Below are 144,179 nucleotides of genomic sequence, written 5' to 3'. Positions count from 1 at the left end.
TCGTTGAGTTGCGAAAAGTCATTGGGCTGTTGCCATGTCTCAGTCAAGCAGAAAAAGTCAAACTTACGGTCTGTTAGGAGATCCTGGATGAGATGTCCTTTGTTCGTAAGCGAACGGATATTAAGCAGGCCGAAGTTGACAGAAATACTGTCGGACTGGATGAGAGTGTTAGCCGACCTAGGCAGACCAGTCAGAACATTGTGGTCAATAGACCTGCAGGGGTTCCGTTGAGAGCGACCAGAGGTGGACCAGAAGGACTGAATTGGTTTGGAATTATCCTGATGGAAATACCGACGGGAGCCTCGATGTACGTACTTTCGACGAGGGAGGAAGGCAATGTCCGTGTGGAAATGAAGAGCAGCCAGCGGCGGAGCAGCTAAAGAGAAGCGGAGCCGGAGGAGCTCATCAGCTGTATATTGATGAAGTCCAGTGCCGAGTCGGTAGATCGATGACATAAGGATCCAGACCCACACTGAGAGTACATAGATCCTGAAAGGCCACATCATGGACAGGAACAGCCGGGTAGGGACACCGGTGGGCCTTAGAAACAGGAGTAGGACAGAAGTCCAGAAGTCCAGAGTCCAGTAGCGTTAACGTTTAGCGATAGTGGTGAGTGGCGGCCGGTGAGTAGCGGCAGCCAGTCGCGCCAGCGTTCACTCAACCGGAAATACAGCCGGTTGAGTGAATATAGGAGCAAATGTTTTTAATTCTTAACACAGAACAGCTTCAAGCTACGACAATAGTTGTGTTTCACGTCAGGCTCTTATACCGTCAGAGCTCTGACATAAGCAGGGTTGTGAGGGTTTGAAGGAGAGAGCAACGAGCCAAATGGGTAAATAAAAATTTCAAGTTTGAGATTTCTTTTTCTCCAGCTTCAGATTTTCTTTCCTTTATTTGCGTGGCATTACTTCATTTATGTGGAGTTTTCTGCTGTACCTCATTAGTACAGTCATGGTGGCAGCAGTTATGTTTTAGGACAAGATAAAATAATTTTAAAATCAAGTAAATACAACCTTAAATGAGTGAGAACATGATTTAATTAATACTTAAATAATAAATATTGAATATTTATTATTTTTAATACACAAGAAATTATTGATTAATACATGGGAAGTATTGCAATATGTCATATTTTGTTGTTCTTGTGCGATTTTATGTACCTAATTTTAAAACCTGCTATGTAATCGTTTCTACAAGTCAAAGACATATTAGTTGTTTTTCTTTTTTTTTCTTGTTTTAATCATTTTTGCTGATTTATTCAATTCCTAAATATTAGTCATTATACAAGAAAAGCAACTAATGTTGCCAAGCCTGCATTGAGAAAATACAATGTGTTCATATGCATCTGAGAAGCAGATGGTTTTATATCCTGATAGTGTCTTTCTTAGAGCTGTAGCAGATATTCAGGCAAAGATACCAAAATAAAAGCTAACTACCTGTGGCATTTATTCAAATGAATTACAGATGGCACAGAGGAGATAAGAAATCTGTAGAGTCTGTCTGGTGTCCTCATCTAAACACGGCAGTGTTGGCGAACAGTTCAGAGGAGATGAACTGTTGGCTTTGAGTACTGCTACAAAGGATGGTGCAGGTATCGTAACTGTCAGTACAAATCAATAAAGATTCCATATGTTAGATTTTTCTTCTTGCGTTTCTTGAAATTACAATATCAATAATATATTGTTTTCTTGTTTTGCAGAAAATGCAAGAGCCAATATAGCGTTAAGCTGAAAACATAGAAATAAATATATGTAATAAAATCAGCAGTTTAAATGCCTGGTATAAAAACCACCCACAAGGCTCATTACTTTTAAAATAGCCCCCCCTTTTTGGTCCATTATGCTGCTTTTTACCACCTCTACAACAATGCGCCAACAAAGTGCTTTAGTGCAAGTGGGTTTTTGTTGTTTTTTACAATTGCTGGATAAATGAGATTTAGTTATCTGACACAGTATGAGGTAATATGCGGCAAATGGTTGGATGCATCTGTTGTTTTGAAGCAGGTACAGAGGAGCCACCAAACTTTATTACATTTAAGAAGACCACTCATTAATGCTCACTGGGTCTACTACAGTCTAAAATTTAAGGGGAGATCATCAATCATCTGTCTTCCTTTACCTCGATACTGATACACCGTGTGCTGCAATCAGTGCTTTCTATATTTTTTTTATTCCCAAGAGAGACGTCCGTGCCAGGACCTCAAACAGCAGAGGAATTAGTAAGAGAGGAGGACGATACATGAGATATGAACCGAAAGACGGATGAGAGGATGGAAGGATAGATGGAGATGGAGTACAGACAGGAGGTGAGGAGGCGGGAAGCAGTTTGGGAGCTTTCAGACTGCACAGCGAAGAGTTTCAGAGGGGCAAATAGGCATGTGTGTTCAAGTCTATCCATGTGGGAAGCTCAACTGTGTGTGTGTGTAGGTGCGTGTGTCTGTACAGTATGTGAGTGGGTGGATACAGTATGTGCGATAAGGTTTGTGGTTCACAGAAGTTTGGAGAAAAGCAGCAGAAACACAAAAGTAGAAAAAATTATTTTAGAGCATTTGAAACAAAATTGTGTGTGTTTGTGCGTGTGTGTGTTTTTTAAATACAACCACACATACTTTGATTTCAGGTTGGTTTCTGCTTGACATGACCTTCAGTGAAGAGGGAAGCAAAGTCTTCCGGTAACATGATGTCATCTCTGAATAAAACATGCCAAAGCAGAGCAAGAGTTCTCCATTGGAAGAATGATCTCATCGTTTTAAAGCAAAAAAAAAAAATCTTCTGCTTGGCACAAAAAGGTTTTAACACCGCCGTCATCACACCGTATCACATCTTCAAATATACTGTGACTTCATTTAAAATGCATTTAAAATGCAATAGCAACTCGCACACACTTGGACCCATTATGCACACACATTGTGATTGCAGAATGACTCATAACCCATCATCAAAACTTAATGGTGCACTCGCTGACTGTGTCAGACATTTCTAAAGGGTTCAACAGCTGCACCAGATCTTTGAATCCTGCCCAAAGCTAAAAATGCTGTTTCTAGTCTTTATGCTAAGCCAGACTTTTGTCCTGTATATCAATCAGACACACGAGAAACATCTGCTGGTATTATTGGAGACATGATGTTTAAATCTTGTCCACCTTCCTATCCTATATTTACAGTATTAGTTGTTTTCACTGGCTGAATTTTGTTCGAAGGCAACTTTTTTTTCAGTGTAACCGGCACAGATGGTGGTCAGAGTTGATGGTGGGCTTGCAAAGCCCTGAAGAGACTGGACTGCAGGTGAGTCCCTCCAGTGGGTCAGTTTTAAATAACCCATTCTGTCCCTCATCTATGTATTAAACCACACCAAAATCTTTCCTTCAATACATTTCTGTGAGCAGTTAAATACCATATTTTTCAGACCCTAAGGTGCACCGGATTATAAGGCGCATTAAGTAAAACAAAACAGTCAGATAAGTCAAACTTTACTCAACTCATTCATCTTGCTTCCTCCACTTCCGTACCATTGATTCATTAATGTTGAATTCTCTCGCAGCTGCTCTATTCCCATGTTGTTGCAGTATATTAATGACTCCTGCCATGCGATTGCATTTGTCCCTAACCATCAGGAACCCTCACGTTAACTTTTATCGAGTGGAAAAAAAGTTAACGTTCATCCTCCAGCTTCACTGTGTTTATGTTACGCTAACATAGCTGTGTCGCTAGCAATCACGTAGCACATCATTATATAGCAGCTAGCCCAACTTCAGTAACCCTACAAACATCACTGCTGTTTAGTTTTCTGTCTTCATTTATGTTGGAAGTGATAGCAGAGCTGTATGTTTTCATTTTTTCACAAATCTCTCAGAACATGCTATATCATGCTTAGGTGGAAGCTAGCCAGCTAACTTCCTGCTAACTTCTAACTCTTTTCAATTTAATAAATTCTGTTTTCATGGATGCCTGGATGTTAAACTTATTTGTTACACCTCATAAAGCAGCAACACTGATCATTTAATTACAGATGAAAGAATTTAGATGGTATTTAAGTCTCAGTGATGTTGCAGTGTTCATTAGACTTTGGGACCTGAAGCGGACGGAGTTTTGGACCCAGATTACTATGAGACGTACCAAAGTCGAACTAAAACATTTTTTGACAGATTTCTGAGCACCGTGTACCACATAAAATCGGTTTGAGGTCAGTAAGTACAACCAGAATTCATACATAAGGTGCACCGGATTATAAGGTGCACTGTTGATTTTTGAGAAAATTAAAGGATTTTAAGGACGCCTTATAGTGCGGAAAATACTGTAATTGAAGTCACTACAAGTGGATAATGTGGTGCACATATTATAAAATGTAAAAAATACATGGTCGCTTGATGTATTGCAGTGTGACGGTTAGCACTGTCGCCTCATAGGTTTGAATCCACAGGCTGACTGGTGCCTTTCTGCTGGAGTTTGTATTGTCTCCTTGTGCCTGCATGGGATCTCCAGATTTCTCCCATAGTCCAAAGACAAGTATGTTAGGTTAGCTGATGATTTGAAATTGGCTATAGGTGTGATTAGTTGCCCATGTTAGCCCTGCAATAGAATGGCAGTCTTTTCAGGTCTTACCCTGCCTTTTAAACCTCTGACAGCAGGGATATCCTCCAGCCCACGGTTGCCCAGACCCTAATCATAGGAAAATGAGTGCATGTGGGGGTGGATATATTGTCGATATGCTTAGTGTGAAAGTGTTTGTGACTCACCTTCTGAGTACTGGAAGCGTTTCATTCATTATATTAAAAAAAAACCTCATGTTTGCATTACCTTTCAATGTATTTGTTGTTCATATTTATTTAGAAAGGGTGACATGTGACCTGCAACTAATAAAGAACAATTTGCATGGCTTTGGTTGGGAGAATATTTGAAAGAAGAGGGGAATTGCACACCAGTCCCTCTTTGTAGTACCACACACACACACACAAAACCAGTAATGACCATGGAAGCATAATGTGCAGCCAGCTCGCTCATTCTTTCTGCAACAACGGCATCATAAAATTATCCATGAGTGATTTGAAATCATCCTCAAGCCCAAAACTGCAGGTGCAAACAGACTGAATGTTTACAGCACCACATCAAAACAAATTTTAAAAAAGGGTGAAGAAAATCATTTAAATGTTCTGAAATAAAGTCATTTATGCTTGGAAAGTTGGCATCTACACCTTCTCAGTCATTTTCATCGCTGATCATTTTAATCAAACTAATGAGAGCAAAGAGGAGAAACTGAACATGCAGTAATTACAGGAGAACATCACGACCTCCTGCGTGCACACCCCGAGCACAGGAAGTGACACGTGAGAGCAGGCAGTGGTTAATTACTATTGGTCCTCCATTGCTGTCCCACCGGGCGTCAGCCTCTGTCGCTCCCGATGCTAAAATAATTAATGCTGTCGCCGTCATACCCGGTCCCTGTAGCCATGGCAATGAGAAGATTTTCCCCCAGGAGCCCTCCCGGTTGTCAAGCAGCAGTTAGTCAATGAGGAGAGTCAGTGAGTGTCTGAGTGAATATACCGTTCAGCAGTGATTGTTGTGAGTGATTGGAGGAATGGCTTAAAGCTGCAGGTACCAGCTGGCTTCAGTGAAGTCAGGTTCTTTGTCTTTTAGAAGGTAATTTGAAAATTTGAAACAATCTGCTGCATCTTATTAGCAAAGAATCATCTTGGGAGGTAAAATGGGACTCAAAACATCTTTCGACTCAACTCACTGAGTTTCCAACACTCAGCCGAAATTTGATTGAAAACTGCTTTCAACAGTCTGTAACAGTCCTGAAGTGAAATAGTCCATGTAAGCATTGGATACTTTGAATTTTACGCCTGTGTTTTACTTTTATAATGCTTCCATTGTATTTACAGTGATAAAAGACAGCTTTCAGGCCAGTGTAACCGTGAAAACTAAACTCAAGAGGAGCTTCTATCCCCAAGCATCCGGGCCCTAAACACACACACACCCGCCCTCTCACATCATCTCTAATTGACTGAGACAGGACTCTTCCAGACACTCTAAACCCAGGCACAATGTACATTTCAAATTCCTTTAATTTTAAATATGTTTATATTGTCTATTCTGTAAGATAGTCAGATGTCTATTCTTATTAATATACAGAATTCACCTGCCTGCTGCTACTACTGCACATTCACCCAATGTATATACTATATACATATAATGTTCTTCCTCCACCCCCCCCCCCCCCCCCCATTTTTGCACATGTCGAGGAGCGTGTCAGGCTACATTTCACTGTGTGTTATACTTGTATAACTATGCATGTGACAAATGTTGCTGAAACAACAAAGTAATAAAAAGATAAATCTATCTGATCGAGAAATCACTCATCTTTGGAAAAGAGAGTTTATTACAGAGAAATGGCTCTTTCCAAAATAAAAGCTATACTATACGCCAGAGGTGGGACCAAGTCATTGTTTTGCAAGTCTCAAGTAAGTCTCAAGTCTTTATCCTCAAGTCTCAAGTCAAGTCTCAAGTAATGTCAGGCAAGTCAGAGTCGAGTCTCAAGTCACTGGTGTAAAAGTCCAAGTAAAGTCACAAGTCTGAAATTTTGAATTTCAAGTCCTTTCGAGTCTTAAAAAAAAAAAACGAAAAAAAGCATGTTGCAGTTATATGCTAAATGTAAATATTAGACTATGTAATTTTTAAATCTGTGTTTTTCTCAACACATGACAAAATAGTGAACTTAGAAAATATACACAAATTGTGAAATTGCACCTCTTTAAAATGCAGCTCAATTAAACCTAGCTCCAAGAATAGTTTTCACCGACAGTTCTGAGATAAGCTGCATGTTATTCTTGGATGCGGTTGTAGGACCGGCTTTAAAATCGCATGACAAAAATATTATACACATTAAAAAAAACTGTATCACCAACGTAGCCTGGACAACATTTGCTAGTTAGATGAAGTCAGCTATCTCATCGTAGCATATTTATATGCATATTTATAATTATACGCTTCTTGGAGTGAGTGCATACACTCATGAAGTTTAGTAACTTCCGGTCACTGCAACAAGCCCAGGTACAGTTTACCGACGGATGGGTGCAGGACCTTGAAATGCACGAAAGACCATCGTACGTATCATAAGTTTACCAGTCTCACAAATCGTCGTCATAAATACACATTCCTTAACCGTTTATTAATATAACCTTTGAGCTCAACGGTAATTAATTAGCAGTGGAAATAATTTCTGGTAGCATCACAGAAATGTAGCAGTGACAATAATACTGTATGCTGTAATCGCACTGGGCAATTAGTGATACAAAACAACAGTTTTATCCTGTGAATAAAAGTATATGTTTTTGTCAATGTACCATAATAACAGAAGCGAAACGCAATATTGTGTCAGGACAATTCACTATTTATGCACAATAAACACAATAAATAAAGGAGCATAGCGCGACAATTTCTGTTCAGCGCCAGACTTGCTTGTAACCTATATCACCAATTATGTTAAGAAAAATGACGCATTAACTACAACAGCAGACTGACCTTTGTGGAAATGCTTGGAGCAGACTAACCTGTGAGCTGGAGTGTTCTGGGACGTTATAATTGGTCTTTGAATGGCTGCAATCCAGTCGCCTCTTTATTACTTCGGAAACATGGCTCGAACAATTTCTCTTCAACGACGTAATCCGATAACAACCGATCTCTTTACCCGTCGGCTTCCCGTGGCTGTCATGCGACCGGCTATTGCAGTTAATAATACAACAGCTTCTTGACATTTTTGTGTTTCTTTTTTATCGCTTTATAACTGATTTTAATTGAAAGCCTGCGTGCGCTAGTACCGCTTGCCACGAGTTCCCAGAATCCTTTGCGGTTCTACCCGTGAATGACGTTACATTTTCAATCTCTATATAATATGCGTGTTAAATTTTATATTTGGGGTAAAATATCAAGTCTTTTCAAGTAAACCGGTTCAAGTCCAATTCAAGTCCCAGGTCATTGGTGTAAAAGTCCAAGTCAAGTCACAAGTCTTAGAACATTTTTTCAAGTCAAGTCTAAAGTCATAAAATTAATGACTCGAGTCTGACTCGAGTCCAAGTCATGTGACTCGAGTCCACACCTCTGCTATACGCTTCTTCTGGGCTATATTCTCAGCAGCATATTAAACATATCAGGCCCCCATAAGGAGAATCATGTGCTAACGGCTGTCTAAATGACTCGGGTAAAGTTTGTAGCATGCGTGCTTGTTGTTTTTGTCTGCTTCCACTTGTCTTTGCACTCGGATGATGTCGGCGTAAATGTGCAGTCATATTTGTTGTGTTCCCACTAGTGCTGTCAGCGTTAATCTCGTTGAAATGACGTTAACACCACAACACGGCAAATCTCCGTTAACGAGCTACCGCCGATCGCCCCGTGCATGGGGCTGGATGGCCAACACGTTAACGAGCTAACTGCGCTAACACACTAGTTCCCACCAATGTAATTGAGCATTGCATGGCACATCCAACATACTGTTTTACTTTAGTCCATGACTCGCTTACCTTCAGGGTCATACGTCACATGAAAACCAAAATAATTCCAAACGCCAGATCTGAATGAGGGTGGGGGAGGTTCAATTTGCCATGTTGCAAGGAGAGCTTAACTTCTGTCTCGCTAGCTTGCCCTGCGGTCAGTGAATCTGTGTTCGACTACTCCGCCTAAGCTGCACTGTCGAGCGCAGATCCACTGAGCGCTGAACACAGACAGCATAGTCAGAAGGAAAGTTGATAAAATTAATTAAACATTTTGTATTGTTCAATACATATGCGTACCGAACCGAAAGCACTGTATCGCTGTATCGAACGGTTCAATATCGATACGAATATCGTTGCACCCCTAATATATATATATATATATATATATTAGGGGTGCAACAACATTCGTATCAATATTGAACCGTTCGATACAGTGCTTTCGGTTCGGTACGCATATGTATCGAACAATACAAATGGGAACACAACGAATATGACTGCACATTTACGCCGACATCATCCTAGTGCAAAGACAAGTGGAAGCAGAAAAAAAACAAGCAAGCATGCTACTAACTTTAGCCGAGTCATTTAGACAGCTGTTTAATATGCTGCTGAGAATATAGCCCAGAAGAAGCGGATAGTATAGCTTTTATTTTGGAAAGAGACATTTCTCTGTAATAAACTCTCTTTTCCAAAGATGAGTGATTCCTCAATCAGATACAGGGCTCGCAATATCGCTAGCCCAACGTCCCGGGGCTAGCGATTCTTTCAGTCGGGCTACCAAAATCTATCTCTGCCCTGCCCGTCGGGCTATTGTAGGAAGGAAAAATATATGTCAATGCTTTTGCATTCTTTCAGAAATGTAGCTGGGTTATTATGTCATTGGCATCGGTGAGCCACTGTCAATATGTGACATGTTGAAGTCGCGTTTGAATTTGCGCTTGTTTTTTTGCTTTCACTTTGCAATCGTGCGAACTGTGTATAGAGAGCGACAGCACTGATCTGTGAGTGATGATAATTTGTGCACCAATTCCTCTGACATCGTCTTATTAATTGTTAGCTTACTATGCAAACATGACAAGTGAAATCTCCCGCAGCTTAAACATGTGAGAGGTTGATCGCGCAGAGAATCGCTGAGCTTATGTGAGTGCGTGTGTAAAAGCAGCAGGATTTATATTTGACTACGATGACCTGGATGACTGAGAACCTTCACAGACAGATATATATTTTAGTTCTGCTGAGCCAAATAAGACAGGTCAGGGTGAAGAAGTGACAGCCAAAGAAAAGCTTACCACAAAACGGAGAAGTTATGACAAATCAGACTATAAGGCAAAAAGAAAGTGCAGCTTTATGGTTTCATGGACAAAAGAATTTCTGTGGCTGCAATATGACAAGCGAAATAACCAGGGCTGCACATAAGTGGTCCGCAGGTGCGCATTCGCTGTCAAAATAAAAAACACGCACAAGGGTTAGGGTTAAATTTAAAAACTGTACTTTTGAGTTAAAATATATATTTATAATTTTAATAAATGACAAATTAAAAAGGCATGAACATTTTTTTTGTATCGAAAAAATATCGAACCGTGACACCAAAGTATCGAACCGAACCGAACCGTGAATTTTGTGTATCGTTGCACCCCTAATATATGTTACTGCCTCCAAAAGATTGTTATATGTCGTTGCTTCTATGATCATTTTAGAGAAACTGAGCTTCTCCAAGCCTCTTAAAACCACTGCCAAGACAAAGCCTTCCCACACCAAAGGTGGACAATGGTGCCCACACTGACCGAAGACACTTCAACATGTTCTCAAGAGAGCGTCTCCATTCTGAGTCACATTAGCAGCTCTTGTTCCGTCTGTGATAATCTTGCACCATTTCAAGTCACATTGACTGTCATTCTTCTTCCCCACAGTAATCTCCTACAATCTTCCCATGATGTCCTCCATGTTGTCCTCTTCCTCCTCTGCTTTCATATCTGTCAACTGCATTAGCCTTTATGGATTACACTGAAATGACTATACAGCCAAACAATTTGTGACAATGCACTTGAAAAAGATTATAGGACACATGACAAGCGCATGTGTGTGTGCGCATGTGCACGTGTGTGGATCAGAAGTTGTCCTGTGGTCCTCTGTTTTCTGCTGGACCCTCTAATCCTTTTAAATCAGCTTTGTTAATCCCACTTTCTTCTCACCGCGCCCGTGACTTCATGCAGGCACATACAAGAGTTCTCACTACTGTGTATGCGAGCTGTGTTTTCTTCACGTTTCAAAACGACCTTTTTAGATTTAACAAAATACATTTGTTAGTTTAAAAACAGAGAGTTCCCACTTTTTATATAATATACATGAAAAGTACTTGATGAAAACTTGCACATATGTTCAAGCACCAAAGGTTTTCCAGCAGAACATTGTATTATTTACAAAAAAAGGTTTTATGTTATTCTAAAGCACTGATCAGTCAGTTATAACACTGAACAAAGGTTTTAGGTAGTTTACCTGAGGAGGATTCTAACATATCACACAATACCAACACAAAGAGAAGGATTTTTAAAAAATCTTTTTTCATTTCATTTTGAAGCATGACAATCCCAGAAGTGCTGTTAAAGTCTATCTTCAGCTACATAAAATAAGAGTTCTGTCAGCAGATATTATCTAACTGTCGTGGACAAGAGGAGAGAGGAGATGAGACACCCTAAATCCTAAGTGTTCCTAAACGCTTAAACTCCCTACCTGCCAAAGTCTTGAAAGACTGAGCAAAGACGCACCAAAGCTGATCTGTGCTGTTTTTAAAGGGTGGTATCGAATAATGGTAAACAATCATAATTTTGTAAAAACCATTCATACCTTTATGATTAACTTTTACAAACATTGCTAATTAATGTAGGTTCAGAAACAATATACTGATTGTTAATGACCGCTAGTTAATATTAACACTCAATTATGAGTCAGTCACACTGGAGTAAAAAATTAAGATGGCAGCCTCCCTGTGCCCACCGACTGAACTGATCCTTTTGGGTTCGGCAACCAATTGTAAGTATCTTTTAATTCCAAGGTGACTCCACAGATCGGATTACCAATCACGAGTGATTACGATCACTTTTGGACAGACTGGCAAAAGGTTTCCAAATAACTGCCTAATCTAATATACAAATGCAGAGAGACTGCCAATAAAAAATAGATAGATAGATAGATAGATAGATAGATAGATAGATAGATAGATAGATAGATAGATAGATAGATAGATAGATAGATAGATAGATAGATAGATAGATAGATAGATAGATAGATAGATAGATAGAATCAAGGTTGTTTGTGGGAGCATTTCTGGATTTCTGTTCCAAACTTTACAAATCTGTTGATGTTTACATAAAAATGAATTAATTTTCACATATTTATCACAGTGAATTGCCCTAGTATTGTAAACAGTGCACGTTATTGACAACTTAACCCAATCAGTTGCAGACTAATTGCAGACTAATTCTGGCTTATTGCCCTTTCATCAACATCTTGATGCTCCAAAGTTACTTTTTAAAAACTGGGTGGTTGCAGACCTAGTCTACGAAGCAATCATATCAAAGGCAAATCGCAAGTTCATTGTATACGGTCACAGTAATTTTGGTCCTGCTCTGCACTTCCTAGTGCATTTTGAAATAAATTTTAATTTGTTATCTAAAATTGTTCTTAGTAAGCTTATTTGCCACTGCAGCGATATCCTATACTTGATGTACTGTATCTATAAGATGTGATCACATGTCAGACTCCAACTTTTTAGAGCTCTTGCCATAAAGACAAGGTGTAAGAAAGAGAAGAGCAGCCGTGTTTTAACAGACAGAGAAACACTGTTTCTATGTTTGTGGCGTGTTTTTAATTTAGAGTCTGTTAAAAGTGTTAAGACTTTGGAGGAAAGAAACTTTTTTGGCATTGCAAGTGTTATATGGACTAAATGGACGCCATCACCAGCACTCACCAGAACATGCACTCACACGCCACACTTTTCCAGTGCCATGTTCAAAAGCGTGCTTGAAAGTCAACCATGCAATTAGCCAGATATGTAGCCATTATGACATGTCATCAGGAGCAGGAAGAACAGCTTGTAATTATGAGCTTCTTAATATATATATATTTGCTTATTTCCCTACTGTGAGACAGTTCTTGTGCTACCACGGGGATTTTTGACTATTTTATTTTTTAAGTTCTGCAACTTTGCCCTGTTTCACCTTCACCAAATCACTTTCAGATATTCCCTGCAACTCACCCACCGCCCCCTTCCCAAAGATCTGTTTATGAAGGCAGAGTCTTTGAACCCCAGCAGTCTTTATAGTTCAGAGGCTGTGAGGTGGCAGCTGATAATGTCAGTGCTAATGATACTTCAACCTGGTAAACAGTCAAAACACTTCGGCGCTGCCAGCTCACTGAGGCCAAGGTGGCGGCGCTACTGAATTCTAATTTCGGAGAAGTTAGGTGGGGTGAATGTTTGAAGATTGCAATGAAAGAAGGGGGTAGTGCTTTCAGAATCATAAATGTATTCATGGGAAAACAAAGATGAATCAGACAAACAGCCCAAAGTTGCGATGCTTTTGAGTTGTTGCAGAAGTGACGAGAGAGTGTAACCCCAGGGACAGAAACCACGGGAAGCTCCCTTTTTCCAACTCAAATCCTGAGGATTGAAATAAAGAGAGAAAGGAGATTATAATGAGAGCTGTGTTTTGGGGGGATTTTTTTGCATGCAGCTGTGTCCCGTCTCCGGCTCCTGCCCCTGTGAGGGTAGCAGCTCGCCCTTAAGGGCTGAAGGTCAGGGGGTGTGAACCTGCACGTCCCAATTTTTACAGTCTATAGAGGATTCACTGTTATTGTCAGTTCATGCCTTGGGCCCTCTGCACACAATCGCTAAAATGAGCAGTGCTCACCACAGGGTGGAGTCATTTTAGGTCACCAGTGTGCGGCACTGATGCAGCGTAGTCATCCTTCAAAGATCATGTTATGAAACAAAGAAAAACCTGTTTTGTTCGTCCCCGATGACATGAACCCAGAGTCTCATTGACTGTGCATTGAAGCTCTCTCAGACTCAGGTCAGGGGTGACGAACACTGAGCGCAGTGGTGAGGTGACCTTATTTGCATTGGAAAAAACAAAACAGCAGATGAACCATGAAGTAAACTTGACTATGTTCAGAGAGCATCTCAGTGAGATGTTACATTTTTATTGCTGCTTCTTTGATTTTTTTTTGTAGCTAAAGTGATGCTCAAACTTGTGACATATCCTGTATTCAGCCCTACTCCTCTTACTGCTTAGTTCAGGTTCTTTGTCTTTCGAAGGAATTCACCCTTTTCAGCTGCTTCCTTCGGTCTTCAGAGACGTCTTTCTACAGGCTGCTGCTGCAAAGCTGCTATCTAGTTATTTCAGGTTTGTGGATTCACTGTGTGTATTTCTGCCTTATATTTATCTACAGTCAATTTATGCCACGATTTAACCTAGTTTTCTACTCCCATGTTAGTTCTACTGTTCTTCACAATTAGTGTTCAACACTAACTGGCTGTTAGTTAGGAATTAGCGTCCTCTCCCACAGTAAAACGCTCTGGTAATAACTGTTGGTCTCTTCCCTCTCTCCCGTCTGAAAAAATACATAAATACATCAAAGCAATTCAATTAGATGCCCACGAAACACAAAAGAGAGATTATAAATTTAAGCAAATAAGGCTTCAGTAAATAGGCAGGTTCATCACAGGCTGGGTAATTAGGAATATTTTTGAATGGATTTTGAATCCAGCCCTCAAAGTGTTGCTGACTTGCTGCTGTCCTGCCATGTTGTTCTAAAAAATAATAAATTAAATGAAATAATACAGTTTAAATATTAAAATCCAATGTGTGATTTAAGTCATCCCTTATTTATTTTCAGGAGCATATTCAATAATGTAAAATAAGCTGTTGTCAAAGGCTCAAAGTTTTATTGTGATTGAGTCTTTTCCACAGTGTGAAGCAGGTTGCATGAACTCTCCAACCACGACCCTAAAGTGATTGTGCAGCTGTAAGGTCTACACCAGGTGTCCACATGAAGCTCTTTCCAAATGATTTTGAGTTTCAGTTTTGTGAAATGTTATGTCTGTCCATGGGAAATTTCACATGCTTTCGTACTCAGATGGGACTCAAAGAAAAATTCCTCCATTTACAAAACTTAAACAGGCCACACGCAATGCCGCCTTCAGACGGTGCTGCTTTTATGAAAGCTGCACTCATTACCCACAGACCCGATTAATAATAATTTATCTCCCGCTCCTGCTCGCAGGTTGAAGGATTCACTGTGTAGAAATGTGAGAAAAGACAAATAAATAAGGGCAAATAAATAACCTGCCAGAAACACATGAAACTGATAAGAGACACAGATTTAGTGTAAAAGTTAAAGTTATGGGTAATAACGGTGCTTTCAGACTTTCACAGAAGAAAATATCAACATTTTCGCAGCCTCGGGGGCAGAAAACCCAGATCAAGAGCTACTGTCTTTTTATCTTCCAGTGCAAAATGCAAACACTGAAGCGGTTGGCAGTTATAGAGCAATTAGAGCGAGAATAAATCAATACCTCGCAGAATACGACACAGTGAAAAGGTTTCCTTTCACACAAGCCATGAAGTATTACGCTAGGTTAAGAAAAATATTTAGTGATGAGAGATGTGAACTGTAGGTTGGTAATTACACTGCAGGGAGCTCACAATCAATAATCCCTGTCAGAACTGTTTATATAGCAGGAATACAAATATGTGCCAGTAACACGTTTAATGCAGAGTTCTGATCCTGTGTCAGGCCACGTGCTTATAATCAAACGCATTTGATTAACTGATCATCAGCGTGATCAGTTAATAAGTGTGAGCAGCTCTGGTTTTAGCAGTTTGCTGATCTGGCACATTCAGGTGTGTGTGAACACAAGGCCACCATCTTCCCACGAGCAGACATCCCAGCAAATACACTCCAAGGTCAGACCGTGCAACAATCAGAAAAACTGCAAAACCAAATGAAAAATCTCAACAGCTCAGACTCTACAGGCCACAGGTAGCATGTTAAGTGTTAAAGTTCATGGCAGTACAGTTAGAAGAAATTTAAAGTGTGGTTTGTTTCTTCTCTCTACTGAGAGGATGGCAGCACAGCTTGGGTTTGCAAAGTTGCATCAGGATATAACAACAAGACAACAAATTAAACCAAAGTGGAGATTTTTTTTTACAATTATTGCACAGTGCAAAAAACATACTGTAGCTCTCTTCACGACAACACAGACACAGGTCGGTTCTTTGAAACGGGCGTTTATTACTTGGGCCTTCTCTCCTCAGCTTCACCATCACCAGTACGCCGATACGCCATTACGCCGTGAGAACTGGTCACGAGCGAACAGTACAAACAATTAGCAACTTTACAGTACACATATTAAGTCCAAACACAAATAAAAAAAAAACATTTCTCAAATGACAAATACCTCGTTGGCTGCTTGTCCTGAAAAGAGGTCCTTAAGTCCTTGTATTGCCCTTTCTTTTAGTAAACTTTTAGCTTAAATCGCTTCATGAGAGACATCTGCTCCCTCGCAGTCCATGAAAAGTCTCGTGTGCTCTCGTTAAGGGTATTCTCACGAGACACTAGCTCTCACCTTACACATGTACATTTCAAATAAAGACATTTCAACGCAAACTATATATATTCATGAAATTATGTAACTTAACATTTTAACAGCATTTACACTCCCACCAAAATCACTCATTGACTTAAAATGAGAGATTTTCCTCAATGAAAATTATAAGGAAGTGATGTGTGAGTGTACATTTAAGTGTAGGTCATTTAGCTTTACGTGTGTTTTAGGTGGCCTCAAGTAATGTAACTACTTTGTGAACAGGCCTCTCAAGGAAAACTGATTTAGTGATTGGTTTTCCCTTATCAAAAGTAGTGTCACTGAGCAGAAGCTTTAGCTTTCGCACCTTGCCATCTGCGCTGGGCAGGGCTTCCACAACCCTTGCAAGCTTCCACTGGTTTCTTGGTGCACTGTCATCCTTTAATATTACAATGTCATCTGGTTGCAAGTTTCGTGACAGCTTCTGCCATTTCTGTCGTTGTTGGAGGTTTAGCAGGTATTCTCGTTTCCATCGTTGCCAAAATTCATTGGCCAAAAACTGTACTCTTCTCCACCTTTTGTGCAGATAGAGATCTTCTTTGCAGAATTGTCCAGGGGGTGGCAGAATTACAGATGATTTCATGGTTAGAATGTGGTTGGGAGTGAGGGGTTCCGGACCAGTAGGATCGTGAAGATGCTCGACACTTAGTGGCCTGCTGTTGATTATGGTCATTGTTTCATACAGAAACGTTCTTAGAGTTGTGGTGTCAAGTCTGCTGGCGGACTTGTCGAGCATAGCTATCAGGATGCTTCGGATTGTTCGAATCTGGCGTTCCCAAACTCCTCCCATATGACTAGCTGATGGGACATTCAGCACAAATTCACAACCAAGCGCCCTTGTACGGTCTTGATCCATTCCTTCAAGCAATTCAGAAAGCTCCTTTCTAGCACCAACAAAGTTTGTGCCTCTATCACATCTTAGCTGGCGCACGGGTCCTCGAATAGCTATGAATGATCGAAGTGCATTCATGAATGCGTCTGTTGTCAAATCGTCAAGGGTTTCTATGTGAACTGCTCTAGAACATAGGCAGGTGAATAACAATCCGTATCGTTTCAACTCTCTCCTTCCTTCCTTCACAATAAAGGGGCCAAAACAATCAAGCCCACAATAAGTAAAGGGGGGAGATGTCTCAATTCTCTCTCCTGGTAGATTTGCCATTTGTTGAACCTCAGTTGTTCTTCTGTATCGTCTACATTTTACACACTTGTAAATGTGTGAGGAGACCACACTTCCACATCCTAGGACCCATATTCCGCTTGCGCGCAACTCGTTCATGGTCATGCCCCTTCCTTGATGGTGTATAAGCTCATGATGATGTTTGACCAGCAGAGCTGACACATGAGATTTTTTCGGAAGAATCGCAGGATGCTTTACATCATGGTGTAAGGCTGACTGAGACAGCCGTCCTCCCACCCTAAGAACATTGGTTTCGTCCAGGAAAGCATTCAGCTGGCGTAGCCTGTTGTGCCTGCCCAAAGTGTGTTCCTTCTTGCCTCTTATTTTCTTTATGTCTTCAGCGAAAGCGTCTTCTTGTACGAGTTTGATGATGAAGATCTCTGCTTCTCTTCGTTCTTCAAGATTAGTCGACTCATTAGTTCTCGACTGAAATCCCTTAAACTCTCTGACAAATCTCTTGAGCCTGGCAATGGCTCTCACCACTCTGGACCAGTCATAAAATTTAGTTAAACGGTTTACCATTGGATTCTGTTCTCTTGCTTTAACTGCATGAACATGTGCTCTCCGAAGTTCAGGATCAGTAGCCTCAACTTCTCCCACCATTCCCACTTCATGTGGGAGATTTTGCTGCCAAAGGAAGTTGGGTCCTTTCAGCCAGCTAGATTCTTTCATTTGAACTGCAGTCAATCCTCTTGAGGCTCCATCAGCTGGGTTGTTTTCAGAGTTGACATGTCGCCATTGTTCAGGTTTTGTGCTAGATCTTATTCGCTGGATGCGGTTGGCCACGAATGTTTGGAACCTTTTAGCATCATTGTTCACATAGCCAAGGACCACCTTTGAGTCAGTCCAGTAATACTCTTGCACATTTTCAATCTCCAGCTCGCCTCTAATGATATCACCAATGCGGACTGAGGTCACAGCTGAAGATAACTCAAGCCTTGGGATGGTTGTTAGTTTGGTAGGGGCTACTCTTGCTTTCCCCAAGACAAGTGAACAACTTATCTGTCCTGTTTCACTCACCGCTCTAAGGTATGAGCATGCACCATACCCTTTGAAGCTTGCATCAGAAAAGTTGTGAAGCTCATATAGTGAGACTTCACCAAAGTTTGATGGAAGGTAGCTTCTTGGAATCTTTAGAACTGCCAAATGAGGCAGATCTTTGAGCCATGACTCCCATTGTGGCTGGATGTGCTCGGGGAGAGGTTCGTCCCAGCTTACCTTGTCTCTACACAGTGTTTGAAGAATCTGTTTGCCGATAAGTAGGAATGGAGCCACGAAACCTAGTGGATCATAGACTGAGGCAACAGTTGAGAGAACGCCTCTCCTTGTCAGTGGGTTTTCTTTTACCACCACCCTGAACTGAAATTCATCCGCCTCAACACACCACTGAACTCCAAGTGCTCGCTCGATATGAAGTTCTCCTAGAGCCATGTTTAGATCTTTGGTCTGAACATATTCTTGTGGTGGAATTGTTGCAATCACACTCTCATCGTTGGATACAAACTTATGTAGCCGTAGATTTCCTGTTTTGCACAGAGCTCTTGATTCCTTTACCAGGCGTATAGCTTCAGCAGTCAACCTTACACTTGTCAGGCCATCATCTACATAGAAGCTTCTTTGGATGAACTTAATGGCTTCTTTGCTGAACTTGCCTTGGCCTTGTGAAGCTAGGTATTTCAGTCCAAAGTTGGAGCAACCGGGGGATGAAGCTGCCCCAAAGAGGTGTACCTTCATCCTGTACACTGAGGGTTCAGAATCCAAATCACCTCCATCCCACCAGAGGAACCTGAGATAATCTTGATGTTCCCTTGCAACGTGGAACTGGTGAAACATTTTTTCGATGTCGCACATTATGGCTATAGGACCCTTTCTAAATCGACACAACACACCAACTAATGTGTTAGTCAGGTCTGGACCTGTCAAGAGATGGTCATTTAGAGAGGTTTCTTGGTAGCGTGCCGAACAATCGAAAACCACACGGATCTTCCCGGGCTTGTGGGGATGGTAGACACCATGGTGCGGTATGTACCATGCTGGCTGGTTGTCTAATTCAGACTGTGGCACCTTCTCAGCATCTCTTCTACTTATGATTTCATTCATGAAATTGACATAGTCCGTGTAATATTGTTCATTTCTCCTCAGTCGACGCTCTAATGAGCTGAGCCTGTGAACTGCACACTGTTTATTGTCTGGAAGATTAGGTTTGTCTGTCTTGAAAGGAAGCGGAAGTTCATAGTGGCCATCTTCCTTCTGTCTTATTCCAGCTTTCACTTTAGACAGAAAGAGGAGGTCCTCCTGAGAAACTGGATTATCATCTGTTGAGTGATCTGTGAAATCTGATTCAAAAGTCTTAATTATGTCAAGTGGGTTGATCTCTTTGACTTGAGTCCTGCACGCAAAGTGCACTTCCTTCTTTAGCTGAACTGATGGATGCACAGTTGGTGTCACTTGTCGTACTATGATTCTATGACTGAATCCTATTGGATCGCTGTTGTCGCTTGCTGAATGTGAGCAACCAACAATGCTCCAGCCCAGATCAGTCCGCTGCGCATATGGATGATTTTCGTCACCAGACAGGATCTCTCTTGGGAGGAGGGCTCGTTGACAGTTGTAGCCTATAAGAAGGCCTACTTCGCAATCCAACTGTGGTGGAATCTTTTCTGACAGTTGCTCTAGATGTGGCCATTTTAGAGCTGTTTCAGAGGTAGGAATGTGCAGCCTGTTTACTGGAATAAATTCTCTTGTGAAAACAGGTGGTAGTGGAATCCTTTTCTCTGAGTTGTATCCTCTCACTTGTAGACCTGTCATTTTCTGACATGGAATAACTGTCGACTTGGCAGACATTGTGGACAGTCGCAGACTGACATTCTCTCTGTTTGTGTTCAGGCCTTGAGCTACTTCATCTAGTATGAAGGTGGTATCACTCTGTGTGTCTAAGAGTGCATAAACTAGCAGTTCTTGATCTGGCTGCTTAATAGATGACACCCAGACTGGCAAGATAGAAGATGTTCGTGTGCTTAGACCCTCTTGAATAACTCTGTTGGAAGTGGCTGTTGCGGTCCTTTCTGTGGTGTCTGCCTTGTCCTTTGAAATTTCACTTGCATTTAGGTGGATTGGCCTTTGACGTTCCTTGAACTTATCGTCATGCAAACATGTTGGGTGTCTCTTTTGGCATTTCTCACACGTGCTTTTGTTATCACATTTTCTTGAGTGATGACCGGTCTTCAAACATCCAAAGCAAAGCTTCTCTGTGTGTACAAACTTAACACGATCCTGAACTGTCTTTTCTGTGAAACTTCGGCATTTGTCTAGGATGTGTCCTGTCCTTTTGCAGAAAACACATGATGTAATACTGCTCTGTGTTGTAGTTGTGGTCAGAGTCTTTGCTTGAACTATTTGGCTTCGTAGATGCCTTGGTTTCTCGCTTTCAACACTCTTAAGTGCTTGTATTGAGGAAATTGGATCGCAAGCAAGATCTGCTTCCTTTGATAGGAAGTCAACAAACACCTTGAATGGTGGGTACTCAGCTTTCACTTGTCTGACTTCCATCACTTTGCGATTCCAGCTGGAAACCAACCAATCTGGCAATTTCAGCAGAATCCTCTGACTCTCAACGCAGTCATTCAAGACCTCCAGCATCTTGACATGAGACATGGCAGCCTCACAGCTCTTGAGAAAGTCTGCAAATTCTCTTAGCTCGCAAGCATCCTTAGAACCTATCTTTGGCCATGCATGCAGCTTGTCTCTGAGTGACTTCCCAATTAGGAATGGGTCTCCGAAACGTTTCTCTAAAAGCTTCCAGGCTGAGTCATATGCTGCTTCTGTGCCCAATAGAAGAAATCCTTCCACGGCCTTCTTTGCTGTGCCACCTAAGTACTTTCTTAGGTAATACAGTTTTTCATTCTTTGGGATGTTCTTCCTTTCTATTAATGTTTCAAAGGACAGTTGCCAGTCTTTGAACTTCAAGGGATCTCCTGTAAACACCCCAGGCTCTGGTGTTGGGAGCCGGTTTGCACTCATAGCTTCTACTAGTGCATTGACCAGATCTAAGCTATTCTGCTCTTGAGGCCTCAACACTGAGGCTGGAGGAGACTGAGGTAGCTGTTGTGGACAAGGAGCTTGACTTGTGACTGCTAGGGATTGAGGAATAAATGGGGGACTTGATGCATTGAGAGAATGGGTTGTGACTGGAAGTACTGTGGAGTCAGCGACTCTAAGCTCTGGCAGTACTTCACTACCATACGACAAATCAGTTGCTTCTATGTTTTCTTCAGCTTCATCATAGACCCTCACTCGAGCTCTAGCAGCATTTAGCTTCTTTACTTCTTCTAGGCGTGCAAGTTTTCTACGTTTATCTTGGATTGCTTGCTGTCTGGCTAGGTTCTCAGCCTCTAACATTTGAAGTTCTGTTTCTTCCCTTTCTTGCTCCTCCAACACTGCCAAGACTTCCTGAGTTGCAGCAGCTTCAGCTACAGCCTCTATTCTTTTGACAGAGTGGCTGCTAGAGTGGGTAGAACTACATCCTTGACGAGACAGTGGTCTAGAAACAGAACCTGTTGAGCCTAGAACAGATCCAGCATCAGGCCAAGACTCTTCATCTTTATCTGCTTCATGACCTTTAAGCTGTCTCTCTGCTCTTTGAATAATAAATTCTGAGAATGACATGCATGTATCAACCCTGCGCCGCAGGTCTGGTTCAGGGGTTTGCGCTTGACGCAGCTCCTCATAAACCACCTTTACATCAGAACAGGTGCTTTTGATGTTCTCAATAAGCTCAGTTAACTCATCCTTAGAAGCATCACCACTTAATAACTCTTTGCCTATTCGTGCATGACACCTCCACTTCTCATAGATGATTTTGTATTTGCGTTGAATGTGCTTCAGTCTCTCATCTTGGTATGCTCTTCCCCTTTCTGTTAGGGTACGCGCCCTCTCACTTCTTCGAAGCCCCTCTAGTTCTGCTGCAGATTCAGTGACAGTAGCTTCAGCTTGAGCGGATTGTTCAGCATTTTTATGGCAGGTCTCTCTGCTTATGTTAGACATGTTGAGATTATAGCAGTGTGATTGTGCAGCTATTAAACTTCAACTAGATTTCTTCTGGACTATGTGTAAGTGAAAGTTGCAATAAACTTAATTTGAATTAAGGTTCATAAATGTATGTATGAGTCTTCCAACACACTGTTGACTTCAATACTGAACTTAAGTTTCAAACAGACAAGAACAACAAAAATCACCTTATCACAAATATACAATAACAGTGTAAATGTACTTAGAAATACCTTAAATCCTTATCATTTACATTACTAAAGGTTTTCAAGTTTTCACATCAGTATAGTACCCCTTTAAAATTCACATAAGGTGCCCTTTAAACTCAGCAGATTTTGTATAACTCAAAATTACTCATAACCTGTGAGCTTGTTAAATATTTACTTGTTTGTTCTATGAACCTTGTGATGTACAACAACTATAAATGCAAACACATTGGATTAATCTCTACATTAAGCAAGCAAGAATAACAGATGAGTCCCTTAGTTGCAATTTTCACATTTAACCACTTCTCACACCACCTTAACTTCACTTTGTGGTAGAGCTTCTCCTGATCTTAAACGTGAAAATTAGCGCTTTAACTCAGTCTAACCACCGTTGCTTGTTAATGCTGTGCCGATATGCGTTATGCACTCTGCTTATCTGACGTGATGCACCGGATCCGCGTCGTTTCGTCATCCGCGGCGATCCTGTCCTCTCCTACCCGTGTTGAGCAGGCGAGTTCTCACTGTAGCTCTCTTCACGACAACACAGACACAGGTCGGTTCTTTGAAACGGGCGTTTATTACTTGGGCCTTCTCTCCTCAGCTTCACCATCACCAGTACGCCGATACGCCATTACGCCATTACGCCGTGAGAACTGGTCACGAGCGAACAGTACAAACAATTAGCAACTTTACAGTACACATATTAAGTCCAAACACAAATAAAAAAAAAACATTTCTCAAATGACAAATACCTCGTTGGCTGCTTGTCCTGAAAAGAGGTCCTTAAGTCCTTGTATTGCCCTTTCTTTTAGTAAACTTTTAGCTTAAATCGCTTCATGAGAGACATCTGCTCCCTCGCAGTCCATGAAAAGTCTCGTGTGCTCTCGTTAAGGGTATTCTCACGAGACACTAGCTCTCACCTTACACATGTACATTTCAAATAAAGACATTTCAACGCAAACTATATATATTCATGAAATTATGTAACTTAACATTTTAACAGCATTTACACATACAGTCATATAGAAAACCATTACTTCCAGTTATTGCTGCTAAGGCTGGTTACACAGTCTTGTGACCACTGGGACTGCATAGATGCAGTGGTGCTCATGATGTCTTGTGTGGCAAGTGGTTACACCGACCAACCTAAAAAAAATTTATATTTTGTAAACCCTTTAGATTACACCTTAATTGTTTAATTAAATCAAGCAAAACTACATAAATTGTGTCTTTGTTCGATAAATTATGGTCCCTAACTGTACATCAGCAGAAAACACAGTGGTATGATGTAAAAATAAAATAGTAGATGGAAAAACAAGACTTCCCATTTTCAAACAAAAAGTAAGTCTGCAGACAGAGTTTTCCTTTTTCCCACTTATTTCTTGGACTCAGTATGAGAAGAAAATGAGAATGTGACCCTGCAGCCTTCACAGTGCAGCATGTCGGTGATGGGAAATGGGGGGGAGTTCTGTGGCATTTTGTTAAGTTGGTGATTGGCCACAGCGGGAGCTGATTGATTCAATTAAACCAACACCTGCTGTGACATATGAACTCCATTCTAGCTATTCCCAGCCAAATGTTGCGCATGACACACACATGCACACACACACACACATCCTTATACATCAATATTATTTTGAGAACTTACAATATACAATGTCTCTTTCATTGTTTGCACTGAAATAAATCAAGCTCATACACTCGGGTAATCCTTATAGTTGGTTGTTTTTAACCGACTGCACTGTTTCTTTCAGTTTAATTAGTCTGACAGCACAGACAGAGAAATGTTACCGCTGACAAAATTGAGATTTTTTTTCTTTTTATTGGTGCAATGCAAATGTTAACCTTTTCCAAGCACTTGATTTATTTAATGAAGAAACGTTTCCCCGCTGTACCTACCACAGTCAAATTTCAGCACGTGTCGGCAGCAGGCTGATATTTCTCCCTACTTGCTTATAAAACAGGCAGTAATCATAAAGGATAAAGCCGGTATAATTTTTCTGCATTTTCTTGCTTTTAACAGGAGCTCCTTTCATTCAAATATAATGCTAATATTACATTATTACATGGATGCTAAAAACCCTATAGATTTTAATATTGCAATAACAGTTTATTAAAAAACAACCTATATCAGACATTAGGGCTTTGTCAAAAGTGGTGAAAGTGTTCTTATCCACTGACGTGGGACTTATTCATTAGCTTGTAATATGTTTGGGCAGCAGTTGAGCTCTGTGGCAGAGTTGGGAATAAGCTATATGAGATAAGAGAAGATTACTTTATGGTCTTTGGTAGGAGAAAATCATCCTGCATTGGGCAACAAAATACACAGCAACAAATATCAAGACAAAAACTCTAATAGGTACACTTTCTTTAAAAAACAGACCTAGAATAAATAATTAATATACAATAATTACCTTGAAGCCTCTTTACTTCTCTGTTGTTCAGTCACAGGCTGAACTCTGTGTCAGACTTTGGCTATGCAGGAAACACTCGATAACAAGATCATTGTTTAACTCTTATAAAGAGATTTGTCGATTAAAAGTGGTAGATTTCAAAATGAGTTAAAATAATACCCTGATAGCACTTGAATGCTAAAAGTATTCCTTGCAATGCACATCTGGACGTCGCTATTTTAAGCCTTAAGTGAAGTGAAGGTGGTACTTCTACCTCTGCAAATAAATTTCGCACACAGGTGAGGACTGCACCAAAGGTCTGAAAATAATGATCACCCTCTCAATATAGACCACATTAGCATCACATTAACCTTTGGGAAGTGTGTGTGTGTGTGTGTGTGTGTGTGTGTGTGTGTGTGTGTGTGTGTGTGTGTGTGTGTGTGTGTGTGTGTGTGTGTGTGTGTGTTCAGAAAGAGAGTTTGAGGAGAAAGGGGTCAAATATTTTTCTCCTCCTCCTCTCTTTACGTCTTCTTCTACACACATACCTTTGTTCCTTTCTCTCCCCTAATATTCCTCTTTTATATATAGGTTGACTGAGTTAACCTTCCTGCCTTCTTGGGACCTTTTTGTGCCACTGCTATGTGTTAAATGGCTGCCATTTCCACTGTGTTCAGTGGAATATAACCAAACTTGCCACAGGATAGTTTTTACCTGTCAATGTTAATATTCCAGTGTGAATTCCTTAAATCAGCCTAAAATGGCTGAGCAGCAGAAATCCCCACACCCATCACCCTGGGGACCATTTTCTGCCCATTGACTTCCATTATAAACGCTATTTTTCAACCCCAAATTATCATCATATGATTTTATTTTTTCTTCTTTTCTTGGATGTCAATGAAGACTCAGGGCCTTGAAGTTTTAATTTTTAAATTGCAAAAAAAATGCAAAAAAAATAATGGCAGGTCAAAATGTATGTTGGTGCCAATCTTTGGTCCATCTAAAGGCCTACTTATAATGACAATCACATATTACTTCAACTGGTTTTTTGTGGAAATATTTAGTTTCGTTTTTTGGTTTTTGGGGCTTATAACACAGGGCGCTCATGTAATAACACTGGGATTTGAAGGGTTAAAACAACGAAAATATAATTAAAACTTTACATGAATATTTCAGGGAGAAGTAGTTTTACAAGGTTGGCTAATTTAAAGTGGAATAAAATATGGATATATGGTCTTTTTATGGCGTGGCTGAGAATGGTCCCTAGGGTGATGGGTGTGAGTTTTTTAAAGGATGGCAGGAGGGTTAAGCCCACAGTAATGGCTGACTTAGGCTTCTCTGATCAGTCATTGTGGAGCTTTGTAGAGAGGAAGCTACGTAAAGTGGATGATGAAGTTTTCAGCAGTCATGCTTTTTGGTGGTGATAATAAACTTTTGGTTCCTGCTGTTCTACATGTGATGCCACCCATGATCCAAATAAACTTTTTTCCTCCTCCTGACCCAGAAGGAAAAAAGGTTGTTTAGTTTTTTTGTTTGTTTGGTTTTTCAAACATTTGTCCCTCAAGTTTTTGCACTCTCTCACAGCCATTTATTACAACTATGATGATTATTGCTTATACTGAAATAATGGTTATTTCTCTCAATGACCCAGTCATGCACTGTAACATTAAACTAGCTCTAATTTTCATGGTAGTTTCATGTTAATGGAGAGAAACCGAATATCAACTAAAAATCCAAAACAAGCACATGACATAAAAGTTCTAAATTGATTTATATGATTTATATGAGTGAAATAAGGATTTGATCCACAAGCAAAGCCTGACTTGGTGGAGAGGAAAGTTTAAGCCTCATCTTAAAATCTCCTGGACCCAAATTGGGAGCCGATTCCAGTGGATCCTCCCACTCTACTGTTGAAAACTCTAGGAACTACAAGTATCCCTATATCCAAATCCCATTGGGATAATATGATCCTTTATAAGTGAGAAGAAGCATTTTTAATTCAATTGTGAATCTAACAGGAAGCCAGTGGGGGAAGAAAAAGCTATCATGGGGGAAATATGATCTCTTGTTCTAGGCTCTGTTAGTGCTCTCACCTCAGTGTTTTGGATCAACTGGAGGCATTTCAGGGAGCTTTTAGAACAGCCTGATGAATAAAAAAGGAATGCTACTGAACAACCTGAGAACAACACCTAGAAACTGTAACAGCTGTGTGTAAAATTGAATATTAATTAAAAGTAGAATATTGTACACTTCTTTAGGAAGGCTGGCATTCAGATGGCTAGATGTTGTTGGTAGGCACCACAGAAGCAACATGTTTTGATGTCTAAATACTGCGTATAATGTAAGAAGCTGTTTCTCTATAGAAAGCAATAGTCAAAAATGTATTGCAATATCAAACCCCTGTGTGTGAAAATTTGAAAAGCACCTTCAAACCCAAATCTGTTTTTTTTTCTCTTTGTTTTGTACAAAAAACTGAAAAGCTTGATTCTAAATATATCTTTGCTGCCATTTCTTCCTTGGTCTCACTTTTCTCTCCATGAAACATCTAGGGAGTGATTACACCTCCATCTCTCTCTGTCAAACTGAGACTCAAAGTCACACCCTAGTTTCACACACGCACACACACACACACACAGAGGGGGATGCCAGTATGTTTCTGGTGCAGTGAACTGTCCTTGTGTGTCTGACTGACAGCTACCTCACTGTCAGTAAATATGGGATTTATGGAGTACAGTAACTGGCCTCGGGTGCCACATTAGACTATATTAATCCATCACACATTTATATGGCTGCAACTGACAAAAAAAGGCAACGTGTAAAATTCTTTTTGCCCTCTGGCTTTAACTCAATCAATAAAATGTTCCTATTTTTGTGGAAATCGGTTTAAGGTTGATAGTTTGATTTACGGGAAAAAAAAGATTGAACATGAACTTCACACTGCAACAGCTGAACATGGTGTAACTTTGGAAAATCTCATCAGTCAGTAGCAGTAATCACAGTCGCATCAGTTTATCCAACATGGCATGCGATGTGGAGTCTTATCATTTTTTTTGTACATTTTTTTTCTTGTGGATTTCACTGTGTAAGTATTTGAAAAATTGCTCATATAATTTTGACTTACTCTTAAAACTGCAATACACTTAGAGATGTACAGTATTTACAGTATTCGTTGAAGCATCTTTACCCTTCCCTATGACCACATTTGTCTCCGCCCATCAGGGACCCTCATGCTGACTTTAACATCGTCACTCTGCTAATGTGTTTGTATTATTCTAATCATAGCTCTGTAGCTAGCCACCAGCCAGCCCAAATTCAATACCCCTACAAATGTTGTTTTTCTATCTTCGTTTATGTCTAAAGTGGTGCTGTCAGCGATAATCTCGTTAAAATGACGTTAATGCCATAACCGCATTAAAGTGGCAAATCTCTGTTAGTGAGTTTTTGCGGCGGTGTGCGTGGGGCTGTACGCCGCTAGCATTAACGAGCTAACCGCGCTAACGCATTGATGCGGTGCAGCCCCATGCACGGGGCGATCCACACATACTCACTAACGGAGATTTACCACATTAATGCGGTTATGGCATTAACGTTATTTTAACGAAATTAATGCTGACAGTCTAAAGTGATAGCAGACCTGAATGTCACCTTTAGAGGGAAACTAGCAGGATAACTTCTTGCTAACTACAAGCACCATTAAACTTCACAAATCCTCTTTTTTTATGGTTGCCTGGGTGTAAAACTTTATTGCAACAGGAGTGCAGCCACACTGAACATTTGATTAGAGATGAAGGAATCTGGGCTATTTTGAACTGTGATACCACTGTGTTTGCTTGAGCGTGGGAACCGAAAAGAGTTTGGACCTTGAAATGGCTAAAAATGTCAGACTTCAGAGGTGGATTGGCCCCACCCACCACCCATACTGGATATGTGAAAGAAAATGGATGGATAATTTTTATACCTTCTTTCATCTTTTAAACAAAGCAATATGCACATGACAATCATAGCAGAATAATAAAGGCTTATTTTATGGATGAAAGTATCAAAGTTCGAGATCCTAATGTTTCAGTTCATGTGTTTTCTGTCCTGTTCTCATAGGTGTATAAAATCAAGTAGCCAGCCATAAAGTAAGCCTTTATGAGAGAATTGGATTTTTACATTTATGAAAGAATGAATTGTTCTAAAGAGCCCATTTAAAAATTCTACTGTAATAGGATGCCAGTGTTGGGACAAGCTAGAAATGTGTTCCCTTCGAGAGATTCCCCGATCGACTGTAAGTGGTAGTATTGCAAAGTGGTAACATATAGCAACTATAACTCAGCCACAAAGTTACAGAGTGTTGAGGTGCGTAAAAGTCGCTAACGCTCTGTTGACTCAGACCTCTGGCATTAACATCAGCACAAACACTGCCCCCCAGGAGCTTCACGGCATGGCTTTCCATGGCCGAGCAGCTCCTGGAGGTGCAATGTGTAGGTGGCCCAGTACTTTGTCCATGTAGTGCATCTTGAATGCTCATGCTGCTATTACATTTAAAAACTGCCTTTCGTTCAAGTGTGTGCGTGCACGTTTGTGTGTGTGTGTCCATCTTCCCTCCTCTCTTCTCCCTCACAGTTTTAAGCCAGTGCTGAGCCACTAATGGAGGACAAGCCTGTTAGAGCAACACGCTACGCTATACTGACAATACTCAAGGCATACACACACACACGCACGCACAGAAAAAAGATATCGCACAAAAATTCCCCAAATACGGAGGACATATAAATGCAGACAGCAACTATTTACTTCTACAAGAGCTGCACACAAATCCGACTACACAGCCTCACATGCATCCCAGCAGAGTACACCACCATGGCAACAGCCTCCAAAGAGTTAATCTATTCAGCGATGCAGCAGTGCGCCCAATTCTGCCTTCATTTGTTTGTCAGTCCTCCTGAAGGTGACGAGAAACCAGCAGAACAGACGTTTCATAGTTTATGTTGTTCGAAAAGCAGCATCATACAGCACAGTTTTATTCTGAGGAACAAAGTTCTTCACACCACAGGAAGATGGGCGCTGTTATAAATGCTGCTGAAGAAATTCATGATGTGTATTGGTAGCAGCAGTGTGCCATGAAAATATACATGTAAGCTTTGAGACACTGTTGCAATCCTTTAACGCACATCACACGTAGACATATATCCTCATTTAATGCAAGTATTAAAAATTGATTTCACACCTTTTTTTTCATTTTTATGTTTTTCCATGTCATGTGTATGTTTCCATGGATACCAGGACAAACATTTACCTTCAGATCATCAATTATTTAGTAAAGGTCATTTTCTAATTTTAACTTGAAATGCCAAATTCAGTATCTGACTTCCACAGTAATGAAAAACTCAGTCATCATTAGACTGACTCATCAATTCATTCTCGCTTTTGTCCTATAAAGTGTCTGTTTACCTCTGTGACAGTCAAACCTAATCAAATATAACTGGTCAATATATGATAGTGGACTATAAACGGAAACCAGGATGTTTACGGCTCTGTTGTCAAACGGTTCTGCATTTTAATATGCGGACATCACCGTATAGCAATTATCATCATCTGGAAAACTGGAACTTTGCTTCAGTTACTTCCATGTACACAGACTAATTCTATGATGGAGACGGAAAGTTTGGATGATGTCTTCCCTCTTTAATGCTTACAGCTCCAGGGAGGAAATGTGGGCTTTCTTTGAGGTGAGAAACAATAAGTTGCTCTTTCTATTCTTTTCACAAGCCTGGCCAAAATTTATTTCTGCCCATCTGACACTAGTTAGGACCTCAGGGTTTCAGTACACTTTTATCTCTGAGATGTGGGATGCTAGACAGTTAAAAAAAGGGGGGGTAGTGACAGAAGAGGGGGGAGGAGGGGGAGGCGAGTAGGAGAGAAAGAAGAGAGGATGTGAAAAAGGAAGGAGGGTTTCAGACACAGCAGTGTGTTAACGGGAGCCAAGCATGGCAAATTGGACTGAATTTTCCGCCTGTGTGATTTCAATACACAAACCCAGGCGTACATAACCATGTTTAATAAGCGCTGCACTAATGCATTGTATAATCTTCTCTAAATTAATATGTTAGACACAATTGCCTGGTAATTAATTTCTGTCACAGCATATCCAAATGAGAAGATTTATTCAGATCTGTCAATCATAATCTCCGGGGCCTGAGGCAGATTACTGCCCAGTGCAATGTGCTGTTGCAAGGATGATGATATGGTTATATGTGGTGGTATATGTCCAGTATGTATAAACATCCATTACCGGGGGTTTTAAAGAGCCCGTGAAGTGGGCTGGTCATCAAATGAAGGTCATTGTGGTGACGGGATGAAGGGAAAGGCAGCAGCCTTTTGTTTTATGGCTTCATAAAGAACATAATGTCTCTATGGGCTCCTTAGCCATCCAACATCCACCCACCATTCAGTTTCATGGCTTTTCCTTTCCCACACTTGTGTTTCTCCCTTATTGTTTCCTAAGATTCCCTTCAGATAAAAACGGCAGCTACAATCCACAAAGTGATAAGCTTCAACACTCACATATTTTCATTTCTGCAAATGAAGTCTTAAGTCTTTGTGCCCTAAAGCAGTAACTAGTGAATAATAACAGAGGGTGAAGGAAACTTACATATTCACTTTATTGTTAAGTTTTGTGAGATTTGGGAGGCTTTCTGCTCCACCTAAATGCTGTTTTGGATTATATTGTGTGGTATTTCTCAAAAGACAATTTTTAACTTGGCCTCTTTCCTCAATATTTTATATATGTTGAGTGATAGGAACTTATACTTAATTGAGCTTTCTATAGGTGTTAAACAAGAGGCACCCCAAGAGTCCAAACCACCGCTAAGGCAGCTTTCTGAGCAGTATTTTCTTTCTACTATACTGTGTGTAATACTCAGTGTTGGTCAGTTACTTGCAAATTGTAATTAGTTACTAATTACTGATTACTTCTCCAAGAAAATAATCCTGTTACTTTACTGATTATTTGAAAAAAGTAATCGGATTACAGTAACACATCACTTTTAACGCGTTACTGCCCATCTCTGGTAACACTGTATTTTGTATATTTTCATTCTGTTTTCTTTGTTATTTTAAAGACACTTTGAGAAGTTTGTAGTGCAGTAAAAATCAGATAAGTGTAGCATGACTGATGTTTACCTTGTTTACACAAACATTATGTCGGAGAATGTGATGGATGATAGTTATTGATTTATAAAACTGGACATGAGTAACTTGAGCGTATTACATAATATTTTACTACAGTATATTTCTAACTAAATATAGCAGCTCATTGTCTTTGTTTTGACCTTACTTTCGTATTGATGCAACACATTTCAGGGTCAACTTGTCAACGCAAAAGGCACACGTGAAATAGAAAGCTGAAGTCAGAGGTCAAATGTGACATGATACCCGGATGTAAACTAAAAGTAAATATGTAGAATCCCCATATACCAGGATCATTTCCCAAATGTTGACAGTACAAACAAAGGTAGCAAGAATTTTAAGCATAATTTTGAAGATAAAAGACATTTTATGAAAGTTTGATCGTATTTGACCCCAAAGAAAAGGTCAAAGGTCAAATGTGACATGATATATTCAATCTTTATCCAGTAGAATCATAGTTTCTAAGTTGTTTCTAAGTTATAAGACTTTCTTATAAGTCAAATTTTAATGAACTTTAACTATGACCTCACTCTACACCCCTACAAAGTTTGATCAGAATTCATTTAAAACGTTTTGAGCTATCGCGTTTACAGACAGAATACTGCGCATGCATGCAAACACTATTAAAAACCCCGTTCGCCTCAGTGGAACTATTAAATATATTACAACCAGACTACAGAACTGACCTTGAACTTTTACTCCCTGCATGCTCCAAATGTTCGATTATAACCAATTCAGGCTGAAGGCTAATCCAGAATGTTAAACTCTCTGTTCGCCTTTCTGTCTTTCCCTGTTTTTCCACATGCTCAGCTACATTACCGGCAGTTGTCTCGCTGCTTTACCTATGAGTTGTTTTTTTCTCTCTTTTTTTCAGCAAGCATTAAGTCACTAATAATCGCAGTGTTAAGGCCAATATCTCTTACCAAGGCAGCCAATCAGGTCTGAGAGTAAATATTCTGCAGAGACAAGGACTAAACTCGCTCATTTAACTTTAATCACTGTGCCATTATTTGTTATGCTGGAATGATTATAATTTTAATTGTCTAATATAATTGATCAATTAATCACTTGGGTTAATCACCGAGTGAATCTAATTGTGCTGCTTCTGTAGATGTGAGAATTTTCTTTCCTTTTTTTATACGTTTTTTGTTCATCACTGCAATATATGTTTAATCCACTGGGGATTGAAAGAAGACCAAAAAGTGTTTGAGGTGGGATTTATTGACTAAATCACTGCCTGACTGGTTTTAAACCCTCTAACTGGTCATGAATGCATGGTCAGGGTCTCCTTGTGCACCCGGGGCCATCTTGCTTTTCTTTTTTTCTCCCCCTCCCTCCTGGTGTTGCTACTCACCACTTCCTGCTGGATTCCTGGTTGGCACAACTGCTCATCATCATCTATCATCTACCTGCACTATGTCAGGACTATTCTTCCACCCACTCTCTGCCTAATCGTTGTGGAAATCGTCACTGGCAGCAACTTTTAGAGTCGCCTCATGTTTCCAAGTTACTTTCGAATGTGAATAAAACATTTTTACGTCTAGCAGTTCTGGCTCAAAACCTTAACAGCCCTATTTAATAGTAACTAAGCTGAAAATAGGCAACAGACAACTGTTCCCCAATTGCTAGAAAATGATAGTCATTGCTCTTGCTGTGCATAATACTCTCACACACACATAGCCAAACAATATATCACTTTTTAACTGTTTCCACATCCCTGGCGCTTGAATACACACATGTACACACGCACGCGCGTGCACACACAAACATGCACATGCACACAAGCCTGCAGGCATGTGGTTTTTCTTTATTAAAAACCAGAAAGCACAATTAGCTGCAGAATATGCTTAACCCTGTATCGCTCCCTCAGCTCGAGGATATATTGCTTCTTCTTCTCCATTATTAAAAAAATAACAGATGAGCGGAGGAGGGGAGCAGACAGGAAATATCACAGTTTCATGTTTAGCAAGTGGAGGCTGGGAAATGTGTTGTGGTGGAAAGACTGAACGTGTCCATATAGTATAAGACGCAGGCATTACATGTGAAATATGACAATGACGACAGTTATTGCTCGACCGTTGAGGTCCGTGAGCTACGACGGTGTCAGCGCCTCACTGACTGACATGGAAATGTGTATGTATGACAGTCTCACGGCAGTTTTTCAACCTGATGTCGTATCCCTGAAACTGCAGCCATTAAAATTGTGTCATTTCTGCTTCCACTGGCCTGCTTCCCCCACTGATACTGTATTGTGCATGTTCACCTTTGCATAATCAGAGAAACTGCATTTTGTTTTATTAATTATTATAAATTAGAGATAAAAAAAATTTGGTTTATTCGTTAACAAAATACAGCAAAGTGCATAAAAACACTTCTTCCACAGTGAGTTTCTGTCCTGTCTCCCTCCCTCCCTCCCCCTCCCCTCACCCACAACCAGTCGCATCAGGTGGCTGCCTCTCCCTGACAAATTTCTACCTGTTAAAGGGGAGTTTTTCCTTCCCACTGTTGCCATGTGCTTACCCATAGGGGGTCGTCTGCTTGTTGGGTTTATCCTGCAGTATAAAATGCCTTGAAGCAGCTGTTGTTGTCTAGGTTCTGCTACATGGCAGATAGGATATGGACACAGGACTTGGAAAACAGTAGGTAAACTCAAAAAGCAGCTTTAATGACGAGTACTTTCAAACAATACAAATCAAAAGCACAGCTGGAGTAAGGGATCCAAAACTAGGAAACGTAGGGGAAGCACAGAACAAAGGACCACACAGCCCAGACGGATGGTGTGACAATGAACAGATATAAACACACCAGATAACGAGGGAAATGGGGAACAGGTGAAAACATGGCTCAAGACAATTAACCTAATGAGCCTGATGGGAAGTAAACATAGACACGAGACTTAGAAAACAACCACTGTCAAAATGAACCAGGAAGTAACAAATATGGAGTAAGAACACACAACACAATGCCAGTGTACACAAAAGGAAACACTGGTGAGAACTGGGAGCTCCAGCTAAAAACATGGCAATAAGTAACAAAACAGCTCAAAATCCTCACAAATTCTAATAAAAAAACAAAACCACAGAACTACAGAGACCCTGGGACCATGTCAGCTGTTGTGATCTGGCGCTATGTGAATAAGACTGAGTTAAACTGAATTCAAATAGAGACAAAACTTTACTTCCCTAGATTAATACATGAAAAATACACAAATTCCACGTTTCTGTCACATTTACTACATAACTTTGTCAAGAACTCTCTTAATTCTGCAGTCACATTCTGCATACTTCTTTTGCCTTTAATTTAGTGGCACCCAAAAGGAAATTTAGCACCACAATCTGTTTATCTTAGTCTGCCCAATTTATAATATTGACAGCAGTGGAAAGAAAAAAAATAAAGGATGCATTTTTAATAGATGATAGATCTGCTGGAAACTCTGGAGAAAATTCTCTCGGCATTTGATGAAAAAGATAATTATACACACACACATCCACTGCCCTAAGTTTGGTAAGTAGTTAAGAAAGATGAGTGAGTGGATAGATAACAAGAATACAAACATATGGAGTCATGTTTTTGAAGTAAAGAGTCATTTTTGGTTTCTTTTGCTGTTCACTAGCCTTCAGACCACCTTGCTGCTCACGGTTCACAGCTTGTGGTTTCACCCCAGGCTCTCTCTGGCGCACAGAAATGTTCTGCTTCTCGTGATGTTGGGTTCAGTGATCCAGCTGTGACTCTCACAGCAGAACATGGTGTCTGTGTCGCCTCCTTCTGCCAGAGTCAGACAGACAGGCGTGTTTGTGCTCTATTTGGTGTGTAGTCCACCTTGAATCGGGGAGTTTTTTGAGATGCACTCCCCTCTGCAGGGAGGAGGACTGTGTTTGTATCCCAGGAGAGAGAAGAGCACTGAGACCTCAGGCCCACCCCAGGGTTATACAAAAATCTGTTGCTCTAGTTTTTCATCCTTAACTTTTTCAGGCAGGCTCTGATTTTTCACAGCAGTCGATAGATTTCTATTAGCCGTTTCCCAACTTTGCCAAGATAAAATTATACGATAAGATTTGTTGAAAGAAGATAATTGTTGATCTTCTCATTTATTCGTTGGCAGTTTCTTGACTGGCATTACTTACAGAAAATTTACATACCTCCCATAGGGACCACCATTTAAGCTACTTTAGCCTGTAGTTGATGGAAGTCTGAAAGATACTTTGCAACCCACCTAGATCCTTTTTTCATGCTGAGCCTGACTTCATCAGTGTGATATCTGCTGTCATTCATGCCTGCTCTTTGACATATTTAGGTCTTGGTATTGGATTCCCTGTCTCTGTCTCTGGAATGGGGAGGACCAACAACAGATCTATACTGCTAAATATAAATAGCTGCTGGTGGAAATAACAATCCTCTTTTTACTATAGTGTGACTGAAATGACATCACAAATCCAGACAGATGGTATTGTATCATTTAAAAGGTAAGATACTGTACCGTAGTGTGGCTGATGTGGTCAACTACAGCAGCGGTCCCCAACCTTTTTTGCGCCACGGACCGGTTAATATTTTCACGGACCGGCCTTTAAGGTGTCGCGGATAAATACAACAAAATAAAACTAGTACCGGTTCCGAAAAAAAGAAGATTTATTCATAACACACGTGAAAAGACCCAGGAAAACTGAGTTAATGATACAAACGATAACAAAATAACGCTGAAAACCGATAAAAACCCTGAAAACCATACATTTCACACCTGAGCCTCAACTCTTCGGCCCGGTACCAAACGACTCACGGACCGGTACCGGTCCGAGGCCCGAGGGTTGGGGACCGCTGAACTACAGTATATGTTAGCTCTAAATTTTTCTTCTGTACCTTCCTAAATGGGCTTAGAATAGAGAAATGCTTTTCACTAATCCTGAGCATAAATGTCAGTGTAATTTTGGACATTAAGTGTTTTCTTTGAAATGTTGTTTCCAGGATGGAACGATTGTACACGATACATCTTTAATGACTTTATAAAACAAAACAAACAAGTTTGAATTTATTTTAGATTTTCTATCATTTACACAGGATCAACATTATTGTCAGGGTCCTGGGACTGGGCGACCCAGGATCCCTGGGCAGTCATGGACCTGTGTATTATTATTATGTATTTTTGGTGTCGTTTCCCCTTCTCTGTGCGTGTACATATGTGTGTTTCTCTGTGCTGTGTTAGTCTGTGTCCCACTCATATGTTTAGGCGAGGTATGGGTGTGTATGTCTGCGGGTGTGCCTGAAGGATGGAGCTCGGCCACCTGCAGGCCTGAGGGGTGTGGCCCTGCGGAGGCACTGGCCACACCCGAAGCCACACACCTGCCGCTGATCAGGGCTTGTCGGGGGAGCTACTTAGGAGAGTCTTGGAGCTCCCACCGACGCGGGATCATTGAGTTATCGTACCAAGTCAGTGTGTGTTAGCGTAGGTCTGTGCTGTGCGTATATGCCCGCCGAGGGTTAGTGTTGACGGCTGCGTCTCTGGTTTCCCTACAGGAGGAGGAGTGGTCCGGAGAGGCAGCACGCACGGGGGTGCGGAAACACAACAGCGGGGAGCACGAGCACAGATATCGGAGGGAAGCACGCACACGGGGTTCGAGGGAGCAACGGGGAGTTATTGTATTTACAGCCTTTTCACTGTAAATAAAGAGCACTGTTTGCATCGCAGAGTCTGCGTTTTGGGTCCTCCTTTCCCCACATCCCCACGGTCTGCCAGCCAGACCGTGACAGAATGATCCCGCCAACCACCATGGACCCAGCAAACTCAGGAGTTGCCACGGAGGAGAGATCGCTCACGCAGCTATGGGATTACTGCCGGAGCGTAATCCAGGCTGTAGACCCACACAAGAGACATATACAGGTAGTGTTCTTTGACAATTATCTCTCATCCACTACCTTCACCACGAACATTCTGGACATTAACAAACTTAGGCACCTGGTCGCTAGTTTAAGGGAGAGCTCGAGTTTTGAACTATTTGGCTTGGGTGGTCCGAGCATGGACAGTTCGGCTGCTCTCCTAGAGACTCTAGCCGCTTGGCTTTTCACGCGTCGGCGGAGGGCTTTCCCGTTGATGCTCGCGGCACAATCGTTTGATCCGCCGTTACGGAAGGCATGCCGCACTCTCTACCATCATCCCGTTACGCCTCAACCCACTCCTGCGGTTTCAGCCCGGTCAGCTGGCAACGGACCAACAGCGCTCATCACCGCAGTGAGTAAACCCGACTCATTTGTTTCTATTAATCCTGTCATTGAAAATCAAAACACAGATGAACAGCAGAGGACTGTTTCCGTACACCCGGCCCCGCCTTCATGGAGGAGAAGGCGTCCTCGCAAGCAGCGTTCAGTCACCTCTACACTCACTCCTGTGCTGGTCGAAGGCTCAGGACCAGCGGCTCTGGACGCCACAGTGAGTAAAATGGACTCTGCCGGTGTCGTAAATTCCCTTCCTGTGAACATGGACATAGAGACTATAGCCACTACGGCAATTAACAATGGAGAGACTGTAAGAGGTGTAACTGAACTCCCAGTGGGGATTTTTGGACCACCGACGGACGAAGGTGGCCTGAGTGCTAATACTGGGGCAGAATTTTGCATAGACAGCCCTGAGGTAGTTAGCTCAGAGTCGGTGGGGTCAGAAACTGTTTGCTTTACCTCCAAAAACTCAGAAGATGTTCACTCTGAGACTGTGAGCTGGGAGCTAGGGAGTTCACAGCATACAGACCCAGATGACTTTTTGGCTCAGTCTGGCCATATGGAGACAGAGGTTCTCCCCAGGGCTTCCCCAGAGGCCGAACTGGAGGCCTCAGTTGCCTCTGGACCCCTGGAATTTGTTGAGCCAGCTGTAACATTCTCATCCTCTCCACCCTTCATAATAGCCATATCACCCTCAACTCAGTCCGCTGCCCAGCTAGTAACGGAGTCTGCTGCCCAGCTGGTGACTGAGTCTTCAGTCCGGTCAGCCTCTCACCTTCATCCTCAGTTGGAGGTCGATATGCCTGCTGGACCACCTCTGCCATCATTTCACCCGTCTGTCCCTGCATCGCTGTCCAGTCCACCGGGAGCAGCTGCCGCACCATCATCACCTTCTCCCTCTGCAGCTACTTCTCCACCAGAGTCCCATCAGACTGCAGCGACCGCAGCACTCTCGGCTTCGCCATCTGCATCACCTACTCTACCTTCACCTTCCCCACCTGCAGACACCGCATCACCATCTTCACCTCCAGATCGACCGTCAGTAGCTGTAGCGCAGCCGGAGGTGCTCAGGGTGCTCGGAGAGCGGGAGGAGCCCGCACCGCCAGCTGTGGAGCCCTGCGAGCCGGAGCAGGAGCCCGGCGAGCCGGAGGAGCGGCTCAGCGTGGCGGAGCAGGAGCCCAGCGAGCGGGAGGAGCTCGATCTGCCGGAGCCGGAGCTCAGCGGGCGGGAGCAGCTCAGCGGGCGGGAGCAGCTCAGCGAGCAGGAGCAGCTCAGCGAGCAGGAGCAGCTCAGCGAACCACCAGCAGAGGAGCTCGGCGAGCGGAAGGAACAACCGGCGCTGCCAGCCGAGGAGGAGCTCGGCGAGCCGAGGGAGCTCTCGCTGCCAGCAGCCGAGGAGGGGCTCTCGCTGCCAGCAGCCGAGGAGGGGCCCGCTCAGCCGGAGCCGGAGGTCAGCGAACCGGAGGGACCTCCACGTCTGGCGCGGCCTCCACGCCATCCACTTCCTCTGCATCCACGTCAGCGACCAGCGCGTCATGAACCGTGGGCCACACCTCGCTGTTGCTCACCGGAGGAGCAGCGCCGCCACCGGACCCGTGGCAGGCCGCCTGGGGAGCAGCGCCGCCGCCGTCGGACCCGGGCAGGCCGCCGGAGGAGCCGCAGTGCCGCCGCCACTGGAGCAGTGGCAGGCCCCCAGAACCGTTTTTCTGCTGTTGCCGGACCCGTGGCTGCCCGCCGGAGCTGCAATGTCGCCACCATTGGACTCGAGGTAGGCCCCCTGAACTCTTTTGTTATGTTGATGGGCCGCCTGAGACTGTTTTGTGGCATTTTTTCTTTTTGTTGCTCCGCTGCGGGATGCGCGGTCGGACTCTGGGACTGTGACCTTGGGGGGGTTGTTTTCTTTGGGGGTTTTTGCTTGTTTTGGTTCTGCCCTCCGTCCTGGACCTCCCGCCGCCCGCCCTGGGTTGGTTGTGCTGTTTTTGGTTTGTGTTTTTGGGTCCCCTTAGAGGGGGGGTACTGTCAGGGTCCTGGGACTGGGCGACCCAGGATCCCTGGGCAGTCATGGACCTGTGTATTATTATTATGTATTTTTGGTGTCGTTTCCCCTTCTCTGTGCGTGTACATATGTGTGTTTCTCTGTGCTGTGTTAGTCTGTGTCCCACTCATATGTTTAGGCGAGGTATGGGTGTGTATGTCTGCGGGTGTGCCTGAAGGATGGAGCTCGGCCACCTGCAGGCCTGAGGGGTGTGGCCCTGCGGAGGCACTGGCCACACCCGAAGCCACACACCTGCCGCTGATCAGGACTCGTCGGGGGAGCTACTTAGGAGAGTCTTGGAGCTCCCACCGACGCGGGATCATTGAGTTATCTTACCAAGTCAGTGTGTGTTAGCGTAGGTCTGTGCTGTGCGTATATGCCCACCGAGGGTTAGTGTTGACGGCTGCGTCTCTGGTTTCCCTACAGGAGGAGGAGTGGTCTGGAGAGGCAGCACGCACGGGGGTGCGGAAACACAACAGCGGGGAGCACGAGCACAGATATCGGAGGGAAGCACGCAAACGGGGTTCGAGGGAGCAACGGGGAGTTATTGTATTTACAGCCTTTTCACTGTAAATAAAGAGCACTGTTTGCATCGCAGAGTCTGCGTTTTGGGTCCTCCTTTCCCCACATCCCCACGGTCTGCCAGCCAGACCGTGACAATTATACATGCAGGCTCTAATGTAACACCTCCACTAATATTTGGTTCGATGCTAGTTTGAGGTGATGTTGAAGTATTTGGAGGGAGCCTTCTTTATTATCCTATTTGCTTTGAGCAGTGGTCCAGTTCTGCTGGTAGCAGAACAGCCCCAGAACGTGATGCTGCCACCACCATGCTTGGCAGCTGTTCTCGACAGTGACAAGGATTTGACAGGGTCCTTACGTTTGACACCCTTACCTTTATCCTTCCAAAGATACTTCTTCTCAATGTGGCCAATCTTTGTCTGACAATAAAACTTTTCTGGAAAGTATTGATTTTGAAGCAGAGTCTTCTTTCTTGGGCTGTGCTCTCTTCATTCATGGTGACATAAATGGTAAATGGACTGATTCTTGCATTTTTCTACTCTACCTGAGCACCCAAAGCACTTTGAACAACATGCCCCTTCACCCATTCACACCTATTCATACAGGCACTGTTTTTAAATGTGTAACTGCTTTCTATCAAACATTCTCACACATTTATACTCCTATGAATGCATTGCAGAGCAACCTGGGCTACAGCCACCCTATACAAATATAAAACTTACTTTTACAGTGGTGAATGATGGTGGTGTTCCAGCAGTTTCCAATTGATGGCAGGCTTGAGGCTTGGTGGTTTCTGGATTGTGCCTGAGCATCCTAACCAATTTCCTGTCACTTGAGTGTGACAGTTTGGGTTCTTCCAGACTCAAACTGTCAAGTATGTTGAACTAATGATCATAGAGTTGTTTAGAAACAGCTTCCAGAGGCCTTCCTAACTTGTGTAAATCTACAGTTCTTTTTCTTAGATCTTTCTTAGACTTTCCTTTTTTTTTTTTGCAGCTTATAGATTTCACTATGCAAAGTAAACTACACTTTGGCCCTCTCACCACAGTGTTAGACATGTAAATATACCTTCTGAAAGCATGGGGCTTTATGCCAGCCAGCAGTAGACTCTTGGATGACTGATGAAATGTCAATAAAGAAAATTAAAAGGTTCTTGTTGCCTCAGTGCAGATCGTGCAGCAGGCACCAATCAAAACCCTGGATCAAATTTTTACCTTCTTCCCCGACATCTTGATTATTTCTGCTTCTTCTTTTTTACAGATGCACTCTGAGTTTTCAGAGCTTACCTGACAGCGGTGGTGTGTGTGAGCACAAAAGTTGATTTGCACCATTGTGACATTAGTGCAGGTACCAGTCTACTGAATTTACAACTACAAAGTGTTCAGCGCGTGTCCTGCCTCCTGCACGCTCTACCCAGATGGCACTGTAGCCTAAACCAAAAAGAATCCTCCCAGTAGTGAGAAGTTGAATGACAGGAAAAGTCCTTTCCTGTGCGATACATTTTAGAACAAGAAACTTTGGACAATGACGGTTCTCCTGACATTTACCAGTGAAAACACAAGTAACTGCCAGCATGGAGGCTTTTCTGAGTTTCTAAAGGTATAAAATGAATATGAGTGAACATAAATGTCTAATGCAAAACCTTAAAATGTTTCATTTTTTTTACACTTACTTAGCAATAGAAGGTTCATTTCCTCTGATAGTTTTGTAGTTCTGTATTTTTTAATCATTTAAGTCTGGTAAGGATTATAAATGTCATCCTTGAAAGCATGAAATTCCAGTTCAGTGAAACAATCCTTTTTTTCTCCTTCCCCTCTCATTGCAACATTTTTTCCAAAACAACACAACACAATAATAAGATTACAACACTGAGTGTGTGAGGATCTAGGAAGCAATGCCCAGATCCTGTGTAGCCGTGTGTAGGCAAAAATGCAGCCCACACACACACACGCGCACACACACACACACACTTTCTCTCTGTTTTTCCCTTTGTTTTCTCCTCTTATGGAGCTTGGTAATTTTAGCAAGAATCTGAAAACATGTAACCACTTAGATTCATCTCACCACTAAATGAAAAAAAATCTCTTTTTTCTTTTCTTTTCATTTTTTATTCTTATCATTTTCCATTTCTTTTATTTTCCTGTTTTCTGTTGTTCTCCATCTTTTTTACAACAACAGAAGAAGAAAGCAAAGTACAGCTGTAACTTTAATGGTAACAGTACAGGCAGCAGATGGGGTGAAAGGAGCATTGAGTGGAAGTTATTCAAAGTAAACATGATAATGATTCTTTTATTCTGTTGTTTAATTGTATGCAAATCTTCTGAGGGCATCTTATAGAGGGTCAGTAGAATATTGATCCATACTCCTCCACCCCCAGACCCCTGCTCTCTGACTCCTGCTCCTTCCTCTTTCCTCTCTTCCTTCAGTGGCAGACAGAGCTGTGAAAATCAATGGGGAAAGTGTCCTGAAACAGCTGATCTAGAAGCCATCTGGCCCTCATATTCCTCCGAGACGAGCCGCAGGTCTCCAGAGATGAGACACGCGGAGAAGAAGCGGGGACAGAGCAAGAAGACGCACAAGCGCACAAGGCAAGTGTTAACTGGACGCCACGTAAATCCTCACTATGTGGCTGTTACATAAGAGAACAGGTGGAAGCAATCTAAGCTTATTTCAGGAACATTTGATCTGGCCCTTCACTCATTTAGCTGTGGGATGAGCATGAAATCGATTTAGTGGAAAATAACCTGCTCTACTGGGATTTTGATTTTGCACTATTCTGTCCTACCACGACTTAGATGAACACGTTCAAGTAATTCTGCATGATGTTCTTGTTTCAGCACACTGCCTGTCAGTTTCAGATCATTCATGACTCCTTCTTTATCATAGCCAATCTTTCCATCCATGTGTCAAATTTCTGAACTTTAGTGACCTCAGCGTTATTTATTAAGGCTGATTATCAATCTGTCACATTTACATGCAGTCAGGGGGGCAAGGGGGGGCAAAAGGGGAGCGGGGGGGGGGGGGGGGCAACTGCCCCTCCAGTAAAGCCCCCTCTTTACAAGTTAAAATACTTGTGAAAACGAATTGTTTATTTGTTATAAAAGTGTTTTTGTGGATATTTTATTTTGCCTCCATTTACATATGGAGAGATTTTTACATACTTCTCTGAAGTGGTATATGCCACCCTCCCTAGACATCTTGGCCCTCCTTTACACCAAATTTTCTAGATCCGCCACTGCCAGCAGTTACTCTCATTTGTCACAGTAGCTAGAGAAGAAGGAAAGTGGGAGAGAAGCAGAGGAACTGACGGGAGGTAAGTGATGGAAAAACAAAGAAAGAAATTAAGCAGAGAAGAGAGGAAGGATGTGACAAAAGATCCAATCATCCTGTGAGAAAAACTGCCCACAGAGGTTTTATAAAACGGTGCTCCCCATCAAACACTTTCAGAGCGTGGAAGTTATTTCTGCCATCTGATCCTTTAAAAGCCTATAACAAGTCAAGCGGATCCCGTCTGTCGGATCCTGAAGCCTGAAGACAGACAGTTACTTCAGTTTTCAATAGTAATAAAAAAAAAAAAGTTAGTCGTATCAAATAGATCACAATGAACATTAGACACAGAAACAGTAAAAAGCTATTTATATTTGATTATGTTTTTTTTTCTCTCTAAGCCCTAATATTAACAAAATGATGCTTTCAGAGCCTTCACGGCTCATTTTTATGAATATTACGTTTATTTTAAATAAGTCTCTATTTTATTTATCAAATTTGGTTTGATTTCTCTAAATCTATCTCCACAGGGTACTGCTTGCTCCAGCATATTGTTTCAGAAGTTATTTACATATAATTTGCACTATTCAGACCCAACTAGAACAATTTGGTGGAGGAGTGGCCTCAGGTTCACCTGAAGCCAATCAGAATACTGCATACTGAATAATATTTAAAGCAAGCAATGGCTGCAGCTGGGTGAAGAGGTTTGCATAATGGTTTTATGGAGTCTCATCCAGTCTTATGTTCAGGACCTGATGTTGCACAGGTGAGACTTATAGAGGAGGTATGGATGCACCACGTGCTTCAAAAGCTGCATATTCTCCTGTAATCACTCAATCAAGAAAATATCTTAGGAAGGGAAACTGAACTGTAGAGTGCAGGCAAATTTATTTTTGAAGAAGTGGGTGTTAAACTGTGAAGGTTATATTTATTGTGTGAAAAAAAGTGTAAAATGTAGCTTTATTTTAACTAAAAAAACAACAACATGTAAACTGATCAGGTGGGTGGATGGCGCTGAGCTCTCCCCTCTGCATCAGTGCTCTCTGTGTAGACGTCGCCACGTGAAAACCACATGGAAGCTTCTCTGCGGTGAAGCTGTAACACCACCAAAGAAAAGAACAAACACACACATTTTTATTTTCACACCTCATCCCATTGCTCATGCTACTTCCACTTCTTTCTGCAGTTTCATAGGGCGGCTTACATTATTTTGTCACTGTTTCCTCGCAGCGGCGGTGGCTTCTCTCGTTTCTCTCCTCGCTGCTTGTGCAGTCTGTAATAACTGAGAGTGGAATGCTGGCGCTTTTATATAGGCCTCTAAAAATAACTCACCCCTCACTTCCATCTACAGCCGGAATGACAGCCCGCTCCAGCCAATAGCGACTCTGAATCCCCTGAACGCTCCGCCCCTCTCACTCTTTCTCCTCGCCTCCTTAATTGGACGCCAGTGACATCATCAACCCTATTTACCTTATAAGGTCACGCATGAAATTGACTGACAGGTGGCTCCTCCTCTGCTCCCCTCCCCTCTCGCACCGGTCGCTTGGAATTGCAGCGGGGTCCAGTCTGCTGCTGGAGGAGCAAACCTGGCAACCTGGCAGCTTGTACTGAGACCGATTGGCAATCTGGCAATGCGGAAATAGATCTGGCACCCCCCAAGCCAGGACTGAGGAGAGAGGCGTGACAGAGCGAGCGGAGAGGAGACGGGATAGCACTGACAGAGATCAAATTATCAACTCTTCTTTCCCTCTCAGCTTTTTGTTTTTCTTTTTTTCATCAAAGTGTTCAGGTGCGCTCATCCGCACCAGATTTGGGCTTTTTTTTACATTTTTGTTTTGTTTTTGGGGGTTTTTGTTTTCTAAAATTTGTTTCTTTAATCTGTCAAGTGTGAGGAGAAGAACGAAGAAGTGCGTTTCTATCGTTTGGATTCTGGACTTCTTTACTGACTTCTTCTTTTTTTTCTTTTTTTTCGAGCATGGATGTGTTGGCGAATTACAGTATTTTCCAGGAACTCCAACTCGTCCACGACACTGGTTATTTCTCTGCGATGCCTTCCCTGGAGGAGAACTGGCAGCAGGTCAGAGACGATGCGTTTTTCTCGTCTTTTCCGGGAAACTGACGGGCTTAGAAACTGGGATGCGTGCGCTGGGTTGCTGTTTTCCGCGTGTGCCTGTAGTGTTTTGCACCAGCGGAGCGCTCATGAGCGCCAGCGAAAGCCCCGTGTAGTTGCGTCTTTTTTTCTCTGCCCACATGGAGCACGGCGAGGTTCGCTGACAGGAGAAAACACGCACACGCATGGAAAACAGGCGCGGGTGGGGGGAATAAGCACGGAGCTTTACGCACTAATAGCAGTATCCCCCCAAAAATGCGTAAAAACCCTCTAGTCATACCAATGATCCCTTTCATTCCCTTTAACCACACTTTCGGCTTCATTAAAGCATCTTATTAACCATTTAAAAGCAGAAGCATGACGCTATCGCTCCGTGAAATCCACCGCTATGATTTTGAACTTAAATGGCTTAAATGTGAGAAACATGTGGCCACATCCAGGGTATGCATAGTGCCAACGTTTGAATGCTGTGGATGAAACTCTGAAAGTGAAAAATGCCGCTTCCGTCTAATTTTGCTTGTAGTTTTGGTGATGATAGTTTTTTTCCACGAGGCAGAGAGAAAGGGATCGGCGTTCAGTTTGTCAGATGAAAAGCAGATGAGGATGCTTTTAAAGTTACTCCAGTGTTGTTTTTAACGCTAGACTGAAAAGTCTGAGCGCTCTTATGTAGTTTTAAAATTAACCTTTTTTTGGTAACTTTACTGGGAAACCTTGATTGATCTGCGCTGTTGTAGACTGTGTAGAATGTAACTGACAGGGTCAGACGCGAAGTGAAGGTGAAAGTGAAATTTGTGTCTTTGCAGTCTGAGCCCATGATGGAACATTTAAGTGTCTGAATCCGAGAGCGTGATGCCGATGCTGATGTGATCGATAGATCAGATATGTTTGGACTAACACGCACACACACACACACTGGAGGAGAGAGAGGGGAGCTGTGGAAAATGGACACATGCTTAATAGCAAGTGACTTGATCTTAAATAATATATCCACATCTGCCACTGTTTGTTTGCAGATAATCCTGTTGAATTATACATTAAGCACGTCACCCTCTATAGAACATACAGTGGACCCTTCATGCGAGCCCGCAGACTATTTTATAACATTTTTATTCAAATGTAAAATCTTCATTTTAATGGCATGAATCAGATAAAGCGCGATTTTCTCTGTACGTACAGCCACGCGAGTTTTGTGGTCTGTGGGTCCAGATGTACCACATCTTTCATTTTTTCTGTTTCACACACAGAGGCGATGTTTAAAAGGCTAAGCAACACAATATATCGTATGGGTCATGTTTTATGATTTGCTAACCAATCACAGGGTGATATTTTCACTTAAGTTTTCCCTGCTTGAACTTGAGAAATGGAAATATCTGTTAATTGGAATCCGCCTTACAGCCTCTTGTAAGTGTGTGGGTGCCTTTATATGAAATCTAATGTTCAGTAAATCAGTCCATCAAAAATCCCCCAGTGGACCCCTGCATGGCACAGTCCACTCCGACAATGCTGGATTGCTCTGTTTCATGTATTTGAGTAGTAGAACCATGATAATTCCCACGGTGCTGAATAAAGCCCAAACTGCGGTTCTCCTCTATGACTGTCTTACTGACACAAATTCACAATGTCTCATCCTATTTTTAGTGCAAACAGCACACACTTCCAGCCACAGTAACCTATTTTTTCTGTCTGTTATATGTTAATTGATTAAGAGTGTTGAGGAGGAAAACTAATTAGGACTAGTCTGGTGAGTTGGAGCAGTCTTTATTCCTGTTTGCTGTCCAGGACACCATGTCTTGGACACCTGAGTTATTGATTTTCTTGCAAATTTTTACTTGGAGATCTGGGGAAAAAATAAAAAATAAAGGTTAATACATACATAAAACACACACACACACACACACACACACACACACACACACACACACACACACACACACACACACACACACACAGCTACTCCACAGCAACAAAAGCAATACCATCTAGGTAAATAAAATAGTTGCCACACAAAAAGAGCTGATGCTGCCCTCTGCTGAGCAGTTTTACCCCCCCCCCCCCCCCCCCCCCCTCACTGTACTTCACACTGGGGTAAAATTTGTACTGGTTGTTGTTCTTTGCCATTGAAGTGTATGTGGTGTCTTCATACCAAAAATCATAGTTACATGTTCGTTCTTGTGTTACAAACTGAGCATTCAAAAGTCCTTAACTGTACGTGCAAAGTAATGCACACAGTAATCAGGTTAATTAGGGTAATCAAGAGATTTTTTTAAAGCTTTTCCAAGACAGAAGCGCTAACTTGATGCTAAATGCAACAGAAATGTAGTCATTCATTACTTAGCTTACAAGACGTGTAGAAGACTCAAAGCCTTTCGTAGGTCAGCCACTTCATATCTACAGTATTACTGAGCCAGTCTAAAGCAGGCTCTTCTAATTAACTCGCTCCTGTTATGGCTAGTTAGCTTTGAGCAACTTCCTGCCAATCAGCAGGACTGGTTAGTAATAACATGTAAATTAATCAGTAGGTTTTCTTTCTTTTTTTTGCAGTGATTGTTCCAAACATGCTTAGCCTAGCCTATCACCAATACTTAAGGCAAAGTTGCCTTCCAAGTTATCAAAGTTATAACATGTACTTTTAAATACTGAAGTCTCTTGTAGTTAATGAGCAAATAGCAAGCTACATAGCATAGGGCTACTTTTTGACGTACAAAGCAGTTGCTGTAGTTTTCTTAGTAGGGACATTTTAAATGAAAAGAAGGCTAACTTCAAGCTTTTCTTTGGGTGGAAGCTAGCAGTTTTCACCTGCTCACAGTGTTGGTGCTAAGCTATGCTAGCAACCTCCCTGACCTCTCTCTACACAGAACACACAGAAACAATTGCAAATACTATTTTATGCCTCCAGGTAAGACATTCAAACAGCATCCAAAATATTAAGAATTTATTTACTTACCCTGCGACTGTTTAGCCGTACAAACTCCCCAAGACAAGAACTAACAGACTTAAAAACTCCTTTGTCCCACACGCCATCAAACTGTTTAACTCCTCTCTGGAGGGGAGAGGGAGGGGAAACAGGAGGACAAAGGAGGGGGGAACAACTAAGCTGTAGTGCCTCTTCACCTCACTGTACAACACCTTGTGCAATACTTTTTGTAAATAGTCAACAGTGCAATAGACTCAATACTTGAAATGTGCAATTCACTTGTATTTTTATTTTTTATTCCTATTTATTCTATTTATCCCCTTTGTATATTTTATTTATATTTGTCTCTGTATTTATATATGTGTGTGTGTGTGTGTGTGTGTGTGTATATATATATATATATATATATATATATATATATATATATATATATAACAATTCTGTAACTGTAACTTCGGTCGTTGCTGTGCTTTTTGGAAGTCGAATTTCCCAGAGGAACCCACCCGAGGGATTAATAAAGTTCTATCTTATCTCTTATCTTATCTTAAACAGCTGAATGTGAGAGTTCATTTACATCAGAGGGAGCGTTTTTGATTGAAAACTCAGTTTTCATTGTGGAAAGTGCTGGGTGATTATGGATGGAAGGCCAAAGCTTTGAAAGAGGGAGGAAAAAAAATGTAAATGTGTTTTTGTCGAATTTATCTGCACAAGTGGCGACGCAGAGGGGAGAAAGACAAACATACACACACATAAACCAGGCACACCCACGTTTTTTTTTTCCTACTCTTGTTCCTTCTGTCTTCTTCTATCCCCTTATTCACTCCATCACACACACACACACACACACACTCACACACACACACGCTTGGCTGGCATGCACTAATGGAAAGCTGTGGTCTGGCAGGACTCATCCCGCCACTTTCGACAGTAATTGGCCGTTTGCTGTCAGATGGACGGAACAACACACACGCACAGACACACACTCAGGCAAACAACACACACAAGGAAGCAGATTTGTGGATGTCATTTATCTTTCCTGACTGTCCCTGTTCCTGGTCTTTGTTTCCTCATACAGGCCTCTTTTATCAGGCTCTTTGCATCATGGCTAAACATGTGGAAAACACACTCTCGCTCTCTCTCTCCTGCCTATCCGCCTTAGTGCCTCTGACAGTATTGAGCCCATGGTCTGTGTGTAATTGCTGCATCTTTGCAGGTTTGGGATGATGTGATGGGCTTTGGGGATTTGTGAGTGTGTGCCGAGTGGCTCAAGGATCAAATAGCAAATGCAGGCTCCCCAATTAGATGTAATCCATTTATTTCAAAGCAAGGCTACTCCAAAATCTGATGAATGAGGGGGAAAATGGACACAGTGAGAAAAGAGGGACGACGAAACTGAACCCTGGAGCAGACGTTTAGGTTTCATGTGGTTGCTGTAAATCTGCGTTTACAGTCTAATACGCTATGTCGACAATCTTTGCAGGTGTTGAGCCTATTCCAACGCCCAACGGTGCTTTTAACTGGCCGACTCGCACGGTCTCTTTCTCATCTCATCCCTTAGTTTACATGCTCTGTGTGGCCATAATTCCTTTCAGGCTGATTGATTTATTTGCTGTGGTACCATTACAGCACTATGCTGGCCCAGCAAGCTCAGTGTCACTGAGATACAGTGTCTCCATTAGGCCAGCCTACAACCCTGTATCCTTTTCAGGAATGCTGTCTGCCAGTGTTGTGCCTATGTGTGTGTAGATTTAACCATGAAACAGCTCTGGCCAATCAGTCGGTGCCTTTTCAGAATGAATCCTCAGAAATCTAATCTTTCATATTGCTTGCCTTAATATGAAATAATAAAATTCAGAAGCAGAGATTCAAATCATAAAATGTATTAGCACTACTCGTGAACATCAAAACTCACGCCAGTAATAATTGACCGACTCGGCTCAAAAACTTGTCTTTCTCCTCATCTTCTTGGTAACCTGTTAACCTACTGCATGGACCATTACATGAACCCCTTTTTCTGTCTATGTCTCTTTCTCACTCCCATTTTTGTCTCTCTGTGTCTGCCCGTGGCTTGGGGCAGGCCCGGGGAAGTTTGACAAGATAATGAATTGCCATGCATGCTGCAGTTTTTCACATTTCACAGCCCAGTAACTCTGTATGTGGCGGTGGAGGAAAGAATGGAGGGGACGGAGGGGCAGCGAGACACGGAGTGAGAGGAAAGGATGAGAGAGACACCAGAAGACAGATAAAGTGAATAAAGGCAGATGAAAGTTAGTCAGAGAGAAGAGAAGATGTTTGTCCATCGCCTTTCTGCTCTCATCTTCTTTTTGCCCGTGTCATTTCCTGGCATGTGTTAATGCAGACACACTCACACACACACACACACACACAGTTATGTAATTGTATGTGGAACACAGCTGCTTCCTCATGGTCGCAAAAAGAAGATGGGTGAGGAAAAAAAACAAAGGAATGAAGAGAAAAAGAAAGAGACAGCAGAACAGAGAAATGTAGCCGTGGCTTGTGTAATGCCTGATTCAAATGTCGGAAAATCAACTTTTTAAACAAAGCCACTTAAAACTGAATTGATAAGTTCTATTCAATTCAGTTTTATTTATAAAGCGACAAATGACAAGAACAGTCACCGCAAGATGCTTTATATTGTAAGATAAAGACTTTAGAATAATACAGATACATTGATGAGCCCCTATGAGTAAGCACTTGGTGACAGTGGGAAGGAAGAACTCCCGTTTAACAGGAAGAAGCCTCTAGCACAGGTTCAGGAAGAGACAGTCATCTCTAATAACCGGCTGGGGGAGTTAGAGGAGGGAGACACACTGGAAGAGTGCCAGAGATGAAGAATAAAAATTGTGATGTCTTGGTTTCAGCTTTTAATGCATAATATTAGTTAATGTTCTTTTATCCTTACAGTTCATCCCTTTCAGTTCTTTTTCTCTTTTTAGGCTATGCTTACTTATTAACACATCTTAACCGGACAGTGTTTTGCTGTTCATACAGCATCCATCCTTTAGTCTAGAGGGAAACAGATCAGACATTATGATCACGTGCCTAACATTGTGTTAGTCCCCCTTTTTGCTGCCAATTGCCGTAAACAGTTTATTTTGCGACACCACGAAACAAATGATAGCATAAAATGAAATGATAGACGTTTTTATATCGTCATCCGATATATATTGTTATATCGAACAGCCCTAGGTACATGGTCTGCAGAAATGCTTAGGTAGGTGGTACATATCAAAGTAACACCCACATGGATGGCAGGACCCAAGGGTTCCCAGCAGAATATTGCCCAAAGTATCACACTGCCTCTGCCTGCTTGCCTTCTTTCTATACTGTGTCCTGGTCCCAGGAAAGAAACACACTTGCTCTCGGCTTTCCATATGATGCAAAAGAAAACATGATTCATCAGATCACGCCGCCTTCTTTCATTGCTCCGTGGTCCAGTGTTGATGCTCAAGTGCCCAATGTTGGTGTTTTCAGTGGCCAGCTTGGGCATCATGACTGGTCTGTGACTATTCAACCCCATAAGCAACAAACTGTGATCCACTGTGTATTCTGATGCCTTTCTGTCAGAACCAGCATCACCTTTTTCGACAGCTTGAGCTACAGTAGCTCATCTATTGAATCGGTCGGTACAGCCTTCACTCCTCACGTGCACCAGTGAGCCTTGTGTCACCAGTAGGTCCAGGTGTACACTCTTCCAGTTCCAGTAGACCCGACCAGAATTCTTCTGTGATGGAAGATTGTGTTACTGGAAATTAAACCAAAAGCAGCTGTGTCTTCCACGATATATAAAACGCGATCGCTCCAGCTGAATTGTGTTAGTGCTTCTGTCAATTTTCATACATCTCTTACACTTCTTTTTTTGACACCTTTGCTGATATTGTAGCTGTCAGAAATATTTCACATCTGCAGCTACAACTTTTAGAAGCACCAGACTTCATCGTGTTAATGCGAGTGTTTCCATTCCTAACTGAAACTTGCCATGCTTAGACTGATTGGCAGAAGCCCTGTTTGTCTTCGTTTTTCATCCTGGCGATAGTCTAGGCTGACCTACTATTAGCCCTCTGCATGCTGGGTTGGACTACCCGGGAACTTTATGGTACAGCGGCTGTGTCTGTTTGCGTAGGTATTTGCCTATGCAGAAGAGTTGCTTGCAGTCCTCCAAAAAACCTACAGTGCGTAGCTCGGCATAGATGATGCTGTGCGTTTGGGTGAAGTGCTGATTGGGTGAAAAAGTGACACTTTTCAATGATTAAAATGAACCCCACTATGAAATTCTGACATATTCACAATTAGGAAGTAGTTGCAGATATTACAATCCAGTGACCGGCACAAATCAGAGAAGCATTTAAGGCTGTAACAGTAAACAGAGGCATTGAGACACAAGCACGCTGCTCCACTTCTTACAGTGTGGAAGCTGGTGCCAATTCTGCCTTCAATATGAGCCGCTCTAATCACTGCATTCATTCACTTTCTTTTTTATCGTGCTCCAAACACACACAGTTATTGTCTTTTCCTCATAATTTGAAATCACTCGAGTCAAACGCACACACACACACACACACACACACATAGGCACTTGCCCGGGAACCCATAATTCAGTAAGTGAATAAGGCATTCAGTCTACGGTGGCAGAGATTAGATAAGAAAGTGAGCAGTCAGACTGCCGCGGCAGGAAAGCAGAACAAATGAACTGCACTCGTGATGGAGAGAGCTTATACTGTGAAAGCCATAGCCCTGATCTTTCAAGATGAGTGGTTTTCTATGGAGGGCAACTCTCCAGCAGTATTCACCATGGAGCGCGATTACTACAGTTTACAAGGAGATTTACCCATTCATATCTTCATGCTTCAAGCACACAGTGGGAATGTGCTATTGTGTAGTGAATCATCCTATTATATGTCATGTGTTGCATATATATCGATTTCCCACTTGCTTTTTTGTGGTATTTTAGGATCGGTTCTTGTCTGCCGCACTACCTGCCTTCAGATCTGAAGAGCTATCGGTTTCGTGTGGCTCTGGTGGAGAGAGCACTGGAAGCAGTGGGAGAATGGGTGCTAAGATGCTACAAAACGCTCTGCAGCACTGAAGGTGCTAAGCCTGGGAACAGCCTGTGATTTATAACCATTTAAATTCTATATAATTGTGTTCTGTAGGACATCAGAACTAAAAAGAAACAAAAAAAAAAACCCAGAAGCTGTTTATTTAAATAGACCCCATCGAAATAACTGATGATGTTGTGTCTGGTTCCCATTGCCTTCTTTTAATTATAGCTTGATTTGACACCTGAAAAGTTTATGACTCCATCCTCAGTAACTGACAGCGCTGTTATCTTTCAATAAGCAGATTTTTACATTAGAAAAATATGTCAGTTTAATTGCAAAGCAGCTCTTTCTGTCAGATGTTTAAATGGATTACAGGATACAGTGTATCGCAATAATTACAGTAAGCAGGTCTGGTTTTTTTAGCTTTTAGAATGGAGTTTGTAGATAAATGCACTTGTATTCGGGACGTTATTGGAAAATAAAAAAACCCAGGCGTGTCTGATTTTATCCGCTTTTCTTAAGAGAAGTCCTCGTGGTGATCACAGGCTGAGCTCGGGTGAGACGCACTGTCATACGCACACACACACAGACACACACACACACACACACAGGTGTGTTGTATTGTGTATGTGTTTGTGTCTCCACATCCTGCTGAGCTAGTGTTTGCAGACCAATTGGCTCAGGGATAAAGACTTGTGACCTGGCATCCATCCAGGCCTCTTATTCTCTACTCAGCCATCTCTCTTTCTCTCTCTCTGCCCACCTCCCTCCTTTACTGCTCCCCCCGTTGTCTTCCAGACGCCTCTTTGTTTATGCACATTTTGAATTTGCACATTTAAAATGGAAGTGCGATGCTAGGAATTCGAGGAAATGCCTCACTTGCCTCGCTGGACCGAGGTGGAAAAGTTGATCAAGTTGTCATATAAAGGCAGACAGAAACCTATTTTTCCAAATAAACAATGACACTGTAGGGCCGGCTTCCTCTTCCCCCTTTGTTCTTCTGGGTTTTTTTTCTCATTTATTACTACAAAAGTGGAACATTGGTAGAAATCCCAAAAAGGGCAGCTAACAAAAACATGCCGTGTTTGGCCAGAAACATCTTTCGTGCACTGAAAGCAGCAGCACTGAAATGTCATGATGTTCCAGAAGTGCTGCTGCAGCTCTTTTATAATGTGATTTTCTGGGAGTCTCCCTTTTATTTTAGCCAATAAATGCACAAAATGTAAAATTTTACTTTTAACTGGATGGCACTATTTTCCAGATTTGTTAAGCTTTGCAAGCTTTTCATTTCTTTTTAGTTTCTAGCCTTTAGTTTGTACTTAACCATCAGCCACCTGGGTGCTCACATGCAGTGAGTGTGCGTTTGTGTTTGGGCAATGACATCATTCGTAGTGTGCAGAGGATGTTGACAGTGGCTGAGGAAATGAGTGTATGTGTGTGCTAGCTTGCCAAGGCCAACAGCTGGCAGTACACCATCCAGGAAGGACTTACACATGCATGCATCGCCATTGATTTCACAAAGATTTCATATAATAGAGTGAAGACCAAACTATGGCTTTTAAATGTGACAGTAGATTTTTTATTAAATTGTAACTCAGTCTGTTAGTTAAAAAAAACCTAACAATTCATGAAGTTATGCAAGAAAAGAATTCTCACTTTGGGCCCAAAATGTTCCAAATGTTGGGCAACGATAAGAAAATGAAATATCGCGATAGAATATGGGTAAAACGCGCATGCGCAGTGCCTTTGTTTTTATACGCACATGGCGGAAAAAGCATGACGACGATAGAGAATAAGAAGGGCAAAAGCGGATCGTTGAATGAAACAGATGAACCAGAACTGGTTTGTAAAAATGCTGCAACTTCAGTGGTGTGGAACTGGTTTAGCTTTCGTCTGTCAAATACACAACAAAGCACATTTTTGGTAGAGCGTGCTAGCGGGCCGTCGTTATTACCGTGTTGTTTGGAAAATACGGCACACTTAAAATCAATCCTTTGATTTTTCTGAAAGTCGACAGAGCCCCTTATAATCCCGTGTGCCTTATGTATGAATTCTGGTTGTGTTTACTGACCTCGAAACGAGTTTATGTACACGGCGCTCAGCAATCTGTCAAATGTTTTAGTACGACTTTGCTAAGCTATGAAACCGCACCGCTTGATGGATTGTCGGAGCATTACGGCTATCGTAGGCAGGAGCCTCGCGGAGTGATACGTACTGTGCTTCAACATAATATTACCGTATTGTGTGTGTATAACCTCTTTTTAAGTTTTGTGGATATTATACATGGTTATGCTGAGGATATGTCGGCCAGTTTCCACTGGAAATGCCTTTTGGTTAAACTGTCAGCAAGGAATTTGCATTTGCACTGTTAATTTTTATATAACTTTAATGCACATAAAAAACAGCTGCTTGTTTAAGTGAAAATACATTGATGGGTTTTTTTTTATTTCACTAATAAAGTTGTGGAGTTGTAAAGTATTTTGTCTAGTGTCAACTATATCGTCAGTTATATCGTTATCGCAAATTTTCAAATGTATATCATGATAAATATTTTTGGTCACATCGCCCTGCTCTAGATGAGACCAGCAACACTTGTCTGAACCATTGATACACGACAGGATGGATCCATTATTTCAAGTCTCGTCAGGTTTTGTCCAGTTTTTGTTTTTAAGTTTTTAAGAATCGTAACCTCAGTTTCTTGTTCTTAGCTAACAGGAGTGGCACCTGGTGTGGTCTTTTGATGCTATAGTCCATCTTCTTCAAAGTTTGACATGTTAAGTGTTGCTTGTAACAAGTTGCTATTTGAGTCGCTGTTGCCTTCCAAGCAGCTCGAAGAACTCTGGCATTGACAAGACGTTTTTACGCACTCTCAGTTACTCAAAAGATCATCAAAGATGGCCATTTGGCTCCAGCTTTGAGTATGTGTACTCCAGCAAGTTGAATTGTTTTATCTGACACTGAGGCATGAAACAGCTGGAACAATGGAGGAGCAATAACAGCAGAAGAAGAAGAAAGAAGAGTGTGCAGTCTTTTTATTTTACACAGAGACCACGAATTGCTGTTATTCCTATTGATTTTACTTCACTTCTCTGCACACCCCAAATCCCACCTACACCGGTGCATTGGTCTGACTACACATCAGTGTCTACTTATGGACCATATCAACACTTGTTTGCTTCTTTTCACAAGTGGACGGCTGCGATCCATGGCCATTTACACATTTGTCAGTCACGTGTCTTTAAGGTACCCAGCTGACCACTTATGTTCAAGGTCAAAGGGCACCATCCTCAGTTACTGTATGTGTCATATGTGTCATCAGTCAAGCTCTGAGACAGACTAGCAAAAAACTAAAAGTTTGAGAATAATGTACATGTGCAGGTTCATCCAGCTGTTGACATTTGAAGGAAAGTCCTTTGCAACAACCACCTTCGTTAAAGACAGATTATTCCCGACATCTTCTTGTTTGGGTTTCACCAGAACACATTAGAGTTCATCACATATCTCTTGAGTGATTGTGATAAACAACCATCCAACATTTGTTTGCTCCATATGAGGGTGGCTGGCAAAAATCACTAAAATAGTATATATGAATAGTAGAGCTGGGCGATATGAGATTTTTTCATATCACGATATGTTTTTTTCATTTCAGGCAATAACGATATCTATCACGATATAAGCCAAATAACTATATTTGTAAGATTTAAATGTGCCGTTGCTCACAAGTAAAATGTGAAATAATCAGCAGCTTGTTTTTATTTAAATATTTATTTCCCATAATAAGTTCAACAGGGTAGATGTACTTAAGGAACATGAGACTTTTTCAGATAAATAAAGGCAAATATTGCAAACTACACAAAAGGCAGACGCTAAAGCGTTTAAGTTTCAAAATAGAACAAACGAAACAGACTAAATTGTCAATTCCACTTAGAAACAAAATATTAATTCTAAAAATAAATCTTAGTTTGTTTTACAGAAGAACAGACAAAACTGACTAACTTTTGTCAATATCAAATAAACTGAGAACTAAAAGGAAATTCTCAATCTCTCCTTGTTGTATAGCTGAGCTTTTCAAACAGTTTTAACAGTTACTTTAGTGTGACAAAAGCCGAATGACGAATTAGCGCTTCCAGTCAGAGACTGAGGCTACGTCCACACGTACACGGGTATTTTTGAAAATGGAGATTTTCCGTTTTCGTTTTAAAAAATAATCCCGTCCACACATAAAGGCAGAAATGAAGGAAAACGCTGCTATAAACATGCCAAAGCAGCAGGTGGCGCTAGATTCCTAACCGTGCAGAAATGTTGGCCAATCAGAAGTCTAGAAGCCTCTGTGGGAAAAAGTAAACAAAGCTGCGGCATAGAAGCAGAACCGAGTCGTGTGTGTGGAGGGACAGTAACTGTGTGTATATGTAAGCATTTAAACACTGCAGAGAGTAGAATTAACAGTATTGTAGAAATCCATTTCACCGAAACAATAACGTGGCGCACAGTGTGACGCATGCACCAGTTTATTGTATTTCCAGACTTGCTTTCGGCACAATTTACAGTGCACGCTACTCTGTTTTTTGTCAGACTTGAAATAGCCGAAATACCTTCACACTACGGAACTTCTATGGCTCTTCTGTTCGACAGTCTCTTCGGCATTGGAACCATCATCTGTTTTCTCTTCGGTCACGCTCGGTTGATTTTTCTAGTCGGCACACTCATTTCCTCCATTACCCGCTGGCTGCTTCCCAAACAAACACACGTGCGGCTTGGCACTTGTGCTGTACGTAACAAGTCACGCGACGTGACGCTGCGGCTGTGATTGGTTCGGCTCTGCACTACTTAGTTTGGATTGGCTGACCTTTTTTTTTTTTTTAATTTTTAATTTTATTTTAAGAGGACAAGAGCGGCGAGGTCTATCGCGATAGCTTAATTTCTCTATCGAGTAAAAGTTATATCGCGATACATATCGTTATCGTTCTATCGCCCAGCTCTAATGAATAGCACATTTATAGCAGGGCAACCTTTAGTCCAGATTAACAACATATATTTGAACATAATCTGAATAGAACTGTGATTTTTTTTAAACTAAATATTGAATAATTAGCGAACCCCACTTAAACCCACTGTTACAATATGTATGTATGAGGTTTTTATTAAGGATTTCAGGCCATAATAAAGCATACCAGCACAACTCTGTGTGTGTGTGTGTGTGTGTGTGTGTGTGTGTGTGTGTGTGTGTGTGTGTGTGTGTGTGTGTGTGTGTGTGTGTGTGTAGGTATGACTGAGATGTCTGTGTTGAGGCTGAGACAGAGTTGAAGTGGGGACGGATCGTGCTGGGGTCTCAGTGCGCCTTTATGCATGCATGATTGGTGTGTGAGTGAGTGCGCAGAGCGGGACAGTAAATGGGTCAGATGCAGTGAGGGGGATGACCTTGGGAATTTGTCTTGTTTTTCTTCACGACTGTACTCTTTGTCTTGGGTTAGGGTTGGGGGTGTGGTGGGAGGTGAGACAACTCAGAAACAATAGATGCACCAGAGCCACGCAAAGCTGACTGAACTGTTTCCACAAAGCTGGAAACATGTCGACTGCGTAGAGCTGTGTGTTGTAGCATTGAGATTTCCTTTAACTTTGAGTACAGTGAAGAAGAGACACAGACCATCGTTTCACAAACTGAAGATGGGGTTTCTCATGTTGCCAGCAGTCTTGTTGTGCTGAAGTAAATCTAAACCCGGTCTCGTTCTCCCTCTACCTGCTTTGACTTTAAATTACAGCTAAATAAAACAAAATAAAGAAAACTGTGAGTACATGATTTCGATTTAATTTTAAAACAGCCGTTTTGGCTTTTTTTATTTCACATTTGCATCTTCTCAAAAACTACTGAACATGAACAAAAATCCAGACTAATCCATGTAAAATGTGTGAGTCATTAAGTTGATCTACGTTTTATTGTTACCATGTAATCATGTTTTGAATGATAATGTTTCAGTTTGGGACTAAAATATAACTGACTGGTTCATTTAGCAAAGCTTAATCATAGACTATCATAGATTGCATATAAATGATGGGCAAAGACTCGGTGATGTCAGCCCATTTGTTTGTGAACTTTGTGTATTATCAACAAATGCAAGCATGCTTGAGTAACAAGGCACATCCATAGACTGAATGGATGCATTGTCTGATCTGCTAATTTGTGCTAACGTATAAATAATGCTAGAAAAGCGAAAAATTTAATATTTGCACATATAACTCAAATTAGCAGCTTGCTAGCAACCAAAGCAATCAAAAGGAGGGTTGCTTTTTCATGCACCACTCTAAACCTCCAACCAGTTTCATGCTAGTAACTGCTAGCACACTCCACACTGAAGTTACCAAGGTGTTACAGACCAGTCTCCACGTCTGTGTCTTTAAGGCCTAAATCTCCACATACCAACCAATGTCAATTCAGCAAATATCAAAAGTAAATCTATTCATAATAGTGTTCAAACAACACCATTTTCAGTGTTTGTTAAAAATAGCAGGCGTTGAATCGGACCAGCTGTGCTGCTTTAAGTGGACAAATACTTTGTTGTCTGTTGTCTGGTGAAACACTGCAATGCTTGCTATAAGGGGATATGTGGGTCGCCTGCTATTTTAATCCACAATGTTGCCAGGAATACCTGGGGGAATAGACAAGTGCTGCAGTGTGTGTGAGTACATGTGTACCCAATCCATATACGGTATACATGTGCATGTAGGGGGCCAAGGACAGAGGAGAGACAGGCAGTTTATGTCTGAGAAAAGGTGTGGAATTAGAGGAAAGTCTCTTCATTTCTTCATTTTTAAAATGTGTCAAATAAGTTTACAGATGTTTTGATGATGTGCGTACATACTGGGAGAGTACCAGTGGTAAGGTTTTGGAAAATGAGCTTATTTTCACTGTTTTATGTTAATATAAGCTTTTCAGTTTGGGGCTGTTGGTCTGATTAATCATCAAACACTGAAAGTTAAAAAATAAAAGCATACTTTTTCTTTGCTTTTTTGTATAGATCAGTTAATCAGTGAATATATTCATTAATCAATCAATCTTATTTTAAAAAACTGAGTCTCACCAGTGCAGACCAGTGTGGCAGTACTACAAGGAGTTAGAGAGAAAACAGCTTGGAGCCAAAATTATGACCCAAGATGGATTTCCGATTCATACATGACCTCTGTTTCCATCCAGATCAAAGGAAAATTAACTTTGATGCCAACTGAAGACATGATGTGTGTGAGTGGAAGTGGGGGAAAGAGGGAAGACATCTGAATTATTCAGGGATGAACTGCAGGACACAGGAAAGTGGAGAAACGGAGTGTTTCTCTTTTACCCCCAAGACTTTGTAATATAGAGAGGATTTTATCGGCCTGGTCTGTAAACCACACACACACACATACACACACAGGCATGTATGAGTCATGCGTACACCCGTCTGGCTTTTCCAGCAAGGCCAATGAGATCAGTGACTACCTCAAAATACAAAAACCTCTGGAGGTAAAAAACAGAGACCCCAGTGAAGAAAAGAAAAAGTGTGATGACAGTAGCAGCTTCCCTGGAGTCATAAATGCACACACACACTCCCAATCTCATACATGTATCCTCCCTGATGGCTTTCTAGTGAAAAACTTTCCTCTACTATTAAACCTGTAGCAATAACGTTTATTGTTAAAGTAGCTGCCATGTAAAAGGGAGAAACATGAAATCAGTGCAGTATGGATAAACTACGTTCAGGTGTTTTTATTACCATTAAAGGCTCAGCAAAACAGTATTAATGCATATTTTTAATGCCTTAATCTCATCTGTGTTAAAAGGCAAACACCCATATGTAAATGCAAAATTAAAAAAAATCTTAACAGGTGCTGAATGAACAAAAAAAAAAAAACAATCTATCAGAGCTCCAGCACTCCCAGTTACATATAAAATGTATTTAATATACTTTGGCAATAAGAAAGGATGTATTTACATGGACACATCTGTAGCAGGGATGCAAGTACTGCAGCATTAAGAAGGCTCTTCATTCTCCCAGGATGAGGTTTAAAATATCTTTTCAGTATCAGTGCAGAAAAGAAGGCTTCTCGTTCACAGTACCTGAACACAGAGGAGTAACGGGGGAAACTAAAAGCTGAGCGAAGAACCCTAACAAACCCCTGTGGGCACCAGGGCTCCCTGAATCGTTTGGGAAAATAATGTGAGTCACGATCTCAAAGGAACTCACCACCTGTGCCCTCCACACCCATCATTAAAACGCTTAATATGGAGTTGGTGTTTATGACACTTAACATCTGTGCTTTGTTTTATTCGAAAACCATCCCAAAGCAGAAATATTCAAGTTACAGCCAACGAGCAGAAGGCTGATACTGAAAACAACCCGAAAAGAGCTGAAAACAGTCATTCGCTACAACTGGTGCATTTAAAAAACGAAAGTAAAAACAGGAAAATGAAAAGTTTCCTCCGCCTGTCAGTGCAGTAAAAGCAGAATGGAAACACGCTGGATGTCTCGGCGTGGTAGGTGGTGGTTGCTCCGCTGTTGCAGCACTTTGGTGATTTTGGTTAATTTATGCGCTCTGGGATGAGATTCTGATAAAAATCTGTTTGGAGCTTCTTGAAGTCGTAACAGTTTTATAAATGATTCAGTGTGATAAGATGTATTGTTTTTGAAGCTCGTGGTGCCTTTAATCTATCCAGTCTGTTACCCCCCCCCCCCCCCCCCCGCTCACAGTTTGTGCTGTAATAAAGCAAAAACAACATCACGCTTTATGAAATTGTTTGACATCATGTTGGTGATTACATATTCAGGTTCAGACCAACTCAGCTACTAATCCTGATATCCTAAAGCACTCTCTTTGATATATTTACATTTAGCGCAGACAATGAAATGAAACAAGCGGAAAATAAAGGAAGGGATCAGCTGCTGTTGCGTCTTAATGGATTGACCCTTTCTGTGTATGAGGGTGTGTGTGTGTGTGTATGAGGGTGTGTGTGTGGTTTGATGGGATGGAGGAGGGATGATGTGGGGGATGAGGTCATAGTGTAGTGTGAGCATGCGTGACTCTTTGTGTGTGTGAAATAAAGGCGTCTGAAAGTGTGTGTGTATAAATGATGACTTCATTCGTTATGCATTTATTTATGATCAGTGTTAGGTGTGTGTGTGTGTGTGTGTGTGTGCGTGAGGGTGTGTGTGTGTTTACCACTTTGAAGGCTAAGAAAAAAAAGAACAAAGAGAATTTTCTAGTCTTATCGCAGCGATTTTGGACGCTGAGGTCACAACTTTATCACATTTTTATTTTACTCTGCTCAAATCAGATACGGTTGCTTAGGACACTTCTCACAAAACTTCAAAACACAAGGAAGATACTGCATGATTCCTCGTCCAATAATATGATGCATCACCTATTTCTGTTGTTTGCTGTTAAACAAAGGAAGTCACGATCACACGTCGCTTATGATGCTTATTGTGAATATAACATCTATGTGCCTGAAAGAAAAACTTGAGCTTTTTTCAGTTTTGCTTGAGCTTCTGTGCGTGAATAAAGACGTGAGAAAGCCCAAAACTGCAGTGTTGTGTGTCCAGTGTTGTGTGTGTTTATTGATTTTGATCAGCTGTTCACCGTTTACATTTCTATAAACTCATTTCAAGCTGAGATGAATCTGATAATTTGGGGATTTTGATATTTTCATGTTGTGAGTGATGCAAATCTAATTGGAACAATCTAGATGGTGGAACTAGTTTCTCAATTATTTTACATCCTGAAGGATGTGTTCACTTTGAATGGACCATACATGTTTATATAATCCTTTCATTTTGTTTTTTCACGTTGCAGCGAGCCTTGTCTGTATCATCATATTTGATTGACTTTATGCTCTTTTTGAAGTTGTTGGCAGCAGTGCCACTATTAAAGTTTGCTTTTTCCATCAACAGTTCAGCATGTGAAAGCTAAGTGGGAACTCTGTTTTCCTCTGTTATCGAGCGTGAAGCGGCAGCATGTGTTTGCCAGGTGATGTCTGAGTCAGAGCACAGATGTGAACCCAGATGTGCTTTGCTTTATGAAAAGGACAGAAAGACAGTTTTGGATGAAAGACTTAACATTTTTGCAAACTAGAGGAGCGTTTGGAAGCGTGCTTAGGCTTCCATAACTTCGATTCTCAGAGTTTGGCTCTGGTTTTTCGATCAGAGTGTGCTGAAATCAGGGTAGCGACTTATGTCGAGATGGAGCGCTGCGTCACAAATACGCGCGCTCGGATTTTCCAGTCGGTTCGAGTGTTGACTTAAAGCTTCTCGCTCTCCTCCTCTTTCATCTGTAAACAGTTCAAACAGCATCATCGGCAGGTCAGTGGTGTTGTTGACTCGCTGGCGCTGATAGACATCAGCAATTCCTCTGCGCACTCCCCCTGTTAGCCTTGCTTTTATAAGTGCAAGGAAATGTGTGTCTAAGTAAACAGGGGAGCGGGTCTGTCTTCTCTACTTGTAGCAGTACTTCTAAACAGAACCCTCCTCCCTTTTCCCAGAAGATTAATTATAAAGGTTATAAAAGTGCAAACAATAGTCAGTCAGTCCTTTGAGATGATTGGCTCTTGGTGTCCAGCTCGGCCAGTCGATTTGTGGCCACACAGAACAATTTTCTCTTATCCAGCTTTCCTGCAAATAGATGCTTCCCGGCAGCTGACTTTCAGCTGTGATTCCTGTAGATTTGTTTACAATGCAAACTACTGTTGGACTGCAGCTCCCACTGAGGTGAGAGCACGGCACTAACGCACACGTCAGCAACTGCGGAACAAGCACAAGTTTTACCCAGCCTTGCTTTTATAAGTGCAAGGAAATGTGTGTCTAAGTAAACAGGGGAGCGGGTCTGTCTTCTCTACTTGTAGCAGTACTTCTAAACAGAACCCTCCTCCCTTTTCCCAGAAGATTAATTATAAAGGTTATAAAAGGGCAAACAATAGTCAGTCAGTCCTTTGAGATGATTGGCTCTTGGTGTCCAGCTACATGAAATTGATATGAATACTGCTGATCTGTTTGTAAGATGGTTTATTTGTGTGTGTGTGTGTGTGTGTGTGTGTGTGTGTGTGTGTGTGTGTGTGTGTGTGTGTGTCTGAGGAATAAGCAGTCCTGTTAGGATCAAAGACTTTCTGTGAGGAGTGAGTTTAAAACTGTTCTTTTATAAGATGCAGACATGTTCAGTAGTGCAGGCATAAAGTAACAAAGTTATATGTTCTAATTCAGACATTGCAGAGCTGTTGATGTGACCTGGCTGAGTGCATCCAACTAATTTTCTGTGTGTGTGTTTTCTTTTGTTCTGCTCCCTCTCCTCCCATCTCTCGTCACGTCTTTGTTTCACTGATGTTCACCCTGCCGGCTGCTATTCTTTGGCCTTCACATCGCTCTGAGCAATGAAGATTAGCTTGACACATGGGACACGGACACACACACACACACACACACACACACACACACACACACACACACGATCGAGGGTCTTATAACAAGTTGTTAACCCCCATTTATAAGTGTGGCCTGCAAATCAGCTCAGTGAAAGGGAGTGTAATCCCTGCCGGACGATTTAATGGTAATCTCCATATCCTGAATAGATTACGTACACACACACACACACACACACACACACACACACACACACACACATGCACGTTTGCAACGAGATACCTCCTTTTCATCCCGCACTTCTGTACTTTATTTACTCTTCCCCTTGCTCGTCTCTGTCTGTGTTTCGGGTTATTAAGAGTTTGGGATGTTTCTTTCTTCTTCCAGGCTGCTTGTCGTTGTGACGGTGTTCATAGAGTTTCAAACGGCACTGATGTCTTTTTATAGCACTTTTATAACCAACAGTACAGAAATGACAAGAAGCGTGTAAAGTCTTTGCTGTCAGCAGTCATGCGGAGGGCATCGATGACTTTTATGCATTTGATTGATTCAGCTTTATTTTTAGAATTATTACCATCTGCAAACTGTGACACAGTTTGCACGATCTCTCCAAACTCGGGATGACACCAAAATTATAGTTTCCACTTTTACACAAGGGGCCATGAGTGCCCAAATCAATGCTCCAGATACACAACTGTGGTACCTTGTGTCATCAACTGTGTGAACTCGTGAGTGTATGCAAACTCTTGTATAAACAGAACAGTGTTTATGCATTAGAAGACTTCCAACATCTCTGTGTATTTAGGCTGAAATCAGGTCAACAAAAGACCCCCCAAGAAAGATGATCAAATGCAGCCTCTCATTGCGTTGGCACACTGGCTGGACTAACAAGGTTTGCTAGAATTACATGTCTGTTGGCAAGCACAGGGTCCTGGAAATAGATAACTTTGTGATGTTTAGAAGTGCTTTTATGAATAATTCCTAATTTATGTCATGTGATGTAATATAAAGGCTGACAAACAGACACACAGTCTCACTTCCATTACTTGAAAATATAATTGTTTAAAGGGCTCCAGAAGCAAAATGTTAATTACAGAGTTCTTGCTGTTAGTTCATTCAGTTCAGTTTCCTCCATCTTTTTCAGTCGGATTTCTGTGCTCTGACCTTCACGCATGCTGTTCTGTCAGCAGTTAGGAGGCTGTTGTTGGCCCTGCTGATACACACATACACATACAGTATACACCCAGCAATCATTAAAGGAATGTATTCCTCAGACTGCAGGCTGTCAGCAATATACCAGGAATACATCAGGGGTAAAAGTCAGCATGTGTGCCTTAGTATATATGTGTATGTAAGGACACGCAAATACACGTGCGCGCCCACACACACCCACAGCACCACAATGCTGACATCATATATAAACACCATCATCATGAAGAACATCATTTAACAGCTTGTGGTGTCTGAGAGTGATGTGTGGGTGATAAAATCAGGCTTGTTGTTCAGAGTAGCAGCCATTTGAACTAAATGAGCATCAGCAACAATAACCTCATTTAACTGAGTGAGAAATGGGTGATGAGCGACAGCTCACCAAATAACTGCAGGGTGAGCTAATGAGCTCTCTGCCAGTGTGGCGTTTTTAAAAAGAAAGTTGGAGCTGCAGCTGGAAAAGAATGGATTTATAATTTTCTGTTTTATTTATGCATTAGTTTATAGCTCGCTCACTCCAGGGTGGGGATACAGTCGCGTCGCTGGTTTGTGCGAGCGCAGGGCCACGTCTGCAAGTTCATGTTAATAAACTGAAGAATTAGCAGGAGAAAAATAATAATCAGGAACTGAAACTTACTGTCTTGGAGTGGATGAATCTTTCTGTGAGTGCTTTTGATTGCTTATCCAAATATAGGTGAGGGGTCTTTTTTATAATATTAGCTGCCTGTCTTTGCAATCACTTTCACTTAATTTTGTGTCTTTTTAAAGTGTCAGAAGGTTCAATAAACACACCAGTTTTAATTTTTCTGGCAGTTATTTCATGGTTCATCAGTGTCTTCATTAAAGATACACAGATTAAAGTCGTCACTCTATGGTAACAGCACTTGAAGATACTCAGTTGTGGCTCATTTCCTTCTTTTTGAAGCTGTTCCTGCTGCTTGTGTAAAGTCACTTGTCCTTGGGAAAACAAGTGCTACAACCTCTCACCTCTCCAAATCCCCCAGCTTAGGGAACACTGTGGTATGGTCACGGATAGGTTTGCAGTCTTAGGCTTTGTTACATGTAACACTGGCCCTGCCCTTTGACAGCATCTGCAGGACTCAGGTGGCTCAGCCCGACGCTTTCGCTCCTTTTTCGTGACACCAACACGGCATAAAAAATGTCCGTGAACTCGGTCACGCAATGCAGATCGCCCTCCAGGACCCTCCTCAGTGGGACGGGAAAGTAAAGGGCACGCTCAGCACAGCTTGACTGACCTTAAACAGGCGTGTATTTCACACACACACACACATACTCAGTTATAGATGGGTTGTCATATTGTCACACACCGTAGAAAATGCGGCAGTAATATCAGCATTTTCCAAAGCAGGGCTCAAAGCAGTGCTACCTGCTGACAGCAGCTGATAATGGACTCAAACTCACCGCAATCTACAAAGCACAAGTATAAAAGTTTCACATATAATTTGCATACTTATCATGATTGGGCCAGCTGCCATTCACATATTGCAGTGTGGTTTTCACACGCCTTAATAAACCTGATGTAGATGGGTGGAGAAGATATAATGTGCGAGTGTGTGTGGGTTGTTTTTTTTTTCCTTTTTTAGAGTCACATGCATGCAGTCTCGTCCCGAGCTAGTTGGCAGGAATTCAGGCTCATCCGTCAGCATTACCGCTCCACTCCGGAGGGTTCATTGGGTTCGTTGCAGCGTAGTTCAGAAAAGCTGGTGGATACACAAACGATCTTTGTGGGCCGCAGCCTCATTTTTTCATTGATTGTGATTCAGATTTTCTTTTATTTGATGGATCTATAGTATATGCTGTAATAATGAGGAGTTCTTTTGAAAAGATATATAATCATATGCATATATATGCAAAGGAGAGATTGTCTCTGATAAAGAGCGTTCATATATCATTCTGTACTGAAGCTTTTATGGAATTTTGAACCTCTTAGACGCCATTTATTAAGCCACATTTTATACACTTTGATGCAGGCATTGTGTACGTGTACGTGATTTATATTTACAGTGCACCAACTGTATGCACTGTATTACATGCAGTGTGACCTTTGAATAAAAGTTCAGTCAGTGGCGCTACAGTCAAAGGAAGATTGTGCAGTAATTCATATATGTCTTTTCTCAGGTTTTAACACGTCCATGGAAACCATGAGGCGTGGAAATTACACATTCCCGTTCTTCTATGTGCATTTATGGAAAGTCAGTGGTGGTTAAGTGGCATCGAGACTCTGGTACAGAGCAGAGGAGGCCACAATCACAATAATTATGACACTGATTGAGTTGGAGCTGGGGTGGAGGCAGGATGCAAAGCAGGGTGCATGTTTGCAGATGCGCAGTGACTGCGGGCAGGCTAAAGTGACTTAAACAGTGGCGCTTATATAAGATTTGCCAATTAGCTGCATTGAAGGCTCTCAGATGAGTCATCGGTTGATATGGGCCACCTGTTGCCATGCTCAAATTTTAAGGCTGTACTGCACACATCACACATTAAAGCATAATTGTACATAATTCAGTACAGTTGCCCACATAATTGTTCATAATTTCTTCTAAAGCGCTGTGAATTTAAGAAAAAAAGAACTAGAACACATCAAGTCTGACTGCAGGTCATTTTTCCTTTTGGTTGATAAAAACAAAAGGAAAAATGTTCTTCCTGAATAGGCTTATTCAGTCATCATCACCGACATTATGCACGCACAAAATGCACTCGTGTGAAAATTAGTCCAGTATGTTGTTTTACACAGTTTCATAGATGTAATATTCATTTGAAACCAGATGACATCAGTGATTAAAAATGGCATAAATCCTTTTCTTTCTTTAATTATCATCAATTCAGCTTAAAAAAAACAGGCAATGTCACACAAAAAATGTCTCTTTTAATATTTCTCTCACCAGTATTCATCTGTGTAACATCTCCCAACTCGATACCGTTAAATCCTTTCACAAACAGCGGCATAGCACCAATTGATTTGGACCAGGGAAGAGCCAGGGGGCAGATTTCCGACCCGGTCCCAGAGTGTCTCGGCCTTGACAGACAGGGGAGGGGACAAATGAGACAGTGTCAATATTGAAACAGGCTAATGGGCTAATGAATGTGGAGAGTTCTGCCTAATGTTCCCAACAGAGCTTCTAGCAAAACCATTAAAGCACTTTTATATGAGTAGACAGGCACAATGCAGTAACTCGATTTATGGGGTACTTTCATGGTCAATTAGGATTGGAGAGAGAGGAGAAAGGCCTGATAGGGGAGGTTAGTGTGTGAGCGTGTGTGCATGTGTTCTTGTGTGCGATATGAGCTTATTAGCTTTAGACAGGGTTACGCCTGTTTTTGTCAATATTTTCCTGAGCTGCACTACTTGTGCCAGTACGGTCATGCTGTTCACAAATGTGATCAGCAGATAGACTGAACACCCGCACAATAAATTTTCTGACAATCAAAGGTCATAATCCCTGTCATATAAAAGGTAGTCATGTGACGGGGCAGTTTTAAGGATTAATATCAGTAAAAATAGTCACCGGGGAATACTGCAGACCCCGGTATGTCGGACTGGATAATAAAGCCTGACATTATTTTTATGAAATCTGATCTCCCCGTGGAACCATCTTATCACCTTCTTTATTACTTCTTGCACAGCTGGCTGCAGGTGTGACCAAATGTCCTTTAATCTTCAAATATGTCCGGATGATTCGGCCCTCGGGGGTCGTATATAAAATTTTAAAGATCTGACCTGGAGAGATGAGTTGGCCGATTAAATCTCAACGCCAGTAAAAACAAAAATGTGATTATGGATCTAAAAGAAAATGTGTTCTTTGCTCAAAAGTAATCCAGTGCAAGGAGAATAAGTAACAGATCCTATAAAATGCACTTAACAGAAACCATGACAACTGATTTATAAATTTTCTTAGGGCCGTTGCTTGCAAAAGAAAACAGCAGTGAGGTCTTTCAGAGGAAGCTGCCTCAGCATAATGAAAAAAAAAAAGAAAACTAAAATTTGGGACACTTCATTTGTGGTGAAAACCTGACCTAAATCTGACTCAACTAAACCTAAACAGCTGCTGTTGGCAGGTGCTAACGTTATGCGGAGCAGCAAAATTAGTTGCCACCAGCTAGCCAGAGAAGTTTGGTAATCATGGACTAGAAATGGTAAATGGCCTGTATTTGTATAGCGCTTTACTAGTCCCTAAGGACCCCAAAGCACTTTACACAACAAATCATCCACACACTGGTGATGGCAGCTACATTGTAGCCACAGCCACCCTGGGGCGCACTGACAGAGGCGAGGCTGCCGGACACTGGCGCCACCGGGCACTCACACCACCACCAATAGGCAACGGGTGACGAGTGAAGTGTCTTGCCCAAGGACACAACAACCGAGACTGTCCAAGCCGGGACTCGAACCGGCAACCTTCCGATTACAACGCGAACTCCCAACTCTTGAGCCACGATTGCCTAGAAGCAACAATGTATAAATTTAGACAAATATGTTGTACTGTAGGACCTTATTCCTCTTAGATTGCCCAAGGCACGGTGAACTGAGATAACGTTCTCAAGTGACTTCAGTCATTTACTACTATTCTCCTAAAATTTTGTATAAAAAGAAACAGAGAGTAGAGGAAGCTTGAAAAAAGAAAGTACTCAAATAGACGGTGGTGGTAGCTCAGTGACATGCTGACTGTGTGTGCCCTCAGGTGCTTACGGGACATTAGGTTAATGTGGTTGACTCACTGGAAGTACGCTTTTTGGAGCAGGGCATTGCGGGGGTTACCTAAAACTGGTGATAGTGAGACAGCTCAACAGTTTGTCACAGCTCGTGTCAAAACAAATCTGCCTGTAGCACAGGAGCTCTACAGTTGAACAGATTTTGAAAGAACACATTACAGCATAGGGCAGTTCTAGACTAAGAATGGGTGTGGTTTAATACTGCGATTGCTTCCATTAGACTAGGAAGCAATAGTAGCTCATGTTAATGCTCTACAGAATTCTGCAGGCAACACCAAGGTGGCTGTGGCGTTTGAGGTGAAGCTGGTACTAATTGGAAGGTTGGTGGTTCAATCATGGCTGCTCCAGTCTACATGCCAAGATGATATTGGGCAAGTTGCTGAAGCCAAAGGTTGGTCCTGACACATTTGTCAGAGTGTGACTCTTAGTTAGAAAGCACTGTCGTTTGGTGTTGTTTATTAGATCAAATGATTCAAGCCTGAATGGACCGTACATACCTGATTGTCAATACCTGGGGTACCAAAGCTCAAAACAAGCGTCAACAAAAGAGTAAGATCTTTGTCAAGTTTTCGTGAGCGCAACCCACATACTCAACTCTGCTGCTCAACTCACAAATGCATTTTCCTTACAGATGTGGCACCATTTAAGGGCTTTGCAACAGAATAAGATTTATTGACAAGTAAATGACCAAACATATATTTCCTTACTTCTTGTGTTAAGTTTAGTTTCTGTGTACACAGTTGGAATCACAGATTTAGCATATGCAAAACCAAAATTACAAGATCTTAAAATTGATGATTGTATATATTTTTTGTTAGTAGTAGTGACAGCTTCCGTCCCTAAATGTAAATGTATCATCAACATCAGCCCTGACAAATTATGGGAATGGCCAATTCATTAAACCTGAGTACATGGGCACACACCTTTCGGTATTCTGAGTCGTGCACATGCTGCTCTCTGTTTCACGCGCACACAAAGAAACTCTCAAACTATGCATCGTCTCTCTGTTGTGTTACTGCAGTTTTACCTCAGAGAGTTGTTGCAGCAGGCAGTCAGCGGAGGATATTTTTAGTTTGCTGAAAAAGAATCGAGTTGTACAGTTTCCCCCCGCCACCCTCTCTCGCCTTCTCACAATACATTCACAGAAAAAACGTTTGAATGAAACGGTTCATTGGTTTTAACAGCAGCTTAATGGGAAGCCCTAATGACTCAATGAACCCTGCAGGGTGAATCACAACATAGACCTCGGCAGGGGGTTATCGCTGTTCATGTGCCCATTTCAATTTAAAAGTTCATCAAATACAAGAGAAAAAACTGTCCGTATTATTAACGTAAATAATATTATATTGCAAGTTGCAGTCACATGCAACTCTGGATGTTAACAAGATGTCCTGTCTTGTAGCAAACACCAATTAATTGTAGAATATGGACAGAAAAACATGGCGCTGTTGTTAGCTTTTCAGAAAGACTGATGAAATACTTTTTCAGGCTAACAGCAAACATGCTAATGATGAAGCTTTACTGCACAGCCAGCATTGAACACATTACCATTGATTTAGGGTCATGTTTATATCCATATGATTAATTATTGTCCAATATTCATTGCCCTTAAGGTCTGTATATCTTCATTTTCTTAATTACCAGTTGCCGGACCTTCCTTCGATTAGCTATCCAGGATCATCCGTCATTTCATGCTAGGCAGTTAGCATACAGTTAGCATGTACAGTAAGCTGCTGCGTGATTACCTTTCAGTTAACTTCAGAGATTTCCTTGTGTGGGCTCATAGGTTTGGGCCCATGATGTTGCCGCAATCTCAGCAGCTGCAAGCTAATTTTTCAAGAATAACTTGTTGAGTTCAGAAAACATTTTAATGCCATGATGAGAAAAGTAGCTAACTCTTTCACTGACAAAGCTAATTTTCTCAATTGCTGTTAATTTGCAATGTAAATTTACACCAATTTACATTGATGTAAATTGGTGTAAGAAGTGGGGTAAAAGTCAGCAGCTTAAATGTAAATGAATACATTTGTGATGTCCAAACCATATAGTATTTAATCTAACCTTAAACATTATGTTCTTTATATTCACATCATTTTTTGTTCTCCACTGGGAGCTGCGTGAAGCTTCTATCAAAGCACTTTGCATAAGTGACTCTTTAGCTATCACATTTACTCTTTTTAAAGTTCTGGAGTCAATGGCTTTCCTAAACTCAAGTGTTGCACAATCACTTTCAGGGTGTGGCTCTCAAACTGTAGTGTTAATCAAAGAGAACGATGGCCCTCGGAGAGAAAAACCACTCAGTGCTTCAAGTATCTCAGTTACTGTTTGGCTAATAAAAAGGGTATTTACATGAGAAAAAACATGGGTAAGCTTTATTCAGTGCTTTATTCTCAAATTAAATAGGAGCGGGCTTTAATGATCCCTGTGGGGGAAATCGAGTCACTGTAGCAGAATACTGGAATGAGATGCAGCAAAGACAATAGAATATAAATAAGAATGTCGTTAATGGGGGATTCAGGCATAAATATCTTTCAGTACACGTGCATAACAGAAAAGAGAAAATACTTGTTTAGGGGTTGTTTGAGTTTTTTGTTTTTAAACTTCAGATGCAAAAACACTGAAAGAAACGCGTGGGTTCTTTCAGCTGAACCCACGCCACTTAAAGGCTACACGGCTGTCTCAGTGTGCGTTTGTCTGTGTGTCTATGCATGCATGTGTGCGAATGTAACGTGTGGACAGCTACCCCATAATTTTTCCAGCCTGGACAAATGCCTCATGGTGGAGGACAGGCCGCCCGACATGAGTAATGACCTGCAGACACAGAGAGAGAGAGAGAGAGAGCAGCTTCATTAACAGAAAGCACAACAGACAGAGGAACAGATGATTCTGCCACAGATTTCAATCCCTCCATCTTAGCCAATTACTGAAATAGCTAGAACACACACACGCACGCACACACACACTGTCATATACAGACTGAGGGAGACAAAGGGAGACAAAGGCCATAAGCCTGGTTAAGCATTATTAAATTATTCCTCAAATTAAAAGGCTGTACCTGCCCTGTCCTTTTAGAGCTCCCTCTCTCCCTTTTTCCTCTCTCTTTCTGTGTGTGTGTGTGTGTGAGATTAAGCTGTTAATTAATTTTATGTCCTTGTATTTAATTACCACGGGCAGTGAAAATGGCGCGTGTGTGAGTGTGTGTGTATTTATTTGAAAGACAACGAGCTGATGAGTGTGTTCTGGTGAGCGTCTGTTATGACAGTTTGGAGTGCAAAAATCCCACACATGCATACATACACATACACACACACACACACACTATATTCTGAGGGCTTTTTTTTAACTGTTTAACTTGTGTGTCCACGGCATCATTTTAAGTTACGTCACAACTCAGGTGATGCTGGTTACTGTTGTGAGCTAAACTGAAGGATAATGTGTTTTTTTTCCTCTCTTGTAAATAAGTGGAGCAATTGTGTAGCAGTGATATCGATGTTGGGGTATATTTGTTACTCTTAGTGTCTTAATGTCGAGCAGTGTGCAGATCTAGACTTAATAACTCAGAGATAACAGCGAGCAGACCACAGCCTAAAGTTACAGTCTTTAAATTGGAGTTGATTGGATATACGATCTGTTTTGGGGTTGTTGTTTTTTTTTGACACCTTCACTGCAGTAAAGCCCATAAATCTCTATAATTTTTATTTAAGTTCTATACAAAAATCCATAAGAGGCTTTTGGCTGTTTTGTTTTTTATTTATTTGTGACTCTGCAGCCAGAGTGCATATGGAAAAACTAAAAAAAAAAGCAATCATACTTAATAATTATCAGTTAAAGTTGAAGGCAGGATTTGCTTTAATGCTTGTAAGTTAAAAAAAAAAAAGAAGTAGAAGAAGAATAATGAGATTCTTCAAATGTTAAGAAATAGGCAGAGGGAGACATAAAGCGGGGGCGAGAACGAGAAACCGGAGAGGCTGAGACGACTAAAGAGAAGTGGAAGACAAGTGGAGCAGGTGACCTTTGCTTTGTGAATGAGAAAGGAAGGAGTGAAATGTGCACGATGAAGAGAGAGCGAGGGAGAGAGAAAGATGGAGTTTATAGAGGTGAGAAGGAGGAGAGGGAGGAGAGGGGGGAGGGACGGGCTGCTCAAAGGCATGAAAAGATGGAGAGAATAGAGGGAAGATGGAATTAGAGGGAGAGAGAGCAGTTACACAGCAGGAGAGTCTGAGTGCTCTCCTCCATCAGAGACCGTTGATTAAAATTTCATTGGCTGAGGCTGGAGGTCAGAGGTGATGCGGTGTGTGTGTGCGTGTGTGCATCTGTGTGTGAGCGCTAAAAGCTTCGAGCCTCCCGCCTTCATGCACTCGCTCACTCCAGCGCTCTCTCTCGCTCTCATTGGCTAATTACATTTCTTTGTCTCGTTCTTTGGAGCTCACTGCTTTTTAATTTCCTCTCAGCTGTTCGAGTCATCTCTTTCGATCTGTCTTATGTTAGATTAAACATGGCCGTTTGCATTACTTGTTTTTGCCACTAGTGACAATATATCTGCACAAACAACAACAGTTTAAAAGCTATAATTTAAACTCTGGCAATATAGAAATGATTTTTTTAAAGCATATTTGAAATTCTGCTCTAGTGGGGCTGTTGCAAATTTACAACTAAAAGATTAAAACCAAAGAAGACAATATACATTCATAGCAATCCCTGACTGACTGAGCCGTGTTTTTCTACCTTAACCTTCGCCCAGACTTTGATCCGAGCGATTTTCACTCATGTCGCCTTGTTCTTCCGTCGGGTCTCGTCTCTATTAACCTCTTTTGTTGAAGCCTCCTCCTGCTTTTCAAATCAGACCCCACAGGACTCTCTGTTTATCGTGCTGCGTTTTCAATCAAGGCGGAGTGAGAGGATAGCTGAATTCACTAACACCACACACAGGTGTTCGCACAAACACAGTCGGCTCTGTCACTGTAGCAGTATTCAGTGGTGTCTTTTTTTTTCTTTGCTCATTAGTGTGTGTGTGTGTGTGTGTGTGTGTGTGTGCGTGCTTGGTAGGATGAACCTGAACCCTCTTTTGGACTTACTGCCAGTAATCAGTGGTGTTTGTGGATTTAATGGTGTCTTAAGATGTGAGAGCTGTGTGGGAGGAGCCTCGATCCTTTTTATTCACAGTTCCTAGGCAACTATGCTGCATTAGTATTACAAATTGTGAGATTGGTTATTAATTGATTTATGTGTTATGATTCTAATAAATATATGCAATAAATAAATAAGTTATATACAAAAAGATTCAAGTTGTGCTACCAGAATGAAAGTCTATCCTTCAGCTTTCCCTTTACCAGTAAAGGTAAAGGCTTTCTGCTGCTTTAGTTAAGTAAAAGTGTATGAAATCCCACCCACTGGTATTAAAATAAAGAAATGACTTCAGGTTTTTGTAAGACTTCTTAAAAGTCAGATGGCTTTTGTGTTCTAATATTTTACCTCTGCGGCGCACATGAGATATGTCAGAACGGCGACCTGGTCAATGAGGCTTCACTGCTATTGGAAACAGTTGCAGTGTTGTTATTGGAAGCAGAGGCGTGTGGGAATGGTCACCATCCAGCAGTTTTGGCTCATTACTGCAGCTGGCCAGTGCAGTGCAGGCATGAGGAAACTGGTGTCTCCAAAATGGCAGCTGTCTGTGTGCGTGCTGAGGTGCAGACTGCATTATTTATGCTGCTGTGTTACACTTCGTAGCGCAGTGGTTTGCAATGGTTTTGACCACCTCTGCTCATATTGATTTAGTCTGGGGTTTTTTTTTTTTTAGGAAATTATAAAATTATAAAATCAAACAGTACAAAGTGGCATGCCAGCAGATGTTGTGCTATCCTGACCTCAGCTACATCTGTGACACTGACTGTGAGCCAGGCCTTATCTCCCAGCATCAGTGTTGGACCTCGCTAATGCTCTTGTAACTGAATGGGATCAAATTTGCAGAGCCAGGCTCAGAAATCATGTGGCAGGAGTGAACCTAGAAGAGTTTTGGCTGTTACAGTAGCACGTGAATATGCATGGCATTGTAATTACATCTATGGCCACTTATGTGGGATGTTCAGGTGTCCACGTATTTGATTTATTTATTTATTTGGAGACTTGTATTAGCTGCATGATTAGCATAAAAATAACCAAAACCAGTCACGGCAGATGGCTAACCTCTGGGCCTGATTCTGCCTGAGGTTTCATCCTGTTAAAGGGGAGTTTTTCATTCCCATTGTCACCAAGAGCTTGCTTGCCATGCTTGTTGGGAGTTTCGCCGTAGGCTCTTTACAACCTAAAGGACCTTGAGCTGACTGTTGTTGTGATTTGGCGCTACATAAATAAAATAAAATAGCTGTTTTAGGTGTTCAGATGCACATCGTAACTGTAGCGTGAGGAAAATAGCTTGAAAAGTCAAGCTGTTCCATCCCTCGCCGTTCTCCCCCTCACCTGGGTAGTAATGCTCCTCGTTCAACAATCTTAGACTCCTTGTCGAAGTTTCACATTTTTAAGATTAAAGATTTACTAAATTGCCACACTAAAAAAAGAAATGATTCTGGAAGGTTGTTGGATGATCTTTTTTGGCCACATCACCACCATCGCCTAGTTATAAACCGTAACTCCGTGCAGACACAGCTGAACGAGCGTCACATCGCTCAAGCTCGGCTTCAGTCTTCAACGAAACATCAAGCACGCATCTACTCTGCCGACACTGAAGCTTTGATATTGCGCACAAGCACTCTCAAGCACGAGGCGTCTCATATTCACACACATCAGTTAAAAGTCATTATGCTCCTCTCACTCTCACAAACATGCACATCCTCTGTGTACACAGTCACATCAGCAAATTAACTGAATAAAGAGCCTCTTTTTGCCTTTTCTTTTGAGTGGCTAATTAGCCATCAGAGCCCGCTGCGTGGAGAGACCGAGATCCATCAAGAGGTAGCGCTTCAAAGAGCAGTTTATGGGAGCCAAAGCACTTTAATTAGGACCTCTTTGTATGAGAAAGTAAAGAGAAAAACATAAATTGAAGCCAAAAGCTGTATAATGTGGAGGGGAATAAACATATTGGAATACACGCGCAGATAAAGAGAGACAGGAACCAACTGAAAGGATCAGACCGGAGAAAGTGTTTTACAGCAACATGAGAGGAAACTGATTCCACAATCCGGAGCAGCAGTAACAGTCTGTGGGGAGGTTTGCACAAGGGTAGCTGTCGCACCACTATATTTATGGTGACTAATGTGAGGAAGCACAGAAAACACTGGGCTATACTGAGACTGAGGCGAGAACAATCATGCAAACCCTGGGTTCTTTTGAACCAGAAGCATTAAAAAAAGAAAACACAGCAAACTTTAAAATGATCACATCACCCAGGTGGTTGCTTTGCATTCACGTACCTGAAGCAGACATTTGGAGTGGATATATTGGCTATACTCAACATGTTTTATATCATTGTGTTTAACTGGGAATTTGTGTGTAAGGATGTAAGAGCTACAAGCAAATACAAGATCCACGTTTCACTGGTGAATCCATCAGGTATGGACACGGTGCAGGAGCTGGAATGTGGACAACTAATATGGCTACTCAGCTTATCACAAGCAGTAATGCCTCTCTTTGACAAAAAGGCTGTTTTTTGTTGTTGTTTTTTAAATTTTTTTACCTAACCTCCACATTCGCGTCATGTGATTCGCAGCATGTTGATCCCCTGCTGACTGAGCTGCTGCTCTGCATTCTGTCTGTCATTAGACAGATGTCTTTACCCTCACAATGGGACCAAAAAAGAAATAAAAAAATACAAGGGTTTTTTAAGAGTTCGGTTGTTATTGCTGTAAGTCTGAGCTTTAAGGAGACTGCTGTCAAACCCTTTGTGTTTTTAGTGCCCCTGCTTTGCCTTAAGAGCTTTTAACTGAGATTCCTTGTATAGCGTGTGCGTGTGTGTGTGTCGCCTGCTGACATCCGTGATAATAATGGTCACATCATGCCCTCTTTGCTCTCTACTGCTCCATCAAAAAATTTGTTTGGAAAATAAACCGGGCAGATTTGAGAATTTGCAAAACGATGCTTCACTTGACTCGACTAATAGATGATAGAGTGTGTAAAAGATTGTGTGGTCGTGTCACCCACCAACTAGTTAATGACTGGTTGGTACATGTTGTGTATCTTAATCAGTTTCAGTGCTTTATGAAATCTAAAGCCTCGCAGGGCAAAGAGCCTTTCGTATTTGTCGTGGCGTTCAGTCAGCCATTGACCACATGCGAGGCAGATCGTTGTTGGAAGTATCACTTTACAGAATAACATAAATGGCTGCATCTCGCCATTGTCCTAATGGAAATGTTGGTAATAGTCAGATAACCGTGCGCATGTAAACACAGACGGAGCATCTCCTGCTGAATCCACTTTAGTCTGTTTGTTGAGCTGCGTCCTCGATGATCCTTTGTCTGTCAAAAGCTCTTAGCGCTTCCATCCAAAGCCCTCTGCTTTCTGCATTCATTATTAATGGACCTCAGCAGGCTGAGGACACACACAGAGGCAGGACCTGCATATTAGTGCTAGCTTTTTTAGAAGAGATGTTCAATCAGGCACTCATATACAAAGGGAAAATAGAGGATTCAAGGGGGACAAAGATTGAATTTTTATTTTTTTCCTGATTGTTTTTGTTTCATTCGATCACATGGAGCACATCCACTTGCTGATCTCACTCCAATGCACTGCAGTTGATTTTACAGATAAATAAATTGTAGAATCTCGGAATGGCTTTCAAATAAATTGGTCCGTGCTCACGGCAGCGGCGCCCCCCATATTTGCCCCTAACCTCGTTTGACTTGACTACTTTGAATCTTTCTTCATTTACTTCAATGAAGGAACACTAAAAAAAGCAAAATGAACAGCAGAGCTGCTGCTTCTGGAAGTATTTCTTCCAAATTCACAGAAATACCTGACGATCCTGAATCATTCAACAATGTTTGTAAATTATTGAGGCTCCTTTGCTAATGATAAGAAGCCAATCTGTAGCTCTGCTGTCACATTAGCACATTTACAGTGACGTTTATTACCTGTCGTACTTGTTTGCAAAGCCCTTGCTGCTTGCAGCTGTACTTAAGTAAAGCAATTTGACGTGTATTGTGCATCTTAATGGAATAACTGCTCGCAAGTCAAAATACCTTTGTTTCTCATTCATCTGCTCATTTTTTCTGGATGTTAGCTGCTGATCCGAAACTCCATCCTACAGTGAGTTTTTTTGGTTTTGTCCTGCAAAGGTTTGCTTGTTTTTAACCTTTTTTCTCAGTAAACAAGATTTTCTTCTGCTCCGTGTTGCATTGTTTGCACTGATGATTCAACAAGGAGAGTTTCGTTGTAAAATCCACGCTGTGCTTGTGTGTGTCTGTGTGTGTCTATGTGTGTGTGTGTGTTTGTATGTGTTATTCGATGTGACCTTTCTCCATATGGTGTGGGACTAAGCAGGGAAACAGGAGGTGAGCCCTGCACATGCTATCAGTCTGAGCTGTTAGCCAGCATCCACAGTCATACACACACACACACACACACACACACACACACACACACACACACACACACACACACACACACACACACACACTCTAATATGCTGCAGGCCCAACATGTCATTGTTACCTGATATTCATGGTGTGTAGGAGAGACAGATGAAGGAGAAGGTCATGTGTGTGATGTCAGAGGCGGCGCGTTCAATGCTGGCCGTGGGTTTGATTGCCGCTCGCTCTTCTTGCACAGCCTCGGGCTCCCTCTACCCTCTGTCCTCCCCACCCACCTCCCACTATCGTCAGCATCGGTCCAGCCCCCACCAGGAGACAAGCAGACCTTTCTATTTTTGATTTCTAGTCCAAGATAAAACAATAGTACAGCATGCTCTCAGAAATCACTGACAGAGGCTGTATTTACAGTATCAAAGCAAGCTAATATTAATGGCTCGGCGGCTGTGTTCCAGGATGATGAATTATGTATGTAACACATACAGTACAGCAGCCAAACTTTATTCTGCTGAGACCCGGAGAGGATAACAGTGTTTTAGTGAAAATCTTGCAAAACTTTTCTTTTTACCTCTAGTAATACTTTGCATGTACTCTGCAAGCTTTAAGAGCCTAATCCCTCAGGATGAAGGCATAATCTCCAATAATATTAACAAACACACAAACAAAGAAGCCCATAAATTCAGAGCTCCTCATTTAGATGACCTTTACAACTCGATATCGTCTTAAGCCCGTTGAGTTATAAAATGTTATTAAAATCAACTCAGACAGACTTGTTTTTAATAAAGAAGCAAAAGCACAGAAAAAAAAGGTTAAAAAGTAGGACCTGTCATGAAAATATGAAAATATTCTCTCTCCATTCAGTTTTTATCACATGCTGCATTGTCACATTTGTCAAATCCATGTGGAGATGGAGGGAAAAGGTTTTTTTAAGCATTTCTAAACTCATTTCATACTGTTGAAAGTAAGTCATTGTTTCTTCCAGTTGCTCATGCCAGGATTAGGATTAAACCAGGATTGCACCAAGTTCTCCAGCACCTGCCAGATTCTGTTGTAAAACTTAAAATCTCAGCAACTAAATTCAATCAGAATCCAATCAGAACAACAAAAAACAAGAATGGTAAATTAAGTTTAAATTACCACATTTATTGGTTTGGTCTTTATTTAGAAATTGAAAAATTAAATCCTTTCTCAAAGATCCAAAGCCATCTCAAATAACCTCTTCCATTAAGTTTCAAATCATTGAAGGTGACTAATGTGTCATTTCATTATTTTTTTCTTGTAGAGCTTCCTATCGTTGAAATCATTATTCCAATATCCAAGCATGAGGCTCTTTTATCTCACCATAAAACAGTTGGCAGCCTGAGTTTCGATTTGCTTCCTGATCCATTAGCGGTACCTAATCTTTAAACGGAGATATAACAGACCCTTTAGCGTGCCCTGCTCTGTTGTGTTGCACACAGCAATGAATGAGTTGAACACAAACGCTAACAAAACAAAGCAACTGTCTGGACAAAAGGCTAACAAGAAGGTTTTTTCCTTGCAGCACTGGTAGCTTTATTGTTGCAAGATGTCGGTACAAACATGCTTATCATTTTCAAGTTTCTTTATGGAAGCCCCCCCCCCCCCCCCCCAACCCCACCCCCTAAGAAATATCTTTGATTTTTATTCAGATGCAAATGTGCATCCTTAAGGGGGGAAAGGGCATTCTTTTAAACAGAAGGAAAAAAAGGGAAAGGAAAGACGGAGAGGAAGTTCAGCTTATCACCACTCAACAGATGTTGTGACTAAATGTGTTGGTTTGTCTCATCACTCAGGCTGAGCGAAGTAAAGCTCCAGAGCCGGCCCGTCTGAATGGACGGAGTCAACCAGCTGCAGCTAAAACACACACACACACACACACATTTATCTAGTAGCTGTAATTTGCTTCAATGACAGAGGTGGAAGGAGCCAGAGGATCAGGATGAGAACTTTGAGGCTGCCAAAGGCCGTTGGCCAAACGCAGGAAATTCATTTTCCAAGAGGAGACATTAAATGCATCATGCAGCAGGACAGACAGTGCCACAGCCAGGTAGCTTTCAGAAAGTGCTGAGTGGACAGAGTGGGGGACTTTTGACATAAAGAAAAAAGATCAAAACATTTTGTTTAGTTCCTGTGAGACCGAACAGCAACACAGACATTGAAAACATATTTCTGTCTACTACATGGTTTGAAGCCAGGTTTTCCAACTGTATTTTCTATGAAACACATTGTGATGAGATACAAAAGTAGCTGCATTTATCATATCACAGTCTGGTCTTCTACATATACCAGCGTCCGGGCATCCAGTGTTTACTGTTTCCGAGATAAGCGTCCCATTTTGTGGATGGTGTTCGTAAACTTTTCACCGTTATGAGGAAAATCATTCCAATAGAAGTTAAAGAATAGAGACAAAGATGGAAAGACTAAAAGAAAAGCAAACTCATGACATGCAAATGCAAACCCCTCATGTCAAAGGTCTTTATAGAGAATAAAAGTCCTCAGTGCCTCCAAAATTATGCACATTAATTTAATTTAGTTAATTTACTGCTTGTTACCGCAGTATGATTGAGTCTGAGCTGAAGGGAAGCTACAATTTAGTCCAAATTAGCTTCTGTTGTTTAAAGTTGCGTATTGAAAGATGTGTCACCAATATGAAAAAGTAAAATACAGAGAGCAAAAACATTTGCTCATGAAAACAGGATCAGATTTGACTTTGAGCAGTCACGAAATCCATCCTTAAGTATTTTCAGGATTACATTTCCAAACCAAAAGTGCCTTATTATTGTAAACATGAAAGAATATGATAAGACATCATAAAAATGTAGCTGCTGCTTTGAACTCCTGTGGTCTAACATCTGGTTTGTCTCCGTTTCTGTATTCAGTAACATGTACTTCTCAGTGTTTCTCCTTTTACCCTCTTTTTACTCTTTAATGAAGGCTGCTTTTTTTAGCTAACCCCCATATTAGCAGGTGTGTGAGCTTTACTTGTATCTCTTTAAATCATGCACCTCTATAGGTGGTACACATGTCTTTTTTTTCATGCCTGAACATGCAGGCGGGATTTCGGCAGTAAGCTGTGTTGTGGGTCGGAACGTTCAAAGCAACAACAAGATCAATCGAACAGCTTCTCTGAGACCTGAAAAGTGCAGTAGGTAGATTTTTAGCAGAGACAAAACAAGAATCACAGAAAGCATAAAAGTTTTCAAAGGAGAAGTGCAGCCTCGCAGTAGTAAAAGTAGGTTAGTGACTGGAAGGTTTTTGGCTCAGATCCCTTGAGATAATGTGGCAGGTGCCCTTGACCGAGGCACTGAAGGCTGGCAGACCAACAACTGTGGTGATGCTGCCAACAGCAAGTGAACAGTGGTTTTAAAAAAAGTGCAGATGTCTCTGTTGTTGCTTGATAAATAAAGAATTTTAGGATCACTCGCTTATTTTTCCTTATTTTTTCCCCTCCTTGTCTCCATTACTTCCTCTGTGTCATTCTTGGACTTGTCCTCTTGTCATCTGACTTCCCTTCTTTTCCCTGTCTTGCGATATAACGTCCATGGTTGGTTGATTTGGGTGAGCGGGGGTGGGAACAGGAAAGGCTTCCACAGTTCAGGGCTCCAGAGAGCTTGGCCGGGCAGCAGCAATCAATCACAGGCTAAATCCCTCCTCTCTCAGGACGGCCGTGTGCCAGGTAACATGGTCAACAGCTGCAGAGAAATATTAAGCCTACAGCAGGTACCTGAACTTAAACAGACTGGTAAACAAGGTCTCTGAAATGTCTGCAGTTTGGAGAAACGTACTGAGTATAGCAATGTACAAAAAAACAAACAAAAAAAAATCACACCAGGCAGTGCGTTGGCTGTTTGTTCAAATATTTGATGCCAAACTTTTTCATGCATGAAAACAATAACTGTCCTTACTTTATGTCAGCAGTAAAAGTACCAGGATAGGCAAAAATCTCAAGGTGGTCAGTTGTGGACACGAGAAAATTTACTTTTTTAAACTCTTAATCACACAAGTGTCATAGAGGTCAGCAGGACTTATTTATGATTTTTCATCTTTAGGAAAGCATTTGAATTTCTTGCCCAGAGTGATTGAGGAGTCACAGTCATGTGAAGCGCACCTCGGAGGGGCTGATTTTTCTGTCTGCTTGTCCCTGTGTTGCTTTGGTACACCGTGAACCTCCGTAAAGCTCCTCTCTTCTTTCCAAAACCCTTTGAGTTTTAGCACTAACGGTAACAGTTACAGTCGTTTAAAGAGCGTTTGTAAAATAGGAAGCTTGTGTTATAATCCTGGATAAACTGTGATAGCCAACTGTTCTTTTTAAAGGTACACAAATATTGACCCTCGGTTTGTGCTTCTCTTGCAGACGTGTCTAGAGTTGGAGCGGTATCTACAGACCGAGCCCAAGCGACTCTCAGAGCTCTTTGACGATGAGCTGGACTGCCTCTTAACGCCAGCGTTTATGCAGGGGGGTGACAGTGATGAAGACCTGATGGACCCCCTCCTTCCCAGCCTCCCTGACCAGCCCAGTCCACCTTCGCTACTTGTGACCCTCCCCAAGGTGCAGGCCAAAATTCTACACGTTCCCAATCCCAACAAGAACCAGACATCAGCTGGGCCTGAAACCCTCACAGGCAAGGAGCAAGTCCTCGGAGGAGTCAGTGCAGCTCAGCTTAGTGCCGCTGTCACTTCCCTAACACCGCCATCATCACCGGAGCTTGGCCGACACCTTATTAAGCCCACACAGACGCTCACTGCAACAGCAGACGGCACATTAACGCTCAAACTGGTGGCAAAGAAGGTGGGATTAGGGGCGGCTAAGCTGGTAGCAGCGCGAGCGTTACCATCCCCACCAGGCCGAGGAGGAGCCCTCAGTGACAGCGAGCAGGGAGGGGTGGGAAGTCTGGCAGGAGACATACCAGAGAACAAGAAGAGAGTCCACCGGTGCCAGTTTAATGGTTGCAGGAAGGTTTACACCAAGAGCTCCCACCTGAAGGCACATCAGAGGACCCACACAGGTAAAACCTTAATTGCATTCCCAGGAATTCAATTCACGATGCCACTAGTGTTTCTGATGAACTTAAAGTTTTCCACGTGGCGTTTTTTCCTGCAGTTTGAAAGCATGCAAGAACTTGTAAAACACAACACTGAAAACATTTTGATCAGTGCACAGAGTGGGCTCAAAGTTGTCACTGTGAAATGCTCCCCATGATTTTAGTAAAGTGCAGCACACAGACGTGGCAACTAAGAAGTTTCGGACAAACTTGCCTGACTGTTTAACTGCCCTCAGTTAGTGAAGCGGAAGAAAAGTACAACTCTGACTGGCAAGGAGGGAAGAGGTGTTGTCTGATGATGTCTGCGGGTTAGAAGCTTCTGATTTTGAATTAAAGACTCTAGCCTGGAGCTGGAAGCTTTGAGTACAGCTTAGCGTGCTGTTTTATGATGTTTCACACTATGATTTGGTTGAGTTTCCGCAGAAATCTGCAAAGAAAACATCTGATGGATTTTTAAAAGAGATTAAAAGCTCTTTTCTTCTTCTTGTGCTTCTCAGATGATCCTCCAGAATTATTCATTTGCTTCTTGATATCACCTCAGTGCCAGAAAGGCCCTGCCTCAGTAATTGCCTGATGATTGATAGACTGGTAGTAAATTACTTTGCGAATTCAGCCGTGTCCAACTGGGTCTGACGTGCAGCTTTAGCTGCTTACTGCAGCTGCCCCATCTGTGACCCTCAAACAGAACACATGCCGGCTAATGCGACCAGGAAGGGGCAGGGAGCTGTGAGTTTTCTGTAGTGAAAGCATGAGGAGACAGGCTTTGGCTTGTTGAAGTAGACTCATAATCAAAGATGGATTTGACTGATGTAGCCTAAGATGAATAAACTTTATATTCCTTGTATTTTACTCTGTAATAATCCATCTGTATAGGTCACAAAGTAAATTATGACAGAGAAGCAGATCCATGTTTCTGAAGGTTATTCAGATTTAAAAGATTTTACCAAGACATTTATCATTAGTCATAACAAATGACAGATAAATAACCGAAATATGGTATTTATGGCTTATAAATACCTGACTCATAACTGGATCATTAAGCTCCAGGGTAGAAACCCATTCAACAAAACTCTCCGCACCTCAGCATCCACTAACCCCACTCTGTGATTTTACATGGCCGAACACTTCATGGCGGAGTTGCTGGCGCTCCTGAGAGCCCCCCATTCTTTCAGAAATGTTTGGAAAAGCGGTCTGCATGCCCAGTTGCTTGATTTTATACACCTCCGGTCAGGGAAGTAATTGGAACACATGAATTCAATGATTTGGATGGGTGAGTGAATACTTTTGGCAGCATAGTGTATCTCTAGTTTTAGTGACAGGAACCAGTGCACAGTTGATTTTCACATTCTGACAAATCCACTCATCAGTTTCGAGGTAACAAAAAAAAGCCTCCTGGATTTAAAAACTTCTGCCTGAGTGACTCGGGCTGAACCCATCATTTATCTGCAGCATAGGGGATGTGCAGATTTGTACCACCTGAAGGTAGCATTATTCAACTTTAGCTTTAACCACACCATCATTTACTGTAGCGGTTTATGTCCTCCAGTTGTCATCATACAGTGTTAGCAGTTTCACCAGGATCACAGTACGTAGCCTGAAGACCTCGTCTGTATTAATACCGGCAACTTTGGCATCATAAATCCAGCATGTTACAGGCTTATATGATCCCCAGCAACCATTGCATGGCTTTAAGTATAGCATTACATTCCAGGGCAGCACCTGGCATAGCTGGGGGAACCCACCACTGTAGCTTTATTGTAGCTAATCCAGAGTGGAGCTGCTAGTTTTCTGGTGCCCTGACGCGAGCTCGGGTATCTTTAATCTTCTGATTATTCCACAGACGAGTCATGCTAACCAACGATGAGCTTTTAAAGGCAGAATCCTTCACTGTGGGGAAAAAAGACGAAGAGGACACCCTGAAGACACAGTAGCTTCCACACTCTGTATGTGTGTGTGCGCGCGCGTGTGTGTGGCATAAATGTGGGGGTGGTGTATTCCCTCCCGATGTGTTCATTACAAGCGCAGTGCTGTGGTTTAATTAGCTTAATCCTCTTTTTGGGTTATTATAACCATAAATCATTGAACATACATGTAGGGAGGGATTAGCATAGCAGAAACTACAGGGAGGAGCAGCAGTAGAAAGCCTGCACAGTGTCAATACACTTACTGTCACATAGTGCACACCAGAGGCCATTAGAAACATCATTATATTGAGGTCTGTCAGCGGCTATGCTGCACGTGTGCTTCATTTCCTTTTTTTGTAGAAAACGTATTAAAGCGTTCATACTGAAAACAATTTCTCCTTTTTTTCCTTTCTTATACGGAAATGTTCAATTAGGGGTGAACAGAAACATTAATAGATGCAACGGATAGACGCAAATGAATTCACTTAATCTCTAAAGTGCCCAGCCGGCGCTGTTCTGAGTCGCAGCCAGGGTTTGTCTAGTTCTCCACTGTTTTACTTTTCAGTTTCTTGGATGTGGTTGGATCTTTAAAAGCAGTACACAGCTAATTGTATCACTTTGCGCTTCAACACAATATACTTAACTACATATTTGGCAGCCAAGTTAGCGGGATAGTTGGCCAGTTTTGGAAAGAGGCTTTGCCTTTCAAAAGTCTTTGCTGCACATTTTTGAATGAGCACGAGCTCAGTGTGGAGGAGTTTTGTTCTACAGCCAAAAAAGTAAATGAATAAATACATAAGAGCAATAAAATATGAGGATTTGCATGCATCACTTTGCAGCTCGCTGGAATGCTGATTGTCATTATCATCTTATGCCTAGCTTCTGCAGGCAATCAGTCAAAATCCTTCCTAACTTAATTTAGTTACAATTATTAATGCATTGTTTGATTAAACAAAGTAATAAAAGATACATTGGCTGAACCAGTGTAAGCATATATCACTGGTGTCTTTTTTTGTTGTTGTATAAAATAGAGATGCAAACAGCAGTGATGTAGTCAAACTGCAGAAACGCCCGTTTGTCAGCCACAGGCCACATAAGTTCAGCAAGAGAGGAAGAGAAAAGAAAATGGTAGTTAAAGTGAAAATGAATTTCTCAGCAGTCTGCAGCACCTCACTCAGTGTGAGTGATTTAGTGCAAGTTAGCAGGTATGTTGCGCTAACTGAACCTTTCACGGTATCCGAGCGATGCAGCTGCAGCAACAGAAATAGTTAATGAAGCAAATGAATAGCAGCCTTGTTACAGCCATAAAGTGTACAGATAAACTCAGTGTGCAATAAAGTAGCTCCTGGAAGTATTTTTACTGAGGAGGAGAGGAGAACGACAAAAAAACGTAAAGTCGGTATGTAACCTTAAAAGGGGGGGAGTATATAACCAATTATTATAGAATGGTAAATAAATTAGGAATTATATAAATTGCATTTTACCTTTTCTATTATACCTGTGTAACCAGAGCACAGAATGTCACTGCCAACCAACCACCAGCCACAATATGCAACAAATACCTTTATAAGTGAGCTGTGTCAATAGTGGTGATCCTGAACTGTTTACAGTATTAGAATTTTATGCATTTTTACCAAGATAACATTTTTTATTTTGAAATAGTACAATAGTATAGTTCATGTCGTAAGATTCGGTAAGCATGTAGTTACCTGTGATTATTTGTTGTTTGTAGAATTAGTTATTTCTTGGAAACATTAAGCAATAGAATAAAAGTTTAAATAAAATAAAAATTCACCTCCATCAGTTTTTTATTTTTACAAAACAAAATTAACCAGGGTGACACTTCGGCTGGCCACGTTTCACCCAGACTGGGTCCTGAACTTGTCAACATTTTCAAGTTCATCACAGGCGGGTGTAGGTGACAGTGTGTAAATGCAGAGTCAGACACTCCTCAACAGTCCTATGTCACATGCAGCAGTTCCTCAACAACAAATCAGTAGGTTACAGTTTCATGTAGTGAAGGAGAGGCGTTATTTTCCACTCGGGTCTGTGTGGTTCGGAAACTTCTTTAGCATACTGTTGTAGCTTGCTTGAGTCACTGCATTCGAGAGCAGTGGGACCGCATTAACATTTGTGAAGCTTTCCATGGACATGAGGTGCATGTTCAATGAAATCTGCATAACCTCATAATGATGATGCTTGTATTGTGTGACTCAATATTACGTGATGTGAGGTGTATTCTGTCTGTGTTCTGTCATGCAGGTTAAAACACTGGTCACTCCGGTTTAAGTCGAGACCTCCACTCCCCCCCCCCCCCCACCTCCACCCCCATGAGGTGACACCACAACCTCATGTGGAGTCAGGAGAAGCCCTGCTGTAACCCCTCGACATCCCCATAGAATCAAAACTCCAACCTGTCTCTCTCTCTCACTCTCTCCCTTTTGCTTATTCAGTTTGGGTTGCCAAGCAACTGCATCACACTCTTCCATAATTGGTTGGTGGCTGGTGGATTGTCCATGCCTGTTAATCTCTCTCCGAGTCGCTCTCTCACTCTCTCTTTTTCTCTCTCTCTTTCTTTCACACACACACACACACACACACAGACACGCACACACACAGACACACCACTACCCCCCTCCTCTCTTCTCTCTTTCTCTCAGTTGCTAGGTGACTTTATCATGCATCCTTGCCTTGCCGTGCTATAATTGGCTGGCGTCATGGCTGCTGTGGCGTCAGGCCCAAGCTGGCCTTGCTTCATTCCTCTAACACTGTGTGCGTGATATGGTGTGTGTGTGTGTGTGTGTGTGTGTGTGTGTGTGTGTGTGTGTGTGTGTATTTGAGGGGGGTCCTATTGAAGGAAGACGAGGGGCTTGGGCCAATTACAGAAAACGAGTGTGAAACGACAGCCTGTCTGGCACCTGCGGCCCGCACTCATACCCCGTATCACACACACACACTCAAGCACATACATGTAGGTTGAGATTGTAACATTTCTTCAACAGGCCTACAGGATAAGCTGCCAAGTGCTTTTCTATTCTATGTAGAAAATATTGGTCCCATAGTCAGACCACAGAGGACTCTGAGGAGTGAAGTAGAAGGATTCACACATTCAGATACTGCTGCTGAACATGGGTGGTATTTTGGTTCTTTGCAGAGCTTGAAGTGATCTGCTGTAGAATCACATGTACTCACATATTTTACAGCTGTACCAGAGCTGTAACAAAGACTTATGAACCCCTGAGGGAAATAGAAATATTTACTGGTAAAAGGTATATATATACATACATATATATATATATATATATATATATATATATATATATATACACACACACACCCAGCACGCCCCTGCGGGCGGTTTATCCTTCAAGCTCGGGTCCTCTACCAGAGGCCTGTGAGCTTGAGGGTCCTGCGCAGTATCTTAGCTGTTCCCAGGACTGCGCTCTTCTGTACAGAGATCTCCGATGTTGTTCCCGGGATCTGCTGGAGCCACTCGCCTAGCTTGGGAGTAGGGCTGCTCAATTAATCGAATTTTCATCACGATTACGATCTGGGCTTTCAACGATCATTAAAAATGACTGAGCCGATTATTAGCCCCTCCCTCATTTATCCGCGACACCTTAAAGGCCGGTCCGTGAAAATATTGTCGGGCATAAACTGGTCCGTGGCGCAAAAAAGGTTGGAGACCGCTGATTAAGAGGACCCGAGGGAAGCTCGGAAAGGTAAGCAGAAGTTATTTGGAGAGGAGAGTGACTGCCATTGGTTGAAAAGAGAGGTTAAAAAAAACTTCAGTGGTGTTGCACACTATTTTATATTATTTTTTAAAGTCATTATTCAATACATTGTTATTGTTAACCCTTTAAAGCCGGTCAGAGCAGCACGCTCCGTTTTGTGTAACTATTTTTAAATCCCTGAAGAACCCTGAGCCGTGTAAGCTAGCGCAATAGTTTTTTTTTGCATATGAAACCAGAGGAGTTGTACTTACAACTTATGCCATCAGCTTGTCCTCGGTCACGGTTTCCTTCCACATAAAGCTTTGCAAAAATTGCATAAAAAGCGCTTGCAGCAACAAAAACATAATATTCCAGAAACACGCTTTGCCGATCCGATCAGCTGTTCATAACACTTCCCACAGTGAAACAGACGTCACCGCGAACTGTCCGCCATTTCCTGCCCGAAACCGGAAATGACGTCATTTTCGCGGAAATGTAGTTTTTTTTTACTTGTAGGCCTTAAAAGCCTATACTGGTCATGTTTGACTTTTCTGAATAGTTTCTGGGATGCTTAGAACTCAAATTGCACTGCTGGAAATAGTTTATTTTGATGCACATGCTGTTTTCTTTGCAAACTTGCATCATAGGATTGTTTTTTCGTTTTTCCTGCAGTATATAAAAATTGGTGTATCTCCAAAATAAAACTATGAAGACACTCAAAATAAATTTCCTGTTGTTGTAAACTATTTTTTGCAACTTTTTTGTATTTAAAGTTTTGAGGGATAAACCTCTTAAATTTCTCCAAGTAGAAATATATGTAAAAAAAACAAAAATGATTTTCAATTTTTTTGTAGTTTATTGCACTTTTTTGCAATTAATGTAGTTACTATGGACTTAATGCATACATATTATTAAAATATGGGCTATAATAGTTGTATAGCAACTTGAAATGCTCCCACAAATGGCACTACAGCATGTAAAAAAAATAATATAAGCTCTGGCGGACTTGGTTCTATAGTAGGTCGTAAGGGTTAAATAAATATCGTCAAATAATCGAGATCTCAATTTCAGTGAAAATAATCGTGATTATCATTTTTGCCATAATCGAACAGCCCTACTTGGGACTCACCGCACCTAGTGCTCCGATTACCACGGGGACCACTGTCACCTTCACCCTCCACATCCTCTCGAGCTCTTCTCTGAGGAACCGCTACATCGATCACTACGGCCGTCTTATTCTGTTTGTCTACCACCACTATGTCCGGTTGGTTAGCGACCACCATTTTGTCCGTCTGTATCTGGAAGTCCCACAGGATCTTAGCTCAGTCATTCTCCACCACCCTTGGGGGTGTCTCCCATTTTGACCTCGGGACTTCCAGGTTATACTCGGCACAGATGTTCCTGTACACTATGCCTGTCATGATCCTGGGTTCTTTTGACCCAGCGTTTTGTGTTTTCTCTTCGAGATTTTGGTTCTGTTCACCTCTAATTGGTGTTTACCCTGTTCCCCCCCGTGTGTTCCTGTTTTATTGTGAAGGTCTGCGTCTTATGTGAGTGTTTTCAGTTTGCCTCCCTGGTCTCGTCATGTTAATCACTCCCAGCTGTGTCTCCCACCTGTGTGTAATCTCCCTGTGTTCTGAGTGTATTTAAGTTGTATTTTCTGTCTTAGTAATCGCTGGTTCGTCTGTGTTGTTTCCCCTCGGTCTCCCTGCGTCTCCCCGTATGTATTTCTCCGGACCTCCCTGCATCCTCATTCTGGTTTGTCTTATTAGTTTACCCAGTTTAGGTTTCCGGTTTCATGTTTTGTCGCCACCGCTGTTTGTACTTACACCCCTGTCAATAAACACTCACCTGCACCAGAGCTGCCGCCTTTTGGGTCCTTTTCTACATTCCACACGGCTTGCCCCGGCAATCCGTGACAGTACGAACCAGCCACCATGGACCCAGCGGCAGTAAATCCGTCCGAGGAGCTCCAGGACGACATTACGTACAATGTGGAGATTCTCCTCGGGCTATGGCTAGAGAACCCTCCAGAGGAGCTCCGTCGTGCCGTGGAAGGTCGGCTACAACGGCTCTTTTCTGGCCTGCCATGGCTTCTGCAGTCGCTCCCTCCGACCATGCAGGCTTTTCTCCGGCTCACACCGCACCTTCTCTCAGCCACTACTGCCTCGCTGCCCGACTCGCCGGATGTGATCTTGCCCGGCCCGTCGGAGCCGTCTGCGGGGAGGAGACGCCGATCGCGCCGCAAGCGCGCCACCCCACAGCCGGACGTTCGGGCTTCTAAATCGCCGGCTGTGGTGAGTGAGGACTCTTTTTCATTTTCGGACTGTATGACTGTTCATTCAGGGGCGATGTTCTGTGCAGCATATGATATTGTGAACAGCATATCACCTGCTCAGTTAGCTCCCCCGCAGCCACTCCCAGCTCAGTTAGCTCCCCCGCAGCCACTCTCAGCTCAGTTAGCTCCCCCGCAGCCACTCCCAGCTCAGTTAGCTCCCCCGCAGCCACTCCCAGCTCAGTTAGCTCCCCGGCAGCCATTCTCAGCTCAGTTAGCTCCCCCGCAGCCAGTGCTCCTCTCAGCTCAGTCTCCTGTGCCTCCTTCAGTTCAGTCTCCAGTGCCCCCTTCAGTTCAGTCTCCAGTGCCCCCTTCAGTTCAGTCTCCAGTGCCGCCTGTAGCGCAGGCCCCAGTAGCTCCAGTGCCACCTATAGCGCAGGCCCCAGTAGCTCCAGTGCCGCCTGTAGCGCAGGCCCCAGTAGCTCCAGTGCCGCCTGTAGCGCAGGCCCCAGTGGCTCCAGTGCCGCCTGTAGCGCAGGCCCCAGTAGCTCCAGTGCCCCCGCTACCCGTAGCTCTGGCTCCAGTATCACCGGTTTCACTCATTCACTCCATGCAGGGAGAAAGTCTAATTTCACCTCGAGGTGCTTTTCATGGTTCAGCCGCCATTGGCACAGTTTGCCGCTCCAGGGCTTCCCCAGAGGCTAGGTCTCAGTCCCCGGCTGATTCTGGACCCCTGAAGTTTATGCAGCCACCTGAGAACTGCACCATGTCAGCGTTGCCTGGGCAGAGCCAGTGCTCAGTGCATCGCCAGTTGCCTTCGTGTTTGCCAGAGGACTCCATGACTGCTGGCTTAGTGGTGACTTCTGCTGGAGGGTCCGTAGGACCGCTCCGGCCTTCGTCTCTAGTCTCCGCTGGAGGGTCCGAGGGACCGCTCCGGCCTTCGTCTCCTGTCTCCGCTGGAGGGTCCGAGGGACCGCTCCGGCCTTCATCTCCTGTCTCCGCTGGAGGGTCCGAGGGGCCCGTTCAGCCTCCTGCCTCCGCTGGAGGGTCCGAGGGGCCCGTTCAGCCCATCCAGCCGCCTGCTGTAGCTCCATCATCATCCTCGCCTGCTGCAGCTCCAGGGCCTTCAGCCTCGCCTGGCCCAGCCTCCGTGTCTTCAGCCTCGCCTGGCCCAGCCTCCGTGTCTTCAGCCTCGCCTGGCCCGGCCTCAGAGCCTTCAGCCTCGCCTGGCCCGGCCTCAGAGCCTTCAGCCTCGCCTGGCCCGGCCCCAGAGCCTTCAGCCTCGCCTGGTCCGGCCTCTGCCTGTGCTTCGCCTGGACCGGCTTCAGCCTGTGCTTCGCCTAGTCCAGCCTCTGCAGCCTCGCCTGGTCCGGATCGCCATCGCCTGAGTCGCCGCTGTTGCCTTCCGCGCGGTCGGCCCCCTGAACTGCTCCGTCGTCTCCCTCGTCGCCGCCGTTGCCTTCCGGACGGCCGGCCCCCGGACCGCCATCGCCTGAGTGGCCGCCGTTGCCTTCCGCACGGCCGGCCCCCGGACCGCCATCGCCTGAGTGGCCACCATTGCCTTCCGCACGGCCAGCCCCCGGACCACCATCGCCTGAGTGGCCGCCGTTGCATTCCGCACGGCCGGCCCCCCGAACTGTGTCCACGTCGCCGCCGTTGCCGTCCGCACGGTCGGCCCCCCGAACTGTGTCCACGTCGCCGCCGTTGACGTCCGCACGGTCGGACCCCCGAACTGTGTCCACGTCGCCGCCGTTGCCGTCCGCACGGTCGGCCCCCTGAACTGTTTTGGACTCCTGTGCTGTCGGCCCCCTGAACTCTTCTGTTTTGGACTCTGTTTTTTCCTGTGTTCTGGTGTGCTTCGTTTCTTTTGGTTTTGGACTCGTTTTTTGTTTTTGTCTTTTGGCCTTCTGGTGCTCCGGTTTTGTTTTGCTTCGAGCCCTCCTTCCTGGGCCCCCGCCGCCCGCCCTGGTCGGGTGGTTTTCTGTTTTTTCTGGCTGTTTTGTTTCTTGTTGGGCTGTCTGGAGCCAGCCTTTGAGGGGGGGGGGGGTACTGTCATGATCCTGGGTCCTTTTGACCCAGCGTTTTGTGTTTTCTCTTCGAGATTTTGGTTCTGTTCACCTCTAATTGGTGTTTACCCTGTTCCCCCCCGTGTGTTCCTGTTTTATTGTGAAGGTCTGCGTCTTATGTGAGTGTTTTCAGTTTGCCTCCCTGGTCTCGTCATGTTAATCACTCCCAGCTGTGTCTCCCACCTGTGTGTAATCTCCCTGTGTTCTGAGTGTATTTAAGTTGTATTTTCTGTCTTAGTAATCGCTGGTTCGTCTGTGTTGTTTCCCCTCGGTCTCCCTGCGTCTCCCCGTATGTATTTCTCCGGACCTCCCTGCATCCTCATTCTGGTTTGTCTTATTAGTTTACCCAGTTTAGGTTTCCGGTTTCATGTTTTGTCGCCACCGCTGTTTGTACTTACACCCCTGTCAATAAACACTCACCTGCACCAGAGCTGCCGCCTTTTGGGTCCTTTTCTACATTCCACACGGCTTGCCCCGGCAATCCGTGACAATGCCGACCACTTGGTTATGGCGTTCCATTTTGTCCGTCTGTATCTGGAAGTCCCACAGGATCTTAGCTCGGTCATTCTCCACCACCCTTGGGGGCATCTTCCATTTTGACCTCGGGACTTCCAGGTTATACTCGGCACAGATGTTCCTGTACACTATGCCGGCCACTTCGTTCCATGTATGCCTTGCCTGCTAGCATCTTGCACCCTGCTGTTATGTGCTGGATAGTCTCTGGGGCATCTTTACACAGCCTGCACCTGGGGTCTTGCCTGGTGTGATAGACCCCAGCCTCTATGGATCTTGTACTCAGAGCTTGTTCTTGTGCTGCCATGATTAGTGCCTCTGTGCTGTCTTTCAGTCCAGCTTTGTCCAGCCACTGGTAGGATTTCTGGGTATCAGCCACCTCCTCTATCTGCCGGTGGTACATACCGTGCAGGGGCCTGTCCTTCCATGATGGTTCCTCGTCTCCCTCCTCTTTCTTGGGTTTCTGCTGCCTGAGGTATTCACTGAGCACTCAGTCAGTTGGGGCCATCTTCCCAATGTATTCTTGGATGTTCGTTGTCTCATCCTGGACTGTGGTGCTGACACTCACCAGTCCCCGGCCCCCTTCCTTCCACTTAGCGTACAGCCTCAGGGTGCTGGACTTGGGGTGAAACCCTCCATGCATGGTAAGGAGCTTTCTTGTCTTTATGTCAGTGGCTTCTATCTCCTCCTTTGGCCAGCCTATTACCCCAGCAGGGTACCTGATAACGGGCAGGGCGTAGGTGTTGATGGCCCGGATCTTGTTCTTACCATTCAGCTGACTCCTCAGGACTTGCCTGACCCTCTGCAGGTACTTGGTGGTTGCAGCCTTTCTAGCGGCCTCTTCATAGTTCCCATTTGCCTGCGGAATCCCCAGGTACTTGTAACTGTCCTCTATGTCTGCAATGTTGCCTTCTGGTAGTTCAATCCCCTCACTTCTGACTACCTTCCCTCTCTTTGTTACCATTCGACTACACTTCTCCAGTCCGAACGACATTCCAATGTCATTGCTGTATAGCCTGGTAGTGTGGATCAGTGAATCGATGTCTCGTTCACTCTTGGCATACAGCTTGATGTCATCCATGTACAGGAGGTGGCTGACAACTGCTCCGTTCCGTAGTCGGTATCCGTAGCCAGTCTTGTTAATGATCTCACTGAGGGGGTTCAGGCCTATGCAGAACAGCAGTGGGGACAGAGCATCTCCTTGGTAGCTTGATGGTGACTTGTGCTATGGGCTTGGAGTTGGCCTCTAGTGTTGTACGCCACATCCCCATTGAGTTCCTGATGAAGGCTCTTAGGTTCCTGTTGATCTTGTAGAATTCTAGGCATTCCAGTATCCAGCTGTGGGGCATTGAGTCATAGGCCTTCTTGTAATCAATCCAGGCAGTGCACAGGTTGGTCAGTCTGGTCTTGCAGTCTCAGCTGACTGTTCTGTCTACCAGTAGCTGGTGTTTTACGCCTCTGGTATTCTTGCCAATTCCTTTCTGTGTCCCGCTCATGTATTGACCCATGTGCCTGTTCATCTTAGCCGATATGATGCCTGACAGGAGCTTCCATGTAGTACTGAGGCAGGTTATTGGTCGGTAGTTGGATGGGACCAGTCCCTTCTTGAGGTCCTTGGGGATCAGGACCGTTCGACCTTTGGTTAGCCATTCCGGGTGTCTCTTGTTAACTAGCAGCTGGTTCATTTGTGCTGCCAGACGCTCGTGGAGTGCAGTCAGCTTCTTCAGCCAGTAGGCGTGAACCATGTCGGGCCTTGGTGCTGTCCAACTCTTCATACTAGAGACCCTTGCTTGGATGTCTGGTTACTGGACCCTGTTCTAGGTTGCTATGGTCTGCCCTCAGATCCACTAGACACTGAGCATTGCCGTTATGGGTTGCGTCCTTCTCCCATATGCTCTTCCAGTATTGCTCCGTCTCCAGCCTTGGTGGTGCTGTTCTCTTATTGTTCCCTTGCCACTGAGAGTACACCTTTGCTGGTTCTGTGGAGAACAGCTGGTTTATTCTCCTGCCTTCTATCTCTCTGGTGTACCTCCGCAAGCGGCTGGCCAAGGCTGTGAGTCTTTGCTTGGCAGTTTCCAAGGCCTCAGGTATGGACAGCATATATATATATATATATATATATATATATATATATATATATATATATATATATATATATATATATATAGACACAGTGCTATGCAAAAACATTGAGAAACCCATTATTTCTTTATTATTTGCTAGGAAACACTATTGAAATGTATTTAAACCTGTTACACATATATTATAGAAATAAAGCATATAACACAAAAACAGAGTTTGTAGACTTCAAACATTAAATATGATTGTTTAAGACCACCGTTACTCTTCAACAAAGCATTAGGCAGCTTTCTTGTAATTTCTGTAAGTAGTCTTCAGGAATATGTTGGGTTCTTTTGTTCTGTTCTCAGTCAAGATTATCCCATACTCCTTGTTGAGATCAATCGACTTCTGGTAGAGTGAAGAATGGAGTAGGCGCGTATATTGTGCTTTTCCGCCCTGACCTGAAACCCATCGTGGGGTTTTTTCGTCCCAAACTTGATCGGCTTCTTATTTAAATGAATAGTATTTCTTTGAAAAGCTACATGGCCTCTGGAACCAGACTGACGAAATAAAAAGACAACAAAAGAAATGACTCGCCTTCCTCAGCTAGCCAGATGAGCATGCCCGCCTTGGCCAGCTTACTGGGGGAGCACCAACAGTCCATATCAAGGACCGTGTCCTCCGACATTAAAGCAGTGCTTGCCTCTCTTAAAGCTAAACTGGACACGGACAAGCTACACTGACTGACCTGAAGACCAAAGCCAGCTCGACAGAAGAACGCATCCAGGCCTCGAAGCATCATTCAAGCTTGTGCTAAACTCAAGAACAAGAATATTGACTTAGATGGACGTACTCACTGGAACAACATCAGGATTATTGGCCTGTCAGAGTTCATCGAGGGACCCTGACCCTCAACTTTTTTCTCTAAAGTCCCAATGAAGATATTTGGGGAACAAGTGGAACTCCGCCAGAGCTGAATCGCGCCCAGTGCACCCTCGTTCCCAAACCACGACAGGGGGACAAGACCGGGGCCAATGATCATGTTTTCATCGACACCAAACTAAAGAGTTGGCCTGTAAATGGAGGAATGACTTGAAGCACAGAGTCACTGTTGGGTTGAGGAGCAGAATGAGAGAGTTGGTTTATCCATTCATTTATTTCCAGAGATCCAGAGAGATGCGGCGGGCAGAAGGGCAGGGAGGTGAGGTGAACGCGGCTGAAGCATGTAGCCTGAATGGATGAGTTGTGACGGACAGCCAGCGAAGGTTATGCAGCCTGAGCAGGTGAGTAGTGGCAGATGACCACCGAAGCGAACTGCAGGGGAGTTGAGTATTGTTCCAGGAACAGCAAAAGCAAAGTAGAGACACAAGGAAACTGCAGTTAAAATACGAAGATGCAAATAACAAGAGAAGAGCTGAGTTACCACGATAGGAGTAGCTGACGGACTGGCGATGAGTAGAAGGCTGCAGTGGCCTGCTGATTGCCTCTGATGGAATCACAGATGGGTGATGCAGGTCTGGAAACAAGCCAGCACGAAAAAACATCTAAAAACAGCAGACACTCACTCAGAACATGACACATCTGCCATAGATTTCTTTCTTCTTTCTTTTTTTTTTAGTTCCTCCACTGCTTCTTTTGTCCTACACTTGTCCAGCTCCCTCAAATCTTTTAAGGACACACTGCACACCATGGAAAGATATGCCATGTTTTCAGCTAATAGCCCTTTGATTTTTACCTTGTTGGTACAAAGTCTTTTTTATGTGTTACTCACATATTTTAAAGTACCTGTCCAGTTTAGGTGGCATTTTGAATCAGATAGTCAAACGCGCTAAATCTATTCAAAGCTATGATCCAGTCCTGGTTTTACTTTTGGCATCTGACATAACTGGTCTGGAAATGTTCAGCGTGTTTTTGTTTCATCACAGCTCATGGGCTGCTTTCCTGTGATATATGTGCTTGTGCATTTATTCAAGTGCCCTGGTGAGAGTTTAATTTACAAGGAGTGAAATGCAGTAGCTTGTATTTTAAATGAGCTGCTCTTACGTTTTTTAGTCAAACCTCCTTCTACCATTTATGCTACCTTCAGTCATCGCCACTTCTCAGACTAAATGATCAAATGAATTTTACACCAAAGCCATCAGCATAGTTTCTAAATCAGAAACTTCACTGATTCATTCATAAAAAACTTTAAATCTTCATATAGACCAGTTATAGCAGTACCATTGGTAGATGTGCTATGTGAAGCCTACTAGGTCCAGCCAACAAGCTGTACTGTCTCAAGACATGTGGTGTCACTTATGGAAACAAACCTCAGCATTATAGTTGACTCTTAATGATAAAACACAATGAAATACAGATGGCAGCTGCAGAAGTTTGGAGAGATGAGATTACCCTGCTCTGAGCCCCCCGAGACACTCTGTCCACAGTGATCCACAACACATCAGAAACTACGGTGGTTAAGAAGAGCTGTCGCTAAAAATTTACAGCAGAGAGACGGGAACGAAACCCAGATCCCTGTTGTGGGAATCTGCGTCAGGCTGCATGAGATTTGACTGGAAAATTTGAATATGCAAATCCTGGAGAGCAGAGCTCGTGATCTGGAATTAATTTAGTCCAACTGAAACTGCAGTGATGTTGTGTCTACGGAGAAAACACGCAGCCGATCAAAGAGACGCACTAACTGTGGGGAAATAAAGGGGAAGAAGGGCATCATTCACAGTCGGATGTTCCTGTAGCACATCATCTTTTACTTCTCGTTGCATCACCTTGCTGTCAGAGCGGCTCGCCACCTCACATCATGGTCCGCATGAAGGTGTACTTTCTTGTAGCTGTACTATACTGCTGCAATGATTCAAGGTGATGAATTGAGACAATTAAACTTCATAAAAAAATTATAAGACAGAGACGTTATGGCCTGCAGTAATACTGCGGACATAAAAAGCAAAAAAAGATAAATAACCTGAGAGAAAGGAAGGAAGCTGTATATGTAAAAATGTCTGAAATGTTCATGTTTCTTTCAACTACTCAGACTTAATTTTCAAACCAGATTGCCATTTCAACTCACGCAGTTCTGTGCTAGGCACCTAAAATGGTACCTTAGTGGGCAGCCTGGTGAACCAACCATTTAGTCGTCTTTCATGCTGCACGCATTCTTCATCCCTCGGCCCGTCAGAAGCGAGCAACTTAGCGTCTCACCAACATCATTTCAGTTAAGGCAGAATCTGTTGTTCCTCCAGCAGTTACTTTGTCTCAACCTTGCTCAAGCTTTTCATCATTTTTCTGGCTCTGACACAAGAGGATGATGATGATTAAAGTGAATCCCGCCAACAAAATTCTGATTGGTTTTATTTTTTTATTTTTTTTTGTAACACCAGACTTGTTTGAATCACTGACAAAGCCAAGTTGTGGGTGGGTCTGGCACCAGGTTTTTTTCTTTTTCTTTTAAATATATGCCTGAGACTAGTTTGTCCATCTTGGCTTTGTGTATTTCTAGTCTGATTTTCCAGGTTGAAAATTCTAAATTTTGATGGCAGTGACGGCTGACTTTCAGGTCCATGTTGTGTACCGCTCGGGCTCCACGTTAGTTCCACTTAGCTCTGAATTGGTGCGTGTTTGTGTTTGTCTCCTTAAGAAGATTGGTGTGTGCTGTGATGAGAGTAGAGGGGCTGCAGGGACATTTGGCTAACTGACTGTAAGCTGCTGTATTACTTCCCATTAAGAGTCATTAAGACCCCAATTATAGTTACCACCCCACAGTTCACACGCACACACACCGGGGGTCTGCAATTACATTCAGACAGTCTTTTTTTCCTCTTCTGCACAGGGTGCAGTAGAGAAAACCCAGGTTTGGTTTATATTTAAAAGCATTGTCCCGCATTTCTTTAAATACTGGACTGAAGCAAGAGGAGCGCTGAAACAAAAGAAAAGTTCAAGGTCATCTGCAAAAATAATGAGCCTCGCTGAGCTTTTATCACAAGCCAAAATCCTCCAACAAAACACAGCATATGGACATTAGATAACTAGTAAGCAGCTATCAAACTACTTTAGTTTTTAAACCAGCACCGCTACAGGTCCAAGGCACTGATGAAATGAAAGAGCAATCCGTGCAAACTGAACTCACGGTTTGGGTAATGCCAGAAGAAAACTTCTGAGTTCAGCCTGCATAAGATACAGAACAGAGACACAAAGATACTAAAACAACATTTACTGCAATCCAGAACCGGTCGTTAGCACTGATGCTATTAGGAGCCTAAGTATGAATTCATGTCCAAAGGAGATAAATAAAGGAGATATTCATGTACACTTCTGAAACTCTGTTGTAACATAGCTAAATACTCATTTTATTATTAGTTGTGGTATTTATTTATTTATTTTTGTGGAAGTGTGCAGGGGGGTTTTGTTAGAAGGCCCAGATTCGCTGCTTTATCTGCTCATCCCGCACAGACGCACAGAGAGAGAGAAATCTCATACAAGCATGTACACAGTCGGACATCTTCAGGTCCCATCTGAAGACAGTCTGCTCCTGCACACCACACACACACCTCTCAGCGTAATACACACATGCACAGCTGGAAGGCTTTCTATCATGGAGAGATAACTACAGGCTGAGAACAATAGACAATCTCTTCTCCCATCTGGTGAACCGGGGGATGAAACTTCATTTACATTTCAGACCCACCCCAACCCACCTCAGGGTGTGCATGTGTGTGTGTGTGTGTGTGTGTGTGTGTGTGTGTGTGTGTGTGTGTATGGTGGGATGGAGGTGGTGAGTTTGTGGGGTAATAGAGGGAACAAAACGAGATTCATTTCAGGGTGAATTTGGGATTATGAATTAACATGCCGCTGTGCTGAAAGACTTCATTTACAGCTAATTGAGTGTGTTGGCTCATTGAAATGGCTGTTGTGTTAAAACTTGTCTGCCTGGCTGGTCTCTGGGCTGTCTGGGTGCGTGTGTGTGTGTGTGTGTGTGTGTGTGTGTGTGTGTGTGTGTGTGTGTGTGTGTGTGTGTGTTTGGAAAAAGCCAGGGGTGGTAACCTGTACATTAGCGAACAGCTGTAGTTTAGACGTGTGAAATTAGATGTAAAAATGATTATAAAATGTGACACCTTCCCCCTCTCTCTTCCTCCCTGTCTCTCCTTTGCAGGTGAAAAGCCCTACAAGTGCTCATGGGAGGGCTGCGAATGGCGCTTTGCCCGCAGTGACGAGTTGACACGACACTACCGCAAACACACCGGAGCGAAGCCATTCAAGTGCAACCACTGCGACAGGTAAACGGATAGGCGGCACAAACACAGCAAACACGCAGTGCAGTTTACATTTGGAGGACTTTGACGTCCTTTATCTGGCCAGGATAAAAAATAGTTTTTAATATACAAGCCAAAGAGTTGTGTATCTGTAAGGTTTTGTTTGCAGCTAATTATTTCCAGTTTGTTTTTGGTCACTGTGACACATTTCTATGTATAATTAGCAGGAATCTCTTCCTGTGCGAACCACCCATACAGTCAATTGATGCACCCTGCAAAACAAATTAGCTTCCTTAGTTGACTGCACACTACTGTCTTATCCAAATATGGTCTCTTCTGCCTCCATAAAGCCAAATCAGAGATGGTGATTCCATCGAGCTGCTTCACTGTTTCAGTGTAATTCCTGCCATTCTTGAAGGCTTCTTCTGCCGGGACAAGTCAAGATGCCTAGTGAAAAAAAAAGACTATTTCCCTCATTAGGTTCCACCAAAAACCTCTAAATCCATTGATTGTTAGTCGTATTTTCACTTACTTAGAACTTCCACCTATGCTGAGCGGTGCATTGGGCAGCTAACAATCTCCATCGTCAGTCAGCGGCGACTGCTTCGGCTTCATCCCAGGCGATGTCGACAGTTTTCAGATCATCCATAAACGTTCGAAGCCATGTGATCTTTGGTCAGCCTCGCTTTCGCTTGCCAGTGTTGGGAACCATGTAATGGCAATCTTGGCCGGGCGATAAGGGGGTAGATGTAGAATATGGCACGCAAAGTGGAAGCGCGTTTCTGCGACAACATTGGCTAAAGGGCGGGTGCCTGCTCTTTGAAAGACCTCTTTGTTCGTTATCCCGGTAGGAAGTTCTCAGTTCGCCATAGGCCTCGTTGCATATTCAAGCAGTCCAAAACTTAGATGAAGAGCTATTCATTTGCAGAGTTGCAAATGAATAGCTCTTCAAGTTGAAGCACAGCTTTATCAGTTTGAGTCAGAGCCATCTAGTACACATCCATCAACATTGGGAAAATGGCACTATAAACCTTCTCGCAGAAGAGGTGAGATCACTGATGTAAGTGTATGAAAACTAAGATAATGTATTAGTCTTTCACTAGTAGGTTAAAGGTTTAGTACTAATACTCTACTAAGCTAGGCTTGGACCTTGACTCTTGAGATCCATTTTTCCCAGCCTCAACAGTTTGCTAGCCAACCATATTTGCTGGTACCTAAGGGCATGTTTAAGGTCTGAGCATTAGCCTGTGATGGAACCATTTATATTAGTTCTTCCTGTCAGCTTTTGTTGTTGTTGTTGTTTGTTTGTTTTTTTTAATTGCTATAGTTTCCAAAAAAGATGTTTCCAGTATGTAAAGTCCATTTTGGGCACAGACACAGATAGCTGGAGATATGACAGCTGAGCGATTATTCCTGTTATGCTTCTGTGAAGTTCGCTTAAAATCCTCCACAGAGGGCGGATGAGTACTTGGTGCATTGTATATATAGAAAACAGACCCTCACGTCTGATGATGAAATTTACATCATTTGGACATGGGTGGACCTCGGTGGATTCACGTATTCGAAAAGTATAACTGAGACCATTTGGCACATTGAATGTAGGCTAAATATATCACAGAGATATCTTATCAGAATCACTGAAAATGATCAAAGTTGCATCTGGTAAGACAAGAGCTGCTAATGAGTTTTCTACTTTTCATGCTCGCTGTCAAATGCAGGAAAAGTTGGCTACAGTATCACAGTGCTTTAGTAAAATGACCTCTGAACATTGCTGACTGTTACATCCAAAATAGCAGGAAGTCAGGTCATTTTTTAAAAAGTTAATAAATAAATTACATGTTTTTCCTACATTTACTGTAGATCTAAACTTTAACAAATTTTACCTTCTTTTATTACAAACAAGGGGGTAAATAAGCACAAATATTAAATGCGAGAAGAGATTTTAAAGGAACGTGAGCAGCTGTGTGCAAGAGGAGTTCAGGATAAAGTGTCAGGATGAAGATTCACGACTTTATTTTAGAGTATCGTCAATTTAATGGTGAAATATGCTATAATGCTAAATTAAATCAGTTCCCAGAGGAATACATGTTAATACTAACGTGTAGATCATGTTATGTATTAAATTGTATTTTTTGTGTGTGTGTTGCTCCTGCTTTACCAACTCATGTCTGATGTGGACAGAGGAAAACAAAAGAGAAGCAGATGAAGGGGCGTACGCTTTAAACTAAAGTCTAAGTCTCCTGCTAGAAAACAACCAGGGATGTGTTTGTGAGTCTGTTGAGAGTCATCTTGTCACTGTTTTGTGTTTGCTTCTTAGAGGAGAGAGAGTGTGTGTTTGAAAGTGTGTGTGCTTACTCATGCTTCTGTGCTGGCAGTTAAATGGATTCTGGCTATTGGCAAGCAGGCTACAGCTAATTGAGTGGCACCAGATGCCAGCTCCACTTTAACATTCACTCTCTCTGAATGTGTATGCGCCTGTAATACCTTTCGAATGAAAGAAACACACGCACACACGCAAACTTTTGCCCTAGAGACAGTGTAATTGGCTGTTGTGGGTTCTCTCTAGTTAGGATTTTAGACATAAACCCCCCAGAAACCTGCTGGAAAGCTTCATAATCCAGACTGAGAGCTGGGACTGTATTAGCTCTTTCCTGGCACATGCATAAATGCACAAACACAGTATGCAGACACCTCACACTCGCATGCATATTGAGCGCAAAGATGTTTAGATGCAAAGTCATATCGACTTGCATGAATAATTAAATGTCCGGGCGTATAAACGCAACACTTTTGACACACAATGGCGCAGACGTAAGCCGATTCAGTCGTAAGCACAGCTGAGGCTCTACCTGAAGCAGGGCTTTCAGTGCGTGAGGTAAGGGCGCCGTTCATCCGCACAGACGCAGATGTTTGCTGAGGCTCTCCAAAGTGAGTCATCAATGCAAAGCATGAACGGCGACATCGAAAAAATAGCAGCTGCTTTGATTAAAAGTCCTTGCCTTTAAATATAACTACAGACATGGATTCAGACTCTTTGTGCAGCAGGCGCATTTTTTCCATCTTTAGGTAAAAGTTTGAATTTGTCCAACACTTTCCTCTTTTCTTTTTGTTAATCTTAAACAACGTCACTGCCTTTCAGAACAACTCGTCTTAATCGTGTTTTCACGTCTCCCTTTTTGGCTTTTTAGTGTTCAAATTACAAGGTTAACATAGCGAGGGCGCACGCTGATTTGTACAGTAGTGGACAAATGCACACACAGACACACACATCTGTGGTGGGTGGAGTCAGGCAAATATTACCATGAGAATGGCAAGAAGTGGCAGGCATGGAGAGGTTAACATTAGCTAGAATGTTCAATCTGACACAATTTCTCCTGGGGAAACAGACACACAGACACACGGCGGTCTGTTATTAATCTCGCCTAATCAAGCGGGGACCCCCCGATGGTTCCTTGGAGCTGGACAGAGGAGGTGCGGGGGGAGAGAAAGGGAGAAAGCAGAGTTTTGAGGAGGAAACAAGGGAGTGGGGGGTTACCAGCTGGTCCTGAGACTCCGCCCCCCCAACATTGACAAAGTAACTTACATGGCCATCTGTCCAGCCACACACAGACTGGTGCAGGTGTACAGTAGGTACCACACGGCGAGCTTAGAGCTGAGGGGAAACACTAGACCACAAAGCAACAAGGAGCAAAGTTCAGCTGCACCCTCACTCCACGCTAGATTTTAGGTGAATTAACAGCTGGTCCACGTATACAGAAAACCTACAGCAAAGACAAAAAACCAAAGAAAAGAAAAAAATACAAGAAGTCGTCTTCTTCTGGCATGAGTTTAAAAGCTGACTTTTCTTTTCTTTTTTTAGACGTACATGTTTTGTTTCAACAGCATCCCAGCAACCTTGACTAAATGCGCACTGGTGCGTTGGTAAAGTCTGCAAGCAAAATTGAATCCTGTGGACTGAAGGGCCAAAACTAGAGAGAGAGAGAAAATGACTTTTATTAAAATCAGCTTAGAAGGATCTCACACAGGAGCAGAGATGAAAAAGCAAAAGTGGCTGACAGATGGTGTGACTCAAAACAATCGTCAGAGGGATTTAATGACACCCAGTAGGAAGCGGCACGTTTACGATTCTAGCGAATGCGGCTGGCATCTTATCCTAGTCAACCTGTTGTTGGCGTCTCTCTGCATCAAACACTGTTGCTTCATGGAACAGTGTTTCTCTTATTTTCTTATTTTTTTGTTGTTTTTACTGTCAAACCTTGAAGTAGAGATTATTATTTTATTAGCGCTGGGGAGCAGAGGTTTGTATGAGCAAACAGTAATATATGTATCAGAGCCCATCACTCGCCCCTTAGTGAAAGTGTCTGATCACTTATTTTGCTTTGAGCTGATTGGCTTTCACTTCATATTGGGATCTTCTTCTTTTTTTTGCTATTTTCATCTGGCTTTCTAGCAGCTTGCCCAGCTCAAGGCAGCACACAACTTAGCGTCCTTCAAATGAGGTTTTCTGTAGAATCGAAAGGCTGAAATTCAGAGAATAAATCTCAGCAGAAGCAGGTCGTGCTGCAGTTTAACGATTTGGGTGTTTGGCTGTGTCTGGTTGTCTCTATCTGGAACGAACAACAACCTACCTATACACACAACACACGCGTGCACACGCTCGCACAAAGAATAGGCTTGACTAATTAATAATGAATAAAGCCTCTGGCAAATTGAATTTTTAATTTTCTCATTTAAGTCTCGCCCACATTTTGTTTTGCCTTTCCTTTAGTCATATCGTTTGTGATTTGTTTTATACTGGATGTTCAACTTTAATGTCCTCGCAATTAATAAAGTACTGGCAATAAAATGAAAATACTTGTGACGCTGTCAGTTTAATATTATGTATCGCCAGCACCTGGTTTTGTGTCCCTCTCTTGCATCAGGTGCAGCCAGTACTGAGTTAAATGGTCCGGCATCAGAAAGCACTGCCAGCCTGTCTGCATTAGTGTCCATGTTCACGGTGCATATCTAATTAGTTTCTACAGTACTGTTTTACTCTGAGCTGGAGGACTGACTTGGGGGTCTGGCTGTGATTTATGGCGGTGTTTGAGTCGCATTTAGGAAATCACCGAGGCTGGCTTGGCCTCTATTCATCTTTACATCACGGTTTCACTGGTGTGACCCGGTGAAGCGAGAGCACTTAAATTCACCGTGGTGTTGAAATGAACTACTGTGCTTCTCTACTTGTAGATAATCTAGCTCTCTTTCTTCTTCTCTTAGTCTGTCTCTCTCTGGTTGCATGTTGGAATCTTACTCTTACCTCTAACTCAGATGTGACTCTCTACAAAGAGCTTTTGGAGGTGTCAAAACCATGTTTTAAGAAAGTATTTACTTGAATTTATCCTATAGACTGCAAAATGAATAGTTTGAAATTCAGTGTTTAGAACTGTACATGAAACCAATATTCATTCATTCCTCTTATCCAGTTCAGGGTCATTGGGACTGGGGCCTGTTCCAGAGGTAATTCCTTCTTGGGTACATGTTTCTCCATCACCTTAAACAGACTTGGATAAACTGCAATAACACTGGTCAAGAGTATTGTAAGTGTTAAATGCTAACATTTGCACAACAGTTGGTAAAGAAAAGAAAAGAAGAAATGATTACTTCAATGTCAGAGAAAGCTGATGCTGATTTGTTGTTGAAAAAAAAAGAAAAGGTCGAGAATTTTACAACTTAGAATAAAGGAAAATTCACGTATTTTGAAATAAAAATTATGTGTGATCATCATAGTTGTTCTACTGATAAAATTATTTCCCTCAGTGGTGGAACACTGATAACTAATTCCATTGCTATTGTATATTCATACATCTGAAAAAGTGCCGCAGGCCTGGCTAGTCATAGTAATAAAGGTAACTTGGTACTTTGCATCATTGGTCACGTAGGACTGAAGTTCTAATACTGCACAGTAGAAAAACACAGGATAACACAGTAGAGGCTGGGCAGTTCTGCCAGTTTGGGTTTCAAGTATTCCTTGTAAATACACAGAAAAGTATTTTAGTGGATTTTGAGGTCTGTAGACTTGATGCTTTTCATTTGATGTCCTCACATCCCCTCTGCCATCATTGAAGAAACTTCCAAACTCTTAAATGCATGTCATGGAGACAAGCAGCACAGAGGCATCTTAGAGAACAGAAATAAGTGTGTCCTTCCTCCCCCCTCTCTCTCTCCCCTCCTTATCCTTTTTGGGAGAAGCTGTAACCTAAGGAGGAGAAGCTAGCAGAGACATTAGCATAGTGGGGGTTATCATCAGGGTGCGAAAAGTGTGGAGAGTTTCCAGCAAGTACACATTGCCGGTGGGAAGTTCAAGGAGCCTGTGATTATAGGGATTTTCCAAAAATTACACAGAGCCAGTGGGTATTTCAGGGCCCTGGGACTGTGGCTTATTCTCAGATAATAAACAGAGCCGGTGGCATCAATTAGCAACACTTGCCAACCTGATGCATTGTGCTTATTTTAGTGCGAATATACAACGAAAGAGGGCTAATTGAGCCTTTGCAGAGCTGCACATTTGTCATTTATATAACTCTTTTTTTAAATTCATTTTTAAAAATTCATCTCCTGCTTTGCCCAAGCTCTCATTTCACATGCATATTTCATGCTTTTCTTTGGATATTAAAAGGAACATTTCTATGTTTCTCCACAGGTGTTTCTCCAGGTCGGACCACCTGGCCTTGCACATGAAGAGGCACATCTGAAGGACAAGAAGAAAAGAAAAGGAGCAGGAGGAGCACGAGGAGGAAGAGGAGGAGCAGAAGGAGAAATAGGAGGAGAGATAGGAGGACAGAAGGATGGGCAGCCATGCTATCGACTGCCTGCGTCATATCCCCCCCGCCGCCCCTCCCCCAATCCAAACACCAGTAGGCTCAAACAGCCATCGGGGGGAAAGTTGGGCAGGAGGAAAAATCGAGGAGTAGCTAGATTGTTGTTTTTCTTTAAAATTACACATCACGTTTGCAATAGTAAACACTTCACACACACCTGTCTTTGAATGCATCACCCCGGTGAACCCCGGACACTCTCATGCAGCTCTGGGGGCTTGGACACTGCCAGATCAACATGTACTCAACTTGCTTGACAAAACATTTTCTCGCCTTCTTTCTTTTTTTCTTTTTTTTTGAAACTTTCTCCGTAGTCAGTGTGTTAAACTTATCGAGTCACTTTGGATGAGCAGAAACTTTTAAATATCCATGTAGTCAGCTGTTAGTGCTTTACAGGCTTTTGAAATCAGATATTCGACTGTTTTTTCTTTTTCAGCTTTCTTGCTCTTTTCTTATCGACGTTTCTCATACACGGAACACACAAACCGTCACCTGCCGCAGTCAGCTCCAGTACTCATTGTGAAGAAAACAACAATGCCAAATCTGCAGGAGAGAGACTGTACGGATTGACTCCCAGCACGGGTGACAATCGAACCCACGGCCCGGGACACCGCTGGTGTGCCCACGGGGCCTCGGTCAGCGGGTGCCGCTGCAGCTCTCAGGCTCTCCTCCAGTGGGTGTTTTGCATCTCTCACCTTCACCGAGATGCCTGCCGCCTCCGCAGGCCATCTGACAGAAATGCGCAGCGACACTTTCTTCCCTTTTTTCTACTTAGAGGACGATAATTCTTCTTCTTATTGTTATTTAAAAAAAAAAAAAAAGAATGACACATTTTTTCTCTCTGTGAGGAAAAGATGTCTTAAAACTCACAGCAATGTGTTTGAGAAGAAAAAAACTACAAAAAAAAAACTAAAAAAAAAATCTAAGAAGACTTTAACAGAATGTGTGGGATGAGAAGGAGAGCGTTGTTGGTCTTTATAATCTCCATGTGCACCGACTGCATCTGCAGACTGCAAGAAATCAGTGGATGAACAAACAACAGAATCACACAGACTCTCAGAAAAGGGGTTTGTGTCTGTGCTTTTTTTTTTTGGACTAAAATAAAAAACAGAAAGTAGAGAGGTCTTCATTTGTGTGCTGCTCTTTCTGCCCTGTGACTCCCTGCAGCTGAAAAACAAAACCTTGTTATGACCTCTGTGGTCTCGTACTCTACAGCAGCCGGGCAGAGGATTGCTTAAAAACTGGGAATATGTTTCTTGGTTATTTGTTTTTCTTTTGTTTTGTTTTTTATTTTCTTTTTCATTCTGATTCTGAAAGTCATCCTCGAGCGCTTTCACAGACTCTGAGATCTCATCTCCCTGGCAGCACTGCGGGGCGAGAATGGAAGCTCAAGAGCTGCTTTTTGGTTATTCACGTGGAACTAAAGATGCCAGCCGACCTTTGTGTGGTGGCTCTGAATAGACACGGTCACATCGACCTGTCAATTTTGCTTGTTTCATATCCACTGACTGCACTGACTTTTCTTTTTAATTCTTTCCAATGTTATCTGTGCTTTTTCCTTTTTCTACGGCGAAAAAATAAGGATAAAAGGAACACAAAGGAAAAAAAAATCATAAAAGACTTGGAAAAAAAACAACACAAAAACAATTCTGTCTCACTCTACACGCTGCATACAGAACAAGCACACATGCTCCGTCAACACACACACACACACACTTACACTGCAGTTCTTACGCTCACGGCTCCTCTTGAGATAAGACTAATAAGATTTAGGAAAATAATTATTAAACTAATGAACAGAGTTGGGGGAAACAACACACACTGCATGGCAGGCTTTGTTGCAAACGCACACACTTGCTCATGAACACACATGCACGCACGCACACTCTTCCTGGAATTATATGTTCTGCTCCCAAATCTTTTTTCACAGTAGGAATTTAGCAACTGTTGTTTAGCAGAAGAGTATCTTAGCTCTCGGCTGGAGGTAACAAATGATTCCAAATCCTTTGAAGTGAGAAATCAGCTTGTTCTCAGTTCCAACAATCACCCACATATCCCTCACTACAGCTTGTGCCTCTCATTTAATCAGCGTTTTTTCTGGTTTTTGGTTGTTGTTTTTTTACTTCAGAGACTTTGGTTACGTTGTTGGTTACAGTTGAGTCAGTGGTCAATGTTTTCATCGGAAATAATCATAAGAAAGCAGCTGCGGCAGATCTGAAACATTAAACCAGCAGCAGGCGTGTAGTATTATTATTATTAAAGATGGTTTATGCTCGTGGGAAAAAGTGCTTCAAGATGACAAAATTGCCTGAAACGTTCAGGATAACCCCTGATGTAGCCTGAAAATTGAAGCTGTTAGCTAGACTGATGGGGGATGTCAAAGCTTGCTGTGTAGAAATTCCAGCTCTGGTTTTGATCTGGCAAATCAAATGTATTTTCCAACTTGATGGTGCTGTGTAAAAACTATGTTATTTTTGACAAAATACTCAGCACCCACAACCATATAGATGCGTCCTTTTCATGACTGATTTAACACACGTAAGGTTGAATCACCTGAGGTTCATAATGTGCAATGAAAACACTGACTTTTATCTGTGCCCTGAAAGTAATCAGCAACAATTTTAATGTAAAAAAACAGAAAAGAAAAAAAGATGGATCTGAGAAAACTGAGGTAAACGTGTGTCCACACTGCCTGCTTTCTTTGCTCAATAGTTGATGGGGAAAAAAAATTAAATTAAAAAAAAAATGCACTCGCCTTGCATTCGGGGCACTCGGCACCAACAGACGCTACCGCTGCATCCGCCCACCACCACCCACTGTATATGCCCCGCAGCACGTGCAAACAGTCCATTATTCACTGCTACTGACTGGGTGCAGTTGGGGTGAGGGTGCAGGTTCCTGAAGCTCGCAGGAGGTTTTCACATCCCAGTGTACCCAGTCATCGTGCCAGTTGGCTTCGCCAGCCTTCATTAGGTGAAACAGCGAAAACATTCCCCTCCGATGGGGAATGTTGGGGGGGGTTATGGTGCAGCTTCGAACAATCGATACCAAAAACCTCCAGCGTGGAACTGCCCTTCAGCCACGGGCAGAGTCTCACCACTCAGGAGAGATCAGTGGGAGACCGCCTCCGTATGAATTCAGTGTATCTAGTGGCAGCTTTCACTATTAACTCTCTCTCTTTCTAAATATGACAAAGCAGCCCGTGTGGGAGGCGAATCCAGTGTTTCACTTTTGATTTCATTTGCCCCGTTTGCTGGTTTCCGTTACAGAAGCTGTGTCGATGGTCGTGTTCGTCGTTATTGGATAATGCAAAGTCATGCCGTCGGCGTCGAGGCATGCAAAGAGGCCCTCCCATACAACGTACAATCATAGAGGGATCAGGATTGTAGCACTTTTGTGAGGCTTTTGATGGCATGAATGTGTTTATGTGTGCATGTATGTGTCCCTGTTAGGCATACTGTGATGGGAAGCAGTCATTCAGCAAAGAGGTTTATAACTGACTTTTTAAACTGGTAAACAAGTGTGCGGCTGTGTGAGGGAAGAACTGGTCAATGCATTTGCTGTTGGATTTTTTTCTTTGGTCAAAGCAATGGCTGACAATGTGTTTATTAGGGTTTTTTTCTTTTTCTTTCCTTTTGACCCTCCAATTATTCATTCATCCATGCATACAAGTCATTGAGCTTGATGACTTGCATCGCTTTAAAGAGATGCTAATTCATGCCTTGCACTACACAGGTTTATCTTAAACCATGTAAAATCAGACTGCCTGACAGATTAGTTGGCATTCGGTTCAAATTATTTGGAAGACGGCTGTCGTTTATATGTTTATATGTAACTATAAAAAAACGTAAAAAAAAAAAAAATCAATTAGTGGTTTTTGTGCCTATTTATAAAAAATAGGAAGCAGCATTTTGCATTCATGCTAATTTAAACTTGACTTAAATTAATCTTTCACAAACTTTGAATTAAAGAATGCTAAAAAGCAAAAACATTGTGCTTAAAGGATTCTCTAAGAAGATTTGTCGCTTTGAGCACATTTCTGTGTTGGTTTTGAGCAGTTGTGCCACTCGCCACACAGGCAAAAAAGCTAAATTGTTTGTTACAAAAACAAAATTAAAGATTGTAGTGCTTGCCAGCATGAAGCGATTGCAACTCACAGTTCATCTCCTCGTAAATGATAACCCCTCTTGACATTCGACAGATCGCAAAGTCACTTCAGATACAAATTCACATTTCATTCCCTTCACGTCTGAGCCTGTCAAAGCAGGTTTTCTGTCACAGTGTTGCCCGGGTCTCCTGTCGTCTCTCAGGCTCCTCCAGGCCCGGCTAGCTGCCGTCCCACAGCTCTGATTAGCATTAACTCTCGGTCCTCTTCTCAAGTTGCAGTTCAGCTAATGAGACAGCTCTGGGTCACAGGGAAATTTAGTGGTCTGGAGAAAGAGAAAAAAAAAAAAAAACAACAACAGGGACCTTGAGCCCGACTTACACCCAGTGGACACATTTGATGTAGAACAAACAGAAAGTCCTGTTAGCGCAGAGAAATATCAGGAGACGGTGAGATACTCACTGAAGAGGCTGAACTTTCATGGAAAAAAAACAAATAAAAAAAAATCATTTACCTACATGAATATCCAGATCATTAAATCAGCCATTGCATTTTATCTCATGGATTACAGATAAAATAAATTACCATTTATCTGCAAAGTCCCAACAGATATTTAATCCACTCCACGTCCCCCGATCCTCCCCCGTGGTTCACAGTTAGTGCCATTCTAATTTTCCTCTCTCCCTCCATCCTCACCCCATCTCTCCCTTTCTGTCCACAGCAGTTGTCCATGCACTATCAGCTGCGGGAATGCTGAATGCACACTTTACACGTTTTGCCCAAAGATTTGCATATCTGCAAGTTAACTGCTGTGAATGTAGTAGATGTAGTGGAAAGAGCTGAGATGCAGAGGTGCAGAAAAGGAGTGGTGGATGGACGGTGGGAGGAGAGGGACTGTTGATCTTACATAACCGTTCCTGTTAAAGCGTAATTACTGGTATGCTCCAACGCTTCATGCTTCATAACATTCTCGGTCCTCTCGTCTACTGTCAGCTGGAGCCGAACTCATTGTTCACAAATGTAAAATAACGTTTTCATGGTCTTATAGGGTGCCTGGTATAGTGGCGCTAGCAGCTTAAGCAGGAGTGAAGTAGCTTTAGTTTAAGTTAGCTTCTTAGCACACTGCAGATAGCACTGTCAAGTCTCATTTCAAAGTCAAGGTGGGCTTGAGTCTTTGGGAATGTTTAACCATTATATAAGCAACTTCAGACAGGTTTTCCATTCCCTTTCATTAAATGGATAGAGTTTAGGGAGAATCTGGAGAATTTGCTGAAGGTGGTTTCACACTGAAGGAAGAGTCTGAATCTTGTTAGCTCTCTAAAAGCCTTGGTTATGTTAATGGGAATAAACCTTTTCTCTGACAAAGAAAACTTACTAATTCTAAATTTAGTGACCTGAAATTCAGTTTTAGATGATTAGCCTGTTAATGCTGTTTAAATTAAGTGTAAGCTTTTTCAGTAAGAGAGCAATAGCTATGTATATAGCTAGTATTCGCTGGCTAAATAGCTAGCTAGCACTAGCTATGTATAATAGTAGTGCTTTTACACCAAAAAGCACTAGCTATATAAAAACATATGTAGCTAGAGAACTAGCTTGCGAGCACTGATTATGTACAAGTGTAAAAGCATAAAAGCAGACCAGAGAAAAAGGCATCAAACCCAGTGTGAAAACGACCTTCAGACATTCTCTGTGGCCACAGTTAGTTGTTTAGACACAGTCCTTTGATGGATAAGGCTTCAGTTTTCACAGTTTTCCACCATATCGTCCTGATGAAGGATTGTCACTTCTGGCAGCTTTTGTAAATAGCGTGAGATCTTTCATGCAGACCGCTCTGTCTGTAATTAACCATATGTGGCGAACAGCATCGCTCAGACATTTCAGCGTTTCTATAGATCTGCTTTAGTTCTTGCAAACATTGCACTACATGATCATACTTAGCTATTGCACTCTTCATGTGCGCGCACTGCTAGCATAGTCTGTTGGAGCACTCTGTCAAATATCCACTTAACATTTGTTACATGACCAGGATGCACATGGCCACCAAGAACTATTTTCCACAGGTCACCTTGCAGCAGATCAGACTGACATATCTGCTTAAAACTCCAGTTAAATGCCTTTTTCATCACTCTTTCTCTGGAGGAATATGTCGTACTCTGAAAACACTCAGTCATGCTGTGACTTGGTTGGACTTTCTTGGTATCAGTGGCATCCCAGAGTGACGCTGTCTGTAACTACTGTGTTTGTCCATGCTTGATGTGTCAGTATATAAGAGATTCACAGATCTTAACCCTTCTCCTTGTGTCTGTATGTTTCACTTCACCTACACCAAACCCTCTCTACCAAAACCACGACCATCAGAGCCCTCTGGGACCCAACACGCTCATAGATATCCAGCTGTTCTGAGAAGTATTCTCAAGAGCTATGCAGCTTGGGATCCCCAAGCAGTTCTTTGGTGAGACTGCAATAACTTTTCAACTTTACCAGCTTAATGTCCTCACTGGGTACAGTTTTTTTTTTTTTTTCAAATGACTCATCCTTGTAGGTGCTTTACACACTCTGTCAGTTAATCTGCTCAGTTGGCCTGATGCCTGATGCTTTTAGTTAACAGACTCCTTCTTGGAGTCTATCCTGTTCTGTCAGTATGTATGTGGCAAAAGGATTGGTACCAAAGAATTAGGTTTCTCTGTGCTATATTGTTATGGGAAATAGTGCCCTGTCACAGCCAAGGTAATATTTGTTTCACTGACTAACAAGTTTGCGTTGAAATATTTGATTTTTAGCACATTATTTTTTTAGGGTATCAAAATGTTCAGTCCAGAATGGCTATTGTCTGTTTAAACATTTTTTTACGTGTGATTTTATGACAATTTTATGCAATCATATGCAATCTATACAATTTTTATTTTAGTTACAGTCACTTTTGAAGACTTCCCATCAACATTTCAGTCTACAAAAGTCTATAGCTTTAGCAGGCTATCAACCGTATTCCTTAGAGATTACATTTCTGAAATAGTACAGCAAAATGATTTTGAAGGAAATATAACGTAACTGTTAAAATGATGCAATCATGCTGCCAGGCAACCTCAAATCTTTCAGACAGAACACTTATGTAATTTAGGTTTAACCTTAGCTTTCAGAAAAGATCTTACTTGTTCAAAGTGACTGTGTATTTATATGCCTTTTGTTGTAAGTAACATGGTAGAAATGACATGCACTTTTCAAGTATTACCGTCCACGCTAACAGAAAGTTTATTTGGTTCCAATCCTTATGCCACATATCGTGTGGCCAATCCAATATTTGTATTAACTGTGAGTGGTATTTCAGCACCTTTGTATGGCCCACTGTGTGTACTCAAACCACAGCTGTTGAGGGATCCCACTTATATATTTTCTGGGATGAATGGACATGTAGAAAAGTGAATTAAGACAAGCAGATGTGTTTTCACCATCACGACATCCTTCTCACCTGCCCTGCAAGGGCTCTGTAACTCCGTTCATATCAACCTTGGATCCATGACCCTTCACTCCACCCCGCCCTCCTCTCTTCTCTCACTGTCACCTCTGTTGAGTTGAGTTTCTTTTCCGTTCTCTTGTTTTACTTACGATTTTTTGCTGTACAAAGTGTTTAAAATATTATTTGTATTATATGATGTTAGTATGGTAATGTTCTTTATTAAGGAAGAAGAAAATTTATTTTTGTTACTGGTCTGTTTCATAATTCTTTTCTAAATTGGTATTGTAAGATATCTATGCAAGAACTGTTAAGTGGAGCATTTTTATTTAAGAATGTAATATGTGTAATAAATGGTAGAATCTGCTTTTGGCTCTTTTCGGTTTTGTTCAGTCAAACCTCACATAAGCGTTTAACATTAATGAAGACGATTCAAAGCACAAAGTGATCCCATCTGGTGAAGTTCAAATTAAAATGAAAAATACGGTAACTAAAATTTATCACGTTATTTGCATGCTGTTACCGCTGCCTGGAAATGTTTGGTCATCTCCCAACACACTAGGTTAGAAGACAAACACAGTGATACACAGTGATTCAGCATGAATACACATTAATGTTGCTGTTTAATTACAGTGGTTATTATTGTTGTAATGACAAATGTACTGAACAATCTTTTCTTTAATATTCTTTTGGTTGTTCCTATTAAAAGCTGAACATTGTGACCCAAACTGAATCACCAATGACATCAACATAAAATTCCAGTTTTTTATTTAGTTTTTTATTTTGCACAATCTGATACTGATATGGTACTGAAAACAGGAATGCATTTATGTGCTGAAGGACAGATGGTGTTATGAGCTGATAATTCAGTCCTAACTCCTGGAATGAAAAGTTTGTTTTACAACTTTTTATTTCTAAGCAATTAATGCCACGATTAAATTTCTTGAATAAATTGGTTGGGTGACCAAACAAAAAAGTAGTGATTGGCCTTTTTACTGATGGCCTTTTTACTCCTTACAGAGGCTAAATGGTTTAGGTTAACCCACACTCTGTGAAAACAGCCTGAGGGCTAATGAAATACAGTCAAAAATGAAAGGAAAGAAAGGGCAACAAGGGGAAGTAAACTGAGGGAAGCCAAATGTTAACAACACAACTTAGCACCATGAAATGCCTTAATTTCAGTAACAGCCAGAGAAAGCTAGCAGCAGCAGGTGATGTGCCAGCAGGCTCAGTTCAGTTCAGTTTTATTTGTATAGCACCAAATCACAACAGCAGTCACCTTAAGACGCTTTATATTACAAGGTATAATTGAGTTGTTGGTTCAATTATTTGTTCAAAAGCAGTCTAACGATGTGTGAGAGATCGAGAAAGTAAGGGGGCCCGCAGAGACTGCTTATGTATGGGGCCCCGAATTCTGGACTGTGCCCCTGTCTCTGCATATAACGCACACATTTTGCTTGCTGTGGGTGTCAAAATGACATTTTTACTGTGCACTTTGTGATTCACACACACAAAAAGGGATTTATGTTAGGCTAGTGTAGCTGAGAGAAGAAGAAAAAGCGAATAAAAGATTTGTCTCAACAACAAACAGCAGGACTTATTTTTCCTGTTGAGATACAAGAAAAAAACTATTGTTTGTTTACATTACAGATTTATCTTCCGATTTCATTTTAGGATCCATGAAATGGGAGAAAACAAAAAAATATTTCATCACAGTTTAAACTTCGTTTTTCCCGATCAGTTGAAGGAAAATCCAACACAATGTACCAGAGTGCAGAAAAGCTGTTCCTTGATCATGTCAGAAACGTTTGTGAATAATAATTTTTCTCTCCGGAAACACTTTCAGTCTGTGACTTTTCAGCAGCAGATTACAACGAACCGACCGAGGAAACAACAGCCATCCATCCATCCTTAAGAGAATCAAAGAGATGTTTCTTATTTAATTTTAGCTTGCAGGAAATATAAAATCCCCCTGGTACAGGATGCCCTTGGGCCGCTCTGGGTCTGTTTGATTTCAGTCACCTTTTTTCAGAGTCTGAATCTGGCTTTCACATTTACAGTGCAGGTGTGGGACGATTTCCTTTTGCTTTGAATTTCTACATAAACATCACCTCTCCAATATAACTCTTGAGATTTCCATATTATGTACCCCATAAAGCTCAATGCAGCTGTAAAAACCAGCGAAATCTTCTTCTGTTAAAGGGTTCGGTTCCAGAGCACTTTGACAAGACAGGCAAAAAAGAAAAAATCTTCTACAGAATTACTGAAATCACCCCGGTGTGGCCAGCCAGATGTAATTATGAGTAACATGGTAGCACATTACTCCTGCGTAATGGCCATTTAAGGCAGATGGACACATCCTGTCAGGCCGCAGGCGAGAGCACAGACGTATGGAGGGACAATGGCACGTAGCTGCGACAGAACAGCTCATAGTCTCAACACTGGTGATAATTTCGCTCTTTATTACAAATTAAAACAATCTCATGAATATCTATTGCGCCCCTCCTGGTAAATGGCTTCATGGTTTTTAATTAGAGCTAAGTTGTCAGTGACTGAGCTGACACAAACCCATGTCATGCGGAATAGATGAGGTAATCAAATAATTAATGGCTAACTGGGGATCAATTAAGCAGAAGATACGGTGCTCATAGAAAGCATATCTGCTCTGTTAGTTTGTCCTCTTACATAGAAAATGCCAGTTAACTAATTAAAAGGGACCAAAGTGTGATTGTATTTTCCTGGCAAGACAGACTTGACGCTCATTCCTTGGATTTAAATCATCTTAACAGGTCTTTTACTGTAAATACAGACTTGGCACTTCTACATTTGCCCATGTTTTCTTTGCTTACAGAGCACTGACGATGAAGACATCTCAGCGGAGCCAACACGGAGGATTATTATCATTTCTCAGCAGTGGGCTGTGTTGGCTAGAAAATGGGAATTCACAATGCTGATTAGTGTGGGCATTTTGAAATTTTGCAAGCTTATTCACTTCTTGTCAGAGGTGGGGAAGGGAGGCGAGCGAGCTGTTTATAATCTTATTCAGCAGCATTAGCCCGTGTAGTGTTGGTGTAGTGTTTACAGAAACAGCAACCATCAGCCTTTCTTAACAGCAGAAATAAACAGAAATGTGGTGAATTGCCCCATAGCACGCTCTATACTTATCTCCCAGAAGGACCGTGTCAGCTCATTTAAGTGACTCTTAGACCCAACTGCCCACCAGCAGCCACCCAGTATAATGCTGCTCTGTACTAAAAGAGGAAATCATCACAACAGCTCTGCACAGAACAACAGCAGCAGATTTAAAATTATTCATGATGGTGGGAAAACAAGCTGAAATAGTATGAATGCTAGTGCATTTTTTATTTAAAAAAAAAGCATGGTGAGTTTAAGTAACTCAACATGCTTAGGAACGTCACTCAGTATTGCACAATTATCCAAGACCTTCAGTTTACTTTCAATGTTGTGTTTCACCACTGCTCAAATGCTAACTTTATACACTGTCTAGTACTGACAGACCAGCTATTGCTGTCCAACTTCTGGCCACTTTAGTGCAACAGAAAGAAGATCTGGCAAGCAACACTGCTATGTAAGTATTTAGATTGAAAATGAGAGGTTCAGCAACAAGGAGTAGCTGTTATTACTGTTATACTGTGAGGACGAGGCAACTGAAACACTTTAGAGAATGTGGAAGAAACACTACACCATCTGCAGCCTTAGATAGCCACACCCTTCTTTTTAGCTCCCACTTCAAGTAAAATCAGTGTGTCATCACTTCCTGTAATGACACAGAACTTAAATCATAACAGGCAGAAATATCTGATGTATATGTGTTTTTTTGTTCTTTATATAAAGAGCCAGTGTAATTAGACCAGGTCCCACCCTGTTCCAAAACATGTTAAATCTGCAACATTACGCCAGGTTGTATGAAAGCACTGCCTACTGACCTGCCAGGGTTTTGCTGTTTGTTTGGTTGTTTGATTTTTTTGGAAAAAGGCACCATAATTCACAAAGATCCAAGGATTGTGGTGTAATTGTGGTGTACAAAGCTATACACACACCTTTGGCTTTACTTCACAACTAACTGTAGGCAGTAGGAGATCTAGCAACATTTCAAAGCATGTTTTGAACTTTGAACATACGTTTTTTTCCTTACTTACGAATGTGAATCACTATTTTTTATTTACTTTTACTTTCTTTTACTTGATTTACTGTTTATAACTCTTAGACCGATGAATGTTGCCTGGCTTGCAAGTGAAAGTATGAACTGTCTCACTGTCAAACAGACTGGTAATTATGATGATAATGTTAGGGCAGAGATATTGAAATGACTATGAACCACTCTGTATATATGGTATTTAATTATTGTCATTTGCTCGCACTGATGTGGGACAATACCCCAGCTTCTGATGTACAGTGTGACTGTGCAATGATAGTAAAGAATGAAGAGAGATGAAGCATGTACGCTTGTCAGCCTTTATGATTGGTCATATAGACCCAATGGCTTTTTTTTACATGATTTAGAAACCCTTCATTTTCTTAATGACTTGATAAAGACCGCCATGACACCACTTAGAGTGATTGCAGTTGTTCGGATTAGTGAAGTTAGGTAATGGAAAGATACGAGTCTACTGAACTTGCACGAATCCTTTAGTCAACCTCAAAATGTGCCGTCTTCTTGCACCTCATATCTGCTCCATTCCAACTAAGCAATGACTGAGATGCAGGAAATTTATAATATTTATTTCAATAATATTAATATAATAAAGTTCAATTTAATTTGTAGCCATGATGGGCATCTAACTGGTTCAAAGGTCAAAACTGTGTCTCGAAGACTGTGGCTGTGATTTCAAAGATGTTCATACAGTTAATGTTTGCAAATTGAGTTAATTATGGACTTTTAGTGACAGACAGTAGTTACAGTTCTCTACCACGCTGCATGCTTGTCTTCTTAAATAATATGTTAGCACTGAAGCTTTGCAGCGTTTCTCAGCTCTTTGTCTCAGAGCTGGAGTCTAATAGAAAGGAGTCAGCCTGCTGTGAAATTTGACAGAGTAAGTGTGTTAGTGCATATTATGGGCGCTGCAGTAAGAAGCACGACATTCGTTATAATTTGTTTATACAGAAACCGGCCTTGGTGACACGAGAAAGTGAATTCTGATTGCTCAACAAAAAGGAAACATGCTGTAAATTTTTGAAGTAAGCTTTTCCTACGAGTTTGATGAAAATATATCAGCACAAATGTCATTTCTGTGTGCTCGGCTCACAGGTCCGAGACTTGTTAGCCTAGCTTGTAGCATAAAAAGAAAGCACACAAAGGGACTGCTGTAATGAATGTACCCTCAACCGATCATCTTTTTTTCACGTGGCATGTCAGAGTAACTGCCTATGCCAAAAACTGTAGCGCAAATGACATAAGTCTGCAAGTCAGTCCATATCGAACTTCATATTATAAAGCATGTTTACAACCTGGGGGGGTTGACTTGATTGGAAGGTGTCCCAGCACATTCAGCTGTAGCCTGTTGGCGTCTACTAGGCCCCACATCCACTAATTGGAGTCTCTGAAGCTGTTTGTGCTGTCGGTGCCTTTGGAGCATTTTAATAGGCTTATCTGACAAATACTGGGGCTTATTTCAAGGTACCATCAGCCCAAGAAGTTTCTGCTGCAGTTCAAAAGATCTCTGGTGTGAGGAGGAAACACAAATTTCTTGGGCTGCACGTGTTAGCAACTCCTTGTAAATAAGGGAGCAGCTGAAAATAGCTTTGTGTTTTTGTATTGTACTTGTATAACTTGTTGGCTGGTAACTTATCGCCCACCTTCTCGTGGAAATGTGATCACTTCTGGCTGTGTATGAAACCAGTGGGTGATGTCACAGTGGGTAAATCTGATCTTTATAACATCTGGATGTTGTTTAGGATCAGGAATCAGTGCATTCTGCCACTGTGTCCAGCTGCATTCAGTAAACAAATACCAACAACCCTATTAGTAGGACTGATGCAAGAGGATCATACATGTGTTGTACAGATATTGTACAATATGGACAGGACAAAAGACACACTGTGGAAGAGAGCCAGAGATTAATAATAACTAATGATTCGATGCATTAAACATATAGACAGCAAAAACAACTGAGTGAAGAAGAAAAATGTAAAATACTTTTAAATATCCCGGGAACCACAAATACCCACAAGTAAGAGACTGTACTACAAAGCAAGTTTGACATAGCCAGAGTTTCCCTGCATTAAGCTTGATAAAACCTAAAAACCCTCTTCAAGATATTTGGTCTCAGAACTGTGGTTATCACCTTTCTTTGCTAAGCCGCAGAAATCAGAAACCAGTCAGTTAAGCATAATTATTCATGTCTCTCACTTGTAGCAGGTAAAGGTTGATTAGTAACTTTCATCCATACACTGAGGTGCATCACACAGAAACAGGTGGTAGCAATACAAAATACAGATAAAATACTAGAATTATATTCACCAGAACTAAAGCACAAACATGTTGGGTCAGCTGTGTAACCCTGCAAACCAGAGTACCATTTATCAGGTACTCTCGTTTATAATTTGAAAGTCATCGACATCTTAAAAATCTTAAAAGCATTGGAATGACGTCAAAGGAAGTGGACATCCCTAATCACTGGAACACAGCTCTGCTTGTGAGAACAGCAGACCCGCCCACCTGCTCTTCAAACCTTCTTTTTGGGAGGGGCAACCAATCCAAAGACAGCTTAACTTACCTTAAGGAGAAACCCTTGAAGCCCTTGAGTGCTTTCTGTCACATTTCGAGCCTGCGTATAGAACAAAATAACTGAGTGTGCATCAGGAGTTAGTGATGGTGGACTCTGCTAGCAGCTACATCTGCAAAAACCAGAAACTATTCAAATGGTTATTAAACCACATCTTTGTTGATATGTACTGGTATAGGTACGAGTACAGGCGAGGTCATCAAATGTTGTCTTTATGGGGCACGAAAAGCAAAGGATGAACTGACCACAACTTTTTAAATAGAGCTTAAGTTTCTGTGGGCTCTAGCTTTTTCTTCAAAACCGTTGGAAATATGTGATGATACTAACTCTTCACAGATTAACAACTGGCGAGCAGATGGAATCAACTTCAAAAACAAACAGCTGGGTTGTGGGCAGTAATGGGCAGTGAGTGATATCGGTCCATTTACAGTTTTAAAAGTTAATAGTTAATAGTTAAAAATAATGTGAAACATTAGTAAAAATCTTTTGACCAGATGCTCTGTAGCTTGAAGGTCAGTTTGACCTTTAAACTTTAGCGGTCGAGTCCACCCAATTTTTTCTAAGCTATACTAACAGTTTGTTTAATAAAATACTCCTTTGGCCTGCGGAGGAGTATCTTGCCCTTGTAAAGTGTTTGCAGTCAATAAATGAACCCAGAGCTCCCACTGTGTTGCCCTTGGACAGGTGTGTTTCTCTGCTATTGGGCTCCTGGTGCTCTGGTTCATCTCTTGCTGCCAGACTCAATACAGCGCCTGCCAGCTTCTGAAGGTGGGAACTCTGATTAGCTGTGACTCTGTCTTCCTAAGTTTTAAACACAAGCTTGGAGAAGAAGTCAAGGTTGACAGCATCTAACTGCTCGTCTCTTGGTTTGAGTTTTGCCCAGTCATTATACTCTGAAACAAAAGTGTTCTCTAGATTTTTCCAACACCATATATTCTTTTTATACATATGGAAGCGTGCCTGCATAATAAGGATGCTAACAGTGGGAGGAAAGAAGGGTCAAACAACTTCTCTGAGACTTTAGCGGCTAACTATGCAGAGGCCAAAGGTCAGGAGTGTGTACTCCCATGGGCCACTGGAGCAGAGAGAAGTGGTCTGTGTAAATTCTGTCTTTACATGTTCAGATAGATGAACTAATTACAGTGAGTGTCTGCAGAGGTCTACAGGCAATCAAGTCTTTACCTTATCTGCTGCTTACAGCCACTCAGGAGGTCAAACACACATTAGCCTGCTATCACTGCTAATCTCTGTCTCCCTGTCAGTCTCTTCTTCCTCCTCACTCCACTTCAATAGCTCTCTCACACTCTCTTGCAGAGACACACACCTAAACACACGCACACGAAAAGCCAGTTTGTCTTTGGTTTCCTGCAAAACAGTCTTTTAAAAAAAAAATAATAATAATTTCTGATTTCTTTCAGTTAAATTCACAGGTTTTCTGTTAATGGAAGCAGCTTTCAACCTGAGGATTTTTCATGTGCACGGCAAAGGGACCTCAGTTTTATCTGAAACTTAAAGGTTTCCACAGTAAAATATTTTTAATAAGAAAAAAAAGGATAACCTGTGGACTCTTTCACTGCAGAGTGTCTGCTCTCACCAGAGCATCAGTCTTAAAGGGTCTCAGTCTTCTGTGCAGGAAACATATTAACCACATTAGTTAAAAATTATAGTCATCATCAGTGACAGCAAAAAAATTCTTTCCACATTTAAATATAATATCAATATCAAATATAAAGATTTCATTTTTCATTTTTGTATTTGCACAGTATTGTTATACTCTTCTCCTTCCACCTTGCACAGGACGAACACCCAGAAGCAGACACACAGCTCAAATAAGGCTCCCAAAAATGACAAGGTAAAATTGAGATTTGATATGGTGCCATTACAGGTTTATCGAGAACAGTAATCTTGGAAATTGTCCTCTTTGTGCAGACGATGAGCGCGACGTGTTCTGCTTATCACAGAGAGTCAAATATCGAGCAGTGATGTTTCTACCTCCATTTCTCTGTCTCAGTCAGAGCTGCTGCTGTTTGATTGACTTTATCACCGGCTGTACTGTAAAGCTTTAAATTATTCAGTGCATGCCAAGATCCAGAGAGAGAGAGAGAGAGGGAAGAGGGCGAGGTGCTGTCTTCAACAACAGCCTCTATTTTCTCCTCTTCCGTCTCGCTGCACATCAGTTCAGACAGTGTTTACCAGAATAAACCCTGTCCTCCTTCCTCTTCTCTCCTGTCTTCTGGGTGGTTTCTTATTCCTTGTCTTTCTGTGGAGATGAATCCGTAGCCAGCAGAAGTGGTAACTTTACTCAACAGCTGTGGATTATCTAGTCCGTACACGCTTATCAGAACTTTAATGACTGTAATGCAATTCATAATGCTTTCTCATGGACTGGCATTGAGATCTGGAGGTCAAAGCGTCATTGCAAACCTACCAATGGACAAGAAAACTTATTTTCTTCAGGGATTAATAAAGTGTTCTGATTCATATTTTCCAAGTGTTTCAGACCATCGACATTTAGACCACTGCAGAGATATAAACTGCAGTAACAAATAACAACCATCGGAAATTAAAAGCACATTAAACATTCAATTCAATTCAGTTTTATTTATAAAATTGCCTCGAGGCACTTTACATTGTAAGGTAAGACCCTACAATAATACAAAGAAAACATAGAAAACCACAACAGTCATATGACCCCCTTAAAGCAAGCACTTTGGTGACAATGAGAAGGAAAGACTCCCTTTTAAGAAGAAGAAATGTCAAGAACCAGGCTCAAGGAGGGGCAGCCATCTGTTGGGAGCAGTTGGAGTGAGGAGAGGATGACAGTACGAAGATATGCTGAGGAGCGTCTTGATGCATTCTCAATCATCCAGGAAAGTAAATCTCCGAAAGTTGAATCTGTTCATCTGGATGTAGCGTTTTTTTGTCCCACAAAAAAAAAAAAAAAAAACCCGCTACGTCCAGATGAACAGATTCAACTTTTGGAGATATGCTGAGGAAGAGAGCCTTATTACTTAATTCCCAGCTTATTGTCAAAAAACAATTAAATCATAACTAATAATGTGTAGTAGCTAGTTTATAACTGAGTTGTAAACCATCTAACAATTAACTGGATATAAATAAGTAAAAACTGTAACATTTATTATTATTATTAGTTATAATTGCTAATATATAGTGTTCTTTAGCAAGTTTTATTATAATCTGTCCAACCACTGATTTCATCACAGGGCATATCAAACGGGCTTACATTCACTCCTGCTGCTAATTCATAGCCACTAATTTACTTAACATGTACGTTCATGTGGAGCAAGCACTGTGTTCAGCTAACATTTGGTGTAAACATAGAAGTCATTGCACAGCAGATCAGCTAAAACATGTGGAAATGTGAAATTTGTCTACAGACAAGCCTATTTTTTGCTTGAAAAAGCAAAAACAAGCTAAACTTACAAGGTACTGCCTGTTGTGCTATAAGCACCAAACTGTATTTGAGAAACTTACGAACTATATTGTAAAGTGTTCTGTGCCCTGTGGTACTTTCGGCTGAATCGATACTGTATTTGAGCAGAAGCTTGTGGTCCATCATGGAAATGAAACTCTCTCACTCTGTAGCCACAGTGGACAACACTGGACATCACTTTAATGATGGTGGGTCTTTGAAGGGAAGAGTCTTCTTCACCAAGGCCAGGATTTCTTTAAGACTTGTCGATTCTCAGCTTGCTTTACTTTCCCTAATGGACTCGGTGCTAGCGCTGTTGCAGAGGTTAGAGCCTGTAGGTTCTAAAGAAACACGGGAATTTTCCTTTAATCAAAAAGGTAATGATTCTCATCAGACTCTAGCCTTTGATAAAAGACCTGAAAGAGCACTGTGAATTCCTCCTGTCTGTGCAGTTAAAAGCCTCGAGCTCTTTGTGTCTCTTCTGTCAGTCTGTAATCATCAAACTTGAAACAGTGTAAAAAAAAAAGAGGAAACCAAAGAGCTACTGAAGAACCCGTTTCTCCTCACAGGAAAATGGTTGAAGGGAAACAGGTATTTCTTTTTAGACAAAGTTGGCTTCACAAGCTTGAGCTTTAGAAGCTCATCATGCCAACATTTTCTAGCTGCAGAGGATGTCATGTGTCAAAGGGTAGTTAGCAAAGTGGACTCAAAAGCAAAATGCAAAGCAGACCAAGTCAAGGTTCAGATGATTTATTAACAACAGCAACAGGACAACAGGATTCCAGAGGACAGTTTGGTTTACAGGGACTGGTGTCACTGACAGAGAGAAGTTAAGGTAATCTAAGTGAGTCTACAGACAAGCGGTCCACAAGAATGTTCCAGATTTTGTGTGTCGTGTCTGAGCCATGTGCGATTGCTTAATTGATCGATCGGAGGAGGACTCTTAGAAGGGGACCGCTGCTCTGATTGAGTCTGGTGAACAGAGTCGTAGGAAGGTGAGCAGGCAGGTGAGTGGATGTGGCGAGATCTCAGATAAAGGACTCAACAGAGGGAGGACCAGCTCGGCGGGGGGACAGGTCTGTTAATCTGGAGAAGGAGCCGCTCTTTGGTCTAACAGGGAAACGCAAGGAAGACGAACCGTTTGATATTTGTTCAGATTTCTTTTGTGTGTGTGTGTGTGTGTGTGTGTGTGTGTGTGTGTGTGTGTGTGTGTGTGTGTGTGTGTGTGTGTGTGAGAGAAAGAGAGAGCGAGAGAGAGAGAGAGCACAACAGCGAGTCCATTTGTCTGTTTTCTGCACCTGGTGCTTCCTGTGTGTCGGCCCTCACTGAAGAGGAAAAGGAAGAGGAAGCATGCTCCACCACACAAACGCACAGAGCAATTCAGTTCACATGCATACATGATCCTCTGCTTCTGAGTCTCAGGTCAGCGATGGAGGATCTGCTCTGATAGAACTGCAACAAAGCGCACAACAACACAAATCTCCCCTACACAACTGTTTTCCATCACAATAATCAAGGTTGATGCAAGGTACTCAAAAAAGTGAAATCTTAAAGAATCCTCTTTAGCTGGACTAACTCAACAAATGAGTTCTTTTTTATTTTGCTAGACTGTTATTTCAGCAAAATACTGTGCACTTGTCCCACGGTCTGCTCAAGAGACCAACAGGAAGAGATTAGTCCTACTGATATGACATATAAGTTGAGCACACAAGTAATTTTCAAGACTTCAAGAAAGAAGAGGAGTATTATCAGAGTTTATAATGCCAGTAACATGTATACAGTTCTGAATTCCTGCTTCAATCACTTACAGCAACACAATAAAGAACCCCAAATACAAAAATGTGCACAAATATTAATTTTGCTTCAGTGCAAATGATTTATGAACTACTAACCATACACTGGGCAATACATACAAAATGCATATTCAGATGTAAGGTAATGGAACTTCCTCCATTTATATTTCCAAAACATAGCAAATGTCAGTGTGGCCCTTTAACTCTCTAAAGTTGACTCAGAATTTAAAAGCAAAGACTGTCAGGCTTCAGACCTCGCGCGACCTCAGAGCAGAGAATTCACGAGAAACTACAAGAACAGAGCGACACAACTTTAAAGGGAAAACGTTTAAACATCATTTCCTTTTTAAGGCCAGCATTTCAGGAACTGAAAGCGAATCATCTTGATTCATGTCTGGCCTGTGAACCAGAGACACAGCTTTGCAGCAAGGCTTTTAGTTTCTAGACATTTACTTGATTTACATATTGTGTTTTTGTTTTGTTTGTTTTTGTAACAAAATGAGTTTAATGGAGTTTCAACTGTAATAAACACATATCGGTTTAATTGTTCGGTCAGTGTGTGTGCTGTTGGTGCATGTGTCCGTCTGTCCTTGCTGTGTCCAGCGGTGACAGCAGAAGCTTTGGACCTGTCACTGCTCATAGTTGCTTCACATCCACAGCACTCACAACGTGTCAGCGTTTCTTTTCCACATGGAGGCCAGTGGGGCATCATTACCATCTGGCTATAAGGCTATACTGATGTCAAATATAGGCCAGTGAACACACATACACACACACACGTGCACACGCTTACACACGATCATCCAGACAGTTTGCTGTTAGCGCTTGGAGAGCAACAGGGAGAAGGAGGCAATGTGGAAGAGAAGCGGGCCTCTGTGACAGTCCGTCCAAAGCTGACCGCCAGCACTCTGGTGGCAGTTGGCCTGGTTCCTTCTCAGTGCTCTGTGACATTCCCTCAATCAGCACTGCAACACACAAGTACATACACACACACACACAAATGGAGCTTCCAGCGGGCCTCATTGTCTCACTAGACGATCCATATGAGTCACACTGCCCCTACAGCTCCCAGAAAAAAACACATACACTAATTTTTCCCTTATTTTCACTAACAATAAAGATCAACACTTGTAGTCAAAATAAGCTCTTTACAGGCGGCATGCAAGGGCATGATTTCCTCTTGCAGTGGGTATTTCCTCCTCACTTGTCAAAATTCGATTTTTGTCTGCTTCCCTTTCCACAGTTTCTGTGAAACTGGTTCCTCTTACTGTCAGAAACAACAGCATCATGAGACTAGAAAATATGATAGCCATCGTGTTTGTGGCTTATTGCTTTACGATTTTAATGGAGGACACTACTTGCTCAAAGGTGACTCCTGTGGATGTCAGACAGTTCAAAAAGAGAACACACACAGGGACACAATATGAAGATGCTAGTGTAGCTCGTATAAACCTTTCAGAAACTCCAAAGTTGTCTCCTTAATAGAAACTCACCAGTCATTTTGTCTGGTAGGAATATTCAACTGCTCGTCAGTGCAATAAGGCGTGTAGACAACCTGCTGGTGTTCAAACCGAGCATCAGAATGAGGAAGAAAGATCTGAGAATGTCAGAAATTGCTGTTCTACTCAGATTTTCCTGCCCATCTCCAGGATTTACATAGAAGTGGACAAAAAAGAGAAATCAGAAAAGGATGATCAGATCGTTTTAAGCTAATAGAAAAGAAATAGTAACTAATTTAACCACTTATTACAATCCAGATATGCTGAAGAGCATCTCTGAATGCACAACAAGTCAACCCCTGAAGCAGAAGGAGTACAGCACCGCTACTGTCAGGAAACTGATGCTATAGTTTGCACTGACTCACACTGGACCACAGAAGTTTGGAAAAATGTGGCCTGGTCTGATAAGCCTCAATTTCGGCTCAAACATTTGGATTGCAGGGTCAGAATTGGGTGTAAACAGCATGAAAGCATGAATCCATAATGCCTTGTATCAGTGGCTCAGGCTGATGCTGGTAGGGTGATTGTGTGGGGGCAAGCTTTGGGCCCCTCTGTACAAACTGAGTATTGTTTAATTTTCACAGCCTACCTGAGTATTGTTGGTAGGCTATGGCCGTTCCTTTACAACCACAGTGTACCCATGTGCTTCCAGCAGGATAACACAGCATGTCACTGCTCTCAGATCATGTCAAACTGGGTTCTAGGACATGACAATGAGTTTGCTCAAATGTCCTCCAAGGTCACCACATCTCAATCCAATTTAAATAAATTGTCTGGTGAGTGTATTTCAATATGTCATTCATATTTTATTAGATTAGATTTTTTTTAGCAGAAAGATTATAAAATGACTCATTTGAAGTTTTGTTAGTGAAGTCTGGCTGGAAAATATTTATAATGAGTAGCGTTTAAATGAAGGTTTATACCGTAACCCTAACCCAGTAGCACATATACAGTGTCAGTACCGTACAAAAACTCCAGGGGGCACTCCCTGATGTGCTCTAATCACCATCATGTTATAAACAATCTGACAAGCAACAAAAATAACAACAATGAAAATATTAGTCTATAAATGGCAGAGGCCATGTTTAGTCTATGGCCGCCCCTCCTTGAGCCTGGTTCTGCTGGAGGTTTCTTCCTGTTTAAAAGGGAGTTTTTCCTTGACGCTGTTGTCTGATTGTTGGGGATTTCTCTGTATTATTGTAGAGTCTTTAACTTAGAATATGAAGCACATTGAGGCAGCTGTTGTTGCAATTTGGCGCTTGAATTGAATTGAATTATAACACCCAACACCAAGTTGGCTGGCGATGAAGTGTTAATACTGTAGCTAGCTAACTAGCAGCTAACTAGCAGGTTGAGTGTTGGTGCCCCAACTCTGACTCATTAAACATTAAAATCAGTCATGGTCAGAAGAGCTGGACAAACTATCTGAGTTAACTAAAGAATTAATTTATTCAAATTTAACTTTATCCAAGTGTCTCTCTCACAGGTAAGGTTGGACTAAAAGCATTTAGTATTGTATTTATTTGTTATTATCTGCTTCACTCTCCACTATCTTGCTTTCCCCTCCCTGTCCTCTTTTTTTTTTCTCCTCTTGCTTTTCTCACTACCCATTTTATGAGGTAATAACTGCCCACTGAGCCTGCTGGTTGGTGGATGATATGGCCGTATGTACACGAATGCGATGGCCATTCAATAGGCTTTTATTTGTTTGTTTGTTTGGCGCTGGACAGAAAGTAGTGGGCTTAACAGAGCTTGTTTGCTGAAAAGAGTTGCCTGCTGTTGCCGTAAACAATGTTGACGAGTGTTATGAGACTGAAGCAGTAAATGTGTCATAAAACCTAAAGCACTCGCCAAAAGAGGCCCGAACAGCTACGCTGAGCTGTGGGATTATCTGATCGCTACTTTTGCTCGATTCACTGAAGAATATTGATTAGTGGAGTTTTTAAGTAACGGTGCATTTGCATATTTTTTCATGTGAAATTCTCATATTTCTTCGCTCAGCCAGTAATCTCGTTGTATTTTAGTTCGGGGATCAAACCAAGCGGAATGATTAAATGTTGCATATATTTAGCAGAAAACCAGGTGATGTGTGTGGCTATCATATATAAATTATTTTTCGTATAACTGGTAGAAAACAGATGAATCCACAGCACTTGTTATCCCTGGTGAGTTTCACCTTGCCCAGCAGTCTTCTGAGAGCTGTTGGTCTCATTAATCTCGTTTTCTCTCCCCTGCCTGCTTTCCACTCTTTTTTTTCCTTTTTTTTCCTCCCTCATCCTGGCTCCTCCTCTCTCCTTTGCAGACAATGATCCAATTAGCTGCTAGCTGCCATGGCACCAGTTGCCTGCAGATGTCGGATGCCTGTGTGTGTGTGTGTGTGTGTGTGTGTGTGTGTGTGTGTGTGTGTGTGTGTGTGTGTGTGTGTGTGTGTGTATTTGTGTAGCTGCCTCAATAATTACCAGTCTGATGCTCCTGCAGCTCAGTAACCTTGTTCTGACTCCATGCCTTCCTCTGCTGGGTGAGGACTGCAGTTTGAAAGGTACATATAAAGCTGTGAAGCATTCCTATAGCTTTAATCGGGTACTGAAGTCACGGATGAGCACGCACATTAATTCAGAGTAGAGCAACAAGTGCAAACACCATGTCAACTGTTGTTAGATTTAAAAGCAGACTGGTCATTGGGGCACAGACTGGTGGCCTGACAAGCTGCTTGGCCTCAAGTGTCGGGCTGAAAGATATGAGTAAATTAAAGGGAAATAGATACAGGTCAGCTGAAGCCACTCACACAAGTTCACTGCTATACAAAACTAAAATGTGCAAAAGTCTTGAGCTACACCACATTTTGCTTGGAAAATGGGAAATAGGTGTAGAAATGTATTAAAATATGTGCTATAATAAAGTATACAAGACAATTTATACAATTTATACACTTTATACAATTCTAACGAGCTTGAAAGTCAATATTTCTTCAAGTAGTTTCCACAAAATAGTTATCTGGGCGTCTTGGGCGACACTCTGTACTGTTCTCTGTCAAGAAGATCCCACAATAATGTTAAGGTTCAGACTGTGGGGAGGCCAATCCATGACTTATAGCACTCCATATGGTTGATAGGAGAACAATGAAGAACATGTCATGCCTATCAGTCAAAAAAGCAACATTAAATGTCCCTAAAATCACATAATCTGTAGGGGTGCAACGATGCACAAAATTCACGGTTTGGTTCGGTTCGATACTTTGGTGTCACGGTTCGATATTTCTTCGATACAAAAAAATTTTCATGCTTTTTTCATTTGTCATTTATTAAAATTATAAATATATATTTTAACTCAAACGTACAGTTTTTAAATTTAATGTTGCTGAAACAACAAAGTAATAAAAAAATAAATCTGAGAAATCACTCATCTTTGGAAAAGAGAGTTTATTACAGAGAAATGGCTCTTTCCAAAATAAAAGCTATACTATACGCTTCTTCTGAGCTATATTCTCAGCAGCATATTAAACATATCAGGTCCCCATAAGGAGAATCCTGTGCTAACGGCTGTCTAAATGACTCGGGTAAAGTTTGTAGCATGCGTGCTTGTTGTTTTTGTCTGCTTCCACTTGTCTTTGCACTACGATGTTGTCGGAGTAAATGTGCAGTCATATTCGTTGTGTTCCCACTAGTGCTGTCAGCGTTAATCTGAAATGACGTTAACGCCACAACACGGCAAATCTCCATTAACGAGCTACCGCGGATCGCCCCGTGCGTGGGGCTGGATGGCAAACTGCGCTAACGCAGTAGTTCCCACCCATGTAATTGAGCATTGCGTGGCACATCCGACATACTGTTTTACTTTTGTCCATGACGCGCTTACCTTCAGGGTCATACTTCACATGAAGACCAAAATAATTCCAAACGCCAGATCTGAATGAGGGTGGGGGAGGTTCAATTTGCCATGTTGCAACGAGCTTAGCTTCTGTCTTGCTAGCTTGTGCTGCGCTCAGTGGATCTGCGCTCAGCCTAGGCGGACGGAGAAGTCGAACGCAGATCTACTGAGCTCTCAACACAGACAGCATCGTCAGAAGAAAAATTGATAAAATAAATTTAAAATTTTGTATTGTTCGATACATATGCGTACCGAACCGAAAGCACTGTATCAAACGGTTCAATATCGATACGAGTATCGTTGCACCCCTAATAATCTGATGCAGTAACCATGGTAGCAGAGAAAAATGTTATGTAATCTGATAGGGACAGAGGAGACACAGAGGTGCAGTGGTTAGCACTGCTGGCAAAGCGTTTCATAGCAAGTCAGCTGAGCTAGGCTCCAGCTCCAGTTAGGGTTGCCAACCGTCCCTTAAAAAACGGAATCGTCCCGTATTTCGAAACAAAAGTACACGTCCCGTATTGAGCTAATAAGGGACGCACTTTGTCCCGTAATACAGTGAGAATCAAAAGTAGTCTATAAATGTTAATGGAATTAACGCTTTGTTTGAAAACATAATTCCCAGCCCCTCTCCTGATTTGTGACCAATGAGCTGACAGCACACTTATGACAATTCGAGTATGACAATTCAGATTACCGCTCATCTCATTGGTCGAGGAAAGGTCGCTTACGGAGAAAATACCGGAAGACAACAGATGACCACAACAAGAAGCATGGCCAACAGGGAAACAAACGCCGACACTGCGGTGCAAGTCTCGGACGACAGTACACCTAAAGCTGGGCAGACACTGTGCGATTTTTTCAGTCGCGTTATTCAGCTCCTGCTCAAACTGCACGATTGACTCGCAGGGGTTAGAAGTTGGTAGGTCACGATGCACTCTCACACTATACGGCCCGATGCTCTGATGCGACCTGAGTACTCACACTGTGCGTCCATAAAATGAAGGTTATAACAGAAAATCTGTCGCGCTCTCCCTCTGTCTTTCACTCACACAGACACACACACCACCACCATCAACTTTGCTAAATTGCTAATGAAAAACATTGATCAGGCAGCTGTGATTGAGCAGCAGTGTAGATCCAACTATTTTCATGGTTGTTGTGGTCGTGATAATTTTGTGAGGCCACATCGAAAAGGCTCGGATGAGCTTTCCAAAGTTCTACAAGTTGTGCCTCCATCGCTTGTGTCCAGATCACACGCTGCACAGCCGTGCTGCTCCGTCTTTTTCGCCGACATTTGTGTTTGCGCGTGCGCAGTGTGACAAACTGCGGTGACACCCTCACGGCCAAGCGATTGATGATCGGGAGCTGGTCGTGAGGTGTTAATCGCGTCTCGTTACCCCACGTATACTACACGATACACGATGAAGGCCAAAATCGGGCCGATCGCCAAATCGGTCGCACGACTCAAAAATTGGTTCAAAATGGGCCAAAAATCGCACAGTGTAAGCCCAGCATTACACTCACACAGACACACACACCACCACCATCAACTTTGCTAAATTGCTAATGAAAAACATGATCAGGCAGCTGTGATTGAGCAGCAGTGTAAATCCCACTATTTTCACGGTTGTTGTGGTCGTGATAATTTTGTGAGGCCACATCGAAAAGGCTCGGATGAGCTTTGAAAAGTTCTACAAGTTGTGCCTCCATCGCTTGTGTCCAGATCACACGCTGCACAGCCGTGCTGCTCCATCTTTTACACCAACGTTTACGTGTTTGCGCGCGAGCAGTGTGAGCGGCTGTGATGAGACCCTCACGAGCGATTGATGATCGGGAGCTGGTCGTGAGGTGTTAATCGCTTCTCGTTACCCCACGTATACTACACGATGCACGATGAAGATCACTCAAAAATCGGCTCAAAATGGGCCTAAAACCGCACAGTGTAAGCCCAGCATTAGAGCAGCAATGTTTGTTCCCCTCAGAGAAAGGGAAGAATGGGAAAAGGAAAACACCTGGCTGGAAAAAGTTAATATGGGCATGTGCAGTGAATATCAGCACTATGTGGCCAGAAGTGTGATAATATAATTTATTTTGTGTAATAAACAACTGCAAGGATAGATGATTACAAATAGATGACTAATACATAAAAGTAATACATAGATGAATAATGATGATGAGTTAAGATGTGTAATCATGGGAACAAGCGGGTTTACAAACAGGAGCAGCTGATTAGCATTAGAAAAGCTGAAATAATACCTCAACTGAAGCCAATTGTACTAAATGCACTAAATGTGCACTGTTACAAGAATGTTTTTCTTTCTATTGTTTTCTATTATTTTAAGTTAAGCAGGGCAGAGTTCTTTTAAAGAAAGATTTACTTATATTCTCAAAAGTTAAGCATGACAGGCTTCTGTTTAAGAAAGAGACCTGTTTTATTGTGTTAATGTTGTCATTTTGAGCTAAAAATAAATGGCTAAATGATCATTTGTTTCACATGTGTTCATATCACAAAGAATAGAATATGCATGTACTTAAATCAAATTCAAGTCAAATGGTTAAAAAAATAATTTCACACACAAAAAAAGAGCTAGAAAATTCACCACACTGGGAAGGGTGAAGACAACTGGGTCGCCCGGCCCTGGCCACGAGGTGTCCCTTATTTATTTTTCAGGGAGTTGGCAACCCTAGCTCCAGTATAGCCCTGTGTTGGATGAGAAGAGATGAAGAAACTTCTGTCTTTAAACTGCTCCATTAACGTTTGCTGTATCGTCAGAGCTACAAGGGCTTTAAACCAAAGCTTGTAGGATGTTCATGCATTTTGTTTTTGGCTAAAATCAACAAAGAAGGCAACAGTGGGACTTGAAGCCTTGAGCCCAGATTTTGTGTTTGTGTTTTGCTTATTTAAGAATATAAAGCACTACAACAGGAAATCTGGACACTAAAATCAATTACTTTAATATCATTTAGACTGCATTATTATATTGTGTCCTTATTTGAGCTGTGCATTCATGTCTCTGCTCCACTGTTGTCAGCTCTGTTTTATGGAAATTACATCTCTATGCTCTTAGTTTGCAAGAAGTGATGATGCTGCCTGAACAGTTTTTTTTATATAATCAGAAAATGTGCAAAGTTTCAAAATCTTCATAGCAACATATCCGTAAATGCTGACGGACAATATACAGTGTGCCATTTATATTCCATAGAATATTTGTTTCTGGCAGCTAAAGCATGATTAATGCCAGTCACTGTACTCGGTTAAGTTTTAAGGCATGGATGATGCAGATTGATGCCGGCATCACTCACTTACATGTGGTGGAGCTGCTCTAACGTAGGAGACTTTTAGCAGAAAATCCTTCTCTGACAGTCTGGAGAGGGCTCCTCTCACAGATGCGTTGGTGTTAGCATTTCAGACATGCAGCTGTCGAAAAAGCAACGTAGCATGATGTTCTTTTGTTATGAGAAGACTAATTTTAATCAGCTGGAAAGAGAAATTCTCCATCCCGTCCACACTTTATGCCTTTCTTCCAAACGTATGATGTCAAATCCGCATTTCCTTCACTTCCAGTAATAAGAGTTTTATAGAGACAAGTTTGATATGATCAGATCAATGCTTATCCTTGTATCTTTGAATGAGGAGCAGACCTATTACTCGTGTTTTGCCCTTGTAGAAAATGGTCCAGATAACAAACAGATCAAATACTTACTTATGGGTCTGCACAGCCACACAGGTCTGTTGTCCCAGCTCAAAGTTTGATTCCAGTCTAGGATTAGTCTTCTCCTAAGACTGACTTTTGTTTCAATAACCTGCTGGTAGATACCTTTCATGACTGGAGAAATACCTGCTGCCAGAAGTTATCATGGTGTAACTAGACACCATTCTCCACCTGTCCAGCAGATGTCCTCGGTGTGTCTCCACCTTTCTCTGTGACTTATGTTTCCCCGCACATCTGCTACATATATAGCTGTTGGTCTGCTCCAGAGTACGATTGATTTATCCCTGCCTCTCAGTATCCTGTTACCAATGGTTACTTGTAACTGTATTGAGGCAGAAGGACACTTTGAATAGACACAGTACTGAGTGAACGCCTTGAACTATCCCTCTTTTATTTATATTTTGCTTGGAAAATGGAAAACAGGTGAAGCAGTTTATTGAAAAATGCAAACATACATGGTGATGCAGTATATGAGGCAAAAACAGAGTCACAATTCTAACAAACTTGTAATGTCTTTGAGTAGTCTTGAGCAATAGTTCGTTTGACTTCTTGAAGGACATTCAAAGCTCTTCTTTGGATGTTGGCTCCTTTATATTCAGTTTTCTGTCAAGATGATGCCACACTGCTTCAATAATGTTGGGGTTCAGGCTCTGTGGAGGCCAATCCATGACTGATAGTGTTCCATTGTGTGTTTTTTTGCTAATAAGGAAAGCTCTTACCTGCATTGTCACTGTGTTTGTCATTGTCAAGCTGAAAAATGGCACCTCTATTGTGTTTTACAGATGGCTGTAGGCACAGTACTCGAATATATATTAAAAACATATTAAACCCTATTCAGTTTTTGCTTTGTACTTTATAATCCACTCCTCTCATGTGATATGAACATACATTAAAAAACTGTTTTGGTCTCCATTGAGAGGCAGGGTACATCTGTTCAAGAGGAGCTTTTTTGAAAAGCTCGGGGTACCTTCTGCACACTGAGCGATGATTGGAGGCCTAACTGGAGAGAAAACGATCATTTTAAAGCACATCTGTGTTATTGTGTACATGATCACAATGTTTTATGTTTTTTTTGTGTTTGAACACGCATTGCAGTCACTCCTCTCTGCTCTCTCCGTGCTTTGTTGTCCCCCTTTTTGGTCTCCATCCTCTGGGCCTTTTCATCAGGGTCCCCGGGTCGAAGGGAGCAGCAGCTGCACGAGGCTGTTTAGCATCCTGAGGGTTTGACCTCTGACCTTTATGTTACAGCACTCAATTTAACACGGCAAAATGAGTGAAGACACCGCAGAGAAGAGCTGGCAGGATCAATGAGGGAACATGTCTGGAATTTAGTTGCAGTGCTTCATCTTCATACAGAAAGCATGGTGAGCTTTTATAGTCACAGAACAATTTTGTATTTAGTGATGAAGCTTTCAGTACTGATAAATATTGTTTAGTGCTTTATTTCATTGTTAAACAAAGCCATGTGTCTGACAGACAGCTTAAGCCAATATTTATATGAATATTGAGGGGAAAATTTCTAAGTTCTAAACTTTGCACAGACAAACAGAAGATGAAAGGACATAAAAGGTTCAACTTTAATTTGTTTTCTGTGTTTTTACATAATGCAAAGGGATGTTTTGCAGGGCACACTTACATACAGAGTCTATGCATTGAGGTGATTTGACAAGAATTTGCACCACACAACACAAATAGAGGGGAATCCACATTTGCACGAGTTAAAATATATTAGCTTTGGTGAAAAATTCATTTTGACTGTGCTTCTCACACAGACTGTAGATTCTTGTGGTACCACAGATAATCAGGACTGAAGGCCCAGCTTACTGATGCAGTTTTAATGCAAGACAAAAAATAGAAAGTTTGCAGAAATGTGAGCAAAACTGAAGCATTTAATTGTAAAGGCCTTTACACATCCGTGCAAATATTATGTGTATTAAAAATATTTTGGGGACTGACCTGTTCTTAATGCATCCATTCACACCGACCGAGTAATTGTACAAGATAAATTTGCAGCATTTATTTTTCGAATCAGGCTCATTTTGTCAGATTTTTCGCATTTGAATAATTAGATCTGAGCCGTCAGACCACTGCATTTGCCAACAAGTGTGCTCATAGCACAAAATCCGCACCGCATGTAAAGCACCATATGTTAGGTAATAAGACTCATTTAAAGTCTTTTTCTAGATTTGCTAGCTCTATGTTTGCCTGTACAGGGAGTGCAGAATTATTAGGCAAATGAGTATTTTGTCCACATCATCCTCTTCATGCATGTTGTCTTACTCCAAGCTGTATAGGCTCGAAAGCCTACTACCAATTAAGCATATTAGGTGATGTGCATCTCTGTAATGAGAAGGGGTGTGGTCTAATGACATCAACACCCTATATCAGGTGTGCATAATTATTAGGCAACGTCCTTTCCTTTGGCAAAATGGGTCAAAAGAAGGACTTGACAGGCACAGAAAAGTCAAAAATAGTGAGATATCTTGCAGAGGGATGCAGCAGTCTCAAAATTGCAAAGCTTCTAAAGCGTGATCATCGAACAATCAAGCGTTTCATTCAAAATAGTCAACAGGGTCGCAAGAAGCGTGTGGAAAAACCAAGGCACAAAATAACTGCCCATGAACTGAGAAAAGTCAAGCGTGCAGCTGCCAAGATGCCACTTGCCACCAGTTTGGCCATATTTCAGAGCTGCAACATCACTGGAGTGCCCAAAAGCACAAGGTGTGCAATACTCAGAGACATGGCCAAGGTAAGAAAGGCTGAAAGACGACCACCACTGAACAAGACACACAAGCTGAAACGTCAAGACTGGGCCAAGAAATATCTCAAGACTGGTTTTTCTAAGGTTTTATGGACTGATGAAATGAGAGTGAGTCTTGATGGGCCAGATGGATGGGCCCGTGGCTGGACTGGTAAAGGGCAGAGAGCTCCAGTCAGACGGCAGCAAGGTGGAGGTGGAGTACTGGTTTGGGCTGGTATCATCAAAGATGAGCTTGTGGGGCCTTTTCGGGTTGAGGATGGAGTCAAGCTCAACTCCCAGTCCTACTGCCAGTTTCTGGAAGACACCTTCTTCAAGCAGTGGTACAGGAAGAAGTCTGCATCCTTCAAGAAAAACATGATTTTCATGCAGGACAATGCTCCATCACACGCGTCCAAGTACTCCACAGCGTGGCTGGCAAGAAAGGGTATAAAAGAAGAAAAACTAATGACATGGCCTCCTTGTTCACCTGATCTGAACCCCATTGAGAACCTGTGGTCCATCATCAAATGTGAGATTTACAAGGAGGGAAAACAGTACACCTCTCTGAACAGTGTCTGGGAGGCTGTGGTTGCTGCTGCACGCAATGTTGATGGTGAACAGATCAAAACACTGACAGAATCCATGGATGGCAGGCTTTTGAGTGTCCTTGCAGAGAAAGGTGGCTATATTGGTCGCTGATTTGTTTTTGTTTTGTTTTTCAATGTCAGAAATGTATATTTGTGAATGTGGAGATGTTATATTGGTTTCACTGGTAAAAATAAATAATTGAAATGGGTATATATTTGTTTTTTGTTAAGTTGCCTAATAATTGTGCACAGTAATAGTCACCTGCACACACAGATATCCCCCTAAAATAGCTAAAACTAAAAACAAACTAAGAACTACGTCCAAAAACATTCAGCTTTGATATTAATGAGTTTTTTGGGTTCATTGAGAACATGGTTGTTGTTCAATAATAAAATTATTCCTCAAAAATACAACTTGCCTAATAATTCTGCACTCCCTGTATTTTGCCAAGGTGATGCTTTCAGATAAATTCTAATGTCAGCAAGCTAACATGCTACAGATTTAGAGCTCAGAGTATAGCTGCAGCATTAAGAGTCATTACTTATGTGTGGTTTAATTTTTTTCTTCGTAGCAATGTTAGTATTATGGGAGAAGACACTGGTTTGTTGTGTCGATACATAGATAGTAAAGTGTACTTATATCGCCTGATTGTAGGTCACATTTATCTATAAGCTGTAAGCAGTCCAACCAAAGATGACTCTTCATTTTTCAAATGGTTAAATAATTAATTTAATCATAAAATGAATCAGAAGACAAACATATTTTAAGAAAGAAAGTAATTGGAGTGCAGAACCATTTTTCTGTTGTCTCTGCTTTTTTATGCAATTCACGAACCGTTTGGATTTAACTCACAGTCCTACACAGGCCCACACTTGAAACCCCTCTCTCAAGTATATACGCCTGAGGCCTTAGTTTATATTGGCGACGTCACACACCTCATCAGTGGCCAAGTGTTCTTTAAATATCTCTCTGCCTTGAGATGTTCAAATTTTAAACAGCTACTATGAAATGTGTTCAGAAGGAAAACCAGATACTTTTCTGGAGTTTTGATAAACCTAAAGAAATAAAACCACGATTCAGTATATTGTAGAAATGAGGCCACACTTTAGTAATGGTGAAAGGGCAAATATTTTGACTTGATTCCACTCACGCTTTCAGAGAACTGGACCGTGTAGGTGATGTGAGATTTTGTGTGCGAGCAAATCTCACATGAAATATTGGAAATGTAACGTAAAACAGAGAAAATCCTGATTTTAGTGAGTGCGCATATCTATGTTCGACATGTCTTTGTTTCCTTATGCATGCAGGTGAATGTGTGTAAGAGAGAGAGAGAGGGGTTTAGTGTTTACCAGGTGTGGATCCTGCAGAGACACAACAAATGCACAGATGGCCAGAGTCTCCAGAGTCTTTCATATGCACATGTGTAAACAGCATCATGCATGCAAACTGTCTGCCATATTTTTTATTATTT

General features: G+C 42.1%; 1 protein-coding gene and 1 pseudogene across 2 annotated transcripts; both read left to right on the top strand.

Moving 5' to 3' along the window:
• Window positions 1–38,131: 38,131 nt before the first annotated feature.
• On the top strand, window positions 38,132–39,867 carry LOC146690205 (uncharacterized; annotated as a pseudogene).
• A 6,253-nt stretch (window positions 39,868–46,120) lies between these two features.
• klf7b (Kruppel like factor 7b) lies at window positions 46,121–118,692 on the top strand. Of its 2 annotated transcripts, none has more exons than XM_085435125.1 (4): window positions 46,121–46,229; window positions 85,451–86,102; window positions 103,814–103,937; window positions 110,596–118,692. In XM_085435125.1, the coding sequence occupies exons 1-4, from the start codon at window positions 46,128–46,130 to the stop codon at window positions 110,645–110,647; spliced, it is 930 nt and encodes a 309-aa protein (XP_085291251.1). In that variant the 5' UTR covers window positions 46,121–46,127; the 3' UTR covers window positions 110,648–118,692. The 2 variants fall into 2 exon arrangements, with proteins under 2 accessions (XP_085291251.1, XP_085291253.1); XM_085435127.1 differs by lacking the exon at window positions 46,121–46,229 and adding an exon at window positions 71,764–71,948.
• The last annotated feature ends 25,487 nt before the right edge of the window (window positions 118,693–144,179 follow it).

This window comes from Copadichromis virginalis, linkage group LG16 (assembly GCF_057382275.1).
Source record: "Copadichromis virginalis isolate Kocher_CV1m ecotype Utaka linkage group LG16, C_Virginalis_male_GT1.1, whole genome shotgun sequence".
NCBI lineage: Eukaryota > Metazoa > Chordata > Actinopteri > Cichliformes > Cichlidae > Copadichromis > Copadichromis virginalis.
The sequence above is the reverse complement of the archived record's forward strand: the minus strand, read 5'-3'. Positions and strand labels throughout refer to the sequence as shown.

What these genes read in the sequence shown, in the direction of transcription:
- klf7b (XM_085435125.1), top strand. Translation starts at nt 46,128, where the DNA reads ATGGATGTGTTGGCGAATTACAGTATTTTCCAGGAACTCCAACTCGTC. An exon ending in TGGAGGAGAACTGGCAGCAG is followed by an intron (nt 46,230 to 85,450) that starts GTCAGAGACGAT and finishes CTTCTCTTGCAG; the next exon opens with ACGTGTCTAGAGTTGGAGCG. An exon ending in ACATCAGAGGACCCACACAG is followed by an intron (nt 86,103 to 103,813) that starts GTAAAACCTTAA and finishes TCTCCTTTGCAG; the next exon opens with GTGAAAAGCCCTACAAGTGC.